The 128,466-nt window shown below is 46.4% G+C and overlaps 1 protein-coding gene across 2 annotated transcripts; it reads left to right on the forward strand.

Annotated features, from left to right (window-relative positions):
• Window positions 1-35,080: 35,080 nt before the first annotated feature.
• Window positions 35,081-75,012, forward strand: LOC144829342 (uncharacterized). 2 transcript variants are annotated; one of them, XM_078688435.1, is made up of 3 exons: window positions 35,081-35,269; window positions 41,990-42,107; window positions 70,777-75,012. In XM_078688435.1, exon 3 carries the CDS (start codon window positions 71,724-71,726, stop codon window positions 73,092-73,094), a length of 1,371 nt encoding a protein of 456 aa, XP_078544561.1. In that variant the 5' UTR covers window positions 35,081-35,269; window positions 41,990-42,107; window positions 70,777-71,723; the 3' UTR covers window positions 73,095-75,012. The 2 variants fall into 2 exon arrangements, with proteins under 2 accessions (XP_078544561.1, XP_078544644.1); XM_078688518.1 differs by lacking the exon at window positions 41,990-42,107.
• Window positions 75,013-128,466: the final 53,454 nt, after the last annotated feature.

The following is a 128,466-nucleotide window of genomic DNA, read 5'->3' on the forward strand; positions in this document are numbered from 1 at the left end:
GCTGATGAATGAGTCACTGAATTTAAGCTTCAACTAGGGCACATGCGTTATTGATATCTGCAAGTGTTTCCTGTTGAGGTTTTTTTTTGTGCCAGGACCGTCGTGCCAGAATGAACCCTGCCCTTCATATTTATTCAAGAAGAAGACACCATGTAAATAATTTACGATGGCGCCGGCAAGCTGCCAGCGCCATCCTGCAAAAGTTACTTAATTAGCTTCAACAGGAAGCTCCAACTGATAAAATAAAGCAGGCGCTCGAGCCCCTGCTTTATCTTATCTGTTAGAGCTTCCTGTCGAAGCTAATTAAGTAACCATTTGAGGATGGCGCTGGCAGCTTGCCGGCGCCATCGTAAATTATTTACATGGGGCTTGAACTTTTGACCGCAAAATCCGCTCCGATCGCGGATTGCGGATTCTCGGTAAATTCGCGAGAGTTCGCGGATCGCGGATTTACCGAAAATCCGAAAAATCCGCGATCGGAGCGGATTTTGCGCTCATGCTTAGTGGTGCGGTACGTCGTTCGGGCTACACAGCTCAGGCTCCTGCTGGACCCACTCCAATGCCTCCTGGCATTGGTGCCCAGACCTAAAAAAAAGAAAATATTGTATAAGTTACTGCAACTCCTAGTGGTCTTGGCGAGGAGACGAGTGGCTATTACTTGGATGGGTCAAAGAGCCCCTGATGTTCTTATGTGGTTGAGGGACGCGAGGGAGTGGGCCTTGGCGGAGGAGACTCACATGCAGCGCACCCGCAAGGACGACAAATTGCAAGATGATTTACTTGCCTGGAGGACACTGTGCATGGAGGGGTTGGCAGAGGATGACTCGGACGCCACCAGTGCTGAGCTGTTTTCCTCTGATGCCTCGGAGTCTGAGAGTGGAGGGGAGGGGACTGGTGGGGAGGGCTGTGAGACGGTGTAGGTGTCCCACGTTGCCATGTTACGTACCCTTGATATGTATGTATGTTTGTTGATCTGATCCCCATGGGTAGATGCTGTCGTCAATTGCATGGACCAACCCTGGCCCTTACACAAATGTCCTACACTATTGAGTCAGTACTGTCGATGCCATTCAAGGGGTTGCTAGTTGTTCTTGAGTTGTTTGTTATTATAATAGAGTGTAACGGTAGTAATTGCGAAGCCACTGATGGGTTTTATATCATTGGAGCATGACCGCAATATCCTCTATTTAAGACCATGTTTTGATCTGACGCCGCCCAGCCTCCGGGATGTGGGCCATCTATGGCCGTGTAGTGCTGTTAGTATTGCATATTATTATTGATTGTCTATTGCTAGTGACAATGCCGTTATGCTCTGTGTCCTACTTTCTGTGCCTTCGCTTTAATAAAAAGATGTTTTAAAAAAAAAAGCAACTCAGAACCAGCCTGATAAAGTTACAGGAGTAAGAAACCGCTTTTCACTCATCGTAGACTTAAGTAAAGCCATTAATGATCTAACAGACCAACCTAAAATATAAACATTTAAAGAACAATACCAAATTGTCAAGTTAGAAGTTGAGGGAAATAAAATGATGGCAAAACTGGAATTATTGCAAAAAGGAAAGAATAGAGCTAATATTAAGGGTACTATGACTGATCAAGATAATTTGGGAGCACCAGAAAATAAGTGGAAAACCGAGGTACCGCAGCACATCTCCTTCGATCGCACTACAGCTCTCCACTGGATGGATCACAGCTGTGTCCACTTCAGCTACAAAACCACCCTATCCCACAACCGTCCACAACCCATTCCCCGGAGAAAATGGAATAAAATCACCACCGACCAACTCCTCACATCACTCAACCAAAACCCCCCCACCCTAACAATGGACCCAGACCAAGCGGCCACCAACCTCAGGCAATGGATTACCCACAGTGCGAACGAACTAGCACCCCTGAAAAAGCACCAGTTGAAATCATCCAGCAAAAAGGCTCCCTGGTTCAATGATGACCTTAAAATATCCAAGAAAACATGCCGCACCCTGGAGAAGAATTGGAGAAAAGAACCAACCCCAGACAACATGGCCTCCCTCAAAACAGCCACCCGCAAACACCACCAGCTGATTCGATCCGCCAAGAAATCAGCATTCAAGGACCGTCTCGACAACAATTCTCATAACAGCAAGGAACTCTTCAATATCGTCAAAGAATTCACTAACCCCTCCGCAGCATCCAACGACATCACTAACTCCCAAGACCTCTGCGATGCGCTATCCTCCTTCTTCTACAACAAAATTGCCGACATCCACAACAGCTTCAAGAATACTCCCAGTGACCACCCCGCCCCACCCCCTTCAGATCCCCCCCTCCAACTAACAACCTCAGCTCCTGGAACCCAATCACCACTGAAGACACCATTCGCCTCATGAACTCAATCCACTCTGGCTCGCCTTCGGACCCCTGTCCCCACTACATCTTCAACAAAGCTGACTCCATCATCGCTCCCCAACTCCGCGATGTCATCAACTGCTCTTTCAACTCTGCCACCTTTCCAGAAATCTGGAAACACGCCGAACTCAGCGCCCTTCTGAAAAAACCCACAGCAGACCCCTCTGAACTGAAAAACTACCGACCCATATCCCTCCTCCCTTTCCCGGCCAAAGTCATCGAGAAGGCCGTCAACAGCCAACTCGCCGCCTTCCTTGAAGCCAACAACTCCCTGGATCCCTCACAGAACGGCTTTCGAGCCAAACACAGCACCGAAACCGCCCTCATTGCGGCGACCGACGACATCCGAGCACTCCTAGACAACGGAGAAACTGTGGCCCTCATTCTACTCGACCTCTCCGCCGCCTTCGACACTGTCTGTCACAGCACCCTCATACAACGCCTCAACAACATCGGCATACAAGGAAAAGCCTTGGACTGGATCATCTCTTTCCTAGCTGGGAGAACCCAGAAAGTCCGACTCCCCCCATTCTACTCAAAGCCCACCGAAGTCATCTGCGGCGTACCTCAAGGTTCCTCACTCAGTCCCACCCTCTTCAACGTCTACATGAGTCCTCTCGCCTCCATCGCACGTCAACACAACCTCAACATCATCTCCTACGCCGACGACACCCAGCTAATCCTTTCCCTCACCAAAGACCCCAACACCGCCAAAACCAATCTTCACGAAGGTATGAAAGAAGTAGCCGAATGGATGAAACAAAGCCGCCTAAAACTCAACTCAGACAAAACGGAGGTGCTCATCCTAGGATCCTCCCCCTCAGCTTGGGACGACTCTTGGTGGCCTTCCGCTTTGGGATCAGCACCCACACCCACAGACCACGCACGTAACCTTGGCTTCATTCTAGACTCCTCTCTCTCAATGTCCAGACAAGTCAACGCCGTTTCGTCCTCCTGCTTCAACGTCCTTCGCATTCTCAAAAAGATCTTCCGCTGGATCCCCCTCGAGACAAGAAAGACTGTCACCCATGCACTGGTCACGAGCCGACTAGACTATGGCAACACACTTTACGCCGGAATCACAACAAAACTGCAGAAAAAGCTCCAGCGTATCCAAAACGCATCAGCGAGACTCATATTAGACATCCCGCGCCAAGAGCACATCACCGGACACCTAAAAAACCTCCACTGGCTTCCCGTCAATAAGAGAATTACCTTCCGCCTTCTTACCCACGCACACAAGGCCCTTTACTATCTGGGACCCGAATGCCTCAACACCCGACTATCCTTCTACATTCCCACCTGCCAACTAAGATCATCCAACCAAGCCCTCGCCGCAGTCCCGCGCATCCGAAAAACCACCATGGGTGGCAGATCATTCTCCTTCCTGGCTGCCAAGACCTGGAACTCACTCCCCACCCACCTCCGCCTCACTCAGAACCACATCTCCTTCAGAAAAGAACTGAAAACCTGGCTATTCGACAAATAGTGAACCCCTCCCTCTAGCGCCTTGAGACCCTCTGGGTGAGTAGTGCGCTATATAAATGCACGAACTTGAACTTGAACTATTGATGGAAGCAAGAATCATTAGACGTTGGAAAGTTTAATTAAGAGTCAACAACCAACCATACTTAGGACTTGGGACCAAATGTTAGAAAACCAAACCGGAAAATCCCAAGACCTGGTATTGACTAATATTCCTAATCTGCAAAACAAAGTTGGTACAAATCAAGAACTCGAAAGTAAAAACGAGATACATAAAGGAGGGATACAATTAATTTTTAAACCAAAATACCATTCCTGGGGCAAACATGATATCTTGAACCAGGGTAATATCCTTAAACGTTGTAAGGTAATTCCCTCATTTGAAGGAATTAGAAGTTAAGATATAGAAGCAATTGAATTTTTACCCAATAAAGTCGATAAACAAGAGCTGACATTGGTATCCTGAAATTCTACTGGCTTAGTAGACCTAATCCTACATGAATATGAAGTCTTTTTTTACCTGGGGAATAAAAATCACAAGGCCACTTCAACCCTCCTATACAAGCCCATTTATTTCCACCCAAAAATTAGTGGGTCAATGTAAAGGGTCAGACAACAAGGAGGTATATTCAATACTGAAAAATCCTATTGGTAAAACTATTGGACAAGGTTCTATATTCACTACGGAAAATAAAAGAGAAGTAGTGGAGGAACTACAATTTGGGTGACTGACAGCAGACCTACATGGAGCAAACCAAGATTGACAAAATCAACCTAACGGTGTCCAGGAAGAGGTATCTAATTGAAGAGAAAGGCTAGATATATGCTAATGGAATATAAAAGGTATAAAATCAGAGTCTCAAAATGAGCATCTGAATACAACATCGTGCAATTTTAACATTATTCTTCTCCAGGAGACCTGGGCCTCCTATCCTTTTAAATTAGAAGCCGTTATGGGATATTACAAACCTGCTAAGAAAGTAAATAAATATGGTACGGCCTGCGGGGTATGGCAACCTTTATTTCAATAGAATTAAAAGTTGAAAGTGAGTTAGTAGTTCTAAATATTTGTAACTGTCTAATAGTCAAGTTAAAAACAGGACAAAATCGCTTTTATTGATAAACATATATATTCACCCTGATCCTAATTTGAGGAAAACATTGGCTAGTAATTTAATGATGGCTATATTACAACAGCACTTGAATAAAGATATGCAACCTGAGATTATTATTTCAGGTGACTACAAAATGAATTTGCTGTTGTCATATATTAGAGATGAATTAATACAACAGCGGGATTATCTATGGGTGATCCCTAACCATCCACCAATTCAAGAAGATGTAATCTTTCCGGATTGCAGAAGCAAATGGTAGTGACCATAGTCAACAAATAATTGAGCTAAAACTAAACTGTGTACGACATGAAAATTATGTGAATCTTCAAGGTGACATAACTACAATAAACTCGAAGAGATGGTTGAACATTGTTTTGAAGATGTCACTCTCCTTGCAATTGAAAAGTGGACCCTTTTTACAAAAAGTTAATGACAAACTACACTCAGAAAGAAAGCAACAAGATAACAAGTCTCAGGTACTCGTAAAACTTTCCTTTGAAGGCTGTCTACTAAAAAGTGAGCATAATAGAATATCAAGAATGGTAAAGAAGTGGCCAGACAATCAAGATTATGGTGGTTAAATAAAGAAAATGTAATATACTTGTGAGCAAACTAATTTGGGAAAAGAAATCACAAGTAAATGAGGCCATTGAGCAAAAACCCTATATACTAACAAAAAGAACAATAGAAGAGAATTTTGGAAATTGATTAACAACTTGAATAGAGTTAGTAGGACAACAACATCCTCTATATTAACTTAATCTGGTTGGGTTAAGTTTTTACAACTTCATTTGAATTACAATCCAGATATGGAGTTCAACCCAGGTCCAGATAATACAATATGAGTGACGGATAATAAGGAAAATGAGTTGCATAAAACTGAAGACCAAGTATGTAAGCTTATCTGTTAACAGAGATTTGATGGAGCCCTTTGTCCCAATGGGATCTCAGCAGCACTCTATATAGAAAATGCGCCTATCTGGGCAGGTTACCCAACAAGTGTTTTTAACGCAGCATTGCAAACGTTGATCATTCCGGAATCACCTGTCTATAAAAGCGTATAGTGGGAACAACCAACAAACTATCGATTAATAACGTTGCAAGATACGGAAGCCAACCTCTTTGCAGGAATCCTCCTATCAGAATGAACAGAATTGGCAACGAAAATGCAGATAATTCCACCAAATCAACCGGGTTTCATGCAAGGACAAGGTAAAACAACCAATATTTTAATACTTGCAATCCTAATTGAAAAATACAAACACAGGAAACAACCACAATACTTATGTTTCGTGGATTTTAAATCCGCTTTTGACTGTAATTCAGCTAATTCGCTGGCAAAAATTAGAGAAACAAGGTATTCGCCCGGGCCTCTTAAAAGCAATTCAATTACTATATAATGAGACCAGGACTAGGGTTTGATTAGTTAAAGGCACAGAATTATCTAGAAATATTGAAACATCTCCCGGTTTAAAACAAGGGTGCGTACTTGCACCCTATCTAATTTATTTTTATCTGATTTAACAGAAGTGTCGTTCATCCAGCTAAATTGCCAGATAGACAAATTTCAAATTTGTTATATGCCGATGACTATTTTATTAAGTCAAACAAAAATAAGATCACAACGTCTAATAAACAAAATCCTGAATGGAGAACAGGATGGTAATAAATGAAGTTAAAATGAAAGTAATGGAAGTTAATAACAAGGCATTGAAATGCAATAAATATAAACGGTATTTACAAAACTGACAATTAGAACAAGTGAAAACCTATAAATACCTGGGTTCTTGTTTGACGATAAGTGCTCATTTTGTCTACATAAAGCAGAGTTGATAAAGAGAATTAACTCCCTACTAATGGCATTTCGTAAATTGCAGAGTTCTTTGGTGGGGTCTTGTTATCGCCCACTGTTAAAAGTAACAATTGCAAACATGCTCCCCAGTCTCCCCTACTGCAGTGAAGCACTCTGCGGCAAGGACCCTAGACCTTTAAATAATGCTATTACCAAAGTTTTTACATTTTCGTTTCAGCTCTCCACCAATGCATCACCTGCACAAATAAGATTGGAATGTGGCCTATCCGACCAGCAAATTGCAAGGATGGGTCAATATCAATTCAAAAAAGCTTTATTCGACTGCGCTAGTGATAAAAGCATTACAGATAAAAAGAATTTTAAAAACCATATTACAAAAGTAAAATTTGGTTAAGACATTAATACAAAAGTGCAATTAAAACCATTGTTATGTTACACATAGTGTAAACAGAGTTAGGAGACAATATTCAAAAACAACAATCAAGAGGCAATCTAAAACACCTTGACGAGCATACCAAGAGTCAGGAAGATTTCCAGATTCCCATACCAAGAGTCAGGAAGATTTCCAGGTTCCAGCAGTACGTCCTATAGATCAAGGACGCAGATTAAAATGGGCGAACGTGGTTCCTGAGAACTTTATGCAGGAAATTTTACCAAAGATTGGGCCCCACATAATGACCTGTCAGGAGGTTGGCACACCCGTACAAGCAATTATGAGTAGCTTTGAATCTATTTGCTTAGAGGTCTCTACCGCTCTAACTGTCAAACGCACCCAAGGTACTCCAAAACTACATAGGTGGTTTGACGATGAGTGCTCAAAAGCTCATAGGTTACTAATGGGGGCACTGAAAAGTAGTCCGAGAGATAGGGTTAATATCTCAGAAGCTAGAAGGGCGTACAAAGCTGCTATTACGGGGAGAAAGAAAGCGCTCAAGGAAGCGGCATGGGACAACTTAACTACAGCAGCAGTTGTTCTGGATAGCTCACAGTTCTGGGCTACTGTGAACCAACCGTTTCTCTCTGAGTCAGAGAACTGCCCTATGGACTGTATGATACCTGACGATAAGTGGTTAACTCACTTTGGTACCATTTATTGTCCTGGTGAGATGACCGATCAAACTGCACCCTGGGAACCCTTAGTGTGTCCACCATTGGTCTTTACCACAGGAGAGGTCGAAAGAGCCATCCTAGAAACTTCTAAAAGGAAAGCCCCAGGTCCGGACAGGGTGCCTGGCGATTTTTACTTGTTTGCTCCAAAACTGTGGGCGGGGGTTTTAAGTCAGGTTTTCACAGCGGCAAACAGCAATACTTTCCCCAAAAGTTGGGCAACCGCGGTCATCGTGCCAATCTTTAAAAAGGGTCAGCGCGATGACCCAGGTTACTACAGGCCCATTTCCCTTCTGGACTCTGCAATGAAGATCTTAGGCAGAGTCCTCTTGTTTCAGCTGAGAGAAAACATCAAGAAGGGGGTGGGGCTGTCCAACTTACAGTATGGATTCAGGGACAAGAGGGGAACTGTGGACCAATGTCTCAATCTGCAACTATTAATATCTAAGTACACAGTCGCCAAGGAGGGGTCCTTGTTTCTTGCATTCATGGACCTCTCCTCGGCCTTTGATATGGTCAACAGGGCCAAATTGTGGCCAGTCATGCTGGAGATGGGGGTGGATGGCTCTTTGGTGAACTTTATAGCCTCTTTACATCAGGACTTGTTTGCCAAAGTGAGAGTGACTAAAGAGGGCAGGTGCACCAACTGTTTCAGATCGGAGAGAGGGGTACGTCAGGGCTGCATCCTGGCCCCCCTCCTTTTCACGATCTATATAAATGGGCTCGAAAAACATCTGTTGGCTGTGGAGGGGGACGTTCCGCGTGTAGGAGAGAGAAAAATACCAGCTCTCCTATACGCGGACGATGCTGTCCTGATAGCTCGCACTGGGGTGGGTCTCCAACGCTTGTTGGACTCTTTCGACGACTTCATGGACCAGCTTAATCTCAAAATTAACACCAAGAAGTCCCATACCATGGTGGTGACCCGAAAGAATCTCAAAGTTAACGTATTGCATTGTAAGGGGGAGGTTTTGTCCCGAGTAACATCGTTCCCCTACCTGGGCGTCACCTTCGACGAGAAGGGTACATGGGGTCCACAGATAAAGGTAAAAAAGCTGGCTATGACTAGAGCCGCTTCAACTCTTGTGGGGTTCGCAAACAGACTGGGGGCAAGACCCATGGAGGCTCTTCTAAAAATATATAATGCAAAATGCATAGCAATAGCCTCATATGGTGCACCACTATGGGGGTACTTGTCTCATGATCTTTTACAAAGGGCAGAAAATAAATTTCTTCGACAACTACTCTCTGTCCCTCAATCTACCCCTACCTTCTCGTTGCACGCAGAGCTGGGCCTAGACTACCTATCAGATAAGCTGAGACTTGCTCCCTTAATGTGCTGGTTGAAGCTATGGCTGAATGAAGAATTATCTCTTAATCATGCTACCCTGATGGATGTTATGTCTCTTGATCACAGGAAGAAAATCCCCTGGCTAGAATATGTCTGACTAGCTTTTGAAAAACTAGGTCGCCCGGGACTATTCAATTTGCCATCATCTATCAGGGTTGAGGACATTAAATGGGTCAAGAAACATTTCATGGAGAATGCAAGGTTGTCACGGGAGGAGCTCGAGTTGTCAAAAACATCAGTAAGAGCACATTATATATTGCTATCCTCCCCATCTCTAGAGCCTTACCTTAGCTATGTTAATAAACCTTTACATAGACACCTCCTAATTAAATTTAGATTTAGTCAAATTCCTTACGTGTTGGGCTGCTTCAAGCAATGGAGCACGCCGGAATTGGGTGTCCCATGCAAATGTGATGATTTTTCGAGCCAGGATACGTTGCACTTTATGATGTTTTGCAGTTTTTTTAGAGAGCCAAGAATCAAATATTTAGTGCCAGTTTTAAAAGATACTGGTTTTATTCAAGTGAGGCCTGCCCTGCTATACTTACAGTCTTTAGGTAACATCTTCATTACATACTCTGTGGCTAGCTTTTTAGTTGCAGCGTTTAGAATTAAGTCAAGGCTCAATAAGGGCATTACTGTACCATGAATGTTGATATATACGTCCTGTTAATTATGTTTGTACATATGTCCTGCTTCCCATGATTGCTTACTGTGTGGCTAACTTTGATGAATTGTATGTACCCTTTTAACTTGTATATATTATTGCGTTTTATTGTATTGGCTTTTATGATTTTAATCAAACCGAATAAAGTGTATTTTGACTGACTGACACCTTGACGAGCATGGAATACCCCCCAAATAGCTACGTTGAGGTTACATCTTAAACATTATCTAGCCTTGATTTAATTGGAACGTATGTGCCACAGCCACTTGAGGTATTTGGGCATTGAAATTGCATACCTGGGAGATGGATCAGTGCAGAAGATTCACAGGGCGACCTTATACCCATGTTATTACAAAGCTGGGCCAGCCAAGCTTTACGCGCGCCGGCATAGGCAGGACAGGCAAAAAGCACATGCGCGTATGACTCTGCTTGTTTGGCGAAAGCAAGACATTTGTTGTCTCCAGTGGGCGACCATTTGGAGGGGCAGACTGCCTGATCTAAATTGGAAGTTAAGTTTAGTATCTCAGTATGTCTCAAGTATTGGGAATGGTTTAATCTGGAGGAAAAGCCCAGAGAGAGAAGTCGGGTCATAGCACCTAAACCATCTTGTGCAACCATGTCCCAATACATTTCTTTGAGGCTACTTTTTGTCAGAAACACTTCGTGGAAGGTGAGTCCCACAGGTGTGATAGGCCCATTATGTTGAGCAGGCTTCTCACATCACGTAACCAGCCAATTTTGTGAAAGCGATCCAAGTTAACTATGTCCCTTAGGCCTCTGCGTACACTGCCAATTCCTGTGTGCACCATATTCTGCACAAGAATAAAATTGGCTGTAATCTGGCGAAATCCTCCAGGGCATTCCTGCCTAGGTCCTTCCTTATAGGGAGGTGGGTATTCTCTGAGGCTGACTAATGATTGCACGCAGGAATGCATTCTCGACTGTTCATAGTTGGGTCAAGTTATCTAGGCCCCACAGCTCAGCCCCACAGCTCAGCCCCGTACAGGACTGGGCTCAGTACTTTGGTGTCATAGATTTGAAGTACCGGACATAAGGGCTTTGTCAGGGAAGTTTTAAATTCTTTCCTAACAATACCTGCTAACTGCAGATGCTTTAACGCCATGACCTCAATGTGTGGCTTCCAACTCATATCCTTTTGCAGTTTGATGCCCAGATAGACAAAAGCATCAACCTGCTCCAGGGGTAGCCCATCCATCATCATTTTCCCTCTAAACGATCTGTGCTAGTTAAATGCCATATACTGTGTCTTCGCAGTATTGATTGTAAGACCCCTCAGATGGCAAAACTCTTCAAAACGTGTGAGGGCACGCTGCAATCCACCCAGTGTTAAGTCACGTTAGTGGAGGAGTAATGCTGTCTTTAATAAGATTGAGACTTTCAGTGTCTGAAAAGACACCTGGACGGGTATTATGTATATTAAGTCTGTATCCTACATTGTAGGAAGACAGAGAACCAGCGGGACAGGAGGGAGGCCTGGAGGCAGCTGTACTACTAAAGGTGCTGAAAAAGGCATCCGAGTTTGAGAGAGTGGACTGATAGCAAATGTAAATGAACCCTTGGACCAGTGGTGGGAATGCCCCCTGAAGCAAAGTGTTTCTTATAGGCATGTATTTCCTTTGCTTGACACCTTAGTGCTAGGACGCCTGAGGGTAACTATCGCGCTTTACAAATCCTCTTTCTATTCTATTCTATTCTATTCTATTCTTAGTCTGGCTATCGCCCCTAGGGACAGGCAGTCTCTAAGAACTGTGGTTTCAGTGGCTCTGCTCTCCTATGGTAAAAGGCCAAAGTAGTAACAACCCAGTCAGTACGTGTCCATGCAAGAGTACGGAATCAGAGGAGACAGGAAAGCACAGGATCGGAGCTATGACTGACCACCCAAAAAGCCCTGTTCGGCCAGATCTGAAGAGAACCCCATTGTGCCAAGCATTAATTATCAACAAAGAGCCATGCACACTGTCAACAGACTGCCTTGATATGATGGTTAAAACTATGGTCTAGAACTGAGCCGAACCTAAACCAAATTATTCTAGATGACTGCATGAAGCTAGATAGAGCCGCAGATATTCCCTGGTTAAGCTATGTTTCTCTGCAGCTTTCAGCACTAGGACAACCAGAGCTATTTAATCAACCATGAAATCTGCACCTCACGGAGATGAAAGTTATAAAAATTCAATTCTTAACTAGGCGAAATCTGGATATGGAAGCAAATGAACTTAAGAAACCTACATGCAGACATTTTATGATTATAAGTCCTGGGATTTTCGATGAACCTTTTGGGTCTTTTGTTAATAATTTGCATCATCGTTTTCTTTTATCTAGATTTAGATTTAATTGTATCAATTGGTTCCTTACTGTACCTAAAGGTTTCTCAAAGCCAAGAACCTTACAGCCATGTGCTTGTGACACTTTCTGACCAAGATCTGTTGCACTTTATGTTCTGTTGCTTTTATACTGAGCTGCGAGCAAAAATATATTCTACCACTTTTAAGAAATTGCTATTTTGCACAAGTAAGACCAGCACTGATTTACCTGCAAGTGTTCTACTCCCCACTTATTTGTTATGGGGTTGCAAGTTTTTTATCAGGGGCTATACGTAAAACAAAAAACATGGGTTGACAATAGCAATGACTTCGCTCTGTTTGGAAATATTTTTATTATATGGATGAATTTTATTTGTACTCTTAACCACATTCGTACCGCAGTTATACATTGTATCTGTTTGTGTCCTTTTCGGTGAAATTTACTTTTATGGCCAGAACGTGGCCGAATAAAGTTTTTATTGAACTGAACTGAACTGCCTGCTATAGGGACTATAAGTCCCTGGAGACCTGTTGTCTGCTGGGGCAGGAGGAAGGATCGCATCTTCAACCTGCTTTGTAGCCCGTACTGTCTCCTGCAGCACGGGATGCCAAACGAACGTCTTCATTCAGCCCGTAATTGTTAGTTTAGCTGAGAGGCTACTCTGCATTTCCCTGTTTGCAGGTGTTAGACCTGGCACCTTGGCGTGAGTCTCCCTTCCTCTTTTTGCTGATGTGCCTCCGATGTTTTGCTGGTATTCGATGCTCAGGGCACTGCGCCACGGCCATTCCGTGCCGCAGTGCAAGTGCTCCCAATGTAAAGTGTATGTGCGATTGATTTCCATGATTGGCTTATTTGACTTACTATCAGTCCCCAGTAACGTGCACAAGGAGTGCTGGGGCTTGTAGATACAAATGCTGCTGGTGGGCTTGCAGCGCTGATTGCGCCACCCACAGAAGCGGCCTCGTAAGATGTGTCTCGGGTCCGCCATTGCTGACCCCGCGTACAGTCTCGTACTGCACACTGATTGCGCAAGTGCCCACACTTACCAGTCCCTGAACCTTCCCTAACCTCCATATCAGTCACCCCTATGGCAGGCCTACGGGCCGGGTACGTTGCGAGCGTAAGGTAGGACAAGCCTCGAGTGTGGCATGTCCTAGTAGTGAATTACCACCCTTTTGGTTCTTCACTATTGAAGGGCTACCTGTTCTCTTAGGCCAGACGAGCTGTCGGAGCTATTACACGCTATAGTCCCGGCAGGCTCCGGGAACACGGTAGCCGATCGAGCTTAGTATGCCTGAACTCAGAATAATAAAATACTTCCTTTAGTAAGGTTTATTTTAATATCCTGTGTTTGCAAACGCTACTTTTAGAAAGTTAGCCTTTGCTCGCCTAACTGTTCAACCGCCTCTGCCAAGATGTGTATCTGCTGTCTGGGTTTGTGTGAGTGACAGGGCTGGGAGATTCCCGGGGATAGTCGGGTGCTCCAGGTGGTGAATAGGGTGCTTACACCAGGATGGGTGGGCGGAGTAGTCCTTGACTCTGAATAGGGTTGTGCTCCTCCACCACAATGCTGGCTCCACAACCCCGCAGAGCGTCTGATGTCTCTGCCCTGCACCCTGAAAGAAGACGGCAGCGTCCTGTCAACAAAGTACTCCAGAACTGGGTTGAACCAGGCTCAGGCCCCCTGGCCTGCAAAGATAAAAGAAACACCGTATAAATATAGGAGCTCTGCTCCTTACAAATCAGATTCAGTTTTGACCACGACAAACCTCTGCCTTACTAGAAGGACCAAGAGAAGCTGAAGGACGGAAACCAGTCTGTATCCTGTTAGACTGGCCTGCAGTGGTGCCTTGCTGAGAACGGAGAGGAAAGGACCAGAAAGGACTTTGTAGACTTGTGCCTGAAACGATCTCTAAGGGCTTGATCGAGAGCTTGCCCCCTGAACGGAACCCCAGGACCACTGAGTTCTATCTGCTTGTGCCCGTCTGCTGTTGGGCCTTAGTTCTTATTCCCTCGCCAGAGTTGTGACTCGGGTGCCTTCGCCCCCTCCCAGGTCGTGACAGCTCGGAGCCTGGTCGCCCCGCCGTAGAGAGCCCCGCTCATCCCTGAGTCGCTCTCCGCTTCAGTGCCGGGCCGCCTGCTCTCCTGTCACCTCGCCGCTAACGGAGCGCGTTGTGTGCCTCTCACCTCTCCAGCCGGAATCTGCACGGAGAACATTCCCATAGCCTCGGACGGTCTGTACGTTGTAACGTACCCGACTGTCTCGCTTTGTCCTCCTGCATACCAAGGCTCGTGCCGCACCTCAAGAAGGGCCTCCCTATACAGTAGTACTGGAAGCCTGGTGCTGCACCCGCCTGCCCGAGAACGCGACGCCCCTCACAGATCCACGAGTCAGACCCGGCGTGCTAAGAAGTAGTACGTCCCGCAGGCCTGAACGGCGCCTCGCCAGTGAGCTGCATCGACCCCGGATCGCCGCAACCCTCCACAGTCCTGCTCCCCCACCTCGCTCCTCGAGGGGGACCGAGCCGGAGAGATCCTCTGGAGAACCGTCGGCCTCGTTCGGAGTCCGCCCTCACCAGCCGCACCTGAAACGCCTCGGACTTCCACAGTAAGGTACACTTGAACTCCGTCACGAGTTCATATCGGATCCAGGGTCCGCAACGTTCTTATTTCCCTGTCTTCGTACCTTGCTGAACAACGAACATTGAAAGACTAAGTTTGCCTATTGTAATCTGGTGGCCCCCATTCGCTAAACGTTATTGTTGGTCTTGTGATAATTCTGATCGAATATATCTTTTATATAAAGTATACGTATTTTTGATACAACCATTTGACTGGTGTCCATTTGTGGTGGGTCAGTGGGTTTGCTGTGTGTGATCCTAAATGCTTAACTTACTATCACCCTGAAGATTAGCCTTGTCTGCTCGCGCCACGTTGCCTAGAGGGTGAGCAGGGGTTATTCGAAGGATTAGTTCCCTTGCCCTGACGATTGGGTCTCAGGGTCCCTGCTTGTCACAAGTACTTACCTGTGCCAACCAGAGACCTTCGGGTTCCAACAGCAGGCAGCTGCACAAAGTAACTTCACAGCTGGGAGCCCCTAAAGTAATTGTGAAAGTGACACAGCTCAGAGCTCTGCAGTCACGGACTGTCTGCACAACAAGTTCTGTTCAGTTTCATTAAGCTGGCTCAGGTCCACTCCCCACAGGGGGCTCTTACAAGTGCGCTTACTTATATTTCAGGTTCTTTGCAGCAGTAAAGTCAGTTAAGATAATGAAATGAACAGATTGTGAGAGCACAGATTGCAATACTTTGTGAGTTTTTGAAAATATATTTAGTTTGTCAAATAAATGTAAGTTAGCGTATAGCAGCCAAAGAAACCATATATCAGTTTATGAAACCCACTTTTGTTACGCAACACTGTTGTCTTGAATGTGTGCAAACTTCAACCGATTTCACGAAAAATTAAACTAAATAGTACAGTTAGGAAAAAAGCGCTCTGACGTGGCAAGCACTGGCTGCATCATAGCTCTTTATTTTCTTACGCCAGGTTGGTAGTATGGGTGTTGGGGTAAGATGTAGCATTATAAGTCTAGTTAGCTGTGTAAATAGAGATATATAAAATAAAAAATCTGTTGCAATTCAAGACGGCAAAAATATTTAATATGGAAATTGGTTTTAAATGGTTGAAAGAAATGTATGTGTCCAGGATGTGCATCTGTCAATGACATACAGTCACAGGGAGAGTTTAAAGTGTACGTGCAAATGAAATGAATAAATAAACAAAGAATGTTGAGCAAAGTATTTAAAGTATGCAGTCTGGATGTGCATCTGCTAAGGGCATAGTTACAAGGCAAGTTTAAAATAAATATGTAAATATCATTAAAAAAAATATTGAATGACGTATTAAAAAGAGGAAAAAAAGCCTCTGGTAACGACATACATTCACATAGAGTATGCCTGAGAGGCTAAAAGTGTTTGTAAGCAGACATCAAGGGAGCAGGGAAAAGTAGATCCCACAACCCAAACAGTGGAAGGACACACAAGTACCAGGGCATGCTTCAGAGAAGGTCGTAATTAACAGAAGACAAAATGGCAGAATGCGCTGACCAATGAACAGAAACATACATATCGTCAGACCTGATTCTGGTGGGATACTCATGATTCTTTAAGCAGAAAATGCCTTTATTTTATGTGTCACAAATACCCTACTTAAAGCCCATCAGTCACTGGAGGTAAGGCTGTGACCCAATTATACCAGGTGATTCAAATGTAGAACATGGGAGGAAACATATTCACTGAGGAGAGATGGGACAAGCTACGGGGCTACCCACAACTGATCTCAAGGAATGCCACATGTAAATGCTAGTTTTGTATTTATCTTCATCTTTGGCCGCGCCGGTGACGTCGGGTGACTCTTGTTAGTGGTGACGGAGATAGTGTTACTCATAGTCATTGACATATCACACATAATTAGACTGAAAATATGAAAATGTCATACATAGCAATCTGAAACCTTTTTTTAATTTTTTTTTAAATTTTTATTTTTGTCCTCATTGAGCAACATTGTGAGTAAGGAGTTGTCGGGCCCCTTTGGTTTCTTCATCCTTTACCTTCACTGCCGTGGCGCTGGGTCTGGACAGTTTCCCTATGGAGCTTTAAAGATAGAGGGGTCCCCTTACTTCCAATACTCTAGAGAAGGTTTTTCCGAGTGGGGATGAGCTAGCCACTCTGGCGACTCTTGCAGGCCTTCACCTGGATTTACATTGCTAACACATAATCATTGGACTGTGGAGATACTATGACAACCGTTTTTGTTCTAATATTACTGGTAGATTATCTGGTTTGATCTCAAGTGATACTTTTCCCATATCTCCCAAAATGTATACTTCTTACTAGGTAATTTCCTTTTATCCAGTTTATATATTTTAAAAACTGAAGCCAGTCATTCTCTGTGGAGTGGAGGAACTGGGCTAATCCATTTCACGCAAATCTCCCTTCTGGCCAATTATATCAATAGGAATAGTAGATTTTCCTGTAACTTAGACAATTTTTCTAAGGCATTAGAACCGATTACCCCAAAAATAACTAGGTCAATACTTACATTTAGATGTCTTCCCAATACCTCATCTGGGGTCTTACCCACATCATTCCAGAAACCATCGAGATGGGGGCACTGCCGGAACATATGTAGGTTGTCAGCCTTTTCCAACCCGCATTTCGGGCAGTTCTTCACTGAGGCCCCGCTGAATTTGGAGAGAGGGTGGCAGCCTCTACCTTGTCTTCATAGACCTGCGGGCCGCTTTCGATCTTGTGACCAGGGCGAGTCTATGGAGGGTCTTGAAAGAGCTTGGCCTCCCGCCCTATTTACTAGTTGTCCTGAAGCGCTTTCATGCAGGGAACTACGCCCAGGTAAGGTGTGGGAAGAACGGAAAATTATCAGCCCGTTTCCCCGTAACTAGAGGTGTACGACAGGGCTGTGCCCTGGCCCCTACGCTCTTTAGTCACTACATCAATGGTTTGGTGGGGGAATTAGCTAATGTTAGGGATAGTGATGCCCCGTGGTTGGCCACAGGTCGGGTGCCTGCCCTGATGTTCGCGGATGATACTCTGCTGTTGTCGCGAACATCAACGGGCATCCAGCGGGTTCTGGACGGGTTTGTTTCTTTTTGTGCCTCGAGGGGCCTGGAGATAAACTTGGAGAAGACCAAGTTCATGGTCTTCGGTCCCCCGAGGCGCGCCCACCCGGGCCCCGTGCTAAATGGTACCCCGCTTGAACGGGTGAGAACCTTTGTTTACCTGGGCGTTACCCTGACTGAAGATTTTGGTTGGGGTCCACAGGTATCTAAATCCACCCTGAGAGTTTTGCAGATCGTAGGGGGTATAGGCAAGTTCCAAAAAGCAACCCGATTCAAGCCAGTTGCCCCTACCCTCGAGATCTATGGTGCCCAAGCTAGGCCAACTGTGATGTATGGCGCAGAACTCTGGGGTCATAGGAACACACAAAGCCTCCTCAAAGTGGAGCAGGCCTTCATGAGGAACTTGGTGGGTCTACCCCAGAGTACCCCACTCGTACCTTTGAGATTAGACCTTGGTCTAGAGCCCATCACAGAACTGATAGCCGCTCGACCTCTCCTGTATTGGAGAAGGCTCTGGACAGCACCGGAGCTAGTGGATTATAGAGCCGCATTTTCTGTTGTTTGGGAGAGGTTGAAGAGCAAGAATACACCCTGGCTACTACACATTAAAGCCCTTGCATAAAACATTGGCCTGCCCCAATTATGGGAAACCCCGGAGGTGAGCTGCCCAACGGTACAGAGAAAAGAGCTGCTGGCCTCTTTGAGATATCACAACCTAAGTTTGCTATATAGCTCGACAACCACGGGCAGGCTGACTATAGAATTTTTGCAGGTAAAACTTGCACCCAAGAGGGCGGAATTTTTGGATCTAATACAGCCTTCATTAGCAAGAAAACTGTACACCCAATTAAGACATGGCTGTCTGCCTATCGGGGAATTGACTTGTACATGGGCTGGACGAGAAGATGGAATCAGCCCAGCCTGCAAAAGCAGTAAAGAAGACATTGTCCATGATTTGCTTTTCTGCCCAGCATATAGCAAATCACGGAGATGCTGGTTGTCACCGCTGGGCAGAAACGTGGGACTAAAACAATGTGCACAAGCCTGCAGAATCTTAAGACATGACACCTCCCCCTTATTGTGTTTTCGGTTTCCCGTTTCCTATATGGTATGTGGCGCAGAAGGTCTACCTTGATTAATTGTGATAACCTATGTTGATTGTTATTTCCTTTCTTCTTTGATAACTTACTGTTTAATAATTTTTTTAACTTAATGTTTTTACTATTTATGCATTTTATCCTAGTGTATGTATGTATTTTATCTACACTTTTATGGTCCACGACCGAAATAAAGTTATCAAATGAATAAATTTGGAGAGTCTTTTTGGTGTCCAATATGCTCTATGGGTGGTAAATAGATGGTTTCTCTTTAAGGCAGCAGACGTTACGATTGACCAGCATTTGCCCATAGATACTTGCCATATGTTGTTTATATCCAGCGTCGGCAGTTACACATGTTCTCTCTGGAATCAAGAATTCCTCCTCCCCTGCTGAGATTAGGGCCCAATACCAGTAGGAGATTTCTTTGTGCAAAGGTTTATTTTTTAACATCACAGATTCAATGGTCATATTTACTTTTCTGGTTTCTTTTAATGAATTTGCCCAACTTGAAAGCTGATTATATTTGAATTTTGCTAGGGAAGCATTTGTTGTTAAGGATAGTATCTCCCAGTCCATTATTTTGTTCTGAGACAGAAGTTGTCCTCATTCTATTATTCCTGCTGTTTTTAAAGCGAGTGCAAGTTTGTCTTTAAGACATTCCGGAGTGCATGGAGATTCCCATATTGGGGCCAGATCGCTGAAATAAGGAATGTCCAGAGTACACCTTATGCAATACCATAGTTTAGCGACAGACTTTAATATCTTTAGTTTCACTTTTTTGAAATATTTCGGATTGCCGAATTTATAAAGGAAATTTTTGGTCATTGCTTGGAGCTATGGAGGATACTTATCATATGTGCTTAGCATCACCCTGCCCGATTTAAATTGGAAGGCTCTGCAATATTCCAGAAGATCTGGGCTGGCAATCCCCCCCTGTTCTTTCTTTCTCCTTATTTTGCTCCATGCAATTCTGGGTCTTTTCAAAGACCAGATAAAACTTGTGAGTTCTCCCTGGATTTTCTTTATTGTCTCTCTCTTGAATTCCAGCGGGATAGCGCCAAAGACAAATGTATATTTCGGGATGATTGACATTTTAAATATGTTGGACTTGCCCAGTATTGTCAACGGTAAGCCGCCCCACACTTTCAACAACTTTTTTACTTCCCCCTCAACTCTGTGGATGTTAATTTGTGCTACTTTCTCCAGGTCTTTGACAAGATCTATACCTAGGTACCTGATTTTATCCTTGTTATAGGGGCTGACTGCATGTTCATTCCTGCTCATGGTTTCCGTTTTAGCTTGGTTGATTTGGTAACCAGAGATTTTCCCAACGTTTAGCAGGGTCTCTTCTATTGTGTTCAGGGACCCGATCAAGTTGCTGGTAAATATCATTAGATCGTCTGCGTAAAGGGCCACTTTCTTGACCCACCCTTGATAGGAAAACGGAGATATTAACTGTTGATTTCTAAGACTCTCTGCTACGATATAAAAATTGAAAAGTCGGAGGGAGAGAGGGCAAGCCTGTCTTGTTCCTCTTTTTATCTGGATGTTATCAGTAAGGTTGCCATTAATTAAGATTTTAGCCCTATGGGAGCTATAGATCTTCTCTATCATGTTCTGTATATTTACCCCCAGCTCGAATTTCTTTAAAACTTCATTCAGGTAGGTCCAGCTGACTCTGTCGAAAGCTTTAGCAGCGTCAATTGCTATTATTGAAAGGGGGAGTTTCTCATAGATAGCTATGTCGATTGCACCGATCAATTCTTGTGTCAGATCTTGTAGGTGCCTTCCTGCCACAAAGCCCTTTTGATTAACATTTATCAGTGACCCTGCTATTTTCCTCAGTCTTTTAGCCACAATTTGCGTAAAGATTTTGTAGTCGTAATTCAAGATGGATATTGGGCAGTATGATTCACATTTTTTAGGGTTTTTGCCAGGTTTTAGGAGGATGGTGATTGTGGCATCATTCCACGAATCTGGGAGAGCGCCTTTTTTCAGGAAAATTTCATTAAGCAAAAGTGTTAAAGAAGGAACCAGGGAGTCTCTTAATTTAATATAAAACTCGTTCGGGATAGAGTCGGGGCCTACTGCTTTACCTCTCTTAAGATTTTTTATGGCTTCTTCTACTTCTTTGGATGTTATTTCTTCATTCAATTTTTCTCTCTCAACAGGCGGTAGAGTGGGGAGATTCTAGGCATCTAGGAAATACCTTATTTCTTCAATTTCGGGGTTACAGTCTTCCGTGTAGAGATCCGAGAAGAAAGCGTCAAACTCTTGCTTTATTACTGCCTCCTCTGAGCCATTGTGTAGGGCATTACGAGGGTCTATGGTAGCAATTTTATTTCTGGATTAATCCGTCTTAGTTTTCCATGCCAACATTTTTCCACAACCCTCCCCGTGCTCGTAATGGGCGAGTTTGCTAGCTTCCCATTTCTCTCTGATTCTATCTTCCAGTATTTCTGTTAGATTCTCTTTTTGTTTCACTCTATCAGCCTCCAAGTGATCTCTGCCAGAGGATGATGTTTCCGCTAATATCTGTAAATCAAGGGATTTGATATTGTTTCCAGATTGTAGATTTTTTGTTTAATTCCCTTAGATTTAAATGCTGCCAGGCTGAGGATTTTCCCCCTAATCACTGCCTTATATGTGTCCCAAGTGGCCTGTAATAAGGAGGTCGCCCTCCTTATTATTCGTAAAGTAGAATTCTGTCTTTTGTTTAAGCTGTTTGACTATCTGGGGGTCTGCGAGGATTGTTCGATCCATTGTCCATCTCGAACCTATGGTACTATCCCTCAATTGCAGTGTGATCTGGACCGCAGAATGGTCTGAGAGGTGTGCTGGAATATGTGCTACTTTTAGTATTTTCTCTATTAGCCCTTGATCTACTAGGAAGTAGTCAATTCGTGATTGAATACCTAATTTTTTGTTTTTGAATGTAAAATTATTTTGTTTATCCCCTTTCTCTTTCCATATATCAGCTACATTCAGGTCCCTTCTACACACCCCTAACCAGTCTCTCATTTTTGGGAGACTTGTTTGTCTCCATGGCGGGTACCGGATCCACTTTTGGGTCAAGAATAATATTAAAATCTCCCCCTAAAATAATTGGGGAAGTGGCCGAGAGCAATTGTGCGTATAAAGATTGCAGGGGAAGAGGATCGTCCGTGTTTGGACCGTAATAACCTGCCACCGTGAATACATCGTTCAGTATCCTTACTTTAGCCAATGCCCACCTTCCTTTAGGATCTGTTTCAGCTAACTCCACTTTTGCCTTTAAAGATTTCTTAAAAAGAATGGCCACTCCCTTAATGATACAAGTTTGATCAGTGCATATATATATGTGTCAACCCAGTATAATTTCTTTATGATCTCCTCCCACTCTTTTTTTAATAAATGGGTTTCTTAAAGGATTAAAATTTCACTATCTATTGTTTTCAGATATTCTAGTATTCTCCTTCGTCTACTCTTGGTTCGTAACCCGTTAACATTCCAGGTAGATATTTTCACATATTTTAGATCTTTTTTCGTTTCTTTCTACCTTTTGTCTGCCTTGCCCATTCCTCCTGCCAGCCGGCCTCCGATTTTCCCCTTTTCCTTGTATCTTATGTACTACTGAGGACTATTTTTTTATTTTTTCCCCTAACTTGCTCCCATCTCCCGTGCATATTTTCTTTCTGGTTTTTTTTTGTAGTGTGCAAGTTTAAAAAAACAACTCTCCCCCTCCCTGGAGAATCCTCCTTTCTTCTTCCTTGGGCCTTATTGATAGCCCGCTTTGAGCTCCGTGTTTACCTATTTATGATAGACATTTTATTTAGAAAATACTCTGCTTATCCTTTTTTAGTTAAGATTATTACCGTGTCTGGTCTCGCGTCTGGTCACGCATTTGCTCCAGGAATGTCTCAACTTCTTTTGGGTCCCTGATGTTATACATCTTGTTTGTCCACATGATCCTAAGGGAGGCCGGGAATTTCATTTGGACAGTGACCCCTAGGGACTTTAGCTCTGGCATCATCTGTCCTAGCTCTCACTGTCTGTCTTGCGTAGCTTTTGCAATATCGGAGTGTATTCTAAAGGACCAGTCGTCCTTGTTGTATGACCCAGTTTTCAAAGCCTCATTTAGAATTCTTTCTTTGAGAGTGTAAGTTCTAAAGTTGATTAGTATTTTTCTTGGGTTTATTCTCTCCTTATTTTTCCTAAATGGGTCTCGATGCACCCGCTGGATGTCATCTTCTAGACCAAGATCCTTACTCCAAGGAAAGTATTCTTCCAGAAGTGAGATGACAAATTTCTTTATGTCTGTACCTTCTCGCCCTTCCGGTACATTCAAAATCCTAAGGTTACTTTTTCTGGACTGATTTTCCAGTGCTTCGAGCTTCTCATTGACACTTTTATCTATTGCTTTCAGAGTTCTGATTTCTTTCTCATTTGACTCTACTTTTTTACTTAGTGCGTCAACCACCGCTTCCACTGCTGTTACTCTTTCCCCTAGGGCATTTAGTTTAGTGTCTAGGAACTCACAGGGGTCCTGAATCTTGTTCTGATTCCCTTCTGAGATTTCGAATCTTGACCTGATTTCATCAAGCATTTTCTCTAAGAAGACTTCCGTGGTATTCTGATTTTTGGTTTGGGATTGGATCTGGGACTGGTTTTGGCTTTGGGCTGGGTTTTGAGTTGGTCTATCTGCTGCCAAGTCGATTGCAGGACTAGGAGTAGGGGAACTTTCCATCTCTGTGTGCCCTGCGTGTCCTGTATTTAGCGACTTTCCCTGTAGTTTATGTTCTCGGTTTTTTTCCTGACCCTGACCTTGCTCTTGTATTTTAAAGAAAGACCTTAGGGAAGGAGCTATCTTGAGTTTTGAGCACTCGGGCCCTTCTCGTGTATCCATCTACTTTATCCCCTAATTGAGCTTTTTTTTGCCTGTTTTTGCTTGAGGTTTTGGGGTTTTCCTAGATTTTCTCTTTGTACATGGGATGACGGATTGTTTAATAGCTGGGGGTTGGTTCAGCTTAAAAAACTGTCTATTCCTTAGACAGTAAGAGGATCGCCCCTTCAGATCTGAACCAAGGCTTGCTCCTTCCTCTGCGCATTGGATTTCCTCAGGGGAAGCTGAATCTGTGCTTTGTGTGCCCCCTACCAAACTCTTACCCCCCTCCTCTGGACATATACACGAGGCACCTCCCGGGTTATTAATCTGCTGAGCGCTACCTTTGTTCTCTACTCCTGCTACTTTCTCCTTCCCTCCCTCCACCTTTCCTCCGTGTACCCGGCTTACCCGGCTCATGTGTTGGTTGTGGGGGACCCCCCAAGATAGCTTTGTTGTCACCTCCTCCACTTGGAAGACAGCTTTCAGAATCCCCGCAGATCCTAGCTCCACCTCACGGATCTCGTAGGGCTCGTAGGACACGGGGGCTGTTACACCCCTCTTTAGATTGTCTTTTGTTTTAATTTTCACCGCACTGACTTCGGAGCTGCTGCCGGTTTCGTCACCTCCGCCCTTGCCCCGGAAGAAGATCGATATCCTGCCCACTGCTCTCCGGCAGTTCCTCTGGGCAGTAGACGCCGCCCCCCACCAGCCTCCGTATGCCTGGAGAGCTGAGCTGTTGCGTGCGGTGTCTCGGAGCGCAGAGCCCCGCGGGAGCTTTTCCTCGGATGACTCCACTTTCCCGGAGTGTACGCAGCCTTTGGTATTTCTCTGCTCCGCCTTGGTATCGCAGCCTTGGTATCGCAGCCCGAAGGATACTCTTTCGCAACTTCTTGAGTTTGGCGGGTAAGTTGCTGCTTTTTAAGTCTCTAATGAGGTATCGAGGTTTCTTTTCCTAGTTGTTTTCCCAGCTGGAGGTGTGGGATAGAGGCACTCACGGCATCAGAATCTGTTCAATTTCTGTTCCCCCTTCATTCTCCTGTGCGACCCTGGAATCAGCAGTGTATTCTCCCATTTCTAAAGCATTTTCTCCGAGGAGCAAAGACGGAGCTCCCGACCGGTCTCACTGACCGGCCGCCATCTTCTCCCGGGCCATAGCAATCTGAAACCTTGGTAGCTATGTATGGATAGTCTTTTAAAAAGAAATAACAGATATGGCACAAGTTTACATGAAGATGGATGAATGCTGGCTCGCTCTCAGCTACTAACTTCTACAACGGAACATTGTTGCTGCTGCAACAGGCGGACCCCCTGCATGGTCAGCCTGCAACAACTCGTTGTGGACTCCCGGGCCTGTGGTGCACCCAACACCACCCCTGCATGATTCATGGTCCTGAGACACTGTACACACACTGATGGTGACAGCACTCACTTAAACACAACCTGAAGGAGGGAGAGGTGACATCTCTACTCTGACCTCCCCAATTTATGACTGCAACACACACAAACGAGTGGGAAAGTGGATAATAAAAGGTGGCACGCGCTTAGTGAGAAAAAATTGCCCTCACTCACAAAATTGTGATGTACTTCATCATTGGGCTTGCATACTAACACCCCTGCGCAGACCAACGCATGGGGTGGAGCAAAGGGGAGGGGAGGATGTAGACTTAAGGGTTTAGCGGTCCACCTCGGACCTGGGGAGCCGGCTTCGAGTGTCGGCAATTGACGTGCAACATCCTGTGATTCTGGGCAAATCACTTAATCTCCCCATGCCTAACAAGAAAAAAAAAATGAATGTGTTCATCTGTAACAAAACTGGTGCTTATGTAAAGTGCTCTGATACCCGATTCCTCAGGTCTAGTTCGTGCTATGTAAAACTCTAAAGAAGAAAAAAACCAACAATGAAAATTTGTGATCACCCAAGAAAAGTGCAGCTAGTGAAAGTTAAAACTAGCTTGAATGTGTACCCACTCATAACATTATTCCGGGGTCATCTGGCTAGTTTTTAAAACGTGAAGGATAAGGGTGACAGGAGAAGATTTTCACCCCTCCTTACTGCCAAGGTGTCAACATGTTTCTGCCGTTTAAATCGTGCCCACAGTGTAGGGTCACTCTGGCATTCATCAGGACCCTCCGGATCCCAAAACGTAGTACCCTCTGATCCTGCCTTAGGTATCTATTGAATGCATTCCTTCCAACATGGGGTTTCCTATTTCATGCACACTTCGTTATCTGTGGGAAACGCACACGGAGGGGTGAGAATTATTACTAGATTGCTATTTGATCCTCCACAAAGTTATGTTATGTTAATTTCGATTTATATAGTGCCAAATCACCGACAGGTCTCTTAGCGCTTGCTTTGGGAACCCGTCCTGGCTTTCCCTGCAAGATAACCCCTACTGGGCATCCCCAAGGTGAAGACCAGGCATCCCATCGCAGTGGGGCCGTAGTGCATTAAGCAAGCTATTGCCCAGAGTTGCAGAGTGTGAACCCATGATTCGAGTAGGCACCAAGGCGAGAATTATCGAGTCCGTGGACATTTTGAGCTCAAGACCCTGCCGCGTCGGGAATTGAACCCTGGTCCAGGGTCTGATCTCTGCATCAGGGTCTGCCTCCTCTAACCAGTGAGTCACACTTCTCCACAACGTATCAGGGAGTAGAAAATTCAAACCCCTGGGTGCTTCTTCCCTCTTTGCACCACATCCACGCACCACCTCAAAGCTCACAGTACCCTATTGGTATAATATTTCAAGCATTGCGTCCAAATTGGACTAAACATTTATCGTGGAACAGTGTCCAAGCCACATTACACTCAGGTAAACGCTTTTACCATCACCAAAATCCTTTTCAATCAAATTCGCCCACTAATGCTGCGCAAGAAAATCTCACTCACCGAGTTTCACGAAGCGAATTGCTAGAATTAGCGAGGGGTTGAGAGGGACCCTCTGTAGTCAAATTCTATAAGGAGATAACACCTATACATAATGGTGTTATAAATGGGCATGATTATTTGATATGCATAAATGGGGAATATCAATAAACCTGGAAGCAACTCATAGTGCCATTTGACACAGTCGGAAGGGTCATGACACTGAAAAAATGCCTGGATGAGAGTGGAAATGCTCCAGTTCACAAAATTAAAGTAAGCGATCACTGGTATACTTTGTCGGTGTAACTGCCCACCCAGTATAAATGTGGAAAATAAATCAATTCGGAAGCAACTCATGGTGTCATTTCACACAGTCGGAAGGGTCATGACCGCTGAAAGAATGCCTGGATTACAGTGGAAATGCTCTAGTTCACCATACACCTGCGTGTACTACCACTCACCAATCTCTCCACGAGAGTACTAACACCGATTGAGGTTCAGGTTCTAGAAAAAGGCTTGGGGTTTGTCCCCACTGCAAGACCAGACAAGTTCAAACTACATTGTGAACTGGCCGGCTTTTTTCGGAAGCTAAAGCTGAAGGCTTTCTTCGAAGGCAAAACAGATCCTAATGAATCCTTTCGAAATGGCGACACCGGACTGAGACCTAGTTCCACGTTCATCCCGCCTCCACTCACTGTACCAGCTGCAATCACCGCTTTTGAACAGGCGGTGTTTAAAGATCTTGAGACCTGCCAGAACCTTAGAACATTTGGCAACTTTTCCGCTGCAGAATACCAAGCTCTCCAACAATTGCAGGACGACACTACAATAACCATTTAACCTGCAGATAAAGGTGGAGGGATTGTCATCCAAAACACCGCAGACTATGAACAAACCTGTGAGGTGCTACTACAAGACATTAGGAACTATACCCCTCTGAATAGAGACCCAACTGCTCACCTAACCAAAAAGATCACGACATTAGTGAGACAAGCTGAAGAAAGTGGACATGTGTCCAAAAATGAAGCGGATTTTCTGAACGGTAGTAGCAACATCATACCGTATTTTTATACATTGCCTAATATGCATAAAAACAGGTTACCACCTCCTGGACATCCCATAGTGTCAGGGATAGGCTCCCTTTTGGAGCCTCTGTCGCGATTCTGCGATCAATTTCTAAAACCATTGGTGCAGGCAACTCCAACCTACCTACAAGACACCAAGAGCCTCTTACGGCTCCTAGCTGACATCACCTTCAGGGAAAACTCAGTCACCTTAGTGACTCTGGATGTTGAAAGTCTCTATACGAGCATCCCCCAGGACGATACCATCAGGGTCCTGGCAGAGTCACTGGACACTATTGAGTGGGAATATCAGACACCCAAATCAGTTATCATTGACTGTGCAACCATAGCACTAAAAGAAAATGTCTTCTCCTTCAAGAATAAGCTGTTCCTCCAATGCTCAGGGACTTCTATGGGCAGTACTTTTGCCCCAAGCGTGGCCGGACTCTATGTTGCCGGTTTTGAGGCTAAGTATATCTTGCCACCGTCCACCGACTTCTCCCATTCAATGTTGCTATGGAAGCGTTACATTGACGACGTTTTGCTCCTTTGGACTGGTAGTGATAGCGATCTTGAGTCATTCTTGTTATGGATTAATACTCTTGACAATAACCTGAGGTTCACCCACACCACCAGCAAAACAGATATTATCTTTCTGGACGTAGTGATCTCTGTATCTGGCACACGTTTGAGCACAAAGACCCATCACAAACCTACAGCCAAGAACAATTTATTAGAGTTCAGCAGCTTTCACCCACGCCCCCTTAAGGAAAATCTTCCTTATGGGCAATATCTCAGACTGAGAAGAAATTGCAGTACGATCACGGACTTTAAAGAACAATCCTCTGATCTGACTGATAAACTGAGAGAGAGAGGCTACCCGACATCAATCCTTAACAAAGGTTTCAAGAGAGCAAGAAACCAGCCGAGGGAGGCCTTACTGGAAGAAAAAAACAAGATCCAGGCAACAATCCCTCTCACTTGTGTCACTACTTTCAACAGCCTATCTAACTACATGAAAAAGACAATAAATAAACATTGGAACATAATAAAATCTTCCAAGGAAGATTGGGAAAAGCCCCTTTTTTCCTTCAAAAAGGGCCGTAGTCTGAAGGATGCTCTAGTCCACACCCGGCCGAAAGAAAAGACACCACTGGAGATCCCAACAGTAACAGCTGCTTGGGGCTTACCTAAAGTAACCGGCCATTACCCATGTTCGGATTGCAGCGTGTGTCACCTGACGGAGGCCTCAAAAACACTTTCGTTGGAGCAAGGTAAAATCTGGACCCAGGTTACACACACGAACTGCAAATCTACGAATGTGGTGTATTTAATCACATGCCCTTGCGGTTTACGATATGTTGGTATGACCACACGCAAGGTGAAACAGCGTATCTGTGAGCACCGAAGCAATATCCGGTGCAAAAAGGCAACAACGAAATTGAGTCCCCATTTCTTGGACTGCAACCACACCACCAACGATATGAGATGGACAATCATTGAATCAGTCACTGGTACAACTAACATCTCCAGGAGACTTTTTGAGAAAGAGCAGCGCTGGGTGTACCGTTTAGGTACTAACACGGCAGGCTTAAATGATGACATCCCATGGAATACTGTCCTGGGGTAATACTGACGATGATCTTTTACTCCCATGAAAATCTGTCACTTCCAATTATCTTACCTTATGTGGTGTTGTTTTAGCAGGCTGTTACATGTGAGTGAAAACAATGATTCAGATTGGAAAGTATCATTCCTAGAGGTTTCTTCCCACACTTGTTAATTTTGAGTTGCATTAGCCCAACAACTCTAACCACTCCCAGTTAATATTGATCAAATCACAACCTTTTGTAAACTTTCATGCATTTTTAATTACTGATGGCTTAAACGCTCACTGCCTTAAGGTACCCACGCTCTTAGAACGTTTGCCCATTCAGTCTGATTGGCCGCTGACTGTAGGCACAGCGATATACGCCATAAATGAACACTGGTGGCCCACCGCTCACTGAACGGAGGTCCTCCAAATTACAGAAACGCTCATGCGGGGGCGTAATTACTTCCATACTGTCACTCTCCCTTTTGATCAATAATTCCGGTTCCTTAAGTTTCACAATGTACTGTGCACCGCGGTGTTAGCCAATAAAGGGAGCCTGTCCCACTTGGTAGCAATTGCGCTACTATGGCAACATACAGCCTTTCAAACCAAGCCTCGTTCTGAGGCGCACCCCGCCCAGTCCACTAGGGCCGGCGCGCCCCAAGCCTCTCCCTGGTGCTGGGCACGCCCACCCGGAAGAGCGGCTCCCAGCGAGAAAACACTTATTAATCAGTTACCGGCCCCGCTCCCCATCGTCGGGGTCCGGTCTAGAGGGTATGCTAGGTTGCAGAAGCGGGCTGAGAGCGTTGAGGGCGTGAGTGCTGTTCCTTTTTGCAGTACCAACATCGACACGATCGAGCTAAGTAAAATCTGATCGCATGTAATAAAAACCTTCGTTTTTACTTTCAGGATGTGCCAGGTACGCTCCAACCCCCCTCCCGAGACCCATGGTGCAATTAGCGCCATCCTATAAAGTGAGATGTTCATAATATCCTTTACTTTTGCGGTGGGGTCACAGACCTTTGGTCCAATGATCCCTCCTATGGAGTGTTTTATCATGTTTTTAACCCCTTCTAGCCTCACTACTTTGTTATAGGCACAAGATTCTCCACGTCACCAACCCAGAGTTAGTGGTAATATCCCTGCAGGGCTATATGGATGGTGTAAACTTTAGTGTCTAATTGGGAACACTATCTATGCCACAACTATGGAGCACCTTGGACAAACGCTATGACCTATACAAATGATTAATTGTATGTTTGTCTCCTTTGTGTTTGTCTGTACTTTTTATTTACAGGTGTAGATATACTCCCGAATTTGGAGTGTTTTTTGGAATGAGCGATTCGCTCTTCCCCACCTTTTTATGCACTTTATCACTTTTTTGATTTTTCACTTTCACGTCCCCAGGTTAGGGTGGATGATTAGAGAGTCCACACCGCCGGGGTTTAACTAGTCCTGACGAATGCCTAGGTAAATTAAAACCATTTAAAGGCAGAAACATGTTGACTGACTTAACTATAACTCTGAATTAACCAATCCATTACCTTTGGCAACTTATTCAGACACATAATTCATTTTATTCGTGTCTTAGGGATCACATATTAAAATAATTTTTTTAAATACCCTCTAGGCACTTTTTAACTATATAACTCACTGCACGCCCTCTCACACAACCAGCTCCGCAGTCTCCTGGCGTCGTAGCACACCAAAGAGGCACTCGGCCTCTTTGGTGGGGCCCGATGATGAAGCATGACACTGACCAGGTCGGTGTGTGAGGGCCTTCTAAACCACCCAAAGTGGGTGTGTGATTCCCCAGTTGTATCGCTCCTTCTCTGTGGCTTTTGAAACTTATATGTACCTCTCTCTTTTTTTGTTTATTCGTACTAAACCGGGGACTAAGAGAGAGTTCCTTTAATCTCCCTGCCTCTCCTATTGTTGTTTTACTACCACTCATAGTCATAATTAAAGAAGCAATCACATATTTACTTTGTTGGTGTAACTGCTCACCCAGTACCGTAATCTGTGTCCACATCTTGTAGATGTTCCGTCCCACGGAACCCTACCCCTAGTTCCTTACTTTGTTAATGTGGGTTCACTTCCTGGACATTCTCCAACTCTTGCTGTGTAGCTGGCGAGTTGCTGTCCTCCTCCTACCCTAAGATGGGAGAAGTTCCGGTCACGTGGGGGACGTAGGCGTCACATGATCTCGAAGTTTACGACGTCATGCGTCCGATCTTCAGATCTATACTGTGATTTTTTTACAGGTTATTGGAAAGATAACTTTATTGAATGCTTGTCTATTCCTCAAGGTTGCATGGCGATATAAACATATAACGCTCCCAGCTCATTGTCGATAAATTATGATTAGCTGGAAGCGTAAATGTAATATACAGATTCCCTTTGGGAGGAATGTTGTTACTGGGTGGGGGCCACCCATCGTAGTGTTATAAATTATAAGAACTGTACCTGATGTGTAATTACTTCTATTAGTCGAGCTGACAAGGGGATAATTCTGATACATGTTTAAACCGATACAATATATAGATAATGGTAAATGTAGGGAACCTTCTTACACCTAAGGTTCGCATTAACTCGTATCTCTCCCACATTTTCCTTCATCAGGTTTTTTCTATGGCCGCCTAGCATGTTCAGTTGCTTGTATTTCGCATATTTTATTTGATTTTATTCACAGATAGATTCTCATGGGGCAAGGGGGACACTAATCAAAACTGGAGTCTATATAGTGGTCAACTTTATATATTCAGGGTGTTCCATGGGATATCATCATTCAATCCCAACACATGGCTTTTTAATCTGTACACCCACTTCTGTTCCCTCATCAGGAGGAATCTCTTTTTATCTCCTGTAGATGGTCTGATTCTGGGTTAGTCCAGCACCGTCCAGGATAGGTCGTTTACTGTGTGGTGTTCCTCTAGGTAGTGTGTAGTAAACTTTGTATTGGATTTCTGGCATCTAATGGTACTTCTGAGTTCTTACACCTAAGATTCGCATTAAGTTGTGTCTCTCCTACAATATCATTCATCAAGTTTTATTCTATAGCCACACAGCATGTTCAATTGTTTGTATTTCTCATATTTTATTTAGTTTTATTCACAGATAGATGCTCACGGGGCAAGGGGGCATGATGAAACACAAGGTTGTTAGTAAGCAAGCCCAGTGATGAAGCATGTCACAATTTTGTGAGTGAGGGCAGTTTTTTCTTTGTGTGTGTTGCGGTGACTGTTCTCACTCTGGCAGGGGGGCAGGCTGCTGACTCGGACTGGCATCAGCTCTATTGCTGGTGCTGGTGGGCTCAGCCTGTGTGTGACATGGTAACTCACGTAATCCATACCGCTGGGCTGGGGAGCATATGGCAGTGCTGACCAGCTTCACCAAAATGGCAAGTCCGGCGTGGCCAACTCTGGGTCCGGGAATCGATCCTCATACACAATGCCATGGTGCAAGCGGCGAAGAGGACCTGAGCTACCATTAATTTGCCAAACACACTGACAAGTGTCAGCGAACCCTTCCTGAAATGCCACACACTTGCACCGATGTGGGTAGCGCGGACCGGCAGCACTGCAGGACTAACCCCGTGACTCACCCCCCGCTTATTACAATGTCTCAAGGCTTCACAATTATATTTTAAGTATCTAAGTAGCCAAGCCATTGGGTAGTGACTCCTCAGTGATGTGGTGTGGTATCGGCCCGGGTATGTCCAGTCACAATACATTGTAACAAAGAAGAGAGCTGCAAGGAGCGGATCAGGAGCACCCCCCTGAAACCTAACTGGAGCAGCGCGCAGCACACATTGCCTGAGGAGGCGCTATAATGCGTGATTTCGCATTTCAGTGAGGTGATGCGGACCACCATACTGAAATGCATTAGTCTAACGCCTGATGCATGATACGTGGCAGGGCTGGCCATACTGATGCAACTAAACTGAGGTCGTAGGCACGTGGCACGCCGGCTCATGTGGCAGTCAGAATTTCATAATGAATGATTTTTCTTTTTCTTCTGTGAGTTGTCAGTGAGTGTGTTTTGAAATACAGCAGCCCGCCAGGCTGTAACCTAGACTACTGTTAGCTAACTATAATTATGAAGGGTGAGCCGGCATAAATCTGTGTCGGGCCTCTCACATCCTGCAAGACTGGACCCGGGTCCTGCGTTGGACAGAGAGATCCGCTTGGCCAGTGATGTTCCTCCTTTGCCTCGATTGATTGCCAGCAAAAAGCCTAGTGCCCAGTGGGTGTTCTAAGGCTGGTGAAAGCTGGAATTACTGATTGCTTTTCTGCGGGTGTAACGTTGTTTTGAGCTCCCTGTCTTTTTGTGCCCATAGAACACCGGCCTGACCTCCAACGGGTATTCGAGGCTGTGGCAACATGTCCCTAGTTCAATTTCCTATCTGCCCGACCCCTGGAATTGTTGCTGTCTCCTGGCAACACTAGTACTTTTAAGCTGGTGACATCCACCAGGTCAGAGAGCTCCTCTCACGTGCAGTGTGCCTCCTGATTCGAGACAGAAATCACATCAGTCCGCATATATCCTTATGAATTACACCATTTGTGCTGCTTGTGTAATACATAAATAGACAAACAGATTTAGCTCCATCAGTCGATATCACAGAAATAGCTTTACACCATTGCATGCATGGTGAAATGTAATGGTGAAACCATAGTTGGCCTAACGGCTAGGGCGGTCGACCTCGAATCTGGGAAACTGGGTTCGAGTCTCGGCAATGACGCTGAACATCCTGTGATTCTGGGCAAATTACTTATGTAACGCAACTGGTGCAATGGAAGGCGCTCTGATACCCGATAACGGGTCAAGTTCGCGCTATATAAAACTCAGTAAAAAAAAAAACAGCTATTGCTAATAAATGGTTTTAGGAGTGCTTTAGATATTTTAACTGGTTGCAGCAGTTAACAGTAGTGTGGTGCCTCTGACTTTACAAGGGCACTAGGTTAGTGCCCTTCCATTTCTGGTGCTTTGGAGCCCTTAACGTTTTAGTTTCTTGATGCTCAGATGGATGTCATTTCTGATATTTATATGCTTTCCTCTTCTTCCTCGCTTAACTATGCTGGCCAGAAAGTGTCACTCATAGTCATTGAAATGTCACTCATAGCAATATGAAGTCTTGGCAGCTATGATAAGGAATAACCCAAAAACACAGGAAGATTAGAAAAAATAGGTTCTTTTAATTGACATATGACTTATGCCACACTGTATTTGGCCTGGTTTATGAAATTGCATGGTGTTTTTCTCTATTAACTTTCTATGTACCATGATGTCCATCTGAAAAACCCAATAAATAAAGCGTTAAAAAAATAAAATGAAAAATTAATAAGCTATCTAGTTTAATTGCACCACTAACACGTGTTCTCATATATTTAATGAAATATAAACTGTCACTTCCAGTTCACAACTTTCTGTAAATACTCTTTAGTCCTCTGCATCAGTGTTTTGAAGATGCTCATGTGAAGTGAACCTGTAAATACTTTCTGAGACATCTAAAAACCCAGGCATTTCTTGCCACAAAATGCTTGTGTATTTTCACTCGAGACTGCATGTGATGGTTCTTTAAGTGGCCAGCAGAGGGCGCTCCTCGCCTGCTGAGATGAATCCACTGAGCACATTGTATGAAAGGGAGAAGGGTTTCCTGTTCCAGGTCAGCGGTGGCAGAGACAGTACAAGCAGCAGATGTCGACATCAATTACAGCCTCTCCCTCTGTGTCCAGCCTGCTGCAGAGGAGGAAGGACGACCTGTCTGTGCAGTTCTCTTCATCTTCAGACCCTCATAGACCCCCTCCGACCCCAGTCCCCAAATCTGCACCTGCCCCACCCCAGCCATAGGAGGAGGAGAGAGCCTGGAAATGTCTGCACAGGTTTCTGATCAGGTAGGAGATTGTCAGCACCTCGGCCCTGGGGGTGTTTGTTGTCATCATTTGTTTTAAAGAGAGGATCTTATTGCACTGTGGAAAATATGTGCCCACTGCACTGCATTTCAATGCACTATGAGAAATCTGTGCACAAAGCACTGCATCTTAAGGAACTGTGACAGATCTGTGCACACTGCACTTTACTGCACTATAAGGTTTCTGTGTCACTACAATGCATCTTACTGTACTGAGGAATTTGTGCCACTGCACTGCATCTTACTGCACTGTTAAAAATGTGTTCACATTGCACTGCATCTTAGTGCTCCTTGAGAAATCTGTGCACACTCTTTGCTCGTCTCTCGCTGTAAGTCTACCCCTGTGTCAAATGCCTGTCCACCAGGCTGCTGCCACATGCCCCTTTGCCCCTGTATTCATATCTCAGGTAAAACCTCCGTAATTGCAATAGTTTCCAGCGACATAGGTTGGCTTATTGCATTATCTGCTGCAGAGGATGTGTGTCTGCTGCAGGGATTGTGTGTGTGCACTGACCTTGGGTCTGCCAGGTAGGAGGCCTTTCAAGCAGTGGAACGTACATGTCTATGTTTTTAAAAAAAGAAAATTATTTCTATTAAACATCATCAACACAACACATCACATCGACACATGAGCAGGTACACTGGTAGTGAATGGCACAGAGTTGTGTGTTTGATACAATAGGGCCTGCTCCTCGTATTGGACTGGCCTGAGGGATCTGTGGAAAGGCTGTTTAGCTGGATTTCCTGCATGCAGAAGAGTGTCAGTATAGTGTCAGATATCGATGAGTCGTAATGGCGAACCTGCTCCGGTGGTGAGAGTGAATTCAACATTATGACGGTGGAAATACCACTTTGGGATAGTGGGAATGTCTGTACTCATGGCTCTGTATGCCTATCCACTTGTCTCCAATTCACAGCTGGCTTCTGGGGGATGGCTACATCTATGCATTTCTGATATGAAAGCCATAAACTAAGGGCTCAAGATATACTGTAGACCTCTAGACTCTGAGGCGCCTTCCTGTATTGGTTAAGAGGGGGTGGAATTGGCACCAGCATTCTAAGTGGCAGGGTTGTGGCCCCACTAAGGATACTGATCAAGCCTCCCAGGGTAGGATGTCAGCCATGACAACATTTAGAGAGGGCCCGTGCGTTTCAAAGGTGGCCTTTTAAGCTGATCTCATCTTCATAGGTCATTGTGGGTATAACCATAAGTGATCTACCTTTAGGAATTAGAGACGCTTTGGGGATTGGAATCATACTATGCTGGTTTTAATGCTGCGACATCAACAAGAAGAACTATTGGGGCGGGGGGCTGCAACTGGAACTGGGTTATCTGCAAACCAGTGGTGGCCTAGGGCTTGTTGTGCTCTAGGAAGGGGACTATCACTTGGTGGATTTTGCCTGGATGTTGCTGGCCTGCAGCTAATTGGCAACTGTTGTGGCCCAGGTCCCCAAGCACTCTCTAAGGGCTGGTTGACTGGCATCCTGTCTACGAGTTCCCAGGAACAGAAAAGGCCTCTCCATTTCCACAAGATCATAAAGACCGCTCAGGGTGGGGCGTAAGCATGTGGAAGTGATCGTCGATTGGGACAAGGACCCTCTCGACGTGTGCAGTCATCAGATTGTGCCGAAGAGTGAGCTGGTGAAGTTCAGTGGCACACCTGGGGTGGCTATAGCGTGACAAGTTCGACGAGTGCAGGGGATCTTTAATGAGTCAGAGAGGCTCAAGCTTACTGCCGGAAACCTCTGCTAGTTAGTATTCCTTATCGTATGGTTTTTGAGCAGTGTTGAGAGAAGTTTGCAGATTCTGCGATAGCCAAGCTGGCAGCTTAGACTGTGTCCGACCTCCAGATTGGGAGGATGACAGTGCCTGACATCGCGGCCTCAGTCTGAGGTCACCGGCTCCCTCTCCCCAGGCCCATGCCACAAGGTGCTACGTTGTTAAGGATAGCGCGACTGAAAGGTCTCGCCGTGCCTTGTGTGCACCCACGACTTGCTCTCTGGAGAAACTGTAGCTCCCACCTCTGCCAGAGGCGAAATCATTCTCCAAATTGGGAGGGCGGCAGCTTCTGGTGTTGCAGTCTTTTTCTTGCACGGAGGATAGTGATCCTGCACTCGTGAAGGTGCCACATTTTTGTCCTATGGGAAGGAGATCATACCTCTTTGACAACATCACTCGCACAATTGAATCATATTAATGAACGGATCCAGTTCACTTTCGAATTCAGTCAAGATTCTATCACCTTTTTGGATGTCAGTGTTAGCAGAGCCAAAGATCATTTGTAAACCAATCTATACAGGAAAATGACAGACAAAAACAATACACTGCACTATAAATCCTTTCATCAAACGTCATTAAAAAATCATTTGCCGTTCTCTCAACTGCTTCGGGTCAAACGAATTGTATCGGATCCAACTAAATTTGAGACACAAGCCAACAATATGGTCAAACGTTTTGAATTGAGAGGTTATCCCAACAACATCTTAGACAACGCCAAGGAACGCTGTGACAAACTCAAACGTCAGGACACACTAACAATGAAGAAACAAGACAACACAACAAGACCTGTGGTCGTTTCAAAATTCTCAGTTGTTTCTAAACCCTACAAGGCGTCGATACTCAAGCATTGGCCTATCATCAGCACAGAACCAGATTTTAAACAACTTTTTCAGGAACAACCTTTGTTTGCGTACAAAAGGGGCAGGAATTTAAACGAAATTATAAAACATCCAAGACAAACCATTTCCACCATTTTCAAAGGGAACCAACCATGTCTCAACTGCAAAAATTGCAATAATCTGATGAAAGGATCAGTTTTAAAACATCCCATGAAAGGTACTGACATCAACTTGAAACTGAACGCGACGTGTGAAACATCTACATCGTTAAATGCCCATGTGGATTGGTTTACACTGGTAAGACCTCACGAAAGTTGAAAACACGCATCAATGAACACAAAAGTAATATAAGAACTGAAAATGCTAAATCCAACTTGGCACACATTTCAAAGAAAAAAGACACAACATCAGTCAGCTCAGGTTCGCTGCTGTTGAAGTGGTGACAAAGCGAGAAGACAACAACAATTTTTTGCTGCAACGTGAAAACCATTGGATTAAATTTTTACAATCCACTAAACCTTTGGGTCTTAATGATCGTATGGAGTTTGCATGTTATTTGTAAATGAGTAATTTTTCGTTTGAACTTTAAGCATTCTATAGCTAATCTCACGTATTTCACACATGTTTACTTTGCAATTGTGTACCAGATTATTTTTTGACCACTACAACATGGCCGCCATTACGTTGTCCTCTTTCTATACACATGTTTTAAGTTGGGTTCATTTCCGTGTATTCGATACACACTAACGTCTTCAGACGCATGGAGTAGACGCGTAGGTCCACGCTGCACCATCAGTAAGTTCCGCGATAACATTACTTGGCATATTTCTGTGTACTTTGTTCAACATTGCTGAGTTTATACCCTACGTAACTCTCACATTAGCACATTGTGCACTGAGAACTAACCACTAGAATTCATGCTATACCATCTGCCAATTCTTCTTAATGTGTTACGAGTGATTGCCCGCCAATGGGTTTCCATCATCACACAGACTGATATGCACACTGCATCACCTGCCATTGGTTTTAATATGTTTGTACACTCCCGTATTTTCCCTATAGGTGGCCTTTCAAATTGGTTTGCGATATTTTTAATGTTGGTTTATTGTTCGTTTTACCTTGCGAATATTCACGAATAACTTTGTTTGGTTTCACCTTTTAAAGAAATAACATGCAAATAGATTCCATCTTTTCACCTGCATGCAGACGTGTTTTAATGTCTTGACTCATGTTTTTGATTTATGTACATCAAACTTTTCCTATGGTATCATACATATGTTATGTTTATATTATTTGCAGAACACCCCTGATGAAGGACAATCAGTCCGAAATGCATTGGGTGACAATGAATTTATCAAGAGCAAAATGTGGATTATGAATTGATCGACCATGACAAAATGATCAAATTTATTCATGTGACAAACAACAGTGAATAAAAGATGAAGCAATTAATTACAACATCGATTTGAATTTCATTGGCAAACATTTAAAAAAGTTTTTCGTTTCGAGAGCTTGTGCGCAGAGAGTCAGCATTTATCCTAAGTGCTGCGGACACTATTTGCATTACAACACCTTCTGTCAGGGGGTGATATCTTTGAAGCACACCACAGTTCTTCACTTTGATTCAAAGAGGCAGTGCGCAATCCAACCCTTGTTTTTGAGTCAATTTAGTTAGCCATGTGCTCGCCATGTGCTTTCTCCCTCTTCACTGTTGACTGCCCTTGTATTCTGCTTGTGTCATGTGATATAGTTCACTTCTTCATCACTGAGCCAGAGCCTTGCACATGCTCAGAAAGGCCTGTAGCTGCCAATACACCTGTCCTAGTATGTAACTGTCAGGCTATTCTTACTGATTTAAGCAGTTTAGTCTCTCCTCCCACCCTGTTGACTAAGCGCTTCTTATGTATCCTTGTATGTATTTGTGTGCACACTTATACTGCCTCTTTTAGAGTCTTTCCTCACACTCAGTGGTAAATGGGGTTTATAAGACCTGTGATCTTTGTACTCCTTAGACTGCCTCCTACAGTGCCCTGAGGGTACCGTATTAACACAGTCTCCCTCATGTGAGGTTAATAAATACTTCTTTTGATATTACAGCTTCCGTGCCACTCTTTTCTTTGTTGGTTTAAGGACCAGGTGCATCAGTGAACCCCTAAAAAGGTTGTTTACTTCTACAGTTCCACACTTTAGGAGTGATATATGAGAAGAGTTGGCCTCTGGGTCTGTTTCTATGTATGCATTTGATGTGTCTGAGTATGAGTCTGTCTGAACGGAGGTGCATAGGGGGTTGTTGGAAGGAGATGCAGTTGTGTAGGCAGGGATTTGTTGGGTAGTGTCTTGAATGTGTGGGTGAAGAGTTTGAACTGTGGGCGCTTATGTATCTGGATCTAGGGAGCTGTTATATGTGTTCTGAGTGGGAGGTTGACTATATGCCTGGCTGCTGTATTCTGGGTGATTTTCAGCCCTCTGGTGAGCTGTTTGATGATTCCTGCATAGAGAGAGTTCCTGTAGTCCAAACTACTGTTGATGAGTGTGTGGATGACGGTCTTATGGTGATTCTCGGGAGCCATTTGAAGATGTTCTTTAGGTTGTGGAAGCAGTGACTTCATTGACCGGGCGAACCTCTCCATCTTTTTGTTGATGATGATTCCTAGATTGCTTGTGCACAAGCTGGAGGTGGGAGTAGTTCCTAGTTTGGATGGTGGAGTCCCGTGGACAGGTGATGTTTCCAAAGATCAACACTTCTATTTTGTCAGTGTTGAGTTTGAGACAGTTAAACTTAATCCTAGTGGCTACTTCCATCATGCAGGCAGTGAACGTGTTCCTTTTGTTGTGAATTTTGTCCGAGAGGGACAGTATTAGTTGTGTGTTGTCAGTGTAGAAGAGTAGATTGATGAGGTGAGTATGGATGGCATTGGCCGGTGGGGTATTTAAGTGTTGAATAGTGTTCTGCTCAGGGATGAACCTTGAGGTTCTCTGCAGATGAAATTTCCAGTTTCCAAGAAGTGTGATGTCAGGTTGATTGTTGGAGTTATTTTTATCTGGAAGTAGCAGATCGATTGCATGCAGTTCCTTGAATCTTGATCTCGTGAAGGTGCCTGATGAGGATGAGATGTGGTACCATGTCACACACCGCCAAGAGGTTCAATAGGATGACAGCCTTACCTTCTCCTCTGTCTAGGATCATGCGTAGGTCGGTTCAATGAGCTCAGTTTCCGTGCTCTGGTTGGGCCTGCATCCAGACTGGGTGGCCTTGAGGAGCTGGTGGTTGTCGAGGTAGCTGGTCAGACACTTCCTGATGGTTTTCTCTAGGACTTTGGCCATGTATGATAGGAGGGTGATTAGTCAGTAGTTGGAGAGTTTGGTGAGGTCCACTGAGGGTTTCCTCTGCAGGGCTGTGACTTCTGCCTGCCTCCGGGTTTCTGAGAAGAGGGCCGCATTGATGAAGTCATTCAGGATGGGAGTGAGGTCTTCACTGATGGTGGTTAGACCTTTGTTGAAAGTGTGGTTGGGGCAAGGGTCTATGGGGCCCCACAGTGGATGGTCTTCATGGTTGCAGCAGTCTCCTTTGTGGAGATGGCGTTCTACATGGTCAAGGTCCATTCTTCAGCTGAGATTGGAAGACTGGCTGCGAGGTTGCATGAGTCTGGTTGAAGGTTGAAGTTGGCGTAGGTTGCTGTGATCTCCTTCCAAATGGAGTTACAGAGTTTGTTGTAATGGGTCCTGTAAGGGGAGATGTTGCTGCTGGTGGCTGCAGCACTGTGAAGTTTCTGACTATGAAGAAAATGTATTTGTTGCTGTTGTTGCTGGCTTTGATGCGTTGGGTGTGGGCTGTTCACTTGGCTCTTCAGACATGCTGGTGGAAGCATGTCAGGGCAGATTAGAAGACGTCATTGTCTGCGGTGTCTTGGATCATTCTCCACTTGCTTTACAGGTGCTTACAGTGCTGCATCACAATCCAGAGTTCTTCTGTGTACCCGCTGGCTTGGTTTTGTTATTTTGATTTTTTTCTGTGCTTGAGGGGGGCCAGGTTGTTGGTGCAGGTGGTGATCCATTTACTGAAGTTTTGCATGTCTTCCACTAGGTTACTGGTGTGCTTTGAGAGTCGTATGGAGAGGGCAGAAGCCCAGTCCTTCTACGAGATGTTCTTCCAGCAGCAGCAAGCCTGTCTAGAGGTGGTGGATCTCCAGTAATCCAGGATGGTGAGCTTGAAACTCAAAAGGGTATTGTCAGGTCAGGTGATAGGCTTTTGTTTGTAGATTCTCATGTTGTTTAGTGTGGAGAAGAGATGTGCCAGGAAGTGATTGCCAGTATGGGTGGGCCTGGTGATGTGCTGAGTAAGGTGGGGTTCCTAAGGCTTTTTAGGAGGGTATTTGAATTTCAGTCATTACGGTCCTCTAAGTTAAAGTCCGCGTCTCAAAGGAGGATGAAAGTTCTGGAGTTGATGGTAATCTCAGAACTAGATTCATTCCAATTTCCACTCTTTCTGTTAAACAGAACTATGGGCTAGATGTAGGTAATCACGATTTACCAAATCTTTTAATACCGAATTTTACCGATTCAGTATTTAAGAATCGGTACATGTGATGTAGGTAATAAATCGGTAAAATTTACTGATTGGGTAATATTCCTCATGTCCGAATCGGTAATACCGATTCGGTAATGAGGAATACCTTCCCACTCATTTCTATGGGCCTGGAAGCCCATAGGAATGAATGGGAAGCCATTCACTATTGCCGATTCGGTAAATACCGAATCGGTAATAGGGGGAGTATATTCAAGGGTGGCAGGGTGTCACATTGACACCAAGTTGCACCCCTGAATCGTGCATGTGTGCACCTGTGGCGCACATACAAGCCCTAGGGGCATGTATGTCTGCCACATGGCACTTTTAAAAAAACAAATAATTGCTTTTTTAAAGGTATTCGGTATTTAGCACCAGCGTGTAGTTGGTGGTAAATAACGAATCCTTAAACCAAAAATGCACTCACTTGAGTGCTACCTACATAGGTTTTAGGGATTCGGTAATTTATTGATTCCTTAAAATAAGGAATCAGTATTTTACAGATTCCTTAAAATAACGAATCGGTAAATTACCAAATCCTTATTCAGAGCTTCCTACATTGGAAAGGGCTAAATACCGGTCAGTAGCGGGAAAATTACCGATTTTCAGCCGTTACCGACCGGTATTTAGCTGCCTACATCTGGTCCTATATCTCTATATTATCAAAGTCAAGACAAGCATTTTCCCATTTTTTTCCTGTTTTTTACTTTGGGACTGTTGGCTTTTGATAATTCACTTTGTTGTTAACCTAGAAAGACATAAGTCGGCTAGTTCACTGTAATTCTTCCAAACAGTTTGAGGACCCTCTGTGCTGAATGCTTCAATCTCTGACCCAATGAGAACATCATTCAGTTTGTGAACATTTGAAGGGAAAAAGAGATTGGAGTTTCTCCCACACGGGGTTTGGTCCGTGTGAAGTTCACCTTCTTCAGATAGCAACCGTTGTATCCTCTCTGGTTAATGACTTGAAGTAGGTGGGGAGAAGAGGGGGGTGATCTTAAATCCCTTTCATTGTCTCAGTCAAACACCAATTAAGAAGAAGGTGACCTGGAGCAGTTCTAACTCACCTGACCTTTGAACTGCTAAGCCCAGAAAGGAGCAACACTTGAATGGAAGAAAGCTCTGGAAGATCTGCACGAGGCACCTCCTGCCTGGAGGTGGCTCCAAGCCGGTGAGCCTCCAACAAACCACAAGCTCCTTCCAGCCCTGCTGGCCTCAGAGCAACAACAAGAATCATCCAGGGCAGTGGTGCTGTAGAAATTTATTTTCAGTCGGTCGTTCTGTGACCACAGGTGTCATGGCACTCGGGAACCAAGAGCATACTGATAGATCTGAAACAGACAGACAAAGCACAAGCCAGCAGGACTGCATGGTAGCAGAATAAAACATTGTCACAGCTCTTCTGAAACAATTATGATTGTACAGTGGGAAGGAATGAGTTGAGGGGCCAAAGATAGCTAAATTTGGTTGTGCTGCCTAAGTTCACCGAAGGTCCCGCGCTCACATCTAGCCCGCTGGAAGGAAAGAATATGACGCAGGACCCGGGCGCTGGATTGTAAAAGCGACATAGGAGTGTGGGGCACCAACACGTCAGCCAATGAGGTTGGGATGCCTTTGCACGCTGTAAAATACCTGATGAGTAAGACAGAGAATTTTAAAGTGGATCAGTTTTTTTGCCTGTAAGCCATTGAAGAAGCATGATATTTCGGCATTGCTAACTCTAGCATTATTGGTATATTGTGACTACACTGTAGTCTTACCAACAGAGGTTTCCAGCAAGCCGAGGTAGAAAATAAAGGCTCTTACCCCCTCCACTTGTTTAGGGCTGTGGTGCAATGGCAATATCATATTCTGATCCACGGTTGTAAAATGCAAGAAGAGGAAACCTTTTTAATTTAAAGATGGAAAGTTAAATGTGGTCACCAGGTTCTTAATCTTTTCAGCTACAACTGGCATGGTCCAGTGGTCCAGCTTCCCAGCTGATGTTGTTCCACCAATGACTAGAACTTCCATTTTATCTCTGTTCATCTGAATACATTTAGTAGTCATCGGGACACGAATGACTGTCAAGCAGACCCCCAGATGACTGATGGAATTGTCAGAATCCTGTTCCGGCATCAGAAAGAGCTGTGTGTCATCGGCATAGGCTTACACTTTAAACCAATGGAGTGGACTAACCCCTCATTGTTGCCACAATCAGATTAAAGAGAAAGGGTGAGGTAGCATAGCCCTTGAGTTGCTCAGTTATATTGCTGAGCAGAAGAGGAACGTTCTGAGAACCCCCACACTGATAGGAGCTGAATGATTGTAAAGTCTAGTCTGCCTGCAATGCCTTCCATCGAGGGATATTCAACTAAAAGCATGTGTTTGACAGTCTCTAAAGCAGATCAGGGACTGGACTCAGTCCTTGAGCTTCCTGCACCACTAAAAAGAGTGGCTGCAATGGGAAGCTTTCACGACACGGCAGCAGAATCCTATTCCAGTGGACTCCAAAGAAGGCACTGACTCAGCACTGCCTTTATCTCAAATTCAATACCCTGCAGCTACCAGACCAGTTGAGGTCTTAATTAGTTTAACTCTGCTCTCTGTCTTGATACCAAGCACTGGGCCTTGATAAACTGAACACAGCGTGCCCAATCTGTAAAAAAAAAAGGGTAACCACATCTAGTTAAAATGTATCCCATTTTGGTGACATGCCATTTTCCCAATGCGTATTGATATTTCCCCAGTTTTCTTTTGAGACACCCTTGTACAAACCATAATGTTTGTTGGGTGATCCTGTGGTAAATAAATAAATAATACCCTATTTTTGACTAGACATATATCATAACAGATAGCTCAATAAATAAGAGTCAAGATTCGAGGTAGTAGGAGTTTTGCAGGTTTAATACAGCATAAGGACAGGAACAGGACAACCTGCACGGGAATAGGATGGCAGCTGCCGGGGGCCAGGATCTGGGATGAGCGCGCTAACTTTTAATAACAATACACGAGCATATATATACATAGCGTGAACACATAGCATTACATTGCAGTAGGCGTAGCAGTGGGTGGAGCAGAAGGCGTGACGCGTAGTAGTCGCGAAAGATAAGAGTAAAAAGAGGTGTAACTGGGCGTATACACAGACATGTGGTGCAGACGTAACAGGTTATGTCATGAATGGGCGGAAACATAAGAGGGGGCTACCTAAGGAGCCGGGACCTCTAACCTGGTGGTGCGCGCAAACTGACAATGACGTGTTACGAGGAGAAGCTGGGGCTATGAACTCTGTGCTAGGAGCAGAGACTAAAGTCTGGAGGGTCGGAGCGACATGTACCTAAACCCTATCTAGTATCTGATGTTTAGGGAACATGTTGATATAAACTAGAAGTCAAGAGGGGAAAGGCTAACTGACTCTAAGACTGGACCATGCATTATTCTACATGTAGTGCGTGATGAAGAATATTAAATGACCATTAAATACAGTATTCTCTAACATGGAGCCCTGAAGGCTAGACAATGACGGAAACTATTGATGCAGTTCAGTAGCTTAGGAATGCAGAGAAGGAGGACTGAACTGATAACTGGAACTATAACATACTTTTGGCAGACTCAGAGGCAAAGCCAAGCTGCACCGGGCACTGCGAGGCAGGAAGTAAGTGAAAGGTCGAGGATACAGGTGGGGGCTGCATCGCTCCTCAGCGAGACTTCAGGAGACAGGAGCTGAATCTGATGTCCGGGCCCTGTTGAGGCCTGGAAACGGGGACTTTATAATGAAATAACGTGCACACTGAGAAACGTGGCAACATAGCTTTACATAGGCCTGATATCCGTAGTATTCACGAGGCCTGGAAACTGGCATACTAGAGGTGGACACAACTGTAATTGCGTCATTAATCAGACATGGGGAATGCATATGCATATTGGTCATGCACACATAACATATGATGGATGAGGCGTAGGGACACAGAACATGACAAAATTTACTTTTCCACATTCCCTCCTTGTCACTACGTTTCCATCAGGAAACATCAATATTCATGATACCATCTATCATTTCATACAGTACCATTTGTTCATCTCGAATTGTCTTGGAACGGGATTTAGAACGGGGCTTGGGACTAGGAATACAAGAGGTAGCACACATGCCGCAAATCGCAGGGCCACATTGTATACAGAGGCAGCAGCTGAATATGATCGCTACTGCAATACCTAGAAAGGACAGGACTTTCCATCCCCAGGCGGAAATTATATTCCAGAACCAACCGGACCATGTCCAGGTGCCTGGATCTTGGTGTAACAGATGGGCAATTTTATGAAGTCTGGTTATAGCTGAATAAACAGACGGCGCGTTATTTGGAATGAAAATGCAACAACTGGATCCGAGGACTCTACAGGCCCCGCCCCTATCGGCCAGTATGACGTCAAGGACGAGACGATTCTGGAGCACAACAATTCTCATAAAGGATTGCTCTTCGGTTAAGTTACCTAGAGCGGAGGCAGTCTCATCTACTACTGCTTCAAGGGTTCTTGTTAACCTACGGATTAGCTTACTGTTTACAACTGTACCTAAATAAGGGAACACACCTTTATCAATATCAATGAATTGTTCTGCAGCAGTTTCAGTATAATCGACAATCGGGAGGTTTCTCTTGTGTCTAGTATGTACTAGGAAGGAATTCCTATGGTAGTCAGGTGGGGCTAGAAAAACTGGTGGCAGTAGGAAAGCAATGTAACAGGTTCCCTCCCAATCGAGGGGCAGACGAACATATGCGGTCTGGCCACAAACAAAATAAGAATGACGTGAAGCTTTAAAAATAGATTTCCCACTGTCACTATACTTGACAATAGTAGTACAATCACTATGTCCTACGTGTACGGAACCCTTATTTCGGACACATAATTCGCCTTTGACTGGTAGTACTGAAATAGCAGGTGAGTCTGGAGTAGTATCAGACTGAACATTCAGGACCATAAAATTCGACGAATAATTACCTAAATTATATACTTCATTTTCTAGATCTAAACCTGTTCGGTGGGGGAGACCTTGCTTGTCTGGGAAACATGTACTGTTAAGAAAAGACATATCTGTTGAGGATGACGTTAACGTGGACCATGCTCCACACGAACCATTATGTGAGAACGAATAAGGAAAAAGTGGCAGAACTCCCTTCGGCGTCTGAAAAGGGGGGAGTCGACCACACACCCAACAATTAGTGGCATTGCTGGTCTGGTGTGAGTAATGTAACATGCGGATAAATGAGTTATTACGCATAGCGAGGCGGTATGAATATTCGTGAGGAGGCAGATCACTAAACGTGTGCTCTGCTGTAGCATTAGCAGACTTATTTACATGAAGAACTGGGAAATATAGGAAAAAGGCATAACTGGTGCAGGAAATCATAATGCTGATGAATAATATGAAACTTAGAAAAACGATACATTGGATTGAGTTTTTACTAACTCTCTCACTATGGGGGTCTATTTTATACATGTCAGAAACAGTCTAACCGTTTCACCTAGGGGAGGACTTATACAATCAAACTGACTGACTTATTTTACTAGACCGGAGTTTTTGCTTATACTCCTGCTGCGGAGTTTTCTCTACCAAGGGAGGGGTTGTATCAATGTCATTTGCGGGACAGTCCTTAGGAACAATGTTTTGACAAGTCTTGATATCCTGGAAAATGTTTTTAGAGACCGGTTTCAATCCGTAGAATTTCTTGACGTGCGAAAGGTGCACCCAGCCGCGGCGTCCTTCCAATTTCACGGCTGTACGGGTGGTGAGGAGGACCTGACGGGGCTCTTTCCAACGTGGCTCCAGCGGACTTGATCTGTCAAAGTTCCGGACCATCACCATGGAACCTGGAACGATTTCATGCGGTGCCACCTCGGTATTGTCTGGAAATGCGGCAGCAACCTGTGAACGACATGAGTTGAGGGCAGACATCAAGGAAGCTAGGTAATCTGTCAGCATATTACATGAAACATCAGTAATACTTCGGGGTCTAGGAGTACCCCACATGTTAGGGGGGCGGCCGAATACGACCTCATACGGGGACAGACCTGATCTGGAATGTGCGACCATGCGCATATAAAACAAAGCGACTGGCAGAGCTACTAGCCAGTCCACACCCTTATCTTTACATATTTTTGCAATTCGAATTTTCAGAGTCTGATTATGTCTCTCGACTAGACCGGCTGCTTCGGGATGGCGTACACAATGGAACTTCCACTGGTACCCTAACAACAGGGAAACGTGCTTCATCAACTCAGATGAGAATGGCTGACCGTTATCAGAATATACGACTCTAGGGAGTCCATATCGAGGGAAGAACTCACGAACCAACTGCTTGGCAGTGGTCGCGGCTGTGTAATCTGGGACTGGATATGCTTCTGTCCATCTGGACAAAGCGCATACAACTACAAGGACATACTTGAAACCTCGACATCGCTCCATCTGAATATAATCCATCTGGAGGACCTCAAAGGGGTGGTCAGGAGGCTGGAAACCACCTTGTCCCACCGGGACACTTTTACCTGGATTAAACTGACAACATATCATACAGGTACGGACTTTCTGCTTGGCTGCAGCTCGTAAATGCTTGTTGAACCAAATGTTCTGGATACTGTCTAACATAGCTTTTTCTCCTAAATGTGCTGGACTATGTGCGGTATTAATGATGACTTGAACCATAGAGTCGGGGAGAAACCATGTGGCTCTACCCTTCGTTAACCATCCTTGATCTGTCTGGACCCCTCCTTGTTCGGACCATTTCTTGATTTCTTCAGGAGTAGCATGTAACTGGATATCTATGACATCTTCAGTAGGGTCCTTAACTGTCATACATGTAATCGGATCTGGAGTGTGTGTCAGGTTAACTGGAATGTCTAGAGTCTGTGCTGTAAGCTTGGCTGTGCGATCTGCTAGATCATTACCTTGAGAAATAATGTCAGTGACTTTCGTATGTGCTTTGCATTTCATGATAGCGATAGATGTCGGTAAGTGTATGGCATCTAACAGAGCTTGAATAAGGAGACCATGCTGAATCTTGGTTCCATGAGAAGTCATGAAACCTCTCTCCTGCCAGAGCACTCCGAAGTCGTGTACAACTCCAAATGCGTAACGTGAATCTGTGTAAACATTAACTTTCAGGTTCTTGGCGTGTATGCAGGCTTGTGTCAGAGCAACTAGCTCTGCTGCTTGAGCGGACAGAGTGTCAATACGGTGTGTTTCAATAACTTCGGTGTCAGTAGTTACTGCATACGCGGCGACTAGTTCTCCTGTACTAGTTCTCATACATGAACCATCCACATAAAGTGTCAGGTCGGAGTCTGGTAACGGAATGTCTGTCAGGTCCTGTCTTGGCTTTGTCGTAATGTTGACTACTTCCACACAGTCGTGTGTGGCAGAATTTGAACTAACTGATGGTAACAGTGTAGCAGGATTCAGGATGTTGCAGCGTCTAATTACTATGTGTGGCTGGAACAGTGTCAATTCATAACCTGTTAAACGTGCAATTGTCAAGTGCTGAGTCTGTGTTCGGTTTAAAAGAACTTCCACGGAGTGTGGGACTTGTACTGTCAAGGTATGTCCTAAAACTATGGAATCACTTTGTCTGATAGCTAGTGCTGTGGCTGCAACTGACTTGAGGCACGCAGGCAACGCCTGGGCGACTGGATCTAGTGTGCTCGAAAAATAAGCACAGGGCTTGTATTGTCCTGCTTGATCTTGTGTGAGAACGGATAATGCTGTACCTTCACGTTCAGTGACAAAAAGTGTAAAAGGCTTACTGTAGTTCGGTGTAGCTAGAACTGGAGCTTGGCATAGGGCTTTCTTTAACTCGTTGAAACTAAGTGTATGTTCAGATGTCCAAGGGAGAACAGTCGATACGGCTGCCTCCTGTGTCGTTAACTGTATCAGTGGCTTGGCTAGAAATGCATACTGAGGAATCCATTGTCTACAATAAGAAGTAAGGCCGATAAAGGCACGTACCTCCTTCTGGGTCCTGGGCTGGGGAAGACTCGCTATCAACTGGATACGGTCTGGTGTCAACTGCCTACCCCTCTTGGACAGTAAGTGTCCTAAGTATACCACTTGCTGGACACAGAATTGAAGCTTCGAAGGTGACACCTTGTGCCCCATCTCGGCTAGGAAATACAAAACCGTGAGTGACGCTCGCTCGCAGTCACGTTCAGAACGGGCTGTGATCAGTAGATCATCGACGTACTGGAGCAGGGCAGTGTCAGTTGGCATGTGAATGTTGTCTAGTTGTCTCTTGAGTGCTTGACTGTAAATACTAGGGCTTTCTGTGAAACCTTGAGGAGCTCGTGTGAACATATAGCTCCTTCCATTTAAACAAAATCCGAAAAGAAACTGGCTGTCTGGATGAATAGGAACACTAAAAAATGCATTCTTGAGGTCTATTACTGTGAAGAACGTGGCTTCGGAATCAATGGCTGTCAATAGGGAAGAGATGTCTGGGACAACTGGGTACTGTGGAATAATACATTTGTTAAGTTCTCGTAAATCAATCACTAATCGATATACTGGGGGTGCATTTGGATCAGTACGTTTCATGACTGGAATGATCGGGGAGTTACATACATTGGAGTCAGTTTCTACAACTACTCCTTGAGCGATGAGCTCGTCTATAATTTTGGATAAGGCTGCTACAGCCTCGGGTGGCAATCTGTACTGTCTGATTCGTGGTAACACTACACCTGGTTTGAGAGTCACACGATAGGGTGTGATTTGCATGTAACCTACATCCGTTGGACCTTGCGCCCATAAATGCTGCGGGACATTAGACAGTCTGGAATCAAAATCTCGTAATACATAGTGACCCTTAAAGTCACGTAGGAACAGACGTATTCCCTCTGGGGAACAACATATAACTGCACCTAACTCTTTCAGTGTTTTAATGCCTAATAGGTTTTCTGGACATGACTTAGTAAGTAACAGATCAGTAGTGCGGGACAATGGACCTACTTCTAGAGTGACTGGCTTTGAAATCTCATTAACGATAGGCTTTCCTGAAAATCCAAGGGAAACATTTCTTGAGCCTGAGAGCGGAGCCCCTGGAACTTCGGCGTGACTAATTGTGGTCCTACTTGCCCCTGTATCAATCAAAAACTTTCTGTCTTTCCCTAATACTTGACTGTGAACATAGGGACCTTCTTGATCTACAGGTATCTCGATGAGAGGCAAGCCTACCTCCCTCTCTAGGCTGTTTCATGAATATGGCTGGTACTCTGGATACTCAGACTGTGCATACTGGTACATCTGCGATGTAACGTGCTGTGTTGCAGCAATAGGCTGCGGTGCTGTAACTGTCTGTGGTGCATTCTGTGGCTGAGGAATCTGTGAAACTTGTTCTTGTCTAGGCGGACGTGGTCTTTCTTTAGTCTTACCAGTAGCTATGTTGTGTTTCAGAACTGCACACTCATTTATAAAATGACCTGGCTGTTTACAATAATTGCAGTTCCCTTTAACGGGAGCTGCAGGATGACTGGCTTGATTCGGACCCCTCTTCTGACTGTCTTGAGGAACAGATTGTGCAACTAGCACTTTCATTTTCGTGTCTTTCATACGTTTTCTTTCGTGTTCTTGCTCTTCCCTGATTCTATTCTGGTGATACTGGAGCATCTGCAACATCTGGGACGGAGTATTAGCTTGCCAGGTGCTTTCGACTTTCAGAACTCGGTTTTTAATTGGTGGACTTGAATTCTCGACTAATTTAGTAACAAAAAGGTGAGGGTATGACTCACTACTTGTCTTGAGACCACTGTTGATACTGAAACATTTTTCAAATCTAGAATAAAAATCACTAATATCTTCATCTTGTTTCTGTTTACAGGCTGAGATTGCATCCCAGTCTTCTTTTCTCGTTGTTAATAATCTGGGTAAAACTTGAATTAATAATTCTGGTAATTCTTTACATTTCTCTCCTAGACCAGTACCTGGTACACGTATCTTATCTTCTGCTTCTAGGACTGCCCAATCTATCTTTTTCTCTCCCACCTCCCATTCTTTTTCCTTTAGCTTTTCATACACCCCTGCGGGTAGCAGAACCTTTAACATTTTAATGATATCTGGGTATGTGTATTCTCCCATACGGAGCATGTCTTTTAATTCTCGATGGAACCCTGCTGGATCTTTGTCATGACAGGGAATTAATTTCTTCATTTCAAGGAGTTCCATCTTTGTGATTGGAGTGTATACAAACACTCGCTGCATTTCGCCACCCGTTCCTTTAACTGGGTGGACTTCTCGTAACGGATTCTGTCTGTCTATGTAGAATGATTTACTTTCTGGGGGTGAGACATGAACAAAATGCGGGTTCAAGAATGTTCTATATTTGTGACGCTGTTCTAGAATGACACTAATTAAATCGGTACCTAGACCTCTCCATTTATACTGGAGTAACTCGTTCAGGATATCATGTAACGGACCTGGATCAGAGTGCTGACCCTCATACAGAGTAATGAGGTACTGAATCATATACATACCCACCAGTCGCTGCTCGGCTGGGGGCAATTTCAGAAACATTTGTGCCACTATTTCGTCTGGAAAAGTGGTAGAATCAGTAATCCATCGGACTGCTGATCGCACTAATTCCTGTTCATGCATAGTACTTAACTCACTATAACCGATTCGTGATTTCAGAATGTGATCGGTAGCTTGAAATACTTGTTCTAGGGAACCTTGTTCTGGTGCTGGATGATGGAAAGTAGACTTGGGTTCTAGACGTAAATGGCGATCTGGAAATCTAGGTTTCCCTACATACGCTATTCTGGCAGTATTCTCGTCGTCTTCCTCTTCAGGATCAGAGGTACTTTCTTTCTCGCTTACTTGTGCGGCTTTACGCTGTTCGTGTATCTTTATTATCTCTCTACTGATTTTCTTGTACATACTTTCCATGGCACCAATGGTATTGTGCTTTCCTTCGGCTATATTATCACTCCACTTTGTCAGGATTTTCATTTCGGCTGGATCTTTAGACGGGTAATCTTGTTCTCTTATTAGACAGTTAATTAAGAACTTTAATATCATGCGCTGAATCTCGGCTTTCCTTTGAGACATGGCATTACTAATACTTTCTGGATCATCCCCTGTACGGATGAAACGATATATTCTGTCTAGATCTTCTTTCATATTCGGCAAGGTGACTAGATACTCGGTCACCCTCCTTATGCGTACGGAATATAAAACCATATTAAATTCGCCTGGAACTGGGTCATAGACACATTCGCCAAGGGTTTGCCTGATTTCTGCAACAGACTTATTACTTTTAGGAGTACGCTGTGATGCTTGAGCATGTAATTCGAGTGCTGATAAACGCTTGTATGGCGGCGGGGTTTGAGGAAGACCTCCCCCTGCGGCCCCTAAACTAGAATCATCAACTGATGCTTTTCGTCCTGGCAGGGTCGGTAATTGTAACGTGGGCTGGACTTGTATGGCGGGCTGACCCGGGGGGGCTGTTAAGGGCACCCCGGTGTCTGGAGGAGCAGGAATTACCTGATTTACAGGGACTGGCGGAGCGTGAACAGGATTTGCATATTCGGGGACTGTGTCGTCCAGATAGGACGAAATAAAAATATCAGCTGCGGTCGGTTTGTGACGTAGCTTGGTCGGAACTAATGGTGGCGGGAAATTACTGGATGCCTCTGGGGTCGCTTTTGGCAAGCCCTCAGCAAGAAGAGGATACATACCCTTATTAAGGGCATGCCTCTGTCTGTCTGATTGCTCAGTTCTAACTCGTTCACCTATCTCGATTAATTCTCTTTCTTGGGCTCGTTCTTGGGATTCTCTACTTAGTTCTGACTTTCTGATTTCTTTTTCGGTTCTTTTATGAGCTTCTTTGCGCCATAACTCGATGGCATCTTTCTGTGACTGTCTGGCTTTCTTTTTCCATAATGCTTCTTCTACTCGCATGATGCATTCGGCATCCCATGTACCCGATACGGGCCATCTATACTTTTCTTCTAACTGTTTGGTATAATCTACCCATAAATCTAGATACAATATGGCGCTTATGCCATGTTTCTGATACATAAAGTGACCTGGACTGTCCCTAGGCGGAACAGGAACTGCTTCTTCTAACAAACCCTTTCTAGTTTTTAACTGACGTAATCTCGAAAAGAGAGACATTGTAAACTTGAATCGGAACACAATACAATAGACGAGGAACAATAACAATTGGGAAAACAATTCAGGCATACCACGACATTGGAAATACATTGAACAACATCATAACATTACAGTTCGGACAGAAATATTACCTGGAATACTGAGAACAGAAACACAAGAATTTCTCGAGAACGGAACAGACTAGAGTTACTGGATGCACTGCTGAAACAGTACGGAACATACCGGTCCCATAAAGGGACGCATCAAGACCCGTATCCACCTAGGTGAACACTTCGTTTGTGGGCCTGGGTACCACCAACCCACGGACCAGAGTCAATTTAGATTGACCCTGTCTAGATACTACCCCAGTAATGGTACTCACCGGGCAGCAAGAACGGAAAGCTTCGGACTGGACTGGACTGCTACGACGACGGACGACGAACTTCGGACTTCGGTTACGGGTGGGCCTCCGGATACCTCGGACCTTGGACTCTTGGCTTGGGCTCTGGTCGGGACTCGCCGCGTTCCTCCACCGTCTCGTTTGGATGCTGGACCGCCTCCCCCGTCTCCTCCGTGGGCCTGAGGGATACTTGAAGCAGAAATATCTGCACGTGGCCGGTATGGTTCCGTCACGGCTGCAGAGGGTCAGGGGGTCGGCGTGGCTTCACCGACGCGTGGGGAAAGGGCAAGTCCCTATTCGGGCGCCATTATGTGGTAAATAAATAAATAATACCCTATTTTTGACTAGACATATATCATAACAGATAGCTCAATAAATAAGAGTCAAGATTCGAGGTAGTAGGAGTTTTGCAGGTTTAATACAGCATAAGGACAGGAACAGGACAACCTGCACGGGAATAGGATGGCAGCTGCCGGGGGCCAGGATCTGGGATGAGCGCGCTAACTTTTAATAACAATACACGAGCATATATATACATAGCGTGAACACATAGCATTACATTGCAGTAGGCGTAGCAGTGGGTGGAGCAGAAGGCGTGACGCGTAGTAGTCGCGAAAGATAAGAGTAAAAAGAGGTGTAACTGGGCGTATACACAGACATGTGGTGCAGACGTAACAGGATATGTCATGAATGGGCGGAAACATAAGAGGGGGCTACCTAAGGAGCCGGGACCTCTAACCTGGTGGTGCGCGCAAACTGACAATGACGTGTTACGAGGAGAAGCTGGGGCTATGAACTCTGTGCTAGGAGCAGAGACTAAAGTCTGGAGGGTCGGAGCGACATGTACCTAAACCCTATCTAGTATCTGATGTTTAGGGAACATGTTGATATAAACTAGAAGTCAAGAGGGGAAAGGCTAACTGACTCTAAGACTGGACCATGCATTATTCTACATGTAGTGCGTGATGAAGAATATTAAATGACCATTAAATACAGTATTCTCTAACATGGAGCCCTGAAGGCTAGACAATGACGGAAACTATTGATGCAGTTCAGTAGCTTAGGAATGCAGAGAAGGAGGACTGAACTGATAACTGGAACTATAACATACTTTTGGCAGACTCAGAGGCAAAGCCAAGCTGCACCGGGCACTGCGAGGCAGGAAGTAAGTGAAAGGTCGAGGATACAGGTGGGGGCTGCATCGCTCCTCAGCGAGACTTCAGGAGACAGGAGCTGAATCTGATGTCCGGGCCCTGTTGAGGCCTGGAAACGGGGACTTTATAATGAAATAACGTGCACACTGAGAAACGTGGCAACATAGCTTTACATAGGCCTGATATCCGTAGTATTCACGAGGCCTGGAAACTGGCATACTAGAGGTGGACACAACTGTAATTGCGTCATTAATCAGACATGGGGAATGCATATGCATATTGGTCATGCACACATAACATATGATGGATGAGGCGTAGGGACACAGAACATGACAAAATTTACTTTTCCACAATCCATTTGCCTTCCCACCATCGTATGAGAGTTACCCCAGCATTCTGCTGAAGTAAAATGTAACATTTTCCAAGTTGTCAAAAGTTCAAATTGGAGTTCTACACATACAAACTGACAAAGCATACCATGTGTGTGTGTAATTCTGTGCATATATGACTGGAATGTATACAGTGTCAAAATATGCACACCTGGCAGGTATTTTTTTCTGGGTTGCTGTCGGGCATCAGCTGATCCATTAACAACTTTCTGACTGGGCACTGGGATGCTTGGTGCCATAAATCTAACTCTGGTGGGTCCTTTTGTGTCTTAAATGTTTTTGTGGGCAAGGAGGGATTTTTTGAATGTTTATACCTTGAAACACAGTAGCAAGGACTCTGGCTCAATGAGTTGTCCAGTTTCTATTTGGCACCAATTTCCTATAGACTATTTTTGTTTAAAACGTAGGAAGAGCCACTGTGTCCTAAAGACTTCTGAGAACATCCAAGCGCTCCCGAGGTTATCATTGGACCTGGGACTCAATGTTATTTGAGACCCCAATTCGTGCACCTACACACAGTAAATGTTTTTGACTTTCTATCTCCCCAAAAGGGTCCCGGCACCTTCTGTATATTTTTAGCTGCTCCTTTTTGTACCTCTTGGTGACGGTCAAACTCTTCTTTCACATTGTAGCTGTGGTTGGACATTGGCCTTATTGCATGTGGGTTACTATGTTGTACTGTGTCTGATTTCTAGCCTGTGCCAGAGCATTCCTTGACTGCGTGACCTTACTACTTCGAGGGTCATTTACTAAAAGAAAGTAACCTGGTTATTTAGTTGAAGTGCTGTAGCATTGGTGTCCCTGAAAGCACTGTGCCTGCCTGTAATCGTGCCACGTCACCACTGACTGATCACGAGACCCCAAGAAAATGCTTCTCCAGCTCCAGCACCTGACAGCTCCTGCTTGATAGTACTCAAGTGGAGTGTTCTGCTGGGTGTCTTCAGCTGTTCTGGTCAGGACGTCTTCCTGCTCAGGACTTCTTCCTACTCCTGTTCATTACACTGCACTTCGTTCCTTTGCAGGTTTATTTTTACAAAGATTCCAGCAGGTCACATGACCGGCCTATCTTGCCACGCTGTAACCTCTTGTCTCTTCGCCCTTCTTCTACTGTCTGTTGTAATCCAAATATACAATCAATGAAATCCAATTGAAGATGTTTAAGTATTTATTATGAGAGTACAGAGGTAACAGTGGCCATCCCACTGCATCCCACTGCAGTCAGCTTTCATCTGGTTAGGTGAATACAGCTATGTCATAGAACATAGCAACAGTGGAACATCACATAAAATCTTACATTTATAGTAACACATACTTATTCTTAAATTAACATTTAAGAATACAACACTCGTTACCAGAGCTTTTATTGTAGTTTGTAACTTCTCAAGCCTCCAGGCTCTCTGGCTCCGTTATACTTTTCATGTGGCCATTGGTGTCCAGAGATCAATTGTTCTCCACACACACAGGTATCTTGATCATTTCCAAAAGTCTCGGTATTTCAACTCTCACCAAATGTCTCAAAACCTCAAATGACACAATAATGGAAATATTTAATTGTGCCATTATTTACACCAGCTCTTGACCCGAAGTCACTGCAGGGACATTATTCCAACTCTAGAAAAGGATACAGTGTCAGCAGGATTTACTACTACAACTAAAATCAGCCAAACTACATATTGTAAAGTCATATCTAAGTGTACACACTTGACTTTTATAGCTATTGCTGTGAAATGGGTACCACAAAATCTTAAGCGAGGTTGATCTTCTTAAGAGAACTCTAATCTGTGAGAACATTATCCCTATTGATGTGGTCTATCTCAGAAGTCTATATGTTGCTGCATGTGCTCTCTATCAGGAATACAGCTGTTTTTCCTTGTGTCATGAGCTGTTTCTTTACTGTTGTGGTTGTTGCTCTCCTTTTTGGAGCCAGACTAGTGAGCGGAAGGTTTATCTTCCAGTGAAAGAACTTAACAAGGTGTGGCTGCAGGACTCGTGCTTCAAGATTTTGGACATTTGCAGAGATTCTGTCACAAAGACAATCTCAGTCTAATTAGAAAAACAGTAAGCTTGATCTGTCTGTCCAAGCAACCGTAGATGTATCCATGAGAAGGCTTCTGGTCTTGGTACTTAACCAGGGTCAATCACTTCATTTCACCTTGTTTCACGCCCAGCCCTCCCTTGGCCGTTGTAGACGTGCCATTTATTTCTACCTCATCTCAGGCAATCTGGCACTTGATATCATCTCCACTGGAAAGCCAGCCTGTGCCAACCGGCACTAGAGAGAATCACCTCATGCTCGGGATACTTCCTCCCAACTATAGTCCTGTCAGCACCTGTGTCAGGGTAATGACCTTCCTCCCTTGGAGGGGAGCTAAGAACAGAGACCCAATGATGTTTGAACGGATGCACCTAGGAACGTCTGTGTCCCCTTAAAAATGGTGATTGCTGCTAGATTGAGTCCAACAGGGGGCCATTACCCAAGTCTACGCACTCAATATATTGGGTGCTGCTGAGACTCGTCTGTCACCTGATATTTCTTTACTGAATGGCCACTCACTTTGACCCCTGTAGCAAGTTATCCCTTTTTTTTTGCTTGAAAGAATGTTCTTTCATTTTTGCACTTGAAATGCAATTCCTTCTTTGACTGTGTCATACCCCTGGGAATGTTATACTGTTCATACGAATATAGTAGGACTGTGTATTCTGGGCAACATAAATGTCAGAATATGGTAATTCGGTTCACACGAATCATCAGGCATTTTGGGCCTGGTTCCTAACTAGCTCACAGTGCCCCATCTGAACCCCCTAAACTTACTAGGATACCAGATGGTTAAGACTTTTATGACCCCAGCTGCCTGTACTCACTCCAAAGAGGGTTCGGATAAATGGTGAGAAGAATGGGCAGGGTTTTTTCGCATCCAAAATCCAAAGTATTTAGGCAAGCCTAGGAGTAGGCAGAATACCGGTTACTGATGCAGAAACTCCAAATATGAAGTTATCTGTACGCAACCCAAAACTGAGCACCTTCAAAGCCTTCTCTTTGGAGGGATCTCTTACGGCTCTTACAACTTTAAAGTCAGGCTCCCCGATTGACCCATGCCCCCTTAAACTACTAGCTGCAGGGGCTGACATCATTTTTTTTTTTTTTTTTTTTTTAAACCTTTATTAGCAAAAAATATAAGACAGGTATACGCCTACAACCCACTGGGCCGGCGATCACAAAATCACAAATCAACGGAAAATTACACAGCTCATCAGCCGACAACCAGGGGTCCGGCAGCCATGGTGCACGATATCAGTCAATTCCTGAACGACAGGATATGGAAAGGTTTCATTTTTAAAACAACCAAACGAAAGAAAACGAAGAGGAGAAAAAAACAAGGCTATGCTCTAGTTGTGTTGTCTGTTCCATATGATGCGGGGAGAGACAGTCCAAAGACATTATGTATAGACAGGAGAGCCCTCAGGAGAACAAATAAAGGGGGGAGGGGGGGAGAACGGGGACCCAGAGCCAGCGAGCTATCAATAACACAATACAGGAAAGAGCCGAAACGCATAGTCAAGGGGAACAAGGTACGTCAGGGGGATCAATGAAAGGGGGGGTCGCATATATCCCCACGGAATGAGTTCCATTGGTCCCATATCCTACCCCATTGTTTGGGCCTGCCGCGAGAGACATAAACAATCTTCTCCCTGAACATGCACCAATCCATGTTGTCTTCCCACCTGGAGACCGACGGAGCCCTCTGGGAACCCCACAATTGTGCAATGTCCCTTTTCGCAACCATATTCCCCAGCGTCACCCATTGAGTCTGAGCAACATTACAATCACTCGGTTCCCATACATTCAGTAGACAGCGCCTGGCTTCAGGTAGCAGCTGAACATTTGTGACCTCACCCATCACCGCATGTATTCCATTCCAAAAAGACACAACCTCCGGGCACTCCCACACAATGTGGAGGAAGGTAGCAAGCATACCACAGCCTCGCCGACACAGTCCATCCTCAGAGAAACCCATACGCATCAATCGGGGACCCGTGACATAGACCCGGTGCATAATTTTCAGCTGAACGAGTCGCAGACGCGCCGGAATCGCTACCTCTTTAGGAGAGGATATCGCGGCTTGCCAATCCTCGTCATCCAATTCTAGCCCATCATCAGTCCAGGTGCTACGTAGGTGAACAAGCAAGTCCGATCGAGTATTAATAAGTTTCTTATAAATAAGGGAGATAGTGCTGTCTGGAACATGTCCGTCCAGCACCCTGTCTTCCAGGGGGGAGCTCTCCGGGATGTCAGAACCGGCCGGAAAAACCGACCCAATGGCATGACGAACCTGAAGGTATCGAAGAAACTCCGAAGCATTCAAACCATATTCCTCCTGTAGCTCGGCAAAGGTCTTCACTCTATCCCTAACCCAGAGATCACCCAACTTACTGATCCCGATGAGGTCCCACCTATCAAACCCTTTTGAAGTCCATAGTCCACCCAGCCTCTCCGCGGCAAACAGAGGGGTCGCTCTGGTCAGCCTATCCGTCCATCCAGTAGCCGCAGTCGCGCTGCCCCATACCCGTACCGCCACCCCAGTGGGTCCCGTCAAATTCTTCCTAGCACTCCGGGAATAAAATGCCCTGTAGTAATCCCGCCCGGGCAAGAGCCACCGGTCCATTTCGAAAGCCGGATTCGGAACTGGACCATACATAGCATGATTCACGGCACTCAATTGAGATGCCCAGTAATACCGTCGTATATCAGGTAAAGCAATGCCCCCATCGTACCAGGGTAGCGTGAGCTTAGCCAACGCAATACGGGGTCGGCCAGCCCACACTAGCTTCCTCTGGAGGCACTCAATTTCGCGAAAGTAGCCAGCCGGCACCAAATCAATCAATCAATCAGTGACACTTATAAAGCGCGCTACATACCCGTAGGGTCTCAAGGCGCTGGGGGGGGGGGGGGGTGCCGCTACTGCTCGAACAGCCAGGTCTTCAGCTTCTTCCTGAAGGAGAGGTGGTCTTGGGTCAGGCGCAGGTCGGTCGGGAGGGAGTTCCAGGTCTTGGCGGCCAGGTAGGAGAAGGACCTTCCTCCTGTAGTCGTTCTTCGGATGCGGGGGACGGCGGCGAGGGCGTGGTTGGCTGATCGGAGGTGGCGTTTGGGAGCGTAGAAGTTGACTCGGCTGTTGAGGTAGCTCGGGCCTTGGTCGTGTAGGGCTTTGTGTGCGTGGGTGAGGAGGCGGAAGGTGATTCTTTTGTTGACGGGGAGCCAGTGAAGGTCTCTCAGATGTCCGGAGATGTGGCTGGTTCGTGGGATGTCGAGGATGAGTCTGGCTGAGGCGTTCTGGATCCGCTGGAGTCTCTTCTGGAGCTTGGCGGTGGTACCGGCGTAGAGGGCGTTGCCGTAGTCCAGTCGGCTGGTGACGAGGGCCTGGGTGACGGTCTTCCTGGTCTCGGTGGGGATCCACCAGAAGATCTTCCGTAGCATGCGTAGGATGTTGAAGCACGCCGAGGAGACGTTGTTGACTTGCCTGGTCATGGAGAGGGAGGAGTCCAGGATGACGCCCAGGTTGCGTGCATGGTCTGTCGGTTTGGGTGCGGTACCCAGGGCGGGAGGCCACCAGGAGTCGTCCCAGGCGGAGGGTGAGGAGCCCAGGATGAGGACCTCCGTCTTGTCCGAGTTCAGTTTCAGGCGGCTGGTCGTCATCCACTCGGCTACCTCTTTCATCCCTTCGTGCAGGTTGGCTCTGGCGGCGGCGGGGTCGTTGGTCAGGGAGAGGATCAGCTGGGTGTCGTCGGCGTAGGAGATTATGCTGAGGTTGTGTTTGCGTACGATGGCCGCGAGGGGGCTCATGTAGACGTTGAAGAGGGTGGGGCTCAGAGAGGATCCTTGGGGGACGCCGCGGATGACTTCAGTGGCCTCTGACTTGTACGGTGGTAGGCGGACTCTCTGTGTTCTTCCGTCGAGGAAGGAGATGATCCATTCCAGTGCCTTCCCCTGGATTCCGGCGTTGTTGAGGCGCTGTACTAGGGTGCGGTGGCAGACTGTGTCGAAAGCCGCGGAGAGGTCTAGGAGGATGAGGGCCGCTGTTTCTCCATTGTCCATCAGGGCTCGGATGTCATCGGTGGCGGCGATGAGGGCGGTCTCGGTGCTGTGATTGGCTCGGAATCCGGACTGTGAGGGGTCGAGGGATCCGTTCGTCTCGAGGAAGGCGGCCATCTGCTTGTTGACGGTCTTCTCGATGACTTTGGCTGGAAACGGGAGGAGCGAGATGGGGCGGTAATTCTTGAGGTCGGTGGGGTCCGCTGTTGGTTTCTTGAGTAGAGCGCTGAGTTCGGCGTGTTTCCAGCTCTCAGGGAAGATGGTGGTGTCGAAGGATGTGTTGATGATGTCTCGCAGGTGGGGTGCGATGACAGCGTCGGCCTTGTTGAAGACGTGGTGAGGGCAGGGGTCGGTCGGTGATCCGGAGTGGATGGAGTTCATCGTGCGGATGGTGTCTTCGGTGCTGATCGGGGTCCAGGCGTGGAGGGTGGTGGTGGGGGGTGGTTGTTCGGTCATGGTGTGCGTTGGTTGGTTGTTGAAGCTGTTGTGTATGTCCGCGATCTTGTTGTGGAAGTATGAAGCGAGGGAGTTGCAGAGGTCTTGCGATGGGGTGATGTCGTTGATTCCTGCGCTGGGGTTGGAAAGCTCTTTCACGATGTTGAAGAGTTCCTTGCAGTTGTGTGCGTTGTTGTCCAACCGGTCCTTGAATGCTGTTTTCTTGGCGGCGCGGATCAGCTGATGGTGTTTCCGGGTGGCAAGTTTGAAGGAGGTCCTGTTGTCCGGTGTCGGTTCCCTTTTCCAGACTTTCTCGAGGGCTCGGCAGTTCTTCTTGGAGCTCTTGAGTTCGTCGGTGAACCATGGGGCCTTCTTGCTGCCGGGTCTGCTAGGCGGGGTCCTCAGTGGGGCGAGCTCGTCCGCGCAGATGCTGATCCACTTCGTGAGGTTGTCGGCGGCCTGGCTGGGGTCCGCTGAGCTGGCAGGAGGGTGCTGGCTCAGGGAGGTGGCGAGCTGGTCTGCTGTGATCTTGTTCCAGCTTCTGCTGGCGGCCTGTTGCTGGTGTTGGTGGGTCGTCGTTCTCTTGAAGGTGAAGTGGACGCAGCTGTGGTCCGTCCATTGAAGCTCTGTGGCGTGGCTGAAGCCGATGTCTGTGCTGGAAGAGAAGACTGCGTCGAGTGTGTGTCCGGCGAGGTGGGTGGGGGTGGACACCAGTTGCTTGAGTCCCAGGTTGGCGAGGTTGTCGAGCAGGGTGCTGGTGTTGCGGTCGTTGTTGTTTTCCAGATGGAAGTTGAGGTCTCCCAGGAGGATGTAGTCAGCGGAGGGGAGGGCATGCGGGCTGACGAAGTCGGCGATGTCCTCGCTGAATTGTGTGCGTGGTCCAGGGGGTCGGTAGATCAGGGTGCCTCTGAGGGTGGTGTTCGGGTTGGTGTGGATCTGGAAATGCAGGTGTTCTGCGCTGGTCAGGGTGTTGTCGGTGCTGGTCGTGAGACGGATGGTGTTCCTGTGGATGATGGCGATGCCTCCTCCCATCTGGTTGGCGTTGCGGTCCCTCCGGACGATCTTGTAGCCCTCTGGGATAGCGATGGCGATGTCGGGAGCTGAAGAGGCGTTCATCCAGGTCTCCGTGAGGAAGGCAACGTCAGGGGCTGTGGCGTCTAGGAGGTTCCAGAGTTCGATGGCGTGTCTGTGGACGGAGCGGGTGTTGAGCAGGATGCACTTGAGGTGGGTGCTGCTGGTGTTTGACTTGGCGGGTGCTGGTGCGAGGCAGGTCCGGATGCAGGTGAACTTGCAGGCGTGGCAGCTGAAAGGACCGTGGGTGCGTCGTGGGGTGGCTTGATGGCATTCTGGGAGTCGGCCGGTGTTGAGAGCGGTGAGGGTGGCGGTGGAGTACGTCAGGCGGGTCGGTCGGGGTCTTCGTGGGCCAGGGGTCCTGGCGCTGGTCGCAATCCGGTCGCGGACGGGCGCAGACGGGCTTACCTTTGGCGCGCCTTCAGCGCACAATCGGCGCGCCCGCTGCGCGTGACCGCTGCGCGTTCGCACGGTCGCCATTTAAGGCGAAGTGCGCGGGTGGGCGGAGCAGCTGGGAGGCGGGAGCGGGGAGGGTACAGAAAAGAAAAAGGGGCGGGGAAAAGCGGCGGTGGCGGGAAGGGAGGGCGGAGGGCGGCGAGGTAGGCGGACAACAAGGAAGGAAAACCAAAACACAGGCACAATGAAATAAAATAAAACAGGCACAAATTACAGACAAAATAACAAGGCAGAGACAACCGCGGTGGAGGCAGCCGGCAACCGGCAAACGAGGCAGCAGCGAGGTCGAGGGCAGGCAAGGGGCACACGCAGCAGCTGGTGGCCGTGCGGCGCGGGGGTGTCCCACAAGTGGGTCACACTCACCTGCGTCGCACGGTCGCCATTTAAGGCCAAGTGCGCGGGTGGGCGGAGCAGCTGGGAGGCGGGAGCGGGGAGGGTACAGAAAAGAAAAAGGGGCGGGGAAAAGCGGCGGTGGCGGGAAGGGAGGGCGGAGGGCGGCGAGGTAGGCGGACAACAAGGAAGGAAAACCAAAACACAGGCACAATGAAATAAAATAAAACAGGCACAAATTACAGACAAAATAACAAGGCAGAGACAACCGCAGCGGAGGCAGCCGGCAACCGGCAAACGAGGCAGCAGCGAGGTCGAGGGCAGGCAAGGGGCACACGCAGCAGCTGGTGGCCGTGCGGCGCGGGGGTGTCCCACAAGTGGGTCACACTCACCTGCGTCGCACGGTCGCCATTTAAGGCCAAGTGCGCGGGTGGGCGGAGCAGCTGAGAGGCGGGAGCGGGGAGGGTACAGAAAAGAAAAAGGGGCGGGGAAAAGCAGCGGTGGCGGGAAGGGAGGGCGGAGGGCGGCGAGGTAGGCGGACAACAAGGAAGGAAAACCAAAACACAGGCACAATGAAATAAAATAAAACAGGCACAAATTACAGACAAAATAACAAGGCAGAGACAACCGCAGCGGAGGCAGCCGGCAACCGGCAAACGAGGCAGCAGCGAGGTCGAGGGCAGGCAAGGGGCACACGCAGCAGCTGGTGGCCGTGCGGCGCGGGGGTGTCCCAAATCAAGTGTATTCTGCACAGCATACAGGAACCGGGGAAGAGACATCATTTTAAACAGAGCTGCCCGTCCCAAGGGGGATAGGGGCAGACCACACCAAGCCGCGACGTCCGACCGAAGCTGGGCGAGCAGAGGCAACAAGTTCCGGTCATACCGTAATGCAGGGTCAAGAGAAATATAAATCCCCAAGTACTTAAAACCATCAGTACAAACCGGGATTGGGCATACTCGGGGCAAAGAAAGAGGATCACCGGTAAGCGGAAAGATGCAGGATTTGGACCAATTAATAACCAGCCCAGAGTTACGTCCAAAAGAGCGCAGAACATCAAAGAGGACACCCAGCGACTTACGAGGGGACGTCAAATACAACAAGATGTCGTCAGCATACAATGATACACGGTCCTCGAAGCCAGGGGACCACCGAATACCCTTCAGGGAAGGATCCCATCTGAGCCAAGCGGCAAGAGGCTCAAGCGCAAGTGCAAACAACAGCGGAGACAAAGGACATCCCTGCCTCGTGCCTCGCCCAAGAGCGAAGGGCTCCGAAGCTCTACCATTAACCACCACCTGCGCCAACGGCTGTTCATACAGGAGTTTAATCCATGCGATAAATTTCGGACCAAAGCCGAATTTGGCGACTGTGGCCCACAAATATGACCACTCGACCGTGTCAAAGGCCATCGAGGCATCAAGAGAGACCAAGATGGCCGGTTCACTAAGAGACCCCGCCCTCGCGATGACGCCATGTAGACGACGAAGATTGAGGGCAGTGTTGCGCTGAGGGATAAAACCGGACTGATCCGGGTGAACCAGTCCGCTAATCACCGTCGCCAGTCGATTTGCCAGTATTTTCGCCAATATCTTGGGTTCGGCATTTAGAAGTGAAATAGGGCGATACGATGAGCAGCACTCGCGGGGTTTGCCGTCTTTGTGAATGACCACAATAGAGGCCAGCCTTTGGTCTCTGGGAAGAGATCCAAGGTCACGCGACGCCGCAAACATACGCAGCAAATACGGCGCCATTTTATCTGGGCAGAGCTTGTACAGCTCAACCGGTATACCGTTGGGGCCCGTAGCCTTCCCCGAACGAAGAGAGCGAATAGCGAGCGCAACCTCATCGACGGAGAAATCAGTCTCCATTAACGCCCCGTCTGACTCCGAGAGACCGGGCAACTCAAGATCACGAAGTAGCAAGCGCGAGTCCTCCTCCGGCAAGCCCGAAACCGGCGCGTACACGACCCGAAAGTGCTGGGCAAACACCTCAACTATCCCAACCGGGTCCACGACCCTCGTCCCATCGACTCTCTCAACCACAGGCACAACACGATTCATTCTATCACGCCTATCCAGCCAAGCAAGCAACTTCCCCGCTTTATCACCCACATCATATAAACGCCCCTGCTGCATACGATGCATCGCCTCAGCCGAAGCAGTCACCAAAGCCCTGTAGTCAAATTGCTTAAGAGCCAAAACATGCAATAACTCAGGCGTAACCCCAGTCTCCAACCGTTCCTCCAACCCAGTAATCTCAGACTCCAAACTCACCACCTCTTCTCGGTTACGCCGCTTCTCAGCAGCAACCAGGGACAGAGTCTGACCGCGGATCACAGTCTTATAAGCCTCCCATAGGGAGACCGGGGAAGACACCGATCCCTCATTTTCGGCAAAATAGAAATTCATGCATTTGACCACCTCAGATATGATGATGGGATTCTGAAAGTGCCATGGATTGATTGGGGCAATTCGGCCCCCAGTCCCCAAACAGATATCTAAGTGGAGCCATATCGGGGAGTGGTCTGAGATCCCTCTAGCCAGGTGTTTAATTTCACGCACAGAGAACAACTGCACCATCGGCACGAGGATATAGTCAAGTCTCGAGAGACTTCCATGGGCTCCCGAGTGGAAAGTATACTGAAGCCGGCCAGGGTGCAGTTGTCTCCAACAGTCAGCCAGCCCGAAGGCATCCAAGAATTTCCCCAACCATAACTGTGACGCAGGGAGGAGTCTGGGGGGACTACGATCACTCTCTCCATTCACCACAGAGTTAAAGTCACCACCCAACACCGGCAAACCATCAGGGAAACCCAGAATCACCTCACCCAAGTCGGCAAATGTAGTGGATTGCAGCCCAGGCGGAACATAGATCGACAGTATGGAAATCAATTTCCCCTCCCATCGCCCCGTAATGCCTGCATAGCGGCCCCTGTCGTCCAAAACCGTGCCATCTATCTCCAGGGGAAGGGAGTTCCTGATCAGTATACCAGCCCCTCTCGACCCCGTAGTGAAGCCAGAGTGAGCCACCAAACGATAGCCTCTTCTATTCAATGCGTGACATGTATTGCCCACCAAGTGGGTCTCTTGGAGCAGGACCACATCCGGGGAACACCTCTTCAAATATTGCAGCACAATCCCACGTTTAATCCTGTCCCCAAGACCGTTAACATTCCAGCTCAAAACCCTAAGCCCCCTACCCCCCATCCCGAAAGAAGACCGACCGCCCCCCACCTCGAAACAGTCACATGACAGTAAATGTAAAGCAAAGCGCAGCCTTGAAACAAACAGATAGAAAAGAACCCCCCCACCTCCCCCAGTGAACCCATCAAACTCAAACCCCCCTCCCTGCACCCCTGCGGTAGACCGAAGAGCCACCCCAACTTGCAGTGTGCCTGTCGCCCCATTAAACTAACCTACAAAAAGCGAGAAAAAGTCCCCAGAGGAGGAAGATCCCCAGAACCCCCCCCACCCCCGGGCATTCACACAATGCTTGAAACATAGTCTCTAAGCCACTGCAGCGGATCCTGGTTCGCCGATGTAGACTCACTGCTCCTGGTCCTCCACGCCTCCCTCAGCACCTCTCGTGTCCTCCGGGCCTTCATGTCACGTCGATAGAGTGTCCAACCAGTCACTAACCACCTCAGGGCGGTCAAAGAAAAGCGCACGATCAGCATGTTCGATTCTCAGACGGGCCGGGAAGAGCATGGCATATTTTAGTCCCAGGTCCCTGAGGCGCCGTTTCACACCCGTAAAGCCCATCCTTTGCTTCTGCACTGCCTGGGTGAAGTCCGGGTAAAAACTAATTGAAGCGTTCTCAAATTTAGTGGGCCCACTGGTTCGGGAAGCCTGCAGGATAGCGTCTCTATCACGAAAATTGAAGAGTCTAGCAATTATGGGCCGCGGGCGGCTCCCGTCTTTGGCTTGCCACCCGGGACACGGTGGGCCTGTTCCACAGCGAAGAATTTACTTAGGCCTTTCGGCATCAGATGCTTGAGCACAAGGTCCTCCACCAGGATATCAACAGGCATGTCTCCAGAATTCTCCGGGACACCCACAATGCGAACGTTATTGCGCCTGGCACGACCCTCAAAATCTTCCAGCCGATTAGCAAACTGATCACAGGTAGTCCGAAGATGGCGGACCGTGGTCTGGAGGTCCGAGACATCCGTGGTCAAACTAGCGGTCTTGAGGTCGAGAGATTTGACACGCTCGTTGGTTTTCCCAAGGTCTGCTCTGATGAGGGTGACATCGATCGCCACCGTATCTATCTTAGCTGCCAGGGTTTCATATTGCTGGCCCATGGTGGATCGGACACTCGCAATTGCACCCATAACGTCTTTCAGTGTTGGCTCCTCGTCATCAGGAGTACCGTCCCCAGCTTCCTCCAGGGCACCACTTGATCCGCCCGGGGATCCCCTCGGTCGAGTAAATCGATCAATGGTCTGAGACTGGGTGACCCTCCCTCGGGACGAACCTCTGGCGCCGCGTCTCTCAACGACTGTTCTGCCCGTCATGACGTGTAAGGAGCCCAAACTGGAATTGCAGAATCCAGTTAAAATGATCTTCGTCGTGGCAGGCTCGGAACTGCGAGCAGACAGGGACACAGCACTTGTAAAAGGCTGGCAGCGATAGCAGAATCGGAACTCCGATCGGGAATTGGGCGTTCTCAACAAGGAGCAGAAACGAAACCGAAAGTACACCAGGGGCAAAGGGCGTGGCTTATCAGCCGTTGTTGTTCAATTGCCACCTGGGTACCTCGGGGACTCGAGCCCCCGGCTGGCATACGATGTAGGCCTCAAAGTTCAGGGTGCAGTAAGTCCGGTATCCGACGGCCAAATCGATTTTGGAAAGGATCACTGGCATCAGCAGGGCATCAATAAAAAGTACCCGTCGTCATAATCAGGATCAGTAACAGGATAGTCGCGGGAGGCGGAAGGGGTCTCGGGAGCCCTTAGCTCACGCGTTCATCTTGGAATCGCGCAAAGCTCCTCCCCCGGGGCTGACATCATTAATCCATTGGTCAATAAGATTCTTGAATCAACTCTAGGAACAGCCACGGTTCTTAGAGTCTGGACACAGGCAATGATTCTACGCGAGTTTGAGCTATTGGCACTGTAAATAACAATGTCTTATATTTATGTTTTGGGTTTTAAAACCTAAATAAAAGGCATTGTCATTTACAATACTAATAGCTAAAGCTCTAGCAAATGCGAGACCTATTGCATTGCAATAAAGGGCCTTTTCGACCGCTTGTTAGATTGTAAATATCGGAGGATGGGACCGGCCTGTGACGTCTTCAAAAAAAGTGATAAATAGTGCAGTGAAAAAGATGTGTAAGTGTTGTAAATTACACAGACACAATGTGTGAAGTGAAAGTTACATATGATCTGAGCTATAAACACTAACAAGGCGCTCTAACACCTTTCGCTCTGTGATTACACTGTCGTGGCTCAGGAGGAAGAGCAGAGGGTGGGCTATTTCCTGCCCTCTCTGTGATTTGAGAAAAAAAGGGGGTTGGGCCCACTGGGAAAGAGGGTAGGTCGGGCCTCAATGAACACTGTAACTGGGGAGTTTACCTAAGCCTCTATTATAAATTAAACAATTAATGTTTATTGAGGATGAACTTTTTTTTATTGGTCTATCCTGGCATTAAATTCTGCCCATTTCTTTCAATTGAATTTTTGATTTTTTTTGTGTATACGTAGACTAGACAAAAAACGTCATCAACTTCATGTGTTACCATATAACAGCATTTTGCACAAGTGAAAAAATGGTAAAGAAGAGATGTCTTTAACAAATAGTAAAATATGGTGTATTTACATTCTCTTACATTTCTATTTAGTGATAAATCTCTTTATATCCAACAGGAAACCAGCCTTGAACGCACAAATGATTCTGAATAATGACAATAATCGTGTAAATCTGTAAACAGCTGTCAAACTATGAGCTCCAATATTCAGGAAGAGGGCTGCACAGTCAGAGACTGAGGAACCTGAACATAAACTGATAGATCCTGGAAGAAATAGTCACGAGCAATTCAGTGAATGTATGTGTCTGTGCTGTGCACCTTCTCACCACAAGACGAAGAAATGACCTCTAGAAAATGAACGCAGTCACAAGCAATTCAGTGGATGTATGTGTCTGAGCTGTGCACCTCCTCACCACAAGACGAAGAAATGACCTCTAGAAAATGAACGCAATAACAATAACTAACCACTGCCTGTATAAACCAAACAACCATTTGGTGCACTAGGTATATAGTAAACTATTTCTGGCTAAACCACAGCAAGAGAAAAGCACAATGGGGTGGAGCCAGACAACTGAAGGGTAAAGGAAAGAGAGGGTCTCTGATCTACAAGACTGTCCCAATTTGCATCGACCTGAAGGAAGACTAATCTTTACCCGTAAACATGCAAAATACTTATACAATCTAAAGACATAACCACATACAAAGAAGCTTTACTTGCCACAATTATAATATATGTAGTTGGTGAGTCTTGTATTTTGTTGTGAAATCTGTAATCAAGCATCCAAAATACCACAGACATACAGGGAATGTGAGAATAACACAAGTGCTTTATCAACCATGTTAGCTCTTCAGGAAGCACAGCCATGGGATGCAGACAATTATAAAGCCGACCCAGAGACACTAACCAAGAAAGAAAAATCATACACAAGCAGCAAGAGCTTTAGTTTGTCATCACTACTAAAGAGCCATCAGCAGACACACACAGGAGAAGCAACGTGCAATTGCAATGAATGTGTGAAGAACTTTAGTCAGTTAGCACTCCTAAAAGATCATCAGTGAACACACATGGGGGAAAAACCGTACCATTGCACTGAGTGTGTAAAGAGCTTTAGTTGGTTATCACAATTCCAAAGACATCAGGGAACACACACAGGGGAAAAACTGTACCATTGCAATGAATATGTTCAGAAATTCAGCCAGGTATCAAATCTGCAAACACATTTGCGAGCACACACTGGGGAAAAACCATACCATTGCAGTGAATGTGTGAAGAAATTCAGTCGGGTATCAAATCTACGAACACATTTGCGAACACACACTGGGGAAAAGCCATACCATTGCAATGAATGTGGAAGTAGTTTTAGTGATTCCTCAGCTCTCCGGATTCATCACCAAACACACACAGGAGTAAAACCATTCCAGTGCAGTGAATGTGTGAAGAGCTTTAGTCGGTCATCAAACCTAAAAAGACATATTCGAACACACACTGGGGAAAAACCATACCATTGCAATGAATGTGGAAGTAGTTTTAGTGATTTCTCAACTCTCAGGAATAATCAGCGAACACACACAGGAGAAAAGCCATTCCAGTGCAGTGAATGTGGAAGTAGTTTTAGTGATTGCTCAGCTCTCCGGATTCATCACCAAAGACACACAGGAGTAAAACCATTTCAGTGCCGTGAATGTGTGAAGAGCTTTAGTGGGTCATCAGGCCTACTAAAACATATTCGAACACACACTGGGGAAAAACCATACCATTGCAATGAATGTATGAAGAGCTTTAGTCAGTTATCACATCTACAACGACATCAGCGAACACACACTGGGGAAAAACCATACCATTGCAATGAATGTGGAAGTAGTTTTAGTGATTCCTCAAATCTCCGGATTCATCACCAAACACACACAGGAGTAAAACCATTCCAGTGCAGTGAATGCGTGAAGAAATTCAATCTGGTATCAAATCTACGAACACATTTGCGAACACACACTGGAGAAAAACCATACCATTGCAATGAATGTGGAAGTAGTTTTAGTGGTTCCTCAACTCTCAGTAATCATCAGCGAACACACACAGGAGAAAAGCCATACCATTGCAATGAATGTATGAAGAGCTTCACTCGGTTAGCACATCTACAAAGACATCAGCGAACACACACTGGGGAAAAACCATACCATTGCAATGAATGTGGAAGTAGTTTCAGTGATTCCTCAGCTCTCCGGATTCATCAGCGAACACACACGGGAGAAAAACCATTCCAATGCAGTGAATGTGTGAAGAGATTCAGTCAGTTATCAACTCTCCAAATACATCAGCGAACACACACAGGGGAAAAACCATACAAATGCAATGAATGCATGAAGAGCTTTAGTCAATTATCAATACTACAAAGACATCAGCGAACACACACAGTGGAGAAACCAGTGAATGTGTGAAGAACTTCAGTCGTTTATCACACCTCAAAATACATCAGCGAGTGCACACAGGGGAGAAACCATTCCATTGTAGCGAATGTGGAAGTAGTTTTAAGGAATCTTCAAAATTAAGTAATCATCAGCGAATACACACTGGAGAAAAGCCATTCAAGTGCAGTGAGTGTGTGAAGTGCTTTAGTCCATTATCAGACCTACAAAGACATCAACGAATACACACAGGTGAAAGACCCTAACACTGCAGTGAATGTGGAAGTAGTATTAGTGACCCTTCAACATTAAGTAATCATCAGCAAACACATTTAGGGGAAAAGCCATTCGAGTGCACTGAAAGTGCGAAGAGCTTTAGTCGATTATCAATACTTCGAAGACATCAGCAAACACATACAATTGAGAAACCATACCATTGCAGTGGATTCGAAGTAGTTGTGAAAGGATTTTCAGCTAACTACAGGGATTAGTGATAAAACCTATAAGCACAACACACTTGAATAAGTTTAACAAGCACAGACTGGAGAATATTTGTAGCTGGTTTTGGTTTTTGGCCATTTTGTACAACAACTGGTTCAATGACAGCAGCTAGAGAACAACGTACAAAGTTAGAAGAAGTCAAAGTAGGAAAATGTTACCTGCAACTCTGAGAGTTAATGCTTGCAGTGCACAACGTTTACCTCCGAAGCCCTGACATGGGAAACATGATGCTCATTTTGATCATCACATGCATCTGTTAATGCATCCACCATAGTGGCACATCCCCAGAGGTGTCCAATATTAAGCTGGACCCTTGGGAAATTTGCTGGCTCACCACTGACTATGTAAATGATTCACGGTGAGATTAATTGTATATGAATATATTTTAGATGTTTCTTATTTACAGAGAATCACCCAACCATCTCCTAACTGGTGAAAGGACAGAATCCGTGCATGATGGCAAACTGATTAATCAGAGAGAGAGCTGTTGAAACGTTTAGTTCTGAATAGGTTTCTGAAAGGTTGAGTGTTAGGTAAAGATTGAATCTTGTGCAGTAAAAAATTTCAGCTCTTAAGAGTCCAGAACTATTGACTCCCTGCTTTACATTTCTTGAACCTTGGCACTGGAAAATAAATCTGGATTTAGAAGCAGAGGAACACAAAAGATACAACATTTTGACACAAATGATAATCAGGATTGTATTTACAAGCAAAAAGAAACCTGTGTTTTATAAACTCTGGCAGTGAATGAATGGACATAAAAAGTTCTGCCTCGTGAGAAAACAGTGAAACTTTGTGATGCAGTTGGGACGTCCTCAGACCACAAATAAGATAGATCGTAGCATTCTGAATCATCTGTAAGGTGATTTGTGTTGCTGGAGCTGCCAAATACACAGTGTTCACATAGCCCAGCCTTGCTTAGAGGAAGGAGTTCACCAATATAATATGCATATCAGAAGAAAGGATACATCTTCAGTAGCCAAAGATAGTAGAAACAAATGCTTTCCACCGAGGTCATTTTAACAAAGTGCTGAGTCCGGGAAGTTCTTCCTGCTGCCGACCATCATCATCACCACCACGACCCATCCAGTGAGGAACAGCAACAAGACTGCTCTTCAGCACACCCATCCTATACATAACACACTACAGGGGTTTGCTCCAGGGTCAAACTCACTTTAGTTTAACGTTAACAGCAACAAGTTCTAAACTGAACAAATTCTATTTAGGAACAAGTGTTTTGTAGGGCCATTAGTGGCATAATACATTTGAAACCCAATACTTTATAAATCTATATTAATAATACATAACCAAAACATCCAAACACCACCTATGTATGGACATCCAAGAACCTTTAAAAACCACACTACAGAGGTGTGTACCAGGATCAAACTCAATTTATTTTAACGTTACCATAAACTAAATTATGATACAGCAACAACAGTCATGATGCTATGAAATGTACACAATGACTAGACTTTACATATTACTAACAAATGCATGTTTTTTGATATGTAATAAAACAAAAACAAAAAATGTATTTGAATTCATGGTATTTGACTGATTGTATGGAAAGAGATGTTAAATGTGATTTCTTCCCTAAACTATAAAGATAATTTGTGACGTCAGCAAGGAGCCTAGTTTTTTGGCAATAGAGGGGTCAAATCTCAATAGCATGACTGCTTTCAGCAGGGAGTCTGTCGCAGGTAGTATCATAGGGGACTATTCTCCTCAGTGTGCCTTCTCTCAGAGTGAGAGGCGGTTGAGATGGTAATTTGTCTCCTTCTGTATTAATGAAGAGAGAAGTGCTACCAGTAATACTGAGATCTAGGCTTCACTCCTGTGTTGGGAACTTAATTCAGTTGTTTTTACCCAATAAATACCGGATTTATTTTGGAAAACGAAAAATATGCGTGTATCGTGGCTCTCCTCTCTTTAATAATCCATAAAAATGCTACAGAATGCTGAGTACTTGAAAGCATTCTCCCATACGAGGGATTTAAATATGCATTTGTCAAATACAAAATTGACTTACTTTTTTATTTTAAGGTTCTCATACAGCGCTTCTTTATCTAATAATGCCTGATGGGTTTTCTCCGAGAGCCCCTTCTCCTTCGGAAGAAGTTTTTCATTGACAGACCCAATGTGATCTCCAATGGAAAGATGACAGTCTCTCCAACTCTAAACCGGGCTGGTGGGTGGATCGTTGGTTTGGCTGGTATAAAGCTATGTATCATTTTTGATAAAGAGCCCTTTTCACCACACCCTGAATCCCGCCCGTCTTTCTTTAGTGATTTTTAGGTCGAGCTGACCTAGCTTTCAATGCGAAAGCATTGAAAGCTGTCAGCAAGACAACTTATGTTGCCCGTATTTGGGAATGTGGACAGCAAAGTGCCACGCGCTTTTTCTTTCCGAGATTGTACCTCGTGAGCGCGCACGTCGCCGTGCCTCATATTCCCATGCACAAAGAAAGCCTCACTCACGCACGCGCACATACACAGCCATACACACACTGCATACACACATGCACCCCCCCTTAAACAGACACACGCGCACACAGACAGACAGACGCACGCACAGACACACTCAAACAGACACACGCGCGTACACCCCACCCCCACTCACCCCTCCTCTCCCTCAACACACTCACCGGTTCTGGCGGTGCTCGGCGGCGGTTCTGCCTCTCGTGCGGCGGTAGCGCTTTGCGGGGCTCTCTCACCACATGAGAGCCCCGCCTTCCCCATGCGCCCGGCCGCTCTTCACCCGGTCCCCCATCTCGGGACCGGGACTCAATAAGGAGCCTTCGTGGCTCCTCGGGCAGCTCTCTCTCTCTCTCGCCGCGATGGGGCGGGACTTCCGGTTGGGGCCACGATGGGATTGGCCGGCTGGCCAACCGCTTCCGGGTCGGCTTTGATTGTCCCGCTGCTGTAGAGTTTTGCGGTGGAGACTTTCTCGAGCAGGCGAGGGACCCTAAACCGGCAGAGGAGATTCCGCCGCCTACCGGCAGGTAGGGGCACTGATACCAGGCGGGTCAGGGCAGATTCAGTGTGGCGTTGTGAACGCTTAAGTATTGGTGATTCTTTCCCACTGGCTCATTCTCTCCGCTGGCTGCTTGGCCTGCGTGTGGTGTGTGACACTCTGACGTGCTACCATACCTTCCCCGCCACATTAGCTTGCCTCGTTTCTCAGGGGATTCCGAATATGGTGCGGCGTTACTCTCCTCTTCTCCGAGGGCTCAGTATGCACGACGGGCAACCTCTTTACTGCCAAGCGGGGGCTACCGGAGGCCTCGCAGGGTCACACCGCGGGTCGCTGCAAACGAGGCAGAGGGAGCGGTGCTTGAGTACCTGTTGCTGCCTGTCGTTTCAACGTGCAGGTAGGGTGTCAGCAGGCGGGGGCGGCCGGCCGGAGCGCTTCTGGCTAAGTCTTGCTAGGAGGCTGTGGGAGTGCAGGGGATGCCGGTGCTGGCACTCATGTGCTTCATGATTTTTCGCGCGCCTCGTGGTGTGCAGGGTCCTGGCTTTCCGTGTTGGCGGTAAGTTTCCCTTAGCACCGGATGGCAGGGTGATGCAGGCGGTGTCTGTCTGGGCTTGCCGGGCTAATGCTGGCTCAGTCTTCCTGCTGGCAGAGAGCTTTGCTCACACTGTATGCGGGCTGAAAAGCACTACTCACGATGCCATTCACCATTGTCCGTCAGGCAGGTGAACAGCATGCCTCATCTCTGGGAGCCAGCCTTCAGTGATCATCAGCTCCCACCGATAGCCCTCCTGCCCTTGCAGACTCGCCCTCCTATTTCCCCCGACTGGTGGCCGTCGATAGCACAGCTTGTGTGGGAAATGATAGAAACGGACTAGTCCTTCACGTTAAGGAATTTTGGCGGCTCATTCCAGCAGGCACGCGGGGCAGACCCGCCTCGTTACCACTGTGGTGTCACTGGGTTTGACATTGGACTCGCCCTCGCCTTCCTCATTGGTCCGACAGATGAATGTGCAGGCGAGCTGCGCCTGATGCGGTGCCCCGCAGCCTTCCACGGTAAAGCTGCCAATTTACGGAAAGGCTTTGGGTGCCTCTGTGGGTGAGAGCGCGAGCTGAGGTGTTATTGAAACGCTACACAACACTTTCCTTTCACATTCTATGGTGACACGCCTGGCTTACCGCTAAAGCCACAGTGTAAACCCTGTGAAGAGTGAACCTGCTATCCCCGCGTCTGGGGAATTAAAGGCAAAGTACAACAAGCAGTGGCAAAGCCAATAGGTCTCACCTACGTGAGGATTTGGCTTTTTTGATGCTTGTGGCTAGGTTGTCCAGCAGCAGAGCTGCTGTGCAGCACCAGCATGGCTAAAAATTAAAAAACTATGCCACGAACAATGATCGCTGCATCATAGCACTTTTAAGGTTGAAATCTACCATACAGTGCAGCTGTCCACACCATACAGCCCTCCACGCCATACAGCCCCCCACACCACACAACCCCCCACACACACAACCCCCCCACACACACCCACACACCTGCAAAAAAAACACTCAGAACCCCACACACCCCCACAGCCCCCCACACAGAACCGCACACATACCCACACACAACCCCCCACACACAGCCACATACACACACAACCCCACACACACACAACCACACACCAGGATAGCAAAGCAAAGCATAGCATAGCATAGCAAAACAAAACATAGCAGAACAAAACATAACAAAACATAGCAAAACAAAACATAGCAAAACAAAACAGCAAAACAAAACAGCAAAACAAAACATAGCAAAACAAAACATAGCTTCACAAAACATAGCATCACAAAACATAGCATCACAAAACATAGCATCACAAAACATAGCATCACAAAACATAGCATCACAAAACATAGCATCACAAAGCATAGCCTAGCATAACAAAACATAGCATAGCATAACAAAACACAACATTGTATCACAAAACATAGCATCACAAAACATAGCATCACAAAACATAGCATCACAAAACATAGCATCACAAAACATAGCATCACAAAGCATAGCATAGCATAACAAAACATAGCATAGCATAACAAAAAACAACATTGTATCACAAAACATAGCATAACAAAGCACAGCATAGCAAAACATAGCATAACAAAATACAACATAGCATAGCATAACAAAGCATAGTATAACAAAACAACATATAGCATAGCAAAACATAGCATAGTATAACAAAACATAGCATTGCATAACTAATCATAGCATAACAAAACATAGCATAGAAAAAACAAAGCACAGCATAATAAAACACAACAAAACAGCATAGCATAACAAAACATAGCATAGCATAACAAAACATAGCATAACTAAGCATAGCATAGCATAACAAAACATAGTATAGCATAGCAAAACACAACGAAGCATAACAAAGCATAGGATAGCAAAACAAAACATAGCATAGCATACAGCATCACTCGGGGGCACCACAGCATTACTCGGGGGCACCACAGCATCAATCTGTGCAACCATTCAACAACTGGTTCAAATATGTTCTCTCAATGTTACAAATGTCACAAAAAGGTGTTAATATTTCACTTCTGTTCTTGGATTTTCGTCATAATAAAATACACTGAACATAATCTTCACAAGTTATCTACAAAAGTTTAAGCTATTGCCATTATAAATTACAATAACTTTTATTTAAGTATTAATTATTTAAAAAAATAAAAGCCATTGTTATTTGTAAGATCAATACATGCAAGTCAAATAAATACAACACATATTGCATTACAAATGCTATAGGTGTCACATTTGCCAAAGTTATAACTATTGGCATTGTAAATGACAAAGCTATTTCGCTATTTTCAAAACCAACACATAAATAAAACATTTGTCATTTACAATACCAGTAGCTCAAACTTTCCAAATGCGAGACCTATTGCATTGCAAATGCTTGTTGTATTTTGAGTTATATTTGAAGACTGTCCCCCTCATTTATAGTTTGACAGGTGGTCCACGGTCTGCCAGAGGAGCAGGCGTAACAACTTCCACTACCCCATTGGACTACCATCCACCATATTTAGCGATCTCCACCAACCTGGCAATCCCTGTGTCTTCAGAGGAGCAACAGGAGCTCCTCTAAAAGCACCTAACGTTTGCTGAGTGGCTGCCATGTTTCACACGGGTGCCCAGCAGACTCTTTTGTTTTACTCCTAAAGTGAAAGTTTGCTTTTACTTTTTGTAAAACCAATAAATGATGTACTTGGTACACTGAGAGATTTCTACAAGGGAGTCTGGGTAATTTTTTCTAGTTTTTTTAGTTTGAGACAGCCAGTCTTTACATAATGCTCCTGAAGAGAAGCAAGTAGGTCAGAATGCCTTCCATAAGTAGGGCGGACGGTCTGATGTACTTACACCAACGGCCCCAGATATGTCGGTCAATGCTGTGAGGGTTCCTGAGGTTCTGACCTCGCTTCAAGTAGAAGGGAACATTGATGGCTTCTTCTCACCAACCTCCAACATGCTTCTATTTATTTTTATATTCCGTTAAAATACAATTTACTAATGGATTATAAATGAGAACCACAGCCATGCTCTCTTCTCTTATTCATGCATTAGGGATCATGGGGTGTCTCTATGATTCTTGGCCTCTTATTCGCCTGCTTTGCAGTCCTTCTGGGATAACCTTTTCCAACAATGTATTCTTTGAGAATTCCTGTTGCTTCATGAAAGAGCCTTATATGTGCAGTTTCTCCTAAATTGTAAAAACTGTTATATGTGAAGTTTCTCCTTAGAGACTGTGAGAAGTTAGCCTGGTATATGATGTGCACTATTCTAGTGGGCACCTTGCACCAGTCTAAGCAACCCTTATGGTGATGGTTGTAAAGTCAACCTTATAGACCAGCTATCCTAGTGGTAGCATGGACAAAGCAGTCGTAGGCTAAACTTCAGAGGGCATGTGAAGCCAGCTGTTCTACCATATATAATCCCTTGAATATCAAATGAAAGGACACCACATATGGTATATATAAAAGATATATGTATTTATTACTAACACAACCCCTCTGGACTCTTTATGAGGTCAGAGGTCGAAGTACATTACAAGTTTCTTAATCAGCATTCTATAAGTTGCACAAAATACAGTTATGCCCTAGGGGCCTCACAAACCATATACTAAGTAAGTGGTATAAGAACCACTTCACGAATAGGGAATAGGCCTAGGTCCTAGGGAATTGCTGGGGCTACACTGGACAACCAAAGGATTGGAAGTAGGAGGCCCACAGGAAGCGTGTGCAGTGTCTAAACACACACGCAGGTTTCCATAGAGTTATAATGGGAACGTAAAAGTAACAAAGTAGGAGATTTCGGACACTTCCAGGTGAACTACGGTGAAACCCCTTAAAGCTAGGACACTTGGCTAGTCAACACCCACGTGAGTACCGGAGCACTCGAGTTACCTCACCCAGGGAAGCCGGGTGCATAGGTGTTCTTCTGTGTCGGGTTTCGTCGCTGTTTCCTATGGAGAGCTGCAAAGAAGTGCTGCAGGCGACCAGGAGAAAAGTGTCCGGTTGGATCCAAGGGTGGATCGAAGATGTGAAGAACCTGTAAGCAGAGGGAACAGAGTCTGGGTCATTAGCCAGTGACCAGGAAGGAACCAGGCGATGTTGAGTGCTGTCCAGGTGAAGAGGTGAAGCTTGTCTCTGCAGCCACGGGGTCCAGGAGGCGTCGACGATGACCAGGAGCTGGAGGGCGACTGTCCCATGAAGGATCTTGTTGGCTGGGGTGTTGGTATCCGGATTTGACCCAACAAGCCTTGGCTAACGCAACCCACGCAGGAGATGAAGATCGGATTCTGCTCAGACCAGCAAAGTCTGGGGAGCTTCACCTTTGCAGGGAAGCTGGGGCGAGCCTGGAGCAACTAGGCCAGCAGTGTAAATTCAAAGGATCGTCTTCAGGGGGCTAACTAGCCAACGGGCTAGCAACTGGGAAGACGCGGTGAGCTGTAAAGAGCCAGAAGGCCCCACGCGAGACTTGTGGAGTGTGGAGGGCTAAGCTTTGGCACAAATGGTGCTTCGGTCTGGGGCTTCTCAAACCCCAATGCACAACTGCAAGGGTGCCTTGGTAGTTGCACAGTTAGCAACAAGCAGGATCTCCAGGGAATCTGGTCCCCCGTCTCTCGTGTCCTCCACGGGTCTCAGCTTTGCTGTAGGTGTGGGTCGGAGTCGGAGAAGTCTGGAAGTCCAGTCCTGAGTTGCTGAGTCTTCGGGTTCCGGCAGGAGCGTCGACAAAGCAAACCGGCGAGTCATTGATGGTGCCTGTTTGCACAGGGTGGTCACTCCTTGGCCGCAAGGGAGATTTCTTCAGTCTTCTAGTCGTGTAGAACGCCGAAAGTCCAAGAGTTTCGTTTCAGAGTTTCGGTCCAGGATAATCTAAAGTCTCTAGACACAGCTCCTATCTTTATACTAAACTAAGGGGCTGGATTACCTGCTAGGTCCCTGCTATGGGTGGGACCAGGGAAGGGGGTGGTTACACCCCTCTTTACAGTTGAGAGTTACAATGGGAACGTACAAGTTACAAAGTAGAACATTTCGGACACCTCCAGGTCAACTACGGTGAAACCCCTTTAAGCTAGGACATTTGGATAGTCAACACGTGAGTACCGGAGCACTCGAGCTACCTCACCCAGGGAAGCCGGGTGCATAGGTGTTCTTCTGTGTCAGGTTTCGTCGCTGTTCCCTATGGAGAGCTGCAAAGAAGTGCTGCAGGCGACCAGGAGGAAAGTGTCCGGATGGATCCAAGGGTGGATCGAAGATGTAAAGAACCTGTAAGCGGAGGGGACAGAGTCTGGGTCAATAACCAGTGACCAGGAAGGAACCAGGAAGGAACCAGGCAATGTCGGGTGCTGTACAGGTGAAGAGGAGAAGCTTGTCTCTGCAGCCACGGGGTCCAGAAGGCGTCGACGATGACCAGGAGCTGGAGGGTGACTGTCCCATGAAGGATCTTGCTGGCTGGGGTGTCGGTATCCGGATTGGACCCAACAAACCTTGGCTAACGCAACCCACGCAGGAGATGAAGTTCGGCTTCTGTTCATATCAGCAAGGTCTGGGGCGCTTCATCTTTGCAGGGAAGCTGGGGCGAGCCTGGAGCAACCAGGCCAGCAGTGGAAATTCAAAGGATCATCTTCAGGGGGCTTACTAGCCAACGAGCTAGCAACCGGGAAGACACGGTGAGCTGAAAAGTGCCAGCAGGCCCGACGTAACACTCGTGAAGTGTGGAGGGCTAAGCTTTGGAACAAATGGTGCTGGGGTCTAAGGCTTCTCAAACCCCAATGCACAACTGCAAGGGTGCCTTGGTAGTTGCACAGTTAGCATCAAGCAGGATCTCCAGGGAATCTGGTCCCACGTCTCTCATGTCCTCCACGGGTCTCAGCTTTGCTGTAGGTGTGGGTCGGAGTCCGAGAAGTCTGGAAGTCCAGTCCTGAGTAGCTGAGTCTTCGGGTTCCGGTAGGAGCGTCGACAAAGCAAACTGGCGAGTCACTGATGGTGCCTGTTTGCACAGGGTGGTCACTCCTTGGCCACAAGGGAGATTTCTTCAGTCTTCTAGTCGCTTAGAACATCGAAGGTCCAAGAGTTTTGTTTCAGAGTTTCGGTCCATGATAATCTAATGTTTCTAGACACAGCTCCTATCTTTATACTAATCTAAGGGACTGGATTACCTGCTAGGTCCCTCCTATGGGTGGGACCAAGGAAGGGGGTGTTTACACCCCTTTCCCTTCGTCCAGTTTCACGCCAGAGCGGGGCTGGAGTGCCCCAGCAACTGGTTTGAACCGGGCTATGCATGGAGAACCTTTTGTGCCCCAGGCAGTGTCTCGTTTCTCAACCCTCCCTGCCCCAATACACTAAAAGCCTGTCTGGGGAGGTGCTAGCACCTCCCAAGGCAGGAAACCTATTGTCCAGGCCTCCCCTGCAGGAGTTTCATCCGGCAGCAGGAGGTCAGACTTATGTCTGTGGCAGCAGCATCCATTTTGTGATGCTGAGGCTCTGTTTAACTGTACCAAAGAGAAAAGTGTTCCCTCGACGGCCACAATTATTCAAAATCTGTATACATCGTATTCTTCACATAAACGGTGATAAATGTACAACAACCATGTTTTTTTCAATTTTTTTCAAAAAATATATATCATTTATTTTTATTTTTTTAAATATATTGGCATTGCTCTCAAAGGTACATTATTACATTCATTATAAAAAGATACACGACATTAAATCACAAAATCAATATGTCGAAGAAAATTACATTCTTCATACAGAAAAGGACAATATTTTTATAACATCATGTAGAAAAGGTTAATCTGAAAGAAGAAAAAAAATTATATATATAAAAATAACAATTCATGTGTCCCTGGAGGTTCACACCAAAACCACATCCACACTCCTACATACACATACACTACAAAAGCAAAAAGGAATCTGGGTACTAGTAGACAGGGAACCCCCTGTCACTAGGGCGGTCTCAAAAAGATATGTGAGACCCCGCACTCTGGTAGTCGACGCGCGTTTCGGCGGCTCTCGGCCACCTTCCTCAGGACCTTTTTCCAGAAAAACAGCAACCCAAAGGGACCCCAGGAGACCTAAAAAATACAAACAGTGGTTGTAGGTACAGTACCACCAAGCAAAGAAATACTAGAACCCCATGAAAATGTATACAACCTATTTACAAGATAAAAGTTTGGCGTTAACACTTAACCCAACACCGTGACGCAATACTGTCAAGCTCTGCAACGAATAAATACATATAATGATAAACAAGATTCTAAATGGGCAAGAATCCTCCATAAGTACAATTAATCAGATAGGCTGGCTCTTATTTTCCAGTGATACTTCATATACCTGTATTTCCAAACCATGAAGCATGTATATCGATACTAAGCTACAAGAGAAGACATATAATGCATATAGAATTACTCATTCTGAAAGGCTTTTGCTTATGGTCTAGATAGTGAAATGAGATGTGGATACTAAGCTAAAAAAGAAGAAGACGCATGGTAAGTATACAGTTACTCACACTGAGAGGCCTTTGCTTGTATTCTAAATCGTGGTAACAAACCAATATACCACGAGTAGGATGATTCTCGCTCTACTCAATCCCTACATCAAAGAGAGAACCAGGTACGCATGGTAAGTATCTCGAACAAACGTCACCACAACTTCAGTGTGGTCTAGAAATTGCAATACTTTACCTCTGTTAGAATTGAAAGATGTCTCTATGATAATGCCGAATTGGTGGATGAATGATGTCACACGTATTTTTAGGGCTAAGTCCATTTATTATATTTCACTAGGGTGAACTACAAAGAAGAAAAGAAGAATATAAATGGTCCATTAAGGTTCCTCCATGTAAACAAACCAAACCGGACTGAGAAATACATAATTTGATTTAAAAATCGATACCCACCTAAAGTTATGAATGAGGATGCATACATTCCATAACAGGGAAATCCTTGTGTTTCTCAATATTCAAAGGGAACGAATCAGTCAGGTTCCAAACGAAGACCCACTAATGAGGATTCTATGAAAATGAAAAAGACCAAAATTAAGGACACAGTCTCGCTAAAACCAAATTGGGGTCCACCTGCCTGTAAATACAACCAGTTACCCACTAAAGGTAATTATCAATTCATGCAGGTTAGATAACGACCAGTCTGGCAAGCCAGTGTCAGCTATGTAGAGACGTAACCCCATGCAATGTAAAAATACTTGCACGTTCTAGTGTAATTCTTTAATTAAAGAAAACTGCTTGTATTGCCAGATATTATCAACTATATACTGTCATGATATATCGTATCACTTCGGGGATATGACCATATTCTTACCGGTTGATTTTAATATCATTTCATTCCTTTCACATTACTACTCTCTTCCAACATGGCGTGGGGTTTCTTGAGATTCTATACCCCTTTGGACGCCGAGAAATAATATATGGAGGAGTCCGTCCTTTCTTTCTATTACGGGATTGTATTAACATCGCGTGTCCCTGCATCACCCACAAGTGAGGTCTAGTCCGTCTTTTTTCTTTATGATCTTATTCTCGATACATCGCAAGATGGGACACACAGTTTGACCCATACGCTAGATTTAGTCCGTCTTTCATCTTGCGGACTTCACTTCCGAGATATCGTGAGATAGGACACATAGTCTCCACTATATATATATCCGGTTCCCTCTTGGCCGTGTTTGATGTCGCCGGTTCTTGTGGAGTTCCCGTTTGACCCTGCACGCAGTGCATACATACGGTAAGGATATTCTTGGTCACACTGAGCTTAGAGGCAGTAGCAATTTCGAACTGTTATTAGATTATCGTTCTGCAAACTCGTGCATAGTTGATGTTATCAGGAATTGAATCTCCGGAATGTACATAGAATACTAAGTATTCATCCTTGTAATGGCGACGTTATTTTGTAGTCACCTTAAGGATGTAGAGTTAGGTATACAGTTTACTATAGCAAGCTCCCCCTTCATTTTGGTATTGTACGTCTTAGTGATAAAATTATCTTCCGGTAAAAGGGCTCTACTTATAGAACGTGCAAGTATTTTTACATTGCATGGGGTTACGTCTCTACATAGCTGACACTGGCTTGCCAGACTGGTCGTTATCTAACCTGCATGAATTGATAATTACCTTTAGTGGGTAACTGGTTGTATTTACAGGCAGGTGGCCCCCAATTTGGTTTTAGTGAGACTGTGTCCTTAATTTTGGTCTTTATCATTTTCATAGAATCCTCATTAGTGGGTCTTCGTTTGGAACCTGACTGATTCGTTCCCTTTGAATATTGAGAAACACAAGGATTTCCCTGTTATGGAATGTATGCATCCTCATTCATAACTTTAGGTGGGTATCGATTTTTAAATCATATTATGTATTTCTCCGTCCGGTTTGGTTTGTTTACATGGAGGAACCTTAATGGACCATTTTTATTCTTCTTTTCTTCTTTGTAGTTCACCCTAGTGAAATATAATAAATGGACTTAGCCCTAAAAATACGTGTGACATCATTCATCCACCAATTCGGCATTATCAGAGACATCTTTCAATTCTAACAGAGGTAAAGTATTGCAATTTCTAGACCACACTGAAGTTGTGGTGACGTTTGTTCGAGATACTTACCATGCGTACCTGGTTCTCTCTTTGATGTAGGGATTGAGTAGAGCGAGAATCATCCTACTCGTGGTATATTGGTTTGTTACCACGATTTAGAATACAAGCAAAGGCCTCTCAGTGTGAGTAACTGTATACTTACCATGCGTCTTCTTCTTTTTTAGCTTAGTATCCACATCTCATTTCACTATCTAGACCATAAGCAAAAGCCTTTCAGAATGAGTAATTCTATATGCATTATATGTCTTCTCTTGTAGCTTAGTATCGATATACATGCTTGATGGTTTGGAAATACAGGTATACGAAGTATCACTGGAAAATAAGAGCCAGCCTATCTGATTAATTGTACTTATGGAGGATTCTTGCCCATTTAGAATCTTGTTTATCATTATATGTATTTATTCGTTGCAGAGCTTGACAGTATTGCGTCACGGTGTTGGGTTAAGTGTTAACGCCAAACTTTTATCTTGTAAATAGGTTGTATACATTTTCATGGGGTTCTAGTATTTCTTTGCTTGGTGGTACTGTACCTACAACCACTGTTTGTATTTTTTAGGTCTCCTGGGGTCCCTTTGGGTTGCTGTTTTTCTGGAAAAAGGTCCTGAGGAAGGTGGCCAAGAGCCGCCGAAACGCGCGTCGACTACCAGAGTGCGGGGTCTCACATATCTTTTTGAGACCGCCCTAGTGACAGGGGGTTCCCTGTCTACTAGTACCCAGATTCCTTTTTGCTTTTGTAGTGTATGTGTATGTGTGAGTGTGGATGTGGTTTTGTGTGAACCTCCAGGGACACATGAATTGTTATTTTTATATATATATATTTTTTTTCTTCTTTCAGATTAACCTTTTCTACATGATGTTATAAAAATATTGTCCTTTTCTGTATGAAGTATGTAATTTTCTTCGAAATATTGATTTTGTGATTTAATGTCGTTGTGTATCTTTTTATAATGAATGTAATAATGTACCTTTGAGAGCAATGCCAATATATTTAAAAAAATAAAAATAAATGATATATATTTTTTGAAAGAAATTTAAAAAAACATGGTTGTTGTACATTTATCACCGTTTATGTGAAGAATACGATGTATACAGATTTTGAATAATTGTGGCCGTCGAGGGAACACTTTTCTCTTTGGTTCTTATCTCCCCTCCGTTCCTTGGCCTTAATCCACTTTTTTGAGGGGGTCCCATCATTCCTGCTTTCTAGCATTCGCGGTTTTTTAACCGTGGGATTCGGGTTGTCCGATATATTTACATTTTTAATTATCTTTCTTTGTGAGTCTTTCACGTTTCTAACAATTTTGGGTTGTTAACACTTACTTGCTTGTGATGTGGTATTGTTTGGCTTTGCATAGAATCTCACATTTTTGTGATTCCTAGCTACCTTAAAATAATTTCCCTGTTTAGACTCTTTTCTAGAACCTTGTGCAGGCTTATTGGCATCCTTTCAGATATATCTACATTCCATGGTCAGATAATCTATCAGAATGGATACTTTTGGATTTTCAGACGATGATTTCAATTCCCTGATGGGTAGAGTCACAGGAGACACAGGGTCTCTTCCCACCCACCAACTAGATAATAGTGAGTGGCAAAATCTACTCAACATGCGCAAAAAACTTAAGCGAATAGAATCCCATGCATTTTACATGTTCGAGTACCTTAAAGCTGGAGTGATTCCATCGGGATTGAGAGTACGTAACGCACCCGCTCTCTTTGTTGAGATCAGAAAGTTCTTGGAGCGGTGGTCACTCATTTCAAACCGCTGCTCCAGGGACTGGATGATGCTCATCATTGAAACTGCCAAAGATGTAGCGTCTGCCCTTCAAAGAGATATCGATGAATTAGAGGCAAAACTCAATACATCGACAGCAGTGGAAGAAGCGAAAAATTTCTTGGATAAGATCCAATCTGAAATGAAAGACTTTGACATTTATCTCACCAACAAGAAGACTGAGAAATTACGAAAAGATGTGAGATGGTTTACAAAAGAGAAAATCTATCCTTATCTCAATCCAACTCATTATCAACAGACTACATCAGGTAATTACAATTCAAACTTTGATGGTTATCAACATAGGAGATACACGAATTTCTCAGACTCCGGTTCTTCAGGGTCTGATGGGGACAATTACCAAGATCCAAACACAGGTCAATACAACTCAAGACCATTTAGAGGAAGAACGAACCAACAACCATTTCATGGACGTGGTTTTTTACCCAGGGACTCATATCGAGGGAGGAATGTCCGATGGCAGGATCAGGGGGCGCAGCATCAAATGAGCCCTCAACCTCCTCAACAATATGTCAGGACCCGCAACCAACAGTACTGGTGGTAGACGGGACTCCTGGGATTGTCGACCCTATTGGTGAGAGTCTACCTATTTATAATCTTTCAACCAACAATCTTGTATCTGAAGACCTCAACATTTTGAGCAGAGGTCTATCATTTGTACCTAGTGTGTGTTTAAGTAAATTTAAACTACACGAAGATTTATTCGCCTTCTTCCGGAAGGTTAGATTGAATAAGTTCTTCTCAGATAGACCCACAAATAGTGTAGACAATAACTTATCCAAGTGTAAACCGCCATCCACATTCACTCCCACCTTGGACATGGTGGGTGCTGAGGTACGCATTTTTGAGCAAAATGTCCTTCGGGACATAGAACGTGTTATCAAGAAACCTCAGAAACCTAAACTAAACCTGTCTAAATTGGAAATAATGTCATTGAATAAACTTAAGGTAGATCCCTCAATCGTCATCAAACCTTGCGATAAAGGTGGGGGTGTCACGGTGTTTGACAAAAACATATATGATCAAAAGATGACTGAGAGGCTTTCAGTAACAGAACATTATAGACCAGCGCATAGAAGGGAATTGGACAGATTGAATGTACATATCCAAGAGATAACCCAAGAGGCATTTAACGAGGGTTTCATCTGTGAAGATGAACTTCTTTTTCTTAATAAATCCTGTCCAACCATCTCTGCCCTCTATGGTTTACCAAAAACGCACAAATCTGAAAGTGACCCCCCCATGCGACCAATAATATCCACTATTGGCTCATGTACGGAGCCTTTATCCAAGTATGTGGACACGTTTTTGTGCCCCCTCACACAGAAATATTTGTCATACATCAAAGACACAGGCGATATCATCAATAAAATTGAAGGGTTGCCCTTTAACCCTGAGACTGACATCCTTGTGACGCTCGACATTGAGGCACTTTACACCAATATTCCTCAGTGTCGAGCGTTACAGGCAGTGTCGGCCCTCTTGGAGAGATATCCGGATAACCGCCCAGACGTGTTTATTCTACAATGTCTTGAAATTGTTCTTTTGAACAATTTTTTCGAATATAATGGTGCCCTTTTTAAACAAATTAAGGGCACCTCTATGGGAGCATCTTGTGCCCCAAGTGTTGCTAATACGTTCATGGGTGAGTGGGAACTAAGTAACATCTTCAATGAATTGGCCCCTTTTTTTGAAAATGTTTCCGTTTGGAAACGTTTCATAGACGACATTTTTTTTATTTGGAGTGGGCCAGTTGAAATGCTGGAATCTTTTGTTCTTTGGTTGAATGCAAGCGATCCCAACCTTAGATTCACTGTGAATTACAATAATTGTAAGGTGGACTTCTTAGATATCAGCATTGAGGGGACCACTGGACAATTGAAGGTTAGCCTCTTCAGGAAACCTACGGCCAAGAATACCATCTTAAAATTTGACAGTTTTCATCCGAACTGTCAAAGAGAGTCCATCCCATTTGGGGAATTTTTACGAATTCGCCGAAATTGTACGGACATGGAATCGTACCATAAGCATGGAGATGAGCTGAAAGACAGATTGTTGAAACGGGGTTACCCTCATCGTCTAGTAAGACATGCTTTTAAAAGAGCTAAATACTATGACAGAGTGGCCTTATTACAAGGATCGAAACGCCCGGAACATAACCGCATAACTTGTGTGGTGAATCATTCAACCTTAAATTTCAAGATTAGAAACATCATACAAAAAAATTGGAAAATCTTGAACACGGACGACCAGGCTCCAGCAATGCCATTGCCCTTACTGGCATACAGAAGAAATCAAAATCTGAGGGATATGCTAGTACATACCCGCCAAAACAAAAAATCTCCATCAGATGGTCTACGCTCCATCACGGGGCTTCCCATCATATTGGGCAATCACAGGTGTGGTTCATGTCACGCATGTGACTCTGCTATTGTTTCAGAAACTGTGGAATACAATGAAAAGAAAATCAAACTGCGTTATTTGACAAACTGTCGCAGTAAAAATATCCTCTATATCCTATTCTGCAGTTGTGGGCTGGCCTACGTAGGAGAGACCGGCCGAGAATTTCGTATACGCTTCAGTGAGCATAAATCTGCGATTAGAACAAAGAGAATGGCAGCACCATTGGTCGAACACTTCCATGAAATGAACCATAATGAACAAGATATCAAATGGTCCATTTTGGAAAAAGTGCAACCCAAATTGGGTCAATTGACGGAAATTACACGTAAGAAACGTGAAACCTTTTGGATATACCATCTGGACTGTGTTAGGCGTGGCCTTAATGAGGAAATCTCTTGGTATATCACCCAGTAGTTTACCTCTGGTCTTATATGGCTTTTGTTACAGCAATTTATTCTTAGTCTTATACATTGCTTATGGTTGTCTACCATTACTGTGCATATTAGAGAGCCTATCTGTGTTCTTGACAATCGGGAGTGCTCCTGCCGGGTTGTTTTCTTCGTTGTAAAATATGGTAAATAGGGTAGCATACGCGCAGTAGTTTGGTTCCTATTTTTTCTTTTATACCTTCCATGCTAGTTTTCTTTTGAAACTATTTTCATTTTTTTGTAGTATATTGTTTTTGTAATTCCCTTTTTATGTAATTCTTTAATTAAAGAAAACTGCTTGTATTGCCAGATATTATCAACTATATACTGTCATGATATATCGTATCACTTCGGGGATATGACCATATTCTTACCGGTTGATTTAATATCATTTCATTCCTTTCACATTACTACTCTCTTCCAACATGGCGTGGGGTTTCTTGAGATTCTATACCCCTTTGGACGCCGAGAAATAATATATGGAGGAGTCCGTCCTTTCTTTCTATTACGGGATTGTATTAACATCGCGTGTCCCTGCATCACCCACAAGTGAGGTCTAGTCCGTATTTTTTCTTTATGATCTTATTCTCGATACATCGCAAGATGGGACACACAGTTTGACCCATACGCTAGATTTAGTCCGTCTTTCATCTTGCGGACTTCACTTCCGAGATATCGCGAGATAGGACACATAGTCTCAACTATATATATATCCGGTTCCCTCTTGGCCGTGTTTGATGTCGCCGGTTCTTGTGGAGTTCCCGTTTGACTCTGCACGCAGTGCATACATACGGTAAGGATATTCTTGGTCACACTGAGCTTAGAGGCAGTAGCAATTTCGAACTGTTATTAGATTATCGTTCTGCAAACTCGTGCATAGTTGATGTTATCAGGAATTGAATCTCCCGAATGTACATAGAATACTAAGTATTCATCCTTGTAATGGCGACGTTATTTTGTAGTCACCTTAAGGATGAAGAGTTAGGTATACAGTTTACTATAGCAAGCTCCCCCTTCATTTTGGTATTGTACGTCTTAGTGATAAAATTATCTTCCGGTAAAAGGGCTCTACTTATAGAACGTGCAAGTATTTTTACATTGCATGGGGTTACGTCTCTACATAGCTGACACTGGCTTGCCAGACTGGTCGTTATCTAACCTGCATGAATTGATGATTACCTTTAGTGGGTAACTGGTTGTATTTACAGGCAGGTGGTCCCCAATTTGGTTTTACCGAGACTGTGTCCTTAATTTTGGTCTTTATCATTTTCATAGAATCCTCATTAGTGGGTCTTCGTTTGGAACCTGACTGATTCGTTCCCTTTGAATATTGAGAAACACAAGGATTTCCCTGTTATGGAATGTATGCATCCTCATTCATAACTTTAGGTGGGTATCGATTTTTAAATCAAATTATGTATTTCTCAGTCCGGTTTGGTTTGTTTACATGGAGGAACCTTAATGGACCATTTATATTCTTCTTTTCTTCTTTGTAGTTCACCCTAGTGAAATATAATAAATGGACTTAGCCCTAAAAATACGTGTGACATCATTCATCCACCAATTCGGCATTATCATAGAGACATCTTTCAATTCTAACAGAGGTAAAGTATTGCAATTTCTAGACCACACTGAAGTTGTGGTGACGTTTGTTCGAGATACTTACCATGCGTACCTGGTTCTCTCTTTGATGTAGGGATTGAGTAGAGCGAGAATCATCCTACTCGTGGTATATTGGTTTGTTACCACGATTTAGAATACAAGCAAAGGCCTCTCAGTGTGAGTAACTGTATACTTACCATGCGTCTTCTTCTTTTTTAGCTTAGTATCCACATCTCATTTCACTATCTAGACCATAAGCAAAAGCCTTTCAGAATGAGTAATTCTATATGCATTATATGTCTTCTCTTGTAGCTTAGTATCGATATACATGCTTCATGGTTTGGAAATACAGGTATACCAAGTATCACTGGAAAATAAGAGCCAGCCTATCTGATTAATTGTACTTATGGAGGATTCTTGCCCATTTAGAATCTTGTTTATCATTATATGTATTTATTCGTTGCAGAGCTTGACAGTATTGCGTCACGGTGTTGGGTTAAGTGTTAACGCCAAACTTTTATCTTGTAAATAGGTTGTATAAATTTTCATGGGGTTCTAGTATTTCTTTGCTTGGTGGTACTGTACCTACAACCACTCTTTGTATTTTTTAGGTCTCCTGGGGTCCCTTTGGGTTGCTGTTTTTCTGGAAAAAGGTCCTGAGGAAGGTGGCCAAGAGCCGCCGAAACGCGCGTCGACTACCAGAGTGCGGGGTCTCACATATCTTTTTGAGACCGCCCTAGTGACAGGGGGTTCCCTGTCTACTAGTACCCAGATTCCTTTTTGCTTTTGTAGTGTATGTGTATGTGTGAGTGTGGATGTGGTTTTGGTGTGAACCTCCAGGGACACATGAATTGTTATTTTTATATATATATATTTTTTTTCTTCTTTCAGATTAACCTTTTCTACATGTTATAAAAATATTGTCCTTTTCTGTATGAAGTATGTAATTTTCTTCGACATATTGATTTTGTGATTTAATGTCGTTGTGTATCTTTTTATAATGAATGTAATAATGTACCTTTGAGAGCAATGCCAATATATTTAAAAAAATAAAAATAAATGATATATATTTTTTGAAAAAAATTGGAAAAAACATGGTTGTTGTACATTTATCACCGTTTATGTGAAGAATACGATGTATACAGATTTTGAATAATTGTGGCCGTTGAGGGAACACTTTTCTCTTTGGTTCTTATCTCCCCTCCGTTCCTTGGCCTTAATCCACTTTTTTGAGGGGGTCCCATCATTCCTGCTTTCTAGCATTCGCGGTTTTTTAACCGTGGGATTCGGGTTGTCCGATATATTTACATTTTTAATTATCTTTCTTTGTGAGTCTTTCACGTTTCTAACAATTTTGGGTTGTTAACACTTACTTGCTTGTGATGTGGTATTGTTTGGCTTTGCATAGAATCTCACATTTTTGTGATTCCTAGCTACCTTAAAATAATTTCCCTGTTTAGACTCTTTTCTAGAACCTTGTGCAGGCTTATTGGCATCCTTTCAGATATATCTACATTCCATGGTCAGATAATCTATCAGAATGGATACTTTTGGATTTTCAGACGATGATTTCAATTCCCTGATGGGTAGAGTCACAGGAGACACAGGGTCTCTTCCCACCCACCAACTAGATAATAGTGAGTGGCAAAATCTACTCAACATGCGCAAAAAACGTATGCGAATAGAATCCCATGCATTTTACATGTTCGAGTACCTTAAAGCTGGAGTGATTCCATCGGGATTGAGAGTACGTAACGCACCCGCTCTCTTTGTTGAGATCAGAAAGTTCTTGGAGCGGTGGTCACTCATTTCAAACCGCTGCTCCAGGGACTGGATGATGCTCATCATTGAAACTGCCAAAGATGTAGCGTCTGCCCTTCAAAGAGATATCGATGAATTAGAGGCAAAACTCAATACATCGACAGCAGTGGAAGAAGCGAAAAATTTCTTGGATAAGATCCAATCTGAAATGAAAGACTTTGACATTTATCTCACCAACAAGAAGACTGAGAAATTACGAAAAGATGTGAGATGGTTTACAAAAGAGAAAATCTATCCTTATCTCAATCCAACTCATTATCAACAGACTACATCAGGTAATTACAATTCAAACTTTGATGGTTATCAACATAGGAGATACACGAATTTCTCAGACTCCGGTTCTTCAGGGTCTGATGGGGACAATTACCAAGATCCAAACACAGGTCAATACAACTCAAGACCATTTAGAGGAAGAACGAACCAACAACCATTTCATGGACGTGGTTTTTTACCCAGGGGCTCATATCGAGGGAGGAATGTCCGATGGCAGGATCAGGGGGCGCAGCATCAAATGAGCCCTCAACCTCCTCAACAATATGTCAGGACCCGCAACCAACAGTACTGGTGGTAGACGGGACTCCTGGGATTGTCGACCCTATTGGTGAGAGTCTACCTATTTATAATCTTTCAACCAACAATCTTGTATCTGAAGACCTCAAAATTTTGAGCAGAGGTCTATCATTTGTACCTAGTGTGTGTTTAAGTAAATTTAAACTACACGAAGATTTATTCGCCTTCTTCCGGAAGGTTAGATTGAATAAGTTCTTCTCAGATAGACCCACAAATAGTGTAGACAATAACTTATCCAAGTGTAAACCGCCATCCACATTCACTCCCACCTTGGACATGGTGGGTGCTGAGGTACGCATTTTTGAGCAAAATGTCCTTCGGGACATAGAACGTGTTATCAAGAACCCTCAGAAACCTAAACTAAACCTGTCTAAATTGGAAATAATGTCATTGAATAAACTTAAGGTAGATCCCTCAATCGTCATCAAACCTTGCGATAAAGGTGGGGGTGTCACGGTGTTTGACAAAAACATATATGATCAAAAGATGACTGAGATGCTTTCAGTAACAGAACATTATAGACCAGCGCATAGAAGGGAATTGGACAGATTGAATGTACATATCCAAGAGATAACCCAAGAGGCATTTAACGAGGGTTTCATCTGTGAAGATGAACTTCTTTTTCTTAATAAATCCTGTCCAACCATCTCTGCCCTCTATGGTTTATCAAAAACGCACAAATCTGAAAGTGACCCCCCCATGCGACCAATAATATCCACTATTGGCTCATGTACGGAGCCTTTATCCAAGTATATGGACACGTTTTTGTGCCCCCTCACACAGAAATATTCGTCATACATCAAAGACACAGGCGATATCATCAATAAAATTGAAGGGTTGCCCTTTAACCCTGAGACTGACATCCTTGTGACGCTCGACATTGAGGCACTTTACACCAATATTCCTCAGTGTCGAGCGTTACAGGCAGTGTCGGCCCTCTTGGAGAGATATCCGGATAACCGCCCAGACGTGTTTATTCTACAATGTCTTGAAATTGTTCTTTTGAACAATTTTTTCGAATATAATGGTGCCCTTTTTAAACAAATTAAGGGCACCTCTATGGGAGCATCTTGTGCCCCAAGTGTTGCTAATACGTTCATGGGTGAGTGGGAACTAAGTAACATCTTCAATGAATTGGCCCCTTTTTTTGAAAATGTTTCCGTTTGGAAACGTTTCATAGACGACATTTTTTTTATTTGGAGTGGGCCAGTTGAAATGCTGGAATCTTTTGTTCTTTGGTTGAATGCAAGCGATCCCAACCTTAGATTCACTGTGAATTACAATAATTGTAAGGTGGACTTCTTAGATATCAGCATTGAGGGGACCACTGGACAATTGAAGGTTAGCCTCTTCAGGAAACCTACGGCCAAGAATACCATCTTAAAATTTGACAGTTTTCATCCGAACTGTCAAAGAGAGTCCATCCCATTTGGGGAATTTTTACGAATTCGCCGAAATTGTACGGACATGGAATCATACCATAAGCATGGAGATGAGCTGAAAGACAGATTGTTGAAACGGGGTTACCCTCATCGTCTAGTAAGACATGCTTTTAAAAGAGCTAAATACTATGACAGAGTGGCCTTATTACAAGGATCGAAACGCCCGGAACATAACCGCATAACTTGTGTGGTGAATCATTCAACCTTAAATTTCAAGATTAGAAACATCATAAATAAAAATTGGAAAATCTTGAACACGGACGACCAGGCTCCAGCAATGCCATTGCCCTTACTGGCATACAGAAGAAATCAAAATCTGAGGGATATGCTAGTACATACCCGCCAAAACAAAAAGTCTCCATCAGATGGTCTACGCTCCATCACGGGGCTTCCCATCATATTGGGCAATCACAGGTGTGGTTCATGTCACGCATGTGACTCTGCTATTGTTTCAGAAACTGTGGAATACAATGAAAAGAAAATCAAACTGCGTTATTTGACAAACTGTCGCAGTAAAAATATCCTCTATATCCTATTCTGCAGTTGTGGGCTGGCCTACGTAGGAGAGACCGGCCGAGAATTTCGTATACGCTTCAGTGAGCATAAATCTGCGATTAGAACAAAGAGAATGGCAGCACCATTGGTCGAACACTTCCATGAAATGAACCATAATGAACAAGATATCAAATGGTCCATTTTGGAAAAAGTGCAACCCAAATTGGGTCAATTGACGGAAATTACACGTAAGAAACGTGAAACCTTTTGGATATACCATCTGGACTGTGTTAGGCGTGGCCTTAATGAGGAAATCTCTTGGTATATCACCCAGTAGTTTACCTCTGGTCTTATATGGCTTTTGTTACAGCAATTTATTCTTAGTCTTATACATTGCTTATGGTTGTCTACCATTACTGTGCATATTAGAGAGCCTATCTGTGTTCTTGACAATCGGCAGTGCTCCTGCCGGGTTGTTTTCTTCGTTGTAAAATATGGTAAATAGGGTAGCATACGCGCAGTAGTTTGGTTCCTATTTTTTCTTTTATACCTTCCATGCTAGTTTTCTTTTGAAACTATTTTCATTTTTTTGTAGTATATTGTTTTTGTAATTCCCTTTTTATGTAATTCTTTAATTAAAGAAAACTGCTTGTATTGCCAGATATTATCAACTATATACTGTCATGATATATCGTATCACTTCGGGGATATGACCATATTCTTACCGGTTGATTTAATATCATTTCATTCCTTTCACATTACTACTCTCTTCCAACATGGCGTGGGGTTTCTTGAGATTCTATACCCCTTTGGACGCCGAGAAATAATATATGGAGGAGTCCGTCCTTTCTTTCTATTACGGGATTGTATTAACATCGCGTGTCCCTGCATCACCCACAAGTGAGGTCTAGTCCGTATTTTTTCTTTATGATCTTATTCTCGATACATCGCAAGATGGGACACACAGTTTGACCCATACGCTAGATTTAGTCCGTCTTTCATCTTGCGGACTTCACTTCCGAGATATCGCGAGATAGGACACATAGTCTCAACTATATATATATCCGGTTCCCTCTTGGCCGTGTTTGATGTCGCCGGTTCTTGTGGAGTTCCCGTTTGACCCTGCACGCAGTGCATACATACGGTAAGGATATTCTTGGTCACACTGAGCTTAGAGGCAGTAGCAATTTCGAACTGTTATTAGATTATCGTTCTGCAAACTCGTGCATAGTTGATGTTATCAGGAATTGAATCTCCCGAATGTACATAGAATACTAAGTATTCATCCTTGTAATGGCGACGTTATTTTGTAGTCACCTTAAGGATGTAGAGTTAGGTATACAGTTTACTATAGCAAGCTCCCCCTTCATTTTGGTATTGTACGTCTTAGTGATAAAATTATCTTCCGGTAAAAGGGCTCTACTTATAGAACGTGCAAGTATTTTTACATTGCATGGGGTTACGTCTCTACATAGCTGACACTGGCTTGCCAGACTGGTCGTTATCTAACCTGCATGAATTGATAATTACCTTTAGTGGGTAACTGGTTGTATTTACAGGCAGGTGGCCCCCAATTTGGTTTTAGCGAGACTGTGTCCTTAATTTTGGTCTTTATCATTTTCATAGAATCCTCATTAGTGGGTCTTCGTTTGGAACCTGACTGATTCGTTCCCTTTGAATATTGAGAAACACAAGGATTTCCCTGTTATGGAATGTATGCATCCTCATTCATAACTTTAGGTGGGTATCGATTTTTAAATCAAATTATGTATTTCTCAGTCCGGTTTGGTTTGTTTACATGGAGGAACCTTAATGGACCATTTATATTCTTCTTTACTTCTTTGTAGTTCACCCTAGTGAAATATAATAAATGGACTTAGCCCTAAAAATACGTGTGACATCATTCATCCACCAATTCGGCATTATCATAGAGACATCTTTCAATTCTAACAGAGGTAAAGTATTGCAATTTCTAGACCACACTGAAGTTGTGGTGACGTTTGTTCGAGATACTTACCATGCGTACCTGGTTCTCTCTTTGATGTAGGGATTGAGTAGAGCGAGAATCATCCTACTCGTGGTATATTGGTTTGTTTACCACGATTTAGAATACAAGCAAAGGCCTCTCAGTGTGAGTAACTGTATACTTACCATGCGTCTTCTTCTTTTTTAGCTTAGTATCCACATCTCATTTCACTATCTAGACCATAAGCAAAAGCCTTTCAGAATGAGTAATTCTATATGCATTATATGTCTTCTCTTGTAGCTTAGTATCGATATACATGCTTGATGGTTTGGAAATACAGGTATACGAAGTATCACTGGAAAATAAGAGCCAGCCTATCTGATTAATTGTACTTATGGAGGATTCTTGCCCATTTAGAATCTTGTTTATCATTATATGTATTTATTCGTTGCAGAGCTTGACAGTATTGCGTCACGGTGTTGGGTTAAGTGTTAACGCCAAACTTTTATCTTGTAAATAGGTTGTATACATTTTCATGGGGTTCTAGTATTTCTTTGCTTGGTGGTACTGTACCTACAACCACTCTTTGTATTTTTTAGGTCTCCTGGGGTCCCTTTGGGTTGCTGTTTTTCTGGAAAAATGTCCGGAGGAAGGTGGCCGAGAGCCGCCGAAACGCGCGTCGACTACCAGAGTGCGGGGTCTCACATATCTTTTTGAGACCGCCCTAGTGACAGGGGGTTCCCTGTCTACTAGTACCCAGATTCCTTTTTGCTTTTGTAGTGTATGTGTATGTATGAGTGTGGATGTGGTTTTGGTGTGAACCTCCAGGGACACATGAATTGTTATTTTTATATATATAATTTTTTTTCTTCTTTCAGATTAACCTTTTCTACATGATGTTATAAAAATATTGTCCTTTTCTGTATGAAGTATGTAATTTTCTTCGACATATTGATTTTGTGATTTAATGTCGTTGTGTATCTTTTTATAATGAATGTAATAATGTACCTTTGAGAGCAATGCCAATATATTTAAAAAAATAAAAATAAATGATATATATTTTTTGAAAAAAATTGAAAAAAACATGGTTGTTGTACATTTATCACCGTTTATGTGAAGAATACGATGTATACAGATTTTGAATAATTGTGGCCGTCGAGGGAACACTTTTCTCTTTGGTTCTTATCTCCCCTCCGTTCCTTGGCCTTAATCCACTTTTTTGAGGGGGTCCCATCATTCCTGCTTTCTAGCATTCGCGGTTTTTTAACCGTGGGATTCGGGTTGTCCAATATATTTACATTTTTAATTATCTTTCTTTGTGAGTCTTTCACGTTTCTAACAATTTTGGGTTGTTAACACTTACTTGCTTGTGATGTGGTATTGTTTGGCTTTGCATAGAATCTCACATTTTTGTGATTCCTAGCTACCTTAAAATAATTTCCCTGTTTAGACTCTTTTCTAGAACCTTGTGCAGGCTTATTGGCATCCTTTCAGATATATCTACATTCCATGGTCAGATAATCTATCAGAATGGATACTTTTGGATTTTCAGACGATGATTTCAATTCCCTGATGGGTAGAGTCACAGGAGACACAGGGTCTCTTCCCACCCACCAACTAGATAATAGTGAGTGGCAAAATCTACTCAACATGCGCAAAAAACGTATGCGAATAGAATCCCATGCATTTTACATGTTCGAGTACCTTAAAGCTGGAGTGATTCCATCGGGATTGAGAGTACGTAACGCACCCGCTCTCTTTGTTGAGATCAGAAAGTTCCTGGAGCGGTGGTCACTCATTTCAAACCGCTGCTCCAGGGACTGGATGATGCTCATCATTGAAACTGCCAAAGATGTAGCGTCTGCCCTTCAAAGAGATATCGATGAATTAGAGGCAAAACTCAATACATCGACAGCAGTGGAAGAAGCGAAAAATTGCTTGGATAAGATCCAATCTGAAATGAAAGACTTTGACATTTATCTCACCAACAAGAAGACTGAGAAATGACGAAAAGATGTGAGATGGTTTACAAAAGAGAAAATCTATCCTTATCTCAATCCAACTCATTATCAACAGACTACATCAGGTAATTACAATTCAAACTTTGATGGTTATCAACATAGGAGATACACGAATTTCTCAGACTCCGGTTCTTCAGGGTCTGATGGGGACAATTACCAAGATCCAAACACAGGTCAATACAACTCAAGACCATTTAGAGGAAGAACGAACCAACGACCATTTCATGGACGTGGTTTTTTACCCAGGGGCTCATATCGAGGGAGGAATGTCCGATGGCAGGATCAGGGGGTGCAGCATCAAATGAGCCCTCAACCTCCTCAACAATATGTCAGGACCCGCAACCAACAGTACTGGTGGTAGACGGGACTCCTGGGATTGTCGACCCTATTGGTGAGAGTCTACCTATGTATAATCTTTCAACCAACAATCTTGTATCTGAAGACCTCAAAATTTTGAGCAGAGGTCTATCATTTGTACCTAGTGTGTGTTTAAATAAATGTAAACTACACGAAGATTTATTCGCCTTCTTCCGGAAGGTTAGATTGAATAAGTTCTTCTCAGATAGACCCACAAATAGTGTAGACAATAACTTATCCAAGTGTAAACCGCCATCCACATTCACTCCCACCTTGGACATGGTGGGTGCTGAGGTACGCATTTTTGAGCAAAATGTCCTTCGGGACATAGAACGTGTTATCAAGAACCCTCAGAAACCTAAACTAAACCTGTCTAAATTGGAAATAATGTCATTGAATAAACTTAAGGTAGATCCCTCAATCGTTATGTTATGTTATGTTACATACATTTGTAACGCGCACAGCTGCCCCAGCTAAGGGGCGTCCTGGCGCGTGTCAGGTAATATGCAACACCTACATGGAAACACAACAGATAAAAGACACAGATGGCGAGTTTATTAAAACAAAAAGGTCTTTAAAGCTTTACGAAAAGCTAAAAGGTCATCTAATAACCGCAGCTCTACCGGAAGGGAGTTCCAGAGCTGAGCCGCTCTGACCCGGAAGGACCGGCCACCAGCCCGACACAACCTGAATCGAGGGACCACAGTAAGAGCGTGACCCAAGGATCTCAGGGGCCGGGAGGGCACATACCAGGACAAAAGGTCCGCAAGAATTGGAGGACCCTCTCCCCTCAGGATCTTGAACGCCAGACACAGAACTTTAAACTGGATTCTGGCTCTGACGGGCAGCCAATGCAGAGATCTCAGTGTGCTGGAAACGGGGCTAGTACGGGGTAAGCCCACTATGGCTCTCGCCGCGGCGTTCTGAACACGCTGGAGGCGAACAACCTCAGCCAAATTGGAGCCTACCAAAAGAGAGCTTGCATAGTCCAGGCGAGATAACACAGTAGCCTGGACTATCAGCTGCCTGGTACTGTGGTCAAAGAACTTCAGAATGGGGCGCAACGACCGTAAGATGCCGAAGCAACAGGCCGCGGTTTTCTTAGAGTGGACCTCAAAGGAAAGCACAGGGTCCATCCATACTCCCAGATTCTTTAGTTCAGTGACCGGAAGAGGGGCCGGCCCCAGCTCCGCAGGCCACCACCTGTCCCCCCAAAGATCCGCCCTCCAACCGACGATCATGATCTCCGTCTTCTTAGCGTTGAGCTGGAGACAGTTGTTCTTCATCCAGCTCGCCACCGCCCTAAGTCCACTCTGAAACCTGGGGGCATCCCGGTCCGGGTCCCCGCTGATGGAAACCGCTAGCTGAGTATCGTCAGCATATGAGACCATAGTCAAGTCCCATTGCTTGACGACCTCAGCCAGTGGTCTCACGTAGAGATTAAACAACGTGGGACTCAGCGAGGAGCCTTGCGGCACCCCCTGTCTCAGAGGATGGGATTGGGACTGGAACGGTGGCATGGCAACGCTAAAGAAACGATCGTCAAGGAAGGACCGGAACCACTGGAGTGCAGAACCACCCAGGCCACTCTCCTCCAGGCGATGCAACAGGATGGGATGAGAGACAGTATCAAACGCGGCGCTCAGATCTAATAAAACGAGCGCCGCAGTCTGCCCCGCATCCATCACCGTGCGGAGATGTTCAGCCATGGAGAGAAGGGCGGTCTCCGTGCTGTGACCAGCACGGAACCCGTTCTGGGTGGGGTCCAAGATGTTAGCCTGGACAAGGTGAGCCGAGAGAGCTTTGTTAACGTGAGCCTCTAACACTTTGGTAGGCCAAGGAAGCAGGGAGATGGGCAGATAGTTTTCAGGTTTGTCTGGGTCCAAAGAAGGTTTCTTAAAGATGAGAGAAACCACCGCCCGCTTCCAGCTAGCGGGTACCGTGCCGGACTCCAACGAGATGTTAATCAAGGAGTGTATCACAGCCCGGCCCACGAATGACTGGTCTCTGAAGAGAGTGGAACTAAGCGGGTCGGCAGGGGACCCAGACTTAACCTGCTGCGCCAAAAGGTCAAACCCTGCAGATGTCAACGGGGGTAACTCACGCAAAACGATGTCTCCATAGATGTTAGTCGGAGACTCTACTGGAGGCCCTATACAAGGGAACGTCTTATAGATGTTTTCGACCTTTTCCCGAAAAAACAGAGCCAGGGCCTCACAGTGAGTGGTGGAGCCGGTCGTCGGGGCGCCCGTTCGTTTTGCTAAGAGATCCTTCATCAGTTTGAAGATGGTTTTAGAGGGATTAGAGCTGCTGCGAACTTCGGCAGTATAAAAAGCTGCCCGAGCTTGGCAAACAGCCCGATGGTAAATTTTGACGGAAGCGAGATACGTAGCTTTTTTCCCGATATCGTACGCCTTCCGCCAAGCCCTCTCTGCACGCCTGCAACTACCCTTGAGTGTCCGTAAGGCGCCATCGTACCACGGACCACGGCGCAATCGTCATCAAACCTTGCGATAAAGGTGGGGGTGTCACGGTGTTTGACAAAAACATATATGATCAAAAGAGGACTGAGATGCTTTCAGTAACAGAACATTATAGACCAGCGCATAGAAGGGAATTGGACAGATTGAATGTACATATCCAAGAGATAACCCAAGAGGCATTTAACGAGGGTTTCATCTGTGAAGATGAACTTCTTTTTCTTAATAAATCCTGTCCAACCATCTCTGCCCTCTATGGTTTACCAAAAACGCACAAATCTGAAAGTGACCCCCCCATGCGACCAATAATATCCACTATTGGCTCATGTACGGAGCCTTTATCCAAGTATGTGGACACGTTTTTGTGCCCCCTCACACAGAAATATTCGTCATACATCAAATCATCAATAAAATTGAAGGGTTGCCCTTTAACCCTGAGACTGACATCCTTGTGACGCTCGACATTGAGGCACTTTACACCAATATTCCTCAGTGTCGAGCGTTACAGGCAGTGTCGGCCCTCTTGGAGAGATATCCGGATAACCGCCCAGACGTGTTTATTCTACAATGTCTTGAAATTGTTCTTTTGAACAATTTTTTCGAATATAATGGTGCCCTTTTTAAACAAATTAAGGGCACCTCTATGGGAGCATCTTGTGCCCCAAGTGTTGCTAATACGTTCATGGGTGAGTGGGAACTAAGTAACATCTTCAATGAATTGGCCCCTATTTTTGAAAATGTTTCCGTTTGGAAACGTTTCATAGACAACATTTTTTTTATTTGGAGTGGGCCAGTTGAAATGCTGGAATCTTTTGTTCTTTGGTTGAATGCAAGCGATCCCAACCTTAGATTCACTGTGAATTACAATAATTGTAAGGTGGACTTCTTAGATATCAGCATTGAGGGGACCACTGGACAATTGAAGGTTAGCCTCTTCAGGAAACCTACGGCCAAGAATACCATCTTAAAATTTGACAGTTTTCATCCGAACTGTCAAAGAGAGTCCATCCCATTTGGGGAATTTTTACGAATTCGCCGAAATTGTACGGACATGGAATCATACCATAAGCATGGAGATGAGCTGAAAGACAGATTGTTGAAACGGGGTTACCCTCATCGTCTAGTACGACATGCTTTTAAAAGAGCTAAATACTATGACAGAGTGGCCTTATTACAAGGACCGAAACGCCCGGAACATAACCGCATAACTTGTGTGGTGAATCATTCAACCTTAAATTTCAAGATTAGAAACATCATAAATAAAAATTGGAAAATCTTGAACACGGACGACCAGGCTCCAGCAATGCCATTGCCCTTACTGGCATACAGAAGAAATCAAAATCTGAGGGATATGCTAGTACATACCCGCCAAAACAAAAAATCTCCATCAGATGGTCTACGCTCCATCACGGGGCTTCCCATCATATTGGGCAATCACAGGTGTGGTTCATGTCAAGCATGTGACTCTGCTATTGTTTCAGAAACTGTGGAATACAATGAAAAGAAAATCAAACTGCGTTATTTGACAAACTGTCGCAGTAAAAATATCATCTATATCCTATTCTGCAGTTGTGGGCTGGCCTACGTAGGAGAGACCGGCCGAGAATTTCGTATACGCTTCAGTGAGCATAAATCTGCGATTAGAACAAAGAGAATGGCAGCACCATTGGTCGAACACATCCATGAAATGAACCATAATGAACAAGATATCAAATGGTCCATTTTGGAAAAAGTGCAACCCAAATTGGGTCAATTGACGGAAATTACACGTAAGAAACGTGAAACCTTTTGGATATACCATCTGGACTGTGTTAGGTGTGGCCTTAATGGGGAAATCTCTTGGTATATCACCCAGTAGTTTACCTCTGGTCTTATATGGCTTTTGTTACAGCAATTTATTCTTAGTCTTATACATTGCTTATGGTTGTCTACCATTACTGTGCATATTAGAGAGCCTATCTGTGTTCTTGACAATCGGCAGTGCTCCTGCCGAGTTGTCTTCTTCGTTGTAAAATATGGTAAATAGGGTAGCATACGCGCAGTAGTTTGGTTCCTATTTTTTCTTTTATACCTTCCATGCTAGTTTTCTTTTGAAACTATTTTCATTTTTTTGTAGTATATTGTTTTTGTAATTCCCTTTTTATGTAATTCTTTAATTAAAGAAAACTGCTTGTATTGCCAGATATTATCAACTATATACTGTCATGATATATCGTATCACTTCGGGGATATGACCATATTCTTACCGGTTGATTTAATATCATTTCATTCCTTTCACATTACTACTCTCTTCCAACATGGCGTGGGGTTTCTTGAGATTCTATACCCCTTTGGACGCCGAGAAATAATATATGGAGGAGTCCGTCCTTTCTTTCTATTACGGGATTGTATTAACATCGCGTGTCCCTGCATCACCCACAAGTGAGGTCTAGTCCGTCTTTTTTCTTTATGATCTTATTCTCGATACATCGCAAGATGGGACACACAGTTTGAACCATACGCTAGATTTAGTCCGTCTTTCATCTTGCGGACTTCACTTACGAGATATCGCGAGATAGGACACATAGTCTCAACTATATATATATCCGGTTCCCTCTTGGCCGTGTTTGATGTCGCCGGTTCTTGTGGAGTTCCCGTTTGACCCTGCACGCAGTGCATACATACGGTAAGGATATTCTTGGTCACACTGAGCTTAGAGGCAGTAGCAATTTCGAACTGTTATTAGATTATCGTTCTGCAAACTCGTGCATAGTTGATGTTATCAGGAATTGAATCTCCCGAATGTACATAGAATACTAAGTATTCATCCTTGTAATGGCGACGTTATTTTGTAGTCACCTTAAGGATGTAGAGTTAGGTATACAGTTTACTATAGCAAGCTCCCCCTTCATTTTGGTATTGTACGTCTTAGTGATAAAATTATCTTCCGGTAAAAGGGCTCTACTTATAGAACGTGCAAGTATTTTTACATTGCATGGGGTTACGTCTCTACATAGCTGACACTGGCTTGCCAGACTGGTCGTTATCTAACCTGCATGAATTGATAATTACCTTTAGTGGGTAACTGGTTGTATTTACAGGCAGGTGGCCCCCAATTTGGTTTTAGTGAGACTGTGTCCTTAATTTTGGTCTTTATCATTTTCATAGAATCCTCATTAGTGGGTCTTCGTTTGGAACCTGACTGATTCGTTCCCTTTGAATATTGAGAAACACAAGGATTTCCCTGTTATGGAATGTATGCATCCTCATTCATAACTTTAGGTGGGTATCGATTTTTAAATCAAATTATGTATTTCTCAGTCCGGTTTGGTTTGTTTACATGGAGGAACCTTAATGGACCATTTATATTCTTCTTTTCTTCTTTGTAGTTCACCCTAGTGAAATATAATAAATGGACTTAGCCCTAAAAATACGTGTGACATCATTCATCCACCAATTCGGCATTATCATAGAGACATCTTTCAATTCTAACAGAGGTAAAGTATTGCAATTTCTAGACCACACTGAAGTTGTGGTGACGTTTGTTCGAGATACTTACCATGCGTACCTGGTTCTCTCTTTGATGTAGGGATTGAGTAGAGCGAGAATCATCCTACTCGTGGTATATTGGTTTGTTACCACGATTTAGAATACAAGCAAAGGCCTCTCAGTGTGAGTAACTGTATACTTACCATGCGTCTTCTTCTTTTTTAGCTTAGTATCCACATCTCATTTCACTATCTAGACCATAAGCAAAAGCCTTTCAGAATGAGTAATTCTATATGCATTATATGTCTTCTCTTGTAGCTTAGTATCGATATACATGCTTCATGGTTTGGAAATACAGGTATACGAAGTATCACTGGAAAATAAGAGCCAGCCTATCTGATTAATTGTACTTATGGAGGATTCTTGCCCATTTAGAATCTTGTTTATCATTATATGTATTTATTCGTTGCAGAGCTTAACAGTATTGCGTCACGGTGTTGGGTTAAGTGTTAACGCCAAACTTTTATCTTGTAAATAGGTTGTATAAATTTTCATGGGGTTCTAGTATTTCTTTGCTTGGTGGTACTGTACCTACAACCACTCTTTGTATTTTTTAGGTCTCCTGGGGTCCCTTTGGGTTGCTGTTTTTCTGGAAAAGGGTCCTGAGGAAGGTGGCCGAGAGCCGCCGAAACGCGCGTCGACTACCAGAGTGCGGGTTCTCACATATCTTTTTGAGACCGCCCTAGTGACAGGGGGTTCCCTGTCTACTAGTACCCAGATTCCTTTTTGCTTTTGTAGTGTATGTGTATGTATGAGTGTGGATGTGGTTTTGGTGTGAACCTCCAGGGACACATGAACTGTTATTTTTATATATATATTTTTTCTTCTTCTTTCAGATTAACCTTTTCTACATGATGTTATAAAAATATTGTCCTTTTCTGTATGAAGTATGTAATTTTCTTCGACATATTGATTTTGTGATTTAATGTCGTTGTGTATCTTTTTATAATGAATGTAATAATGTACCTTTGAGAGCAATGCCAATATATTTAAAAAAATAAAAATAAATGATATATATTTTTTGAAAAAAATTGAAAAAAACATGGTTGTTGTACATTTATCACCGTTTATGTGAAGAATACGATGTATACAGATTTTGAATAATTGTGGCAGTCGAGGGAACACTTTTCTCTTTGGTTCTTATCTCCCCTCCGTTCCTTGGCCTTAATCCACTTTTCTGAGGGGGTCCCATCATTCCTGCTTTCTAGCTCTGTTTAACTGTAACCGGGATTAACAGTACTTACATGTCTTCTCCCTCTACAAGCGTGGAATGCTACCCCAGTCGCCAGCATTGGCAAGGGGGTAGTATTCCAAAGTGTTTGATGCCATACACGACATGTTTTGATAAAGCCAAACCAATGTTATCATTAACCGCGAGTATTATAATGCACTTAAGAGTATATGGTATGGCAATATCATGGAACAGCTAAAGGACATGGTTCCGAAAGCTGTAGAGAGGCTCAAGGGCTCAGCTCATGCCAGAGCACCTTCTCACATAAAACCAAGCACTCTGCCTCCAGGATTGTCGAGGCCTACCATAGGAGTGACTTATAGGTGCATATGGGTCTATATATAAGGTAGATATAGATATACTATATCTATGTAAGGGGTGATTACAGTGAGCAGCCAGTGGTGTCAGTTTGGATGGCCAGCCAGGGGTGGCATAATACATGCTGCAGCCCCTGGTAGGCATTGGCTGCACCTATGCCCTGGGTACCTATGGTACACTATACAGGGGCTCACAAAGGTGACCCAATCCCCAATTAGGTATGTACCGAAAGTACATGGTATTAATTTAGAGAGAGAACAGCTGGGAGGTGGGTCTGATTAGCAAGCCCACAGCCACACTAAAGTCGAAAAACCAGTGGATCACAGCAAAAAGTGGGGGTGACCATAGGAAGCAGACCCTACTCTCCTACAGACCTTCCATGTCATAATGTTAAGCTATCCGGCATAGTATTGCTGTTATTTGTAGCCATCCGTGTTTCAGGGGGGTTGCCAAGTGGGAAGTGAGTATGTAGTGTCTACGGTGGCACTGTGTCTGTCCCTAAACTGTGCTAAACTTTGCAGAACTGAATATAACGCGCTCTCCATCCTAACCCACCCCAATATCTCAGCCAACATGAAGTATCTGTCATGGCCAGGGTGCTCTCAGGACCCCAACGAGGGACCCGGGAAGCTTCCGCCAATGATTCCCCAAAATTCCCAATGTCTTTAACCATATTTTTCTCAGGGTGTACAGGGAACACCTTTCGAGGTCCCCCAAGCCTAGTGATCATACAGGGACGGATAGTGCAAACAGAGTCTATAATTATCCAGATCAGGAGCCTGTGGATGGGTGCCCCTGTTACAGTCATGAGTCTTCACCATGTGCCCGGGAGCGCCAGTTAGTCCTAGACCTGTGCTGTCGTTTTGAGGAGGATTTCTTCGGGTGATTTCTTCAGTCGGCCTGTGAGGAGTCTGATTCCATTACCGGTGGGTTGTGCGGCCTGAAGTGGACAGTTTAATTGGTCCATGTGAAGATCACCTCTGGGATGTCAAAGAATAGGAATTTTGACTAATCAATTATTCTCATCCGTGCCGGGTATAACAGCATGTATTGAATGTTTAGTTCTCGGAGCCTGAGCTTGGCTGGAGCAAATGACTGGTGCTGTTGCTGAACAAGTCGGGTATTGTAAGGGCCCCTAGTGAATTGAAGGATAGTGTCTCCATCCATATACTATTCAACAGTGTGGCACTGACGCGCACTGATGGGTCAGGGTCGTTCCCCCGACTTCCCCAAGAGAGCTCGATGGGCTCGCTTCACCACGAAGCAGATGGAGAGGGTACCCTCTGGCAAGAGAGATCTCAGCCATTGCGTTAGGAAGTCCTCCATTGAGGCACCTTCACAGTCCTACGGACATCCAATAAGGTGCAGGTTGTTCCGCCTTGCCCAGTCCTCTGTGTCTTTCACCTGTGAGGCCAGTTCTTTTGTCACCACTGTGAGTTTATTAACTTTTTGTTGAAATGATGCAACTGTGTCTTCAGCAGACGATACTCTGGTTTTGGCTTCAGTAATGCAGTCAATGGCAGTCAATGGCTTTTGTAATGGAAGGAGACTTCTGAGCCAACTGCGCTGATCTCGGCATCCAACATGTCACCGGACAATGTGCTATTGTGGTGAGCAGTGCAGCGTTGCCTGGGATAGGGCCCCCACCATCGACAATACTTGCCCCTCCAAGGGCGGTGGTATACTTTGTTTTATAGTAGGGCCCGAGGATTTATCTTTTGACATGGTGGCAGGAGGAAGGGCCCAGAGGCCGAGCGTCGCCTCACCTACCACCTCCCAGCAGGAGCAACCACCTTGCAGCTCCACTAGCCTCTCCAGTCACCAACAACACGGATGTCAGGGCAGACCACTGCGGGCCAGGCCTCACTGAAATAGTCAGTCCTAGACCCCCTAAGGTTGTTTATTTATCGGGTATATTTAGAGGGAGCCCAGGGCGCCACCCAGCCTGATCCCAAGCCGTGTGTCCCAGACGACCAACTCCACAGTCTGGGGCCCGTCTCCGGGCTGCTATCGTGCTGTGGGGGGGATAGGGCCCCCTCCCACCACTGGTGTCACAATTACTGGTCCCGCACTGTACGCCTACCTTTCTTGGGACGGCTGTTCGTTGTGTATAGAGACACTAGGCCTCTGCCTGGGCTCTCGGGATGTCGAGTTTTCTGTCTGGCCCCGCGGGCCAAGCGAGAACTTCAAATGTAGCGGCCAATGGGGGTATCCCCCCGCCGCCTGCAGAAGTCTTCTGGGCCTGCCACTGGGCCGACTCCTCCGAGGGGAGCTGGCCCGTCTCTCATCCGCCTCACAAGCGGGTGCACCACCATGCACATACGGCCTCTCCCCATCACCGCCCAGGCCTCGATGGGGCCAATCTGCAAGGTCCGGCCGCACCACACCACTGCTCTATCCGCTTCTCCACACCCTGGGGTCCGGCCACACCACACCACTGCTCCATCCGCTTCTCCACACCCTGGGGTCCAGCGGCACCACACCACTGCTCCGTCCGCTTTTCCACACCCTGGGGTCCAGTGGCACCACACCACTGCTCCATCCGCTTCTCCACACCCTGGGGGTCGGGCCGCACCACACCACTGCTCCGTCCGCTTCTCCACACCCTGGGGGTCAGGCCGCACCACACCACTGCTCCATCCGCTTCTCCACACCCTGGGGGTCGGGCGGCACCACACCACTGCTCCATCCGCTTCTCCACACCCTGGGGTCCGGCCGCACCACACCACTGCTCCGTCTGCTTCTCCACACCCTGGGGTCAAGCGGCACCACACCCCTGCTCCGTCCACTTCTCCACACCCTGGGGTCCAGCGGCACCACACCACTGCTCCATCCGCTTCTCCACACCCTAGGGGTTGGGCCGCACCACACCACTGCTCCGTCCGCTTCTCCACAACCTGGGGGCCGGGCGGCACCACACCACTGCTCCATCCACTTCTCCACACCCTGGGGTCCGATGGCACCACACCACTGCTCCATCCACTTCTCCACATCCTGGGGTCCAGCGGCACCACACCACTGCTCCATCCGCTTCTCCACACCCTGGGGTCCAGCGGCACCACACCACTGCTCCATCCACTTCTCCACACCCTGGGGTCCGGCGGCACCACACCACTGCTCCATCCACTTCTCCACATCCTGGGGTCCAACGGCCCCACACCTCTGCTCCATCCGCTTATCCACACCCTGGGGTCCGGCCGCACCACACCACTGCTCCGTCTGCTTCTCCACACCCTGGGGTCCAGCGGCACCACACCACTGCTCCATCCGCTTCTCCACACCCTGGGGTCCGGCGGCACCACCACACTGCTCCATCCACTTCTTCACACCCTGGGGTCCGGGTTGATTGTCTGTGCGAATCCCCCCGGGTTGCTCTCTAAAGTCACGGCTCCTACGCGGGTGGGGCAGGCAGTGGAGCACCAGGAGCCACGGGGGCAGGGCTGAGGCAGCTCCCCCTGGGGCCCGGCTCTCGCTTACCTTGACACCACCCCACTGGCACCAGATCCTCGCCTGGATGTCCCCTCACTGGGATAAATGTCGTCCGCTCAGCCCGAGGAAGATTTATTGCAGATGTTGTTGGATTTTGAGCTTGGTGAGATGGAGCTCGTTCAGATGGCGTCCGCCATGATGTCTTTCCAAGCCCCTCCCCCCCTTGCTTCAATAGGTTTACCACCATTCGCCAAGGGTCTAATGGAAGATTTTACAGGTTGCACATTCCCAATGTTTTTCCAATCATCTATACTTCACACATACTTTATCATGAGCAGGACATAACGATGAATTCCCTAAATGATTGGCATTACCACATCTAAAGCAAAGAAGTAACATTTTACTTTTCTTTTTTTCCTCGTTCCTTTTATCACAAGCACAGACATCAGCCACTACACCTTTGGCCTATTTACCCACAAGACACATTTGAGACATGAAGAATGCAGTACTCTCTATTACTGCTAACTCTACAGCCTTATCTAAGGTGAGATTAGGTATCGGAGGGCGCAGGGTGGACTGCCAGGAGACGCCACACCTTGATGTAAGTGTGACTATAGGGCGGTGTTCCCACTCTGGGCCGAGTTTAAAGAACCTATAATGAAACTTAGGTACTCATCTTGAGTGTGTCTACTTAAAAGCAAGTAAAGCCACATACCTGTCCTTACTATCTAGTAAATAAACTCAGATGGATTAGGATTCTAACGAGGGGTCACTATCCTGAGGAAGGCCAGTGACCCAGTAGGGCATTTCTAGGTGGCTGAAACTTGTCGGTACAGGCAGGTGGGGTAATGGAGATGTAGCTCCTCCAATATACTCGTTTTTTCCTTTTTAACACCGTCAAGGGGGAGGCAACAACAAACAAATATACAGCACCCACTTAGACAGTCTTAAAGAATATTCTTTCTGCAATAGGGATCTCTCATACAAAACCATTCTTTTCTTTTTTTATATAAAAAACAAGCGCTCCACTCCGAGTGTTGGTTTGCACCAGGGTATGTCAGCGGCACTATGATGAAGCATGCCACTATACAGTGGGTGAGGGCAATCAAATAAACCTTTTGGATTTTCCAGTAGGCTTTTTTATTTTTTGTTTTCTTCCTTTTTTACCCCTTCAAGCATCTTTTGAATAGCATTTTTCAGCCTCTCAAGCGCTCCTCTCCTCGTGCTCATCACACAAGCTCCAAACCTCTCAAGCGCTCCTCTCCTTGTGCTCCTCTACACAAGTTCCAAACCAAACCTCTTAAGTGCTCCTTTCCTCGTGCTCCTCTACATGAGCTCCAAACCTCTTAAGCACTCCTCTCCTCACGCTCTTCTCACAAGCTCCAAACCAAACATCTCAAATGCTCCTCTCCTCACGCTCTTCACACGAGCTCCAAACAAAACCTCTCAAGCACTCCTCTCCTTGTGCTCCTCTACACAAGCTCCAAACCAAACCTCTCTTCGTGCTCCTCTCCTCGCGCTCTTCACACGCGCTCAAACCAAACCACTCAAGTGCTCTTCTCCTCGCTCTCTTCACATGAGCTCCAAACCTCTCAAGTGCTCCTCTCTTCACGCTCTTCTCAAGAGCTCTAAATCAAACCTCTAAAGCGCTCCTCTCCTCGTGCTCTTCACACGAGCTCCAAACAAAACCTCTCAAGCACTCCTCTCCTCGTGCTCCTCTACACAAGCTCCAAACCAAACCTCTCTTCATGCTACTTTCCTTGCGCTCTTCACACGCGCTCCAAACAATACCTCTCAAGCGCTCCTCTCCTCATGCTCCTCTACACGAGCTCCAAACCAAACCTCTTAAGCGCTCGTCTCCTCGTGCTCCTCTACACAAGCTCCAAACGAAACCTCTCAAGCGCTCCTGTCCTTGCGCTCTTTACACGAGCTCCAAACCAAACCTCTCAAACGCTCCTCTCCTTGCGCTCTTCACGCGAGCTCCAAACCAAACCTCTCAAGTGCTCCTCTCCTCGCGCTCTTCACACGAGCTCCAAACCAAACCTCTCAAGTGTCCCCCTACTCGCGCTCTTCAAACGAGCTCCAAACCTCTCAAGAGCTATTCTCCTCACGCTCTTCACAAGAGCTCCAAACCAAACCTCTCAAGTGCACCTCTCCTTGTGCTCTTCACACGAGCTCCAAACTAAACCTCTCAAGTGCTCCCCTCCTTGTGCTCGACACGAGCTCCAAACCAAACCTCTCAAGCGCTCCTCTCCTCGTACTCCTTTACACGAGCTCCAAACCAAACCTCTCAAGCGCTCCTCTCCTTGTGCTCCTCTACACGAGCTCCAAGCGAAACCTCTCCTCGTTCTCCTCTCCTCACACTCTTCACACGTGCTCCAAATGAAACCTTTCAAGCACTCCTCTCCTCGTGCTCTTCTACACGAGCTCCAAACCAAACCTATCAAGCGCTCCTCTCCTTGCGCTCTTCACACGCACTCAAAATGAAACATCTCAAGCAATCCTCTCCTCGCGCTCTTCACACGAGCTCTAAACCAACCCTCTCAGTGCTCCGCTCCTCACACGTGCTCCAAATGAAACCTTTCAAGCACTCCTCTCCTTGCACTCTTCACAAGAGCTCCAAACAAAACTTCTCAAGGGCTCCTCTCCTCGTGCTCTTCACACAAGCTCCAAACCAAATCTCTCAAGCGCTCATCTCCTCGCGCTCTTCACACGCGCTCCAAACCAAATCTCTCAAGCGCTCCTCTTCACGCGCTCTTCACACGAGCTCCAAACCAAACCTCTCAAGCGCTCCCCTCCTTGTGCTCGATACGAGCTCCAAACCAAACCTCTCAAGCTCTCCTCTCCTCGTGCTCCTCTACATGAGCTCCAAACCAAACCTCTCAAGCGTTCCTGTCCTTGTGCTCGACACACGCGCTCCAAACGAAACATCTCAAGGGCTCCTCTCCTCACACTCTTCAAGTGAGCTCCAAACCATACCTCTCAAGCGCTCCTCTCCTCGCGCTCTTCACACGAGCTCCAAACCAAACCTCTCAAGTGCTCCTCTACTCGCGCTCTTCACAAGTGCTCCAAACCTCTCAAGCGCTCCTCTCCTAACGCTCTTCACACGAGCTCCAAACCAAACCTCTCAAGCGCTTCTCTTCTTGCGCTCTTCACACCTGCTCCAAACAAAACCTCTCAAGCACTCCTCTCCTCATGCTCCTCTACACGAGCTCCAAAGCAAACCTCTCATCGCTCGTCTCCTCATGCTCCTCTATACGAGCTCCAAACCAAACCTCTCAAGTGCTCCTCTCCTCGCGCTCTTCAAACGAGCTCCAAACCTCTCAAGCGCTCCTCTCCTCACACTCTTCACACGAGCTCCAAACCAAACCTCTCAAGTGCTCCTCTCCTCACGCTCTTCGTACGAGCTCCAAACCAAACCTCTCATGTACTCCTCTCCTTGTGCTCCTCTACACGAACTCCAAACCAAACCTCTCTTCGTGCTCCTCTCCTCACGCTCTTTACACGTGCTCCAAATGAAACCTTTCAAGCACTCCTCTCCTTGTGTTCCGCTACACGAGCTCCAAGCCAAAACTCTCAAGCGCTCCTCTCCTCGCTCTCTTCACACGTGCTCCAAACCAACCCTCTCAAGCGCTCCTCTCCTCGCGCTCTTCACACGAGCTCCAAATGAAACCTCTCAAGCACTCTGTTGGACCTGGCTTCGTGGCGTGGTTCCCCCCGTTCCTCAGCACCCCGTTAGCTCAGCCCTGCACCCCGAAACCCCTGGTCGTCCCGCTCCCTGTCCGCCCCGCTCCCTACACGACCCTACCAACGGACGACCATCCCCGCATGCTCCTCCCGGTACCCGGCGGCCCGAACCTGCATAACCCCACAGGGCCCCGGCCGCCATTACCCTTCCCGAGGTCCCTGACTCCATAGTCCTTGCCTGACCCCGGGCCCAGCAAAACCTAGGCTTCAGACGCACCATGCCCGGCTGGGGGGTAGAGGGATCCCCGAGTGAGATAGGACCAAAGAGTTTCAATTGCACATCCGGCCTTGCCTGGGAGACTGGTTTCTCTCACACCTCTGGCCTTCCCCTGTGGGCTGGTTTCGATCACACCTCTGGCCTCCTCGAGAGCTGGCTCCAGGTCCTGCTGGGCGTCTGAGAATCCCGGGACGCATCTTCAAAGGGATCAAAGGGCCAGCCAACAGACACTCTGGCGACCAGCCCCGAGGCATGAGATCTCAGCCTGCGAGGGTCTGGACATCAAAGGACCAAGGTGCTATATCAAGGCCTGCCCAAGAACTAGCGGGCAGTTGTATCCTGGACTAGAGAGCCCTGCTGATTTGATCGCGGCTCAACCCTTGGGGAGAAGACTGAACGCTGGAACTTAGCGAGCCCTGCTGACGCTGACGCGGCTCATCCTTGAAACTCAAAGGACCTTTCTTGAAATACCCGGAGCCCTGCTGACGTTGTTGCGGCTCATCCTCGTGAAGAAGGAACTGGAACCTCGGAGCCCTGCTGACCTCGGAGCGGCTCATCCTTGAACTCTAAAGGACATTCGTGAAACACCTGAGCCCTGCTGACATCGTCGCGGCTCCTCAAGAACTGATAGACCCTCTGTTCACTCCGGATCGAGCCCTGCTGACCTTGTCGCGGCTCGAGGAGTACTCTGGTCCGGCTGGACCATCGACGCAACCAACACGATCTGGCTCGAGAAGAAGTGAGTAGAGCAGCCAGTACGACCTCCATCCCCGTATCCCCCGGCTCGAGGATTGAGAGCTGTGCGCAGGGTACGCTTCGTACTGGCCTAAGACTGAGACTGTCCGGCTACCCTCTTCCTTTCCAAACAAGACTTTACGATCACTTGATCGCTTGTAAATACGTATTCATTTTGCATCAAATTCTACTGCTTGATAAAGAACTTGCTTATTGAAATCTACGGTGTGGTGTCCGTTCATAAGTGTGGTGTGAGCTCAGTGTGTACGATCTTAGACCCGGAGTCCTCCCCGGTGAGGACCTCACGGTAGGACTCGGCTGTATTCCAGGGAGAGGTGGGTCACGGAGTGGTCGGGAGAGCATATCCTGGTCCTCTGGGATCGCCCCTTCTAACATTGGTGGCAAGCGACGGGATAAGAGCCTACGTCTAGAGATCGTACAGTAAAACGACTGACACACTACCTGAACGAAGACACAAGAAAAAAGCAATCATGAGTTCCACCGGAACGAACGAGAAGCCCACATTCCAAAAGGAGCTTTTGGAGGACTACACCCACAGAGAACTCAAACAATTCTGCAAGGAACTCCACATCGCTACCACAGGTTTGAACACCAAGGAAGACTTCCAGAAGGCCCTAACAGCCTGGGTGGACTCCGGGGCCTCCAGCCCCCCACCAGAAGGAGACGGCGGAGAAGGGGGACCGCAGACCAAACCCAGCACCCAGGAAGGTGAGAGAACCGACTCCCTGGCCGGAGTCCCAGCACGGAAAGGGGGCTGTCACCAGAGGAGCTGACAGATCGGATCCACGAGCTAGAACTAGCCCGCCTCAAGATAGAGGGAGAGCTCAAGCTGGCCGAGAAAAAGCTGGCCGTCGAGCAACTACGCTTACAAGGAGAACTAGAATAAAAGAAGCTCCAGAGGGAGCATGAGGGAAAGAAGCTCCAGTTCGAGCACAAGTGCGGCCTAAAAGAAATTATACTGAAAGCACAGAGTGAAGAGAACCGACCCCCGGGGAACCGAAAGACCCCTTCCCCGGTGGAGTCCAAAGTACACATCCCCAAGGATGTAGTCAAAGAGTACTACAAGGGGGACGACATCCAGCAGTGGTTCAAAGCCTACTAGGTCGCCATGACCGCCCACCGGGTACCCGAAAAGGACTGGGGGGCCGGCCTGTGGGGACGCTTCCTCAGCGAGGGAAGAGACACCATGCTGGACCTGCCCTCCACCGTCATGACCTCTTACACACACATGAAGGACGCTCTGCTGTCCCGATATGGGCTCACTCCCGAGATGTATCGGCAACGGTTCCGAGACTGCAAGAAGCTTCCCGGCACCACATGGGTAGAATATGTGAATTTCTACAGCCGGGCCTTGGAAGGGTGGATCAAGGGCAGCAAGGTTACCACCTTTGAAGGACTATTCGACTTGATTGCCTATGAACATCTATCCACGAACTGTTTTGTGGAACTAAGACAGCACCTTCTGGACAGCAAATTGACCGAAACTTGCTGTCGAGGCTGATCGCTGGGTGAACACCCGGGTCCCTAGGGGCCCCGTGGGGGACTATGGCCGAAATGAACAAGGGTCTTTCTGCCAGAGAGGAGGGGGAGGTCAAGGTAGGCAACGAGGGTCCCAGTCCGGGCCCCAGCGTAGCCCCCCCGAAACCAGTCCGGAAACTCCCCTCCTGTGACTACAGCAGGGCCCCCCTTCAACAGGCAGGGATCCCGAACCAGCATAGCCTGCTACAGATGCCAGCAGACAGGGCATTATGCCAGTGATCCCCAATGCCCCCTGCTTAGGAAACCCGCTGCTGCGAGTCCCCCCGCGCGCCAGATAGCTACAGTGGCCCTAGAAGGGGAAGAGATAGAGGACCCAGAGGGGTGGGAGCCCGCAGCCATGTCGTTAGTTTCCCTCGGGGATAGGGAGATGGTCCCCGGAGCCCCACTGCCCGACAACACTGAGAAGTACCGCCAACAGGTGACCGTCAACGGCCACCACATAGGAGCCCTCCGAGACACAGGAGCTAGCATCACCGCAGTGTGATGTCACCTAGTCACAGAAGACCAGATTATCCCCCACGCCTCCTGTAGGGTGATCTCGGCCGACAATTCCGTCCGCACCTGCCGAATAGCTCAGGTCCCGTTTGAGTGTTGTTATGTTATTTTATGTTATTTTGTGACTTTTATAGCGCACGGCTACTCCAAAGAGTGACCCGGCGCTTTATTGACATCCTGAAGAACAAACACAACACGTTAAGAGAAAGGAAGGGATCGAAGAAAATAAAATCTAAAAGGCAAAGAGCCAGGTTTTCAAGCCCTTCCTAAAAGATAGCAGGTTTGAATTGTTAGGTAGCGAGAGGGGCAGAGAGTTCCAAAGCTGAGGGGCCCGGAGCATAAAAGAACGGCCTCCCAGGCGAGCCCTCCTCACACGAGGTACAATGGTGAGAAGCTTTGACTCTGATCTCAGAGATCGAGAAGGACGGTATGGCATAAGCCTCCTCTGTAGGTACTTGGCCCCAGTAGAATAAAAGGCCTTATGCGCGAGGGTCAAAGTTTTGAAAGCTATCCGCTGTCGGATAGGCAGCCAGTGAAGCGACTGCAGCAGGGCGGAAACATGAACTCGCCTGTGCAGACCGAAAATGGCGCACGCCGCCGCATTCTGGACCACCTGCATCCGTTGCAGGAGGTATTCGGGCAGGCCAAGATATAAGATGTTAGCGTAGTCCAATCTTGAACCGATCAAGGCCTGCACCGTAATCCTCCTGTGATCCTCCGAAAGCAACGGAAAAAACTTCCGAAGCATACGGAGAATTCCAAAGCAGGTGCCCGTAAGGGCGAGGATCTGAGATCTTAAGGTCAGACCGTTGTCAATTTTAACCCCCAGATTCTTCACTAGCTGAGATGACTGCCTCGGGGGAGACATATCCGCAGGCCACCACACCTGCCAGTCCGGGTCGAATTGACAGCCGAAGAAGAGTACCTCCGATTTATCTGAGTTGCACTTGAGGCTGTTCAGTTGGAGCCATTTAAAAACAGCCCCAAGGCACTCACGGATACTCTCTCCATCAAAATCCTCCCCTTTCCGGCAGGTGAAGAGCAGCTGGGTGTCATCCGCGTAGGATACGATCTGGGCTCCGAAAGACTCGGCCAGAGCCGCCAGAGGGGTCATAAAGATGTTAAAAAGAGTCGGGCTCAATACAGAGCCCTGCGGGACTCCGACTCCCAATGGCGGCATCTCAGCGGAGGCTGAGGAGGCCCAGACCGTCTGTCGGCGACCAGCTAAGAAAGATGTAAACCAGCTGAACACCGTCCCCCTCAGACCGATCTCATGAAGTCTGATGAGCAAACCCTCATGGGGAACGGTGTCAAAGGCCGCCGACAGATCGAGCATGATCAACATAGCTCTCCCACCCAAGTCTAGCGTCTCTTTGATGGCCTCGGACACCTCCAGCAGCGCCGTCTCTGTGCTCAGATTAGGGCGGAAGCCCGACTGGGTGGAATTAAGCAGATCGTTGGATTCCAAGAAATTGGAGAGCACGCTATGCACGTGCTTCTCCAGGGTCTTGGCCGGAGCAGGAAGAAGAGAAATAGGCCTGTAATTGGCCAAGACCTCAGGAGCCAGACCGGGCTTCTTAATAAGAGGGATGACCATGGCTTGCTTCCACGCCAAAGGGACCTCGCCTTGGCTCAAAGAGAGATTCAGGAGAGGGTTGACTAGCGGGTTAACTACCTCCGCCATCTTCGCCAGAAATTTGGCCGGGCATGGATCTAGCGGCGATCCAGATTTAAGATTGGCCAAAAGTGTCAAAGACGAGGCAGTTGAAATCGGCGGAAAGTCTGACAGGACAGGCCCCGAGGGGACCAATGGAACAGGGCCAACCTCAAAGCCAGGCAAGGCAGCCGCCAGCCGCGATGGAAAAGACTCCTGTATCAACTTGATTTTAGCCGTGAAGAAGCATGCCAGATCCGATGCCCACTTCTGAGTGGGAACAGACTGGATCGCATTCGACCGTGGGGCGATATATTCCCTGACGATCGTGAAGATCTCTTTACAAGAGTTCGAAGCATCCTCGATCCTCCTGGCAAAATAGCTTTTCTTCTCCAGAAGAATTGCTCGGTGATAGGCTTTGACCCTAGTTCTATATTCGAGTCTGTCCTCTGGGTTATACTGGGCTCGCCAAGTCCTTTCCGCCACCTTGCACTGCCTGAGAGAAGCAAGCAGCGCACCAGTAAACCACAGGGCAGAAACCCGTTTAGGTAATGATCGAGGAGGCCTCAAAGGGGCCAGATCATTTAGCCTATCCTCAAACCAAGCCTGCAAGGATGTCAGGTCCCTCTCCAGAACCCCCGTAAGAGGGCAGGGATGTTCACACAGTGCTTTAGACAGCAATTCTGGAGTCACCCGGTGCAATGCCCTTGTCGCTGATCCAAACTGCCTAGGGGCACTACTCCTGGATTTCTCATTGCCCAGTAAATAAAACTGGACCAGGAGATGGTCAGTCCAAAGAACCGGCATAAGTGCCGTCACCTCTATGGGGGAGGAAGAGAAGACCTGATCCAAGGTATGGCCTTTGTCATGCGTTGGTTCGAAGAGAAAGGGGGCTAAGCCCAAGGGAGTCGTGATATCAGATAATTTAATCACGTCTGGGTCCTGCACATCGTCCATGTGAAAGTTGAAGTCACCGGCCAGAATACAATGGTCGGCTCTCATGGCCAGCGATAGCATATCAGACTGGAGATCTTCAAAAAAAGTGCCTGCTGGACCCGGAGGTCTATACACTAGCAATCCTTTCACTGACTGATGCGGCGCCAAAGCTAAAGAAAAGGCGAGGGACTCAGACCCATTGATGGCCTCAGTGGGAATAATAGAACATGCAACAGAGTTCTTCACCACGATAGCTACACCGCCACCCCTTCCTTCCGGTCTGTCCTGCCTGTAGATGCTATAATCTGACGGGATCGCCGAGGCGATGTCCGGGTTGGAGGAAACTCCCAGCCAGGTCTCTGTAAGCATCAGACAGACCGGTTTTTCCAAAGTCAAGAGGTCAAAGAGCTCCTGAGCGTGACTGCGCACTGACCTGGTGTTTAATAGCATACACAGATGCTTCACCGGGGCCACCTCCCTGTAAGGGGGTGGCCGTAGATCAGCGCCTTTCAACCAGCCACAACCAGGGCATTTGCTCTTGCCCCTATAGCGAGCAGGGAAAACCTTAAAGCAGCCACACGATACCCTTTGTAGGGACCGAAGTTGCGCAGATGTATAACTGACCATAGTTGCTCCGATTGAGCACAATCGCCCCAGGTCCAGGTCTCCCCCCGCTCCGCCCGCCTCCGGGACGCTGACGGGCGCAGACGGGCAGGACTCTGGTGCGACTCAGGCGCAGTGAGGGGCAGTGGGGGGGGGGGTCTCCGGTGACTTACGAGTAGCAGTCCGCACCGGCATGCCCATGGACTGTCTACTGGGCAACGATCTGGAGAGCTCCCCGTGGAAGCAGGTGGAGCGAAGGACTCACCTAGAGATGGTGGGCCTGCCTGAATGGGCCTGCGTGAGCACACGAGCCATGACCGCCAAAATGTCCACCCCCGGGGGGGTGGAACCAGAAACCCCTAGCCCGGTCTCAGCCGACCCGAAGGTCAGCGAGCGACCCGAGGCCCTCGAACTACACCCCCGGCGAAGAAATTGACCCCGATGCGGGCCCCCTAGGCCCGCCCATCGAACAGAACCCGAACTTGGACGACCTTCCCGAGTTAGCCCAGTGGCGCCAGGAAGGAGGACCTTCCCGAGAGGAATTCTGCCTGGAACAGACCTCCTGTCCTTCTCTAGTTGGGCCGCGGCAGCAGGCCGCCGCCCAGGCTGCCGGCGACGTTTGGCTCCCACTTTATATATTGGGAAAATGGCCTCTTGTATAGCGAACAGAAGTCCGCCGAGCTAGGGTCAGCTCGGGTGCTGGTGGTACCCCTAGGCTTCCGCGGCTTCCTTCTGAACCTGGCCCATGATGTGCCCCTGGCGGGACACCTGGGACAGGAGAAAACCTATCACCGCCTAGTCACTCATTTTTATTGGCCCTGTATGCGCTCCGATGTGGAGACCCACTGCAAGTCCTGCCCCACGTGCCAGGCCAGCGGGAAGAGCGGGGGAAGCGCAAGGCTCCTCTCCAACCCTTCCCCGTTGGCAGTACCCCCTTTGAACGGGTGGGAATAGACATCGTGGGGCCCTTGTACCCCCGGACCTCTCTAGGCCCCCGGTTGATCCTCGTCTTGGTGGATCATCCCACCCGGTACCCCGAAGCCATTCCCCTCCGGATGGTGACGGCCCCCGTAGTGGGGCAGGCCCTCATGGGGATCTTCTCCTGGGTGGGATTCCCACGAGAAGTGGTGAGCGACCGAGGAACAAACTTTATTTCCAGATACATGAAGTCCCTGTGGCAACAGTGTGAGGTGACGTACAAGTTCACCACCCCATACCACCCCCAGGGCAACGGCCTGGTTGAGCGATTCAACCGTACCCTCAAGGGAATGATCATGGGTCTCGAGTAGCCCCTGAGGCGCAAGTGGGACGTCCTCCTACCCTGCCTCCTGTTCGCCTACCGGGAAGTTCCCCAGAAGTCCTTGGGTTCAGCCCCTTCGAGCTGCTCTATGGGCACCCCGTCCGGGGACCCCTCAGCCTGGTCAAGGAGGGTTGGGAAGCGGCACCCCCGGGTACACCCCCAGATGTGTTTCGATACATTCTGGCCCTCTGGAACCAGACCTGGAGGTTCCGGGAGCTTGCCGAGGCAAACCTTGAAGCAAGCCAAGAGGAAATGAAACGTTGGTATGACCAGAATGCCACTCTGGTCGAATTCCTGCCTGGCCAACAGGTTTGGGTGATGGCCCCGGTGGAACCTCGTGCCCTTCAGGACAAGTGGACCGGGCCCTTCAAAGTGGTGGAACGCAAGAGCCAAGTCACCTATCTCATAGACATGCAGTCCCCCCGGAACCCCTCGAGGGGCCTCCATGTGAACCGCCTCAAACCCCACTTTGTTCGGTCCGAGTTGAGTTTGCTCCTCGCCACCGACGACGGAGCGGAAGAAGACACGGAGCCTCTCCCCAATCTCCTGAGTGTGAAGGAAAAAGATGGCTCCGTGGAGGGAGTGAGCCTCTCCTCCTCCCTCACCCCTGAGCAACGCGAAGACTGTCGCCAGTTACTGGGACAGTTCTCTGACCTGTTCTCTCTTGTCCCCGGTGTCACCGGTTGGTGCGTCCATGATGTGGACACCGGAGACAGCCCTCCGGTACGGCACAGAGCCTACTGCATCCCTGACCGAGTCCGGGCCTGCATCAAGGCCGAGGTCTCCAAGATGCTAGCCCAGGGGGTAGTCGAGGCCTCTGGCAGTCCATGGGCCAGTCCCGTGGTCCTGGTTCCGAAGGCGGCCGCCCCCGGCGCTGTCCCCGAGCTGAGGTTCTGTGTGGACTACCGCAGGCTCAACGCAGTCACCAGAACTGACGCACACCCCATTCCCCGAGCCGACGAGCTCATTGACCGCCTAGGGTCTGCTCGCTATCTCAGCACCTTTGACTTGACCGCGGGCAATGGCAACTCGCACTCATGGAGGGGGCCAGGGAGAGATCCGCTTTCTCCACCCCGGATGGCCACAATCACTTCCGGGTGATGCCCTTCGGGATGAAAAATGCCCCCGCCACCTTCCAGAGGCTGGTTAACCAGGTACTGGCTGGGTTGGAGGGATTCAGTGCCGCGTATCTCGATGATATCGCGGTGTTCAGCTCCCACTGGACCGAACACCTACAACACCTCTGGGAGGTGTTGATGGCCCTGCGTCGGGCAGGCCTCACCATCAAAGCTAGCAAATGTCAGATCGGACAAGGATCAGTGGTCTACCTGGGGCACCAGGTCGGGAGTGGCCTAGTGGCCCCCCTCCAACCCAAGATCGATGCAATCGTTGCCTGGGAGGCCCCCACGACCCAGACGGAAGTACGGGCTTTCCTAGGGCTCACTGGGTACTACCGAAGGTTCATAAAGGGGTATGGCAGCATCGTAGTTCCCCTCACAGAATTGACCTCCAAAAAGCAGCCAAAGGAAATTAACTGGACCCCGCCTGCCAGAAGGCGTTTGAAGAATTAAAGGTCGCTATGTGCACCGCCCCTGTACTACAAGCCCCCGACTACTCCCGAGAGTTCGTGGTTCAGACGGACGCGTCCAAGCATGGCATCGGAGCGGTCCTGTCTCAGATGAACGAAAAGGGCCTGGACCAGCCAGTGGCCTTCATTAGCCGGAGGTTACTCCCTCGAGAGCAAAGGTGGAGCACCATCGAGCGGGACGCCTTCGCGGTGGTTTGGGCCCTGAAGAAGTTGAGGCCCTACCTGTTTGGTACTCACTTCCGGGTCCAAACCGACCATCGGCCCCTCCGGTGGCTAATGCAAATGAGAGGTGAGAACCCCAAACTGCTACGCTGGTCTATCTCCCTCCAGGGGATGGATTTCTCTGTCGAGCACCAGCCTGGTGCTGACCACGCTAACGCGGACGGCCTGTCCCGGTTCTTCCGCCTCAGTGAAGAGAACCCCCAAGGGGATGGGTAGTTCTCTCTGCCTTTTAGCTGGGGGGGACGCATTTTGGACCTGGCCTCGTGGCGTGGTGCCCCCCCGTTCCTCAGCACCCCGTTAGCTCAGCCCTGCACCCCGAAACCCCTGGTAGTCCCGCTCCCTGTCCGCCTCGCTCCCTACACGACCCTACCAACGGACGACCATCCCCGCATGCTCCTCCCGGTACCGGGCGGCCCGAACCTACATCACCCCACAGGGCCCCGGCCGCCATTACCCTTCCCGAGGTGCCTGACTCCATAGCCCTTGCCTGACCCCGGGCCCAGTGAAACCTAGGCTTCAGACGCGCCATGCCCGGCTGGGGGGTAGAGGGATCCCCGAGTGAGATAGGACCAAAGAGTTTCAATTGCACCTCCGGCCTCCCCCGGGAGACTGGTTTCTCTCACACCTCTGGCCTTCCCCTGTGGGCTGGTTTCAATCACACCTCTGGCCTCCCCGAGAGCTGGCTCCAGGCCCTGCTGGGCATCTGGGAATCCCCGGACGCATCTTTCAAGGGATCAAAGGGCCAGCCAACAGACACTCCGGCGACCAGCCCTGAGGCATGAGATCTCCGCCTGCGAGGGTCCGGACATCAAAGGACCACGGTGCTATATCAAGGCCCGCCCAAAAACTAGCGGGCAGTTGTATCCTGGACAAGAGAGCCCTGCTGACCTGATCGCGGCTCAACCTTTGGGGAGAAGACTGAACGCTGGAACTTAGCGAGCCCTGCTGACGCTGTTGCGGCTCATCCTTGAAACTCAAAGGACCTTTTTTGAAATACCCGGAGCCCTGCTGACGTTGTCGCGGCTCATCCTCGTGAAGAAGGAACTGGAACCTCAGAGCCCTGCTGACCTCGGAGCGGCTCATCCTTGAACTCTAAAGGACATTCGTGAAACACCTGAGCCCTGCTGACGTCGTCGCGGCTCCTCAAGAACTGATAGACCCTCTGTTCAATCCGGATCGAGCCCTGCTGACCTCGTCGCGGCTCGAGGAGTACTCTGGTCCGTCTGGACCATCGACCCTACCAACACGATCTGGCTCGAGAAGAAGTGAGTAGAGCAGCCAGTACGACCTCCATCCCACGTATCCCCCGGCTCGAGGATTGAGAGCTGTGCACAGGGTACGCTTCGTACTGGCCTAAGACTGAGACTGTCCCACTACCCTCTTCCTTTCCAAATGAGACTTTACGATCCCTTGATCGCTTGTAAATACGTATTCATTTTGCCTCAAATTCTACTGCTTGATAAAGAACTTGCCTATTGAAATCTACGGTGTGGTTTCCGTTCATAAGTGTGGTGTTAGCTCAGTGTGTACGATCTTAGACCCGGAGTCCTCCCCGGTGAGGACCTCACGGTAGGACTCGGCTCTATTCCAGGGAGAGGTGAGTCACGGAGTGGTATGGAGAGCATATCCTGGTCCTCTGGGATCGCCCCTTCTAACATACTCCTCTCCTCGTGCTCCTCTACACGAGCTCCAAACCAAAGCTCTCAAGCGCTCCTCTCCTCGCGCTCTTCACACGTGCTCCAAACTAAACATCTCAAGCGCTCCTCTCCTCGCGCTCTTCACACGAGCTCCAAACCAAACCTCCCAAGCGCTTCTCTTCTTGCGCACTTCACACGTGGTCCAAACAAAACCTCTCAAGCACTCCTCTCCTCATGCTCCTCTATACGAGCTCCAAAGAAAACATCTCAAGTGCTCCTCTCCTCGCGCTGTTCACACAAGCTCCAAACCAAACCTCTCAAGTGCTCCTCTCCTCACACTCTTTACGCAAGCTCCAAACCGAACCTCTCAAGCGCTCCTCTCCTCGCGCTCTTCAAACGAGCTCCAAACCTCTCAAGCGCTGCTCTCCTCACGCTCTTCACATGAGCTCTAAACCAAAACTCTCAAGTGCTCCTCTCCTCGCGCTCTTCACACGAGCTCCAAACTAAACCTCTCAAGCATTCCTCTCCTTGTGCTCCTCTACATGAACTCCAAACCAAACCTCTCTTCCTGCTCCTCTCCTCACGCTCTTCACACGTGCTCCAAATGAAACCTTTCAAGCACTCCTCTCCTTGTTTTCCGCTACACGAGCTCTAAACCAAACCTCTCAAGCACTCCTCTCCTCGCTCTCTTCACACGAGCTCCAAACCAACCCTCTCAAGCGCTCCTCTCCTCATGCTCTTCACATGAGCTCCATACCAACGCTCTCAAGCGCTCTTCTCCTCGCGCTCTTCACACAAGCTCCAAACCAAACCTCTCAAGCGCTCCTCTCCTCACACTCTTCACACGAGCTCCAAACCAACCCTCTCAAGCACTCCTCTCCTCGCGCTCTTCACATGAGCTCCAAACTAAACCGCTCAAGCACTCCCCTCCTTGCGCTCTTCACATGCGCGCCAAACAAAACATCTCAAGCACTCCTCTCCTCGGGCTCTTCACACGGGCTCCAAACCAAACCTCTCAAGTGTTCCTCTACTCGCGCTCTTCACAAGAGCTCCAAACCTCTCAAGCGCTCCTCTCCTCATGCTCTTCACACAAGCTCCAAACCAAACCTCCCAAGCGCTTCTCTTCTTGCGCACTTCACACGTGCTCCAAACAAAACCTCTCAAGCACTCCTCTCCTCATGCTCCTCTATACGAGCTCCAAAGAAAAC

Source organism: Lissotriton helveticus, chromosome 1_1 (assembly GCF_964261635.1).
Source record: "Lissotriton helveticus chromosome 1_1, aLisHel1.1, whole genome shotgun sequence".
Classification (NCBI taxonomy): Eukaryota; Metazoa; Chordata; class Amphibia; order Caudata; family Salamandridae; genus Lissotriton; species Lissotriton helveticus.

Bases quoted from the DNA above. Each gene is read 5' to 3' on its own strand.
- LOC144829342 (XM_078688435.1), top strand. From the start codon at position 71,724: ATGGGGGAAAAACCGTACCATTGCACTGAGTGTGTAAAGAGCTTTAGT.